The 142,666-nt window shown below is 53.4% G+C and overlaps 1 protein-coding gene across 1 annotated transcript; it reads right to left on the bottom strand.

The window, feature by feature from the left end:
• Window positions 1-34,592: 34,592 nt before the first annotated feature.
• On the bottom strand, window positions 34,593-124,790 carry BMP7 (bone morphogenetic protein 7). Its single transcript, XM_041732127.1, has 7 exons — window positions 124,224-124,790; window positions 91,159-91,351; window positions 63,471-63,619; window positions 48,078-48,275; window positions 40,160-40,236; window positions 38,548-38,658; window positions 34,593-35,199 (listed from the first exon to the last, which is right to left on the bottom strand). Exons 1-7 carry the CDS (start codon window positions 124,639-124,641, stop codon window positions 35,050-35,052), a joined length of 1,296 nt encoding a protein of 431 aa, XP_041588061.1. The 5' UTR covers window positions 124,642-124,790; the 3' UTR covers window positions 34,593-35,049.
• Window positions 124,791-142,666: the final 17,876 nt, after the last annotated feature.

Here is a 142,666-nt window from a genome sequence, read left to right as displayed (position 1 = left end):
CTGTGCCCAGGGTCACCTGCTGCCACTGGGCCTCCGAGCGCACACACCTGGGGCTGAGTGAGCCCAGTCCTCCCACCGTCACCCAGCCCAGCAGACCCTCAGCCTGAAGCACAGGCCCCAGCAGAGCCCAACCCACCAGCCAAACCACAACCAACCCCGCTTGTTGTGTGAGCCGCTGAGCTTAGGATGGTGTGTTCTGTGGCGTTACCGTGTTGATACCAACACAATAATGAACATGTCAGAGGTCTGCACCCTTCCCTCTCAACAGGGCTCCCAACGTTGGGTAGAGGTGGGTGATAGAACTTCCCATTGTGCTGGCGATCCAAGAGATGCCAGCCATTCGTAGAAGAGGATCCAGGGAACTGGTCGACTCTCGGCACTCTCCCCAAGCCACGCAAGGGGGGCAGCTGTTGAAGAAATGCCTGTTGGGTGTGCTTGGGAGCCTCACATGGTTTTTTTGGCTCCACAGTATCCAATATGCCTTGGGCTGCTCTGCCAATTGTGGCCCTGGGACCCAGCACCCTCGGAGAAGCTTTGCTTCCGAGATGCAGAGGGTGCTTGTAAGGCCGGTGAGCACTGAGGGAAAGGAAGAGGGCTCGGTGAGTGCCCCAGGGCCCTGGGGACAGCCCGGGCCAGCTACCTACTGCCACGTGATCTCCCTCAGCAGCACTCCAGGGACAGGAGGAGCCCGAATCCCTAAAGTGAGATTTCTGCCATCTGGCCTGCGGTGGGGGGCTTGAAAGAGAGATTCACTGCAGTCAGAGTGACAATCCTTACTCACTGGAGACCGGACACGGGAGCTCACAGCCACTCCAGACAGGCAACTGACTTAGTCTCTGGGTTAAAGTGGCCGCTCGCTTCAATTCCGTGTCTCCGTTCCCACCGGGCTAAACCAGGGCCTGTGGGCTGAATCCCACCTACTGCCTGTTTTCACAAATAAAGTTTTATTGGAACAGCCTTGCCCATTTGTTTACATACTGCCCAGGGTTAAAAAGCGGGACTGAATAGAGGCAAAGCTGAAAATCTTTATCAGCTGCCCTTTGCAGAAAAAAGGTTGTTACCTCCTGCATCGGAACGTCCCTGCCTTTCCTACTTACCAGCTCCAAGTTCTAAAGCCCCCACTTACCAAACTGCGCTTCCATTACAGTAACTCTGCAGAGGCTTGGGGACGATGCAGAGCATTAACAGGAATAAAACCGGCTTTATAAAAGGAAACCAGACCCTTCAGTGGGCCAGGGAGCGATTTCCCACATACCACAAAATTCTTCAGACTTCCCCCTCCAATTAGCCAACGGGATGTGTCAGGGGCCTGCCTGGATCACACGACGCTTGTACCCATTCCCGTCCAAGAAAAATGACTTTTCCTCTTAAGGTCCACACCCCACCTCCCCCTCCGCACGCCCCATGGTCCTCCCTCACCCCAGTGTTCCATAAGAGAGGCCGAAATGAGACGTCCCGGGGTTTGAGCAGCTCTGGCCCGACTCCACCCAGCCCCGTGGATGCCAGCAGAAATGCGATGTTTGTCTCTATTCACCACAGACAGAATCAGCAACTTGAGCCCTGTGCACCAGAAATGAATGGAAAAAGTGCAACCTGACCACAAAAGTATTATTTTATAAATAAGGCCCTTCAGTAGTGGCTAATTGGATACACATTTTGCAAGATTTGGGGAACATTAAAACTATCGTACTCGTGTTGACTGGCTGGGTTCGGATTACAGCGGTGGCCATCTTCTGCACGATGTCAGGCCCCAGGTTGCAAATTCTAGCTCAGAGACTTTATTTTTCCCTTAAGGATGTCCCTTTTCTTCCCCCCAGCCCTCAAAAAAAGGGGGAGGGGGAAGCAGATTGATTTAGTGTATATTTAACAGCTCCATAAATCACTCAACATGCTTGAATCTCATCAAAATTCTACCAGAAGTGATTTTCCCTGAAGCAGATGGGCCTGCTTGGGAAACTAATTTGGCAAGCTTTTATTTCCACCAAATTTCAATGAGCTCCTACTGTGTGTCAGCCTACACCTAGCGCCCGAAGGCTCACCCAGGGGAGCTGTGTCCAATATATGGCTCTGCGTCCCGGAAGTGAACTGAATGTGTTGGAGGTAGAAGCTATCCAGGGGGACAGGAGCCAGGCTCCCAAGATCGAAGATCGTGAAACGCAGGTCATACTCCCATTTGTTCTGAGGCCGTTGAAAATCCACACACTTCTCATGAGGACAGAAGATCAAATCCCATCCAGGCACTGAGTGCCGTCTGCCCCGTGCTAGCACTCTGTGGGTAGCACAGGGACAGTGAAAGGGACCCAGGTTCATCAATAGCATGCAGACTGGAAGGAGGGGTGGCATGCTGGGGAGGCCAGAAATGACACCCTGATTGTCTCATGGATGCCTCCAAAAGACTAGACTCCATGAGGTAGACACGATTATGGTATCCAGTTCACAGATGAGAAGACCGAGTGTCTCAGGCTTCTCGACATTTCCATCAAAATGCTCCTGATCACGCACGAAGAGGAACATAGAGGCTGGGACCTGGAGGTTTCCCAAACCTGCCTACTCCAAAAAGCAGCACTGCTCTGAAGTTCCAGTTTTTTTTTTTTTTTAATTATTATTTGAGTTTTACACTGTGCTCTGTAATACAGTTTCTTTTAATATAAAAATGTTTCTGGTTGTCTATCAGTGAAATCCCACAAACTTTCTTTCAAAAGAACTTCCAAAGCAATTATCTTTCCCAGAGGATGTTCCTCGTCTCTTTTGAGCTTTTCTTTTTTTCCCCTTAGATTTTATTTATTTATTCCTGAGAGACACAGAAAGAGAAGCAGAGACACAGGCAGAGGGAGAAGCAGGCTCCATGCAGGGAGCCCGATGTGGGATTTGATCCCAGGAGCCTGGGATCATGACCTAAGCTGAAGGCAAACGCTCAACCACGGAGTCACCCAGGTGCCCCGTTCTGGGCTTTTCTGGCTCCTTCACTCACTGACTGTACCTGGAGGCTGAACATACTTCAGTTTAGGAAGCTCAGCTGGAGAGCAGTGCTTGTAAACCAGTGGTTTTTGGGCTCTTTCGTTTGGTTTGGCTTATGTAGTATGTTTTTCACCAAAATAAATAGATAATCCAGATTACCAGGTTCTCCTGAAAGATGGTCCTAAAACAGCCATCATGTGGCCCCGAGTAGTGGCAGCCCCTTCTGGCCGGGCATCAGATCTGCAGTGTGCCACAGTCCCCACCACTCCCTAGTGTCTTACACCTCAACTGAGTCACTAGTTTACACATTCATTTGGACCTCCGGCAGCACCCTGGAGGCATTGAGGATGTGTTCTTGTCTTGTAATTACTGGTATTAGGGGTGCAAGGTGCTGATCCCCCCCCAGGAAGGCAGAGAGGGCCACAAGAGAAAGAAAGTGAAGTCCATTCACAAAGAGCCTTGCAGAAGCATGTCAACATAGAGGAAAACAACCCAAATGATGCTCAATGAAGCCTTTTTTTATTTTCCACTCTACCTCTGATGCTGCTTGAAGTGTTGGATGGGAGAAGTTCATTTCCTTTGGTTGGGGGGGCGGGGAATTAAGAAAGAAAGAAAGAAAACCAGAATGCTAAAGAAAAAGGCAGTGTTTAATAAAACACGGAGGAATGACGCAATGGTGCTCGGAACCCTCGGGGTGGAGCTGTTAATTGCTTCCTTCCCCGGGATGCTGGTTAGCCCTTCTCTGGTGGACTTGGATGTGTTTGTCAAAGAAAGTATCAACCCCCCATAACTCTCCGAAATGATACAATACATCACTTGAAAGTAAGCTAGGATCAACACGTTGTTAACTGTTTGATCTCACAAGTCAGAATTAATGATAGGTATTTTGCACAAAGAGAAAAAAATGAATGTTAAAAGCCTATTTATGTTAACTAAAGACATCCCTGCAGCATCAGGGTTGAGTTGGAGGCGATTTCCTGCGGCACAGCTGTTCCACGTTTGTTAGTCTGCGGGTGGGTGGCAGCAACCGGTAATCAGAGCCAGATTGAGGGTGCAGAAGCTGAAATGATGGGGGGACAGGAACCTTCAAATAGAAAATCCCAGTGACCGCCTGGAAAAAAAGGGGGATCCCGCATTAGAATTCAGTATGAACGCCTTCAGAACTTTGGGAGACTAGAGGGTCAGTTTCTTTACCTAAAAAATGGACTTCATTTACCCGTCCTGAAAAATACTTAGAGCTTGGGCTGTGCATGGGGATCCAGTGTGTGTGGGGGGGCAGGCCCGGTCCTTATTCTCATGGACCTCACAGTCTGGACAAAGGCACTTTAACCAATAAGGAAAGAAACAGATTCACAAATAAGAAAACTCCAAGTCATGATGAATTGAATACGATGTGCCCCAAAGGGACCGAGATGAGCGGTCAGGGAAGGCCTCTCCGAAGAGGTGACACTGGAGTTGAGCCCTGAATGAAGTGAAGATAGGGTGAGCTAGGCAAACACTCTAGAACAGAACATTCCAGCAGAAGCTGAAGGCCGTGCAAAGGCCGGGAGACAGGAAGAGGCATCGGGGTGTTAAAGCTGCTGCGGAGTAGCTCATGTGCTGGAACTAAGGGAGGGGGGCAGATGGAGAAGCCAGGACGACAGTGTGAGGCTGCGGAGGCAGAGTCTAGCTGCTGTTCTGAGTATGAAGGCCCCATTCAAAGAGTTTGGGTAGGAGAGTAATAAGATATGATTTTCATTTTAAAAATTTCCATGGCTCTGGGTGGAGAATGGGTGGCTGGGACCAGGAGGAGCAATGTAATCAGGGGGATCGGTGTGGGTATGGGTGTTGTCCAGGCTGGGAGGAGGAGGAGGAGGAGGACTGCAAGAGCTGAGCCAGGCAGCCCAGGGCCAGCAGCCGCTGAGCCGGGCTGGAACTCGGGGAAGGAGGCGCCGACAGCACTTACCTCCAGGGCGATGTTTAAGATGGTAGAGAGCAACTGCCAACAATCTGACGAGTCGAAACGAACAAAGACACCATCAGTATTGCTGATTTTTGCTTCTGCTTTAGGTTCCGGGCGGGACAGGTTGGCAGAGCCCTGTGACCGATCTTGTCTTTAAAGTTTTGATATTTTTGTTCATCATAGATTTTTTTTTAACATTCATTGCTTTTTATCTTTTTTTAAGATTTTATTTATTATTTCATGAGAGAGGCAGAGACACAGGCAGAGGGAGAAGCAGGCACCCTGTAGGGAGCCCTATGCAGGACTTGATTCCAGGACCTGGGATCGCATCCTGAGCCAAAGGCAGACGCTCAACCACTGAGCCACCCAGGTGCCTGATTTTCTTTTCTTTTTTTTTAAATACTGTATCAAAACATTGTTTATCTGGATGACTGTAGGTTTGGTGCGTTCACAGTCCGAGGACCTAAGTGCACCCCTGCAACTAAGCAGTCGACAAATGTTGAGTGATCGCTGTCCTCGCTGCGGTTCCTTGGCTCCTGGCGAGTGTGCAAGATCTCACCTGGCTGGCAGGAGACGCGGGTGCAACATGGCTTCTGGAAGCTTCTTATCCCCCACCCCACCCCACCCCCAGCTTATGACCGAGGTGGAAAGGAGCAAAGCGTCTGGAGCCGTGTAAGGCGCCCCCCCCCCACCCCGCCTCCCCAGAGCTCGGGAGGAGGGAACCTGCCAGGCTGCTGGACCTGTGCTGGCCGCCCACGAGTCTTCACCTGGGGCGCTCCTCAGTTATTCGGATGCTCAGGCCTCATCCCGGACCAATCGGTGAGAAGCCCGAGATCGGGCCCCAGGCCCCCCGAGGAGTCCCGACTTCCCACCAGATCCAGAAGGTGAGTCTGCGCAGTCGGGGCCTTTGTGTGTGTGCGAGGGGCATGTCTGTGGACCGCCACTCTTCGACTTCCATTGCAGAAGGATTCAAGGGGGGTCCTCGGGGTACCAGGGCCTGCTCAGGCTCGGTGCAGGGAGCCGCAGCCAGGAGGACAGACAGACATGCTTGGGCGGCCCCTGGGGAGGCTGCCCACCTGCCCGCCTGCCCGCCTCTCCCCGACTCAGCCCAAACTGCGCAGAGCGAGCCTCTGATTGGACCAGTGCGGGTCACATGATGCCCCCCGAGCCAATCAGCTGCGGCCACCCAGGCACCCTTGCGGCACAAACATGGCTGCGCGGGGGGCCGGCCTGCTGGGTGGACCTTCTCCGAAGACAGCGACGGGGCTTTGAGGAGGGGGCTGCTCCCAGCCTCTGCTCTTACAGCGGCGGTCGCTGCTCTCCGGGGAGCTGGAGGCTGGGCTTCAGGAAAGGCTGGGGCGTTTAGGGAAAGCCATTTCTGAGAGGTGAAGGGGAAGCTGAAGCAGCTCTGGGCGGCAGCACGCCCAGAGGGTCGCCTCCTGGACCAGCGAGGCCCTTCTCCTGCTCCTTCCTCCTGGGACCACAGGCGCCTCGCCCGGAGCACCGGTGATTTCCCCGGACTCGGCGGGTGTGCGGTGCCTGTCCCACAGAGGAGGCCTTTCTGGAGAGTCTCGGGGGCTCGAGAGGGCTTCGCGGCCGGCGGGTCCCCCGGACAGTCCCCGGGCGCTGAGCCCCAGAAGGCCCCTGGATGCTGAGCCCCGACGGTCCCCAGATGCTGAGCCCCGACGGTCTCCAGGCGCTGAGGCTGGAAGGTCCCCGGGAGCTGAGCCCCGACGGTCCCCAGACGGTGAGCCCCAGAAGGCCCCTGGATGCTGAGGCCAGACGGTCCAGGATGCTGAGCCCCGACGGTTCCTGATGCTGAGCCCTGACGGTCCTGGATGCTGAGCCTGATGGTCACCAGGTGCTGAGCCTGGATGGTCACCGGGTGCTGAGTGCCAGACGGGCCCAGATGCTGAGCCCCGACAGTCCCCGATGCTGAGCCCCAGAAGGCCCCTGGGTGCTGAGCTGCAGCGGGGTTTGGGGGGACAGTGTCCCACCTCTGCATCCCCAGGGGGGCAGGGCAGTGGGGGGAGCTCTGCACCAAGGCACGGTGCCCAGCAGCCAGCTCGTCTGTCTTCAGTGCTCCAAACCAAGGCTGATATCCAAGATAGGTTCGAATTGATCCGTCCTGTCTTGAGTTCATAATAATGTCGTTTTCTATTGCAAGGGATTGTCACCTGCATGAGTTTATGTCGGTGTTTTGCAGAGGCTGTTCTGGACGCACCTGGTCGTGCACACGCCTGATGGTTTGAAGTAACACACAAGACCACTCTTTTTCTTTTACCTATATGCTGTGAACTGTATGGGAAAGAACCGAGCAATTACAACAAAGTCGTGACTTAGAGGTGATTGCTGAGCTTGAGAGGAAAATGGGTATTTAAATGAGAAAAGAGAAGGAGGTAGAGTGGTTCTATAAAGTGTCAAATAATGATATGGTTATTTTATGGGGACGAGTAGAAATCGGAAAGGAAAGCGAGGAGAGTTTGGGGCACACTTGTTCAGTTGATGGCCACAAGTTCTGGAGAATCCGTTGGACGTGTGCTATTTTGCAGGTGACAAAGGAGGAGACAGAGGGAGGGCAGTGACAAATATGCATCTCAACCACACTTATGGTGATGAAGAGCCAGGGCCAGAATGCTGGGTTTTTTAAACTCTTGGTTCAAAAGTCTTGTCACCTCCACTAAACTGAGAAGTCATCTTCATCTGTCACCCTAAAAAGTGATTTTTACAAACTCATCCCAATGTAGTGTTTCTCCACACTTCTCTCTAGAAGCAAACACAAAATCCTGTAAAGTGTGGTGATTGTCACTCTGTTCCCATTTTTCCTTCTTTATCAGTGTTTCTCAACCAGAGGTGATTTGGCTCCCAGAGAACATTTGGCAACGTCCAAAGACATTTTTGGTTGTCACGAATGAGGGTGGGGTGAGGTGGGCAAGCTGTGAGTACAGGCCAGAGAGACTGCTGTACATCCTGCCGTGCACAGGACAGCCCACCCAGCAAAGGACTCAGCCCCAAACATCAATCGTGCCAATGTTAAGAAACAGCATTTTGAGAAACAAAATATAAAATAACCGTCTATAAAAATATGATACATCTCACTTCACAAAATCAAATCTCAGACGGAAGGATTAGAAATATGTCCCTCTGTTGTATTCGTGAAGCTTGCCCAGAAATTAACTGGTGGGTTTTTTGTTTTGTTTTGTTTTGTTTTTGGCTAAAAAATAGAAAAATATTCTACAAATGGCAATCATAGAATAATACCTTTAATCAAGAGCTAACATTCGTAGAGCCTTCATGTTGTGCCCGATGCTGGCCTGATGGCTTTGCAGGTAATCCTCACACCCACCTCATCAGGTAGGTGCAGGGGGTCTGGGGCACAGAGAGGTGAAACCACCTGCAGGAGGCCACACAGCTCAGTGCTCTCCGCTACGCTGTTACTCAGAACAGCATGGAGCCTAAATTGTAAAATTGTATATTTCTATGGGACACACTTTAATGATGTTCATTATTAAACGGGGGAAATGCCACACAAAGACTTATTTTTCCTGAGTTTGGTCTTGGTGAAGAAAGAGGACTCACTGCTGTTCCAGCTTATTCCCTTTATTGTGGTTATTTCACCTGCAGTTTCCCTGTTTGGCCTCAATTTCCTTTTCGTCCTCAAGTGCCATGTAAACTAGATCGGCGGAGTTCACATAGAGGGCTTCTGTTCGGCCCAGGACATGTCTTCAGCTTCTCGGAGCGAGATTCTCAGGTTTGATGGCCTGAAGAAAGGAGTTCTAGAACCATGCAAGTCAAGCATCTGCCTCCAGGAAGCTGAATTCAGTGAGTCCTTGTTCCAGGCCGGGCATTGGGCAAACACCTCACGAGTGTGTCTCCACATCAGACCCAGCTCTTTGAGGGTACGTATTGTTTGGTTTGGGTTTTCATTTAGGTGAAATTGATATAACAAAATTCAGCACTTTCACCGTTTTGAAGTGTGCAATTTGGTGTCTTTTCATGATTTTGTGAATCACCACTATCTCATTACAGAACATTCTCATCACTCTCAAAAAAGAAGCCTCCTACTCTTTAAGCAGTGGCTCCCTGTTTTCCCTCCCCCAGCCCCTAGCAACAGCCAATCCACTTATTGTCTCTAGGGGTTTGCCAGTTCTGGACATTTCCTTCAATGGAATTATAAAATCTGTAGCCTTTTGTGTCTGGCTTCTTTCACTTAGCGTCATGTTTTCAAGGTTTATCCCTGTTGTAACAGGTGTCAATCCTTGCCACGTTTTTAGGGCTGAATAATATTCCTTTGCATGAGTAGACCACAGTTTACTTACCCGTTCATCTGTTGATGGGTGTTTGGGTTGTTTTCATGGTTTGGTTATTGTGAACAATGCTGCTGTGACCCAACCTTCATAGACAAGTTTTTGTTTGAACACTTGTTTTCAGTTCTCTTGGGTGTATTGTTGGAGAGCAGAATTTCTGGGTCACCGGTAACTGTGTGGTAGGTATGGTGGCCAGCTGGCTCTAGAGAGGAGAAATCTGAGTCACAGTGTACACTTGTCCAAGGTCTCAGTAGTAAGCATTAGGGCTGGGATTTGAACCCAGGCCACAAGGGCCTAACCTCTGGCCTCCCTTGCCCAGCATAAATGAGGCTTGGGAGAAACTATAGATGAATCACATGACACAAATACTCCTCTATTTTAACTTTTTTATTTTTCACTGTGATTTTATTTCCTTGTAAAAGTTCTGTGCTCATTACAACATCTCAAATGATTTTTAAGAGCAAATATATTTAAGAACATACACTTGATAGTCCACATGCTCTCACTTTTTAAAATAAATATTTTATTTAAATTCAATTTGCCAACGTATAGTGTAACACAGAGTACTCATCTCATCATGTGCGCTCCTTCATGCCCGTCACCCAGTTACCCCATCCCCCTCCCCACCTCCCCTTCTGTAACCCTTTGTCTGTTTCCCAAACTTATGTCTCTCATGGTTTGGCTCCCTCTCTAAGTTTCCCCACTCAGTTTTCCCTCCCCTTTCTTTATGGTCCCTTTCACTATTTCTTATATTCCACATATGAGTGAGACCATATGATCATTGTTTTTCTCCAACTGACTTATTTCACTCAGCGTAATACCCCCCAGGTCCATCCACATCAATGTAAATGGTGAGTATTCATTATTTTTGGTGGCTGAGTAATATTCCATCACATATATACACAGTGTCTTTATCCATTCATCTGTCGAAGGACATCGTGGCTCCTTCCACAGTTTCGCTATTGTGGACAATGCTGCTATGAACATTGGGGTGCAGATACCCCTTGTTTCACTACATCTGTATCTTTAGGATAAATATCCAGTAGTGTAATTGCTGGATCATAGGGTAGCTCTATTTTTAACTTCTGGAGGAACTTCCACACCTTTTCCAGAGTGGCTGCACCAGCTTGTATTCCCACCAGCAGTGCAAGAGGGTTCCCCTTTCTCCACATCCTCACCAACATTTGTTCTTTCCTGTCTTCTTAATTTTAGCCGTTCTCACCGGTGTAAAGTGGTATCTCATTGTGGTTTTGATTTATATTTCCCTGATGCCGATGATGAGCATTTTTTCATGTGTCTGTTGGCCATGTATAGGTCTTCTTTGGAGAAATGTCCTGTTCATGTCTTTTGCCCATTTCTTGACTGGATTGTTTGTTTTTTGGGTGTTGAGTTGAATAAATTCTTTATAGATTTTGGATACTAGCCCTTTATCTGATATGCCATTTGCAAATATCTTCTCCCATTCTGTAGATTATCTTTTAGTTTTGTTGACTGTTTCCTTTGCTGTGCAAGAGCTTTTAATCTTGATAAAGTCCCAGTAGTTCATTTTTGCTTTTGTTTCCTTTGCCTTCAAAGATGTATCTTGCAAGAAGTTGCTGTGGCCGAGGTAAAAAAGGTTGTTGCCTGTATTCTCCTCTAGGATTTTGATGGATTCTTGTCTCTCATTTAGGTCTTTCATCCATTTTGAGTCTATTTTTGTGTGTGGTTTGAGGAAATGGTCCAGTTTCATTCTTCTGCATGGGGCTTTCCAATTTTCCCAACACCATTTGCTGAAGAGACTGTCTTTTCTTACACTGGATATTCTTTCCAAGCAGCTCTCACTTTTGAGCTTCTTTCTATCATCAATAAATGCTGTACGGCACGATGTGCCCACAGAGCAACACTCGGGTCTAATCATTTTAACCTTTGGGAAGGAAGGACTGATCCTCAGCGGCCAAGGGCTGTGCCATTCCCATAAACATGAGAAGGGGGACCCTGGGGGCCTGAGCCAAGTCATCCAGGGAAGCTCTGTGCCCTCTGCAGCCCCTGAGGCCCAGCCACCAGCACTGGTGACCCTGTGCAGTAGTACCACCTCCCACTTTAGGGCAATACCATCTGACCTACATTTCATTCTCAGGAGAATGGCCCTTTTTCCCTCTCATTTTTTTAGATGAGGAGATAGAGCCTCAGGCAGGTGAACTGCCTTGCCGAGTTAGAAGGAGGGGGCTGATCTGGGAGTCGGACCCAGCTCTTCCTGACCTGGAAGCCAGAGACGCATATTTCGTATATACTCTCTGCCTTTATATGCCTTAGCATATTTGACTCACAGCAGTCCCAAGTGTAGATACTTTCATTACCCTTGTTTTGTAGCCAGGAAAACGGAGGCTCAGAGACAGGGAGTGATTTAACTGAGATCACTTGGTTAAAGATAGAGGCGGGCTTGAACTCTGATGCCAGATCTGAATCTCTTTTTATTATGAGAAAGTGTTTTCTTGCAATTCAGGTGTTCATGAAATGCCTCTTTGGCTTTCCATTACAGTGTTAAAAGCTTCTAGGTTTCCACCTTGATTAGCCGGGTGGGCTTTGGTGTCATACAGACAGGGCTTGGTTTCAAATGCCAGCTCTGGCAAGTTGCTTAATGAGAAGTCAAACTAAAGAAATTAAAGCATGTGTGTTCCATGGAGAAATGACAAAGAAATAGCCAACTTGTCCAAGGAGCTTATTTGGTGCCAAAATCCAGGCAAAGCCCTTTCTCTGTATTATTTAATTTAATTCTCACAACAATCTTTTGATCTAGGTACTGTCATTATTCCTATTTCATAGATGTAGAAGCTGAGGCCCAGAGAGGTCAAGTGACTTCCCTGAGGTCACCCAGCTCCCAACTGCCAAGGCTGGAATTTGCAATCCAAGCAACTTGGCTGCAGAGCCTGTGTTCTCAGCCACCATCGCTTAAAATCATGCTGTGAAACTACATCCACCAGCACGGAAAGCTCCATGAGTTCAGCTTGAAAAGTAGGTCACAAATCAACACGGATGGGCCTGTTTATTTTAAATTTACGTGTAACACTATGTTTACTGACTGCTGACTATATGCTGGGTGCTGAGGCTGGCACAGGGAGAATGTTGTTTAGCTTAATCTCCAAACAGCCCTTAGAGGAAGGCACCACTCTGGACGTACTCAGAGGCAGAACTGAAGACTCAGAGGGGTTCAGTCACTCAGCTGTGGTCACACAGCCCTGCGAGTAGAAGCCAGGATTCAGAGCCAGACACTCAGGCCTGCAGAATCCCCCCACAAGGATGCACTCACTGCCTGCTGGCAGGAGCTCTGAGCTCCTTCTCTGTGAGCCCGTGGCTGGCGGCTGTGATCTGTGGGTACCCGGCATGGCCCTGCATCACCCTCACTTTGCAAGATGCTTTTCAAAATATTTAACAGCACACAGTTGGAGGATGGTGCTGCCTGCCCTCATGTGCAGATGCTGCTTCCTTAGACGAGGAGATGAAGGGGGGCCCTGGGGTAATGGGGGGCCCTCAAGGGGCTCAAAGCAATGAATTTTGCCAACTTGCAGCTTTTTGCCGCAGCCCTGTTGAACATGGGCCCTGTTCTTTTCCCTCAAGAGCCGGCTGGGTGCCAGGGCTTCCTGCATCTTCCCAGGAGCCGCCTCCAAGCCGGAACTCCAAAGCCCCTCTGCATGCAGAGCTAGAAGACAGAATCTGGAAGATGTTGGGAACACGAACAGCTTTGGAGAAGTGGCAGAGGGGACACAGAGTGGGGACTGGCTCAGATGCCCACCCCTGCATGTGCAGGCCAGATGCAGGATGGGAAGCAGGAACCACATCAAAGTGGCAGGCACCCAGGCTGGAGTGGGAGGGGTCCAAGGAAGTGTACAGCATGGTGATAAAAACCCAAGCCCTCATGGCCACCACCATCTGCAGGCACAGAGCAGGGGCCAGCCCTGATCAGGGCGACACCGAGAATTTGGGCTCCTTACATCTTGGAGCTGAGAACGTGGGCTGGTGTGCCAGCAGGGCCATGGCAGGGTTGCAGCTGCACCATTGCCAGCAAACGGGTGGGGCTGGGCCCAGCAGAGTTTCAGAGCCTGGGCTGTAGACCCAGATGGTGTGGGTGGGAATCCCAGCCCGATTGATTGCTGGGATTATAACTTTACAACAGTTATTTAGCCTCTCAGGGCCTCGGTTTTCCAATCTATAAAATGGGCATGGGCAGCCCGGGTGGCTCAGTGGTTTGGCACCACCTTCAGCCCAGGGTGTGATCCTGGAGACCCGGGATTGAGCCCCATGTCAGGCTCCCTACATACAGCCTGTTTCTCCCTCTCCCTGTGTCTCTGCCTCTTTCTCTCTCTCTCTGTCCCACATGAATAAATAAATAAAATAAAATGGGCATAATACCTAAACTACAGCATGGAGTCGTAGTGGAGAGGATCAGATGTGTTTAGCACAACATGAGGCACACGTAGGGAGTGCTCTGGGAGTCAGCGCCCCCAGGGAGCAGCCCCCAGCTGTGGTAAACACCCCAGGATCCACATGGCTCTGGAGTGCATGCTCCACACTGTCACCTGGGGGCCCCAGCAAGATAGAGGCCTGGCAGCCTGCTGCTAACTATAAGCTGTCCCTGTGCTGGCCGCCTCCCCTCCGTGCCTGATGTCCCCGCTCCTGGGCCTCCCACACACCCTGCTTGCCTCACGCGGTCACTGTCATCACCATCTCAGGGTGGGCCCTGGGAGGAACTAAGTGCACGGCATGGACCACAGCTAACATCACCCACCATTCGTGCTGTGAGTCAGACCTTGGTTCAAACCCTGTGCTGCCACCTGCACGCGGAGACCCAGGATGAGCCAAGCAGGGTCTCTGAGCTGCCACTGCACATCTGTAAAATGCAGACGAGAATGGCAGCTGCCTTCAGGGTTCGTTTCAAGACTTGGTATGTTCCCTAGGTCGTGGGTCTGGCGTGGACCCTGGCACATCGTCTCCGCTCAACAAGCATGAGCTGTTACTACTGTAGTCAGGTAGATGTGGGGCAACACTCCGGGCGAGAGAGTGAGGTAGTCCCAAGGTCCTTTGTCTGGTTTCAGGCTCTGCTGTCGCCGTCTTGAAATCCATAGGACTTTTGAGCAAAGCGTTCTGTTTTGTCCATTGGACCCTGCTGGTTGGGTAGCCATTCCTGGGAGACCTCATTGGGCCTCGGTTTCCTCATCTGTCAGGCGGGGGTGACAGCAGAGTGAACTCTACCCTGCAGCAGTGATGTGGGACGGAAGTGTGGGTATTTCAAAGGGCGTTGCTAATAACAGACGAATAACCCAATTAAAACACTGGCAAAGGAGCTGAAAAGACATTTTTCCAAAGAAGATGTATAAATGGCCAAAAAGCACATGAAAAGATGCTCCGCGTCACTAGTGTACAGGGAAATGCAAATCAAAACCACGGGGAGATGGCTTCACACCCACGGCAATGGCTGGGATCCAAGACTAAAGCAGGTGTTGATGAGGATGTGGAGCAACCAGGACTCTTCCGGGCGGCCAGTGGGAATGGCTCACGGTGTGGCCACCTGGCGGTTCCTCAAGAGTTAAAATACAGAGTTATTATGACCCAGAGATTCCATCCAGGGGACAGCCAAGAGAAATGAAAACATGTCCACATAAGACATGTCCACATAACTAGTACGTGGGTATTTACGGCAGCAGCATTCACAGCAGCCCAAAGTGGAAACCCCATTACCCACCAACTGACGAGTAGGTGGACTGTGGTCTCTCCTACAAGGGAACATTATTCAGCCATAAAAAGGAGGGAAGTGGTGGCACTCTGCTGCAACGCGGATGAGCCTTGAAAACGTGATATGGGGACGCCTGGGTGGCTCAGCGGTTGAGCATCTGCCTTCAGCTCAGGTCTCTACCTCTCTCTGTGTGTCTCTCATGAATAAATAAATAAAATCTTTAAAAGAAAAGAAAACGTGATGTGTGGTGAACGAAGCCAGGTGTGGGCCACATCCTGTCTGATTGCACTTGTGAGAAACGTCCAGAAGAGAGGACGCTCTCTTCCCTCTCATATCACTGAGAGCAGATTAGTGGTTGCCGGGGGCGGGGGGTAGGGGAGGGACTGAGGAGTGCTGGCTGACCAGCCGGAGGTTTCTCTCGGGGTGAGGAAAACACGCAGATTTGCTGCCACAGACGCACAACTTCTAACACCTGAAACACTGACCTGTGTTCCTCAAGCGGCTGATTGTATGAATGGTATATTTGGGTACATTTTTGCAAATTCCAGAGTGCTTTAGGCCGTTAGGACGATCCCAGCACAGTGCTCCTGCTTGAACGCATGTGCACGTACACGCACATCACACGCATGCACACACACACACACACACACACAGGCTCGTGGTCCTGGCTGCGCGTGTGCCAGACCTGCGCCACTCCCCTGCTGTATTCCTCGTGTTTATTCTTCATCTTTAGGGAAACACATCCACTGCCAAGTCCTCTAGGGAGAGGCCTCAAATAAATATACCATCCAGGAGGACTCCCTCCTTCCTGCTGCTTACTCCGTGCTGCATTCCAAAGCAGAAACAGGGGTCACAGAGTCCCTGGTGGGACGACATGTGATGTGGGCCCTCTGGACCCTCCTTTGCACTTCCTGACCATGCCAGGAGGTGAAGAGCCCCCTCCCCTTGTTTCAGGCTGCAGATGACAGAGGGCTCAGGGCCGTGGTGCCCAGCTGGGGGAGCTCCCAGAGCAGTCAGCATTCAAATAAAGTTATGGTGACTCCTGTGCGGTTGTCTTCTCTCCTCCTCTCTCTCTCCTTCCCTCCTTTCACCTTCTCTCTCCCGACATTGCTTGTGTGTGTGTCTGTCTCTGACCCTCCGATTCTCTCCCTGTCTCCCCATTTCTCCCCTGATTCTCATGTTTAGCGCCTCATAGCTGCAAGATGGCAGCTGAGCCTCCAGACATCACGCCCCTGTCCCAGGCAGGAAGACAAAGCAGAAGGAACAATAATCAATGCTTCAAAATATGTTTCCAGATAGTTGTTGACATTCAAGTTGGTGAATGCTTGAACCCTCCTTCTTTTACCTAAGCACCCCGGAATCACCACCACTAAAAATAATTTTATATTTTGCCTGTGCAACATTGTCCTGTGTTCTATGCTCCAAACACAAACTAGGTTGTTCCCGGGCTTTTGTGAAATGGAAGTGGAGGACTGACAGGGCCATGGGGGCTCAGAGGCCCAGAGGCTGGAGGCACAGAAGGGAGGGGGAGGGACTAGCTCAGCTTGGGGAGTCTGGGCAGCTGTGTGGGTTCTGGTCCCTCAGTCCTGCGGCCTCCCGGACACCTGCACTTAGCCCAGCCATACCGCATTTTCAAGTTCCTCGTTCACTGTTTCTCCCACTTCCCCCGATGATCCCCTCCCTCATCCCCACAGAACTGTGGGCTCGGCAGGCTGCATCATTCTCCCCCTGGCACCATGAACTTGAGTTTCTCCAGGACCGGGTGGGGGGTCGCTCCCATGCTGCACGGTCCTCAGACAAAGGAAGGGCTGTAGGGGCCCCCGTGGTGCATCCAGAGAGGGGCCTGGCTGAGAAGAGCTCAATTAATCGGAAGTCTCAGCCCCAGAGGAGGTGGAGAGAATGAGCGAGTCTGATCACCCTTCTCCTTGACCCCTTGCTGTTGGCATCTTGCTCTCCTCCGTGGTGACCCCCACAGCTTGAGGGGTCTCCCCCCTTTAGTGCCCTTACAGAGCCTGGAGCATACCCTCCAGTGACGCAGGCAGGTGGAGATGCTTCCAGGTGACTGGCCAGGCTCCGTCCCCCCTCTCCCAGGACCTGCCGGGCAGATCCTTGCTTGGTCTGTGCGGGTTGTGGGGTACAGATGCTTCGGTACCGGGGCGGGGGGACGCAGGCTGCTAGTGGAGTTTCAATTAATTGTGGTCTCACTTAGCTGAGGCTGGCCGAAGGTCTGCTCTTTCCGTGCCTTCTGTCTCAGGTGGTGGCACCCTACAGCAGGGTGGGGTCAGGCAGGTGCCTGGAAGAATGATAAAATGAGCCTGAAGATGGTGATAACACCCAGAGTAACACCAGTCACTGTGCACTTAGGATGTTCCACAAGCACATGGGGTTGTTTTTCTTTTTTTTTTTTTAAATATTTTTTTAAAGAATTTATTTATTTATTCACAGAGACCCAGAGAGAGAGAAAGAGGCAGAGACACAGGCAGAGGGAGAAGCAGGCTCCATGCAGGGAGCCCAAAGTGGGACTCGATCCCGGGTGGCCAGGATCAGGCCCTGGGCCGCAGGTGCCACTAAACCGCTGTGCCACCAGGGCCTGTTTTTCTTTTTAATCTTCACAATAGTCCTATAAAGTAGATGCTACGATTATACCCATTTTGCAGATAAGGAAACCGAGGCTCAAGGAGGCCAGCAAGTGTGTGGAGTTGGGAGTGAACTGCAGGGGGTCCACCATCAAGGCACCCACCCGCCTCCATCTTCCCTCCCCCAGCTCCTCCTCTGCTGCTACCCTTCCACCTGCCCTCTACCTGCTACCTTTCCACCTGCCTTGTACTTTGTGTAAGTTAATTTATGCTAAGGTGTGAGTGACTGCTCAGCTCCACTCATCATAGCAATATTTGCCTTTTTAAGTGCCAGTTCTTCCAAACACGTGCTTAATCAGAATGTAGAGAAGCATCAACCAAATAAAAGGGGCCCCTCTCGTATGCCTGTCCCTATGGGGTGGGCTGGGGGTGCCAAGGAAGACCTGCCGCTCTCCACCCATCCACAGGCCCTATCACAGCAGAGACAGTGAGAGCATCACCTCCAGCCCTGCCCTTGGCCGTGAGTAAGTCTTTCCCAGCTTTTTCACAGTGGCCGTTAATCTCCAGCCCTAACGACCAGACTGTTCCCCGCACTTCCAGGTCTTGTTTGGACTGGAGCAATTTTAAATGCTCTCTTATAATTACAGAGGCAGTGCAGGCGGGGGCTGCGCCGCCAGGAGGCCACTGGACTTGCACGTCTCGGCTGTAGCCGGCAATTTCAGTAATGATAGTCATGCATGCTGGTTATCTTTGGGGTTTCCAGAAATACAGGGACTTTTCCAGACACTCGTGAGTGTCTGTGATATGAGTGATTCGGTCTGCATCCTTCTCAGAGGCTGTGGAGGACTCACTCCCTGGATGAGCAGGGATGCTTTTTGTGACTGTTCAGGGAACACTGAGCTCAGAGGGGTCCAGAGAGTCTATGGGGGGAAAGATGCCCAGAAGCTAAAGCTGGAGAAGGATAGTTTCTCAGGATGGAAGGATCTCCTGGGATGCAGGCCTTTGAGTCTTAAAACCAAGAAAGTCCTGGGCACATCAGGAGGAGTTGTTCACCTTATTCCCAGTGAACTCAGGGAATCGAACATGTGTGTTCTCTTAAATTCCATCCAGAGCCTAGGCTAAAAAGGTAACAAATGTTTAAATAAAGGTACAAACCTGGGCAGCCCGGGTAGCTCAGCGGTTTAGCGCTGCCTTCCGCCCAGGGCCTGATCCTGGCGACCCGGGATCAAGTTCCACATCAGGCTCCCTGCATGGAGCCTGCTTCTCCCTCTGCCTATGTCTCTGCCTCTTTCTCACTCTGTGTCTCTCATGAATAAATAAAATAAAATCTTTAAAAATAAATAAATAAAGGTATAAACCTAAAGAACAATAGGGATAAAAAGGGGAACAACTGCTGATGAAGGACACCCACAATGTTCTCGGAAATGGAAACCAAATGAATGAAGACAACCCACTGAGCCCAGCAGAAAAGCTGCCCTCTGAGAAGCATGGGGTGGCAGAAGGCAGGCAACGACAAGAGGCCCAGCAAATTAGGCTCTGGATCTAGCCCTTCTCTGGAAGGAGATGGGAGGTCTACACTGCAGAGAGGAAAATTCAGGACTCGCCATAGCCAGGGATGTCACCAGGGAGAAGACAGGGCAACTGTGTTGTGAAAACGGGACACTTTAGTGCAAGTCAGTGTGGAGAACAGGGAGGCCTCCCCCTTCACCTGCCACAGAGACTGCCTCCTCATCAGAACCAGAAATCAAAACACACACACAGAAAACAATGCAACATGGAGGAAACAAAGACAATGCAGAGAGAAGAAACTCACTTGAGAAGAAAACCAAAAAGCACAGTTAATATCCTCACAGAGATAAAAGACTGAATTTGTACAAGAAAGAAATGTGATTTTTTTTTCTTTAAAGAACTTTTGGAGAAGCAAGAATGTCCTTTTGTAAAACTGTAATGAGAGAGTCAATACAATCATTGAGAGATAAAAGTAAAAAAATATCCCTACACTTGGCGTAAAAACCTGGAGATGGAAAAGTAGAAGTCAGAGGCTCCATGGTGGGACCTGGCTCACGACTAGCAAAAGTTCTAGAAAGAGGGGATAGGATGGAGGGAGAAATTATCATAGCATTAACAATTCTTGGAAAACTGGAGATAAAAAGGACACGCCAAGTTTTCCCAGACAAAGAGGGGAAAGTTCATATACAAATGAACAGGAATCAGAATAGCCCCAAACTTCTTAGCAGCAATCCTGGAAATGTTGCAACTCTGAAGAGCACGAGCCAAGCCTTACTAGGCCTTCAAACGTCTGGAGGAAAATTATTCTCAAATGAGACATTTTATACTGGGCTAAATAATCAAAGTGTGTGATAGAATGATGTTTTTATATATTAGAAATTTCAAGAAGTTGCCTCCCATGTATCTCATCCCAGCAGCTCCTGGAGAACTTGTTCTGACCATACAATAGCATAAACCCTGAAAGATGAAGGCATGGGATCCAGGGACTGGGGGCCCACCGCAGGGAGGAGGCGAAAGCTCATCCCTGGGTGATGTGAGGGGAAGTTCCAGGCATGCATCTGGCCTGGAAGCCACTGCCGGGAACCAGGAATAACTGAAAAAGCAAAACAAAAAGAAAGTCACCCAATAGATTACCTGATGTCTTTGTGTTGAAAAATTTTTAGAATTCTTTTGGAGAGCTGGAGAAAGACATAGCTAAAGGCACAAAGAAAACTGAGCAGGTTATTTTCTAGAGGCAATCATAAACTTCAGGAAAAACAAAAGGTTGTGCAGGAAATGATGCCATAATATACTACATGGCCTCAAGGGAAACAGTGTTTCCATGGCCTAATTACATAAAAACTAAACATTCATTTCACTAAGAATTGGTATCAATAGATCGACAAGTTGTGGGAGAATAGTCTACACGTCGGGATAGTATGTGTTTAATCCTTATGTCCCATACGAGAAGTCAATGAATAATGCTTAAAATAGGAAATCAAGAAAGAAAAGTATGAGCATATTTTTTAGAAACACAACGGTATATATGAGAAGAAAGAGTCAAAAGAATTTTTAAAAAAGTGGTTTCTTCTAGAAGGCACTAATGTCCATATTGCAAGTGCTCATCAGGTGCCCAGTGCAATAAAGTTCAGAGTGGTAGGTCCCCTTCTGTATCCCCACTGAGAGCAAGAGGCAGTGCTAGAGCTGGGGCCAGTCCACAGCTGCTCTATATTATAAACTTGTATTTGGTTTAACTTTGTACTTAGGGCAGCCTGGGTGGCTCAGCGGTTTAGCGCCGCCTTCAGCCCAGGGCGTGATCCTGGAGACCCGGGATCAAGTCCCGCATTGGGCTCCCTGCATGGAGCCTGCTTCTCCCTCTGCCTGTGTCTCTGCCTCTCTCTCTCTCTATGACTCTCATGGATAAATAAATGAAATCTTAAAAGAAAAACACACACACACACACTTGTATTTACCTCTGCATAAATAGAAATTAAATGTATAAAGTAACAAAAGCACAGTTTTCTATGGGAAGAACAAGAAATAGAAGAATGTGTTGGCATACACATCTGTGAAGCAGGGGTGGTGGTGGCCTGCTTTCAAGGACAGCTGGATTCAGCAGCTCACGTGATGTCACCAAGGGCTGGGGTGGCGGACTCCAGTCAGTTCGCCTGGGACTTTCTCAGTTACAGCCCCAAAATTTCCACCCTCGGAAGAAACTGGTCAGTCCCAGGCAACCCGGGACGGCTGGTCACTCTAGCAGCGAGGGCCCGGTGTTTCTGTTTCCCTGGCCTGCCTTCCACGGGGTCAGTGTCGTGCTCACATCCCACGGGGTGGCCCCTCGAACATTGTGTGGTCCTCTCCCCCGCCAGGTGCCCAAGCCATTAACTTCGCCACTCCTTTTCACAAATTGCTACCCCGATTTTATTTTTAATCTTCCTATTTTTCATATGTTTAAGCTTTCTTGTCAAGCCTCCCACAAAACCTTTTTTGGGAAGCAGTCCATCTATAAATCCTAAATAAATAAACACATCACTCTCCTTTCCACAGCTGCCTTGGCGAGTGCGATGTTCACGGTGGACCTGCCAGGCTTCCCAGGGGTGGGGACTGCCAGAGCAAAGTGGATTCTTGAGCCTGAATTATCAGGGTTGCTCACAGAGCGGTCAGTGAGCAGGACCACTGCCAAAACCCCTCTTCGTGCTGTGCTTGGTAGGTGACCAGTGAGGTCACTTGTTTTTGTTTTAACTCATCCACATACAGGTTTGGGCAAGAGGCTACTTCCCTGGATTCTGGTTCAAGTTCTCAGACGGTGGGCTCCCACGTCAGTGATGTTCCGGAAGAGTGCTGGAAGTCAGAGCAGGATTTGAAGTGCGACAGACCTGGGTTCAAAGCCCTGCTCCCCGCTGTGTGACCATAGCAAGTGACTTGCTCTCTCTGGGCCCAAATCCTCCTCCCTGGGGCCATTTCCAAGCCTGCCAAATGCCTCTGTGTGAGTAGGGGTGAGGTGGCCTTCTCGGTGGACGTGGCCCTCCACGTGTTCTTGGGGGCCCGTCACAGCATCTCTCTTGAGGGGTGGACTGGGACAGTGGGTGGAGATGCCCGGACCAGCACCTGGCCACAGTGTACAGGTCAGCAGCTAGTGGAGAGATTTCCCCCCTCCTGTCTTGGTCCTGCCTCAGCCCCTGCCCCTGCCCCTGCCCCAAGACTTTTAAGGGCTTGGGCAGCCCCCTCAAATGAACAGATTCAAGACAAGATATTCCAAACTGAACCGAATAACTCGCAGGACTGTGCAGAATGAAAAAGGTGGACATACCAGCCGTTGGCAAGGATGCTGGGCCAACGGGCCCCCCATGCTGCTGGTGAGGATTTAGCGTCCAGCCACCCTGGATGACAGTTTGGCAGAATCAACTCAAGCGAACGACTTGCAACTCCTTGACCCAGCCGTGCTGTCCCCTGGGAATAGATCTGACCGAGGTGTGGGCCAATGTTCACCAAAAGGCAGGGAGGAGAGGTCGTTCGTAGCAGCGGCTCCTCCTTCAACAGGAACCGTGAGCCACCAGACGGAAGGATGAGGAGGATTTGCTGCATCCACATAATGGAGTACGATACAGCGGTGCAAAGGAGCAGCTGACAGCCAGACACAAGGTGGGTGACGCTTACAAACCGAATGTTCGGGGCCAGACCCCCGAAAACACGTATCATCCTATTTTGTTTGCCTGACTTTCTCTGACAGGCAAAACTAATTTGGGGGGGGGGGTAGGGGTGAGAATCAGGGCAATGGTTCCCCCTGGGAGGCGAGGCTGTCCCACAAGAGGCCCCTTAGGGCCATGATGCTATTTCTTGATTCCTTTCCAGTGCAGAGACTATCCCTCAAAGTTCACTTGATGAATATTCATTCTCGCAAGCTTATGCCCTTTCGGGCACTGATGTCATCCTTCAGTAGGAAGCCCAGAATAAATGCAACGACATGCCCTTGACTGTGTTCCCCTTGTCCAGGGGGTGGTGGGGAGCTGGGCTGATGGGAACTCCCTTTGTCATCCTGTCTCAGCTGAAACGTCACCTTCTCAGAGGAGCCATCTCTGGAAACCTGTCCTAACGTGGCCAGAGTACCCCCCCCCCCCCGCATAATTGTCCCATTGTCCACAGCCGCTGTTTCTTGTGAGCCTCTTTCCGTGGTTGGTGGGCTGTCACTTGGTTTGGGACATCGGTTGATGGTGTCTAACCTGTGTCTCTCTCCCTGCTGCATGCTCGTTTTCCAGGACAACAGGTGTCGGGCGTGTGGAACAGACGAGTCAGACATTTATGAACAGACCAGAGGAGCGGAAATGAACACAGTGTTTTACGTCCAGTGAGAGAAGGTTGGGTTTCTACCTTTTCTAAGAGGTGATGTTTTACCTCTTCCCATGAGCTGCTGTTTATTTCCAAATCTAAGATTAGGAATAATCCGTGTTAACCACAGGCGCATTCCGGTGATGAGCCGTACGTAGGCAGCCAGACGGAGGCTTCGGGTGACGCTGCAGGGGAGCCCCCCGCAGCCCATGGCAGGGACAGGAGCTCACAGCTGGGCGAAAGCTAAAAGACATGCCGTCCCAGGTGAGTCCACCGAGCATCCCCGGCGCCCACAGGCCCACTCTGGCTGAGGACACTGGCCGAGGAACAGTGGCACCTGCTGTGCGCACGTGACTCCATGGGTGTCACGGACCCAGGGTGTGCCAGACTCTGCCACCCATGTCACGCCTGCACAATCAGGCCTCCGGTCCTGGGCTATTTATACCCCTGGAATGTCACCAGGCTGGCTGGGAAGCAAAGACCCTTGCGGTGCATCAAACCCACAACCGCCGCCCCCGTCTCAGCCCAGGACTTCCGAGAAGACCCGCTCAGCGTTATCGGCGGGCCCACTCCATAGATAAGGAGCCCCCGCTTGGCCCCACTAATGGTATTATTTTAGGGACCACTCAAAAGGACAGGATGGGATGGGGCACAGGCGTCTGTCATCCTGTCCTTCATCGACAGGCTACACAGAGGAGAACAAAAGCCAGCGCTGGTTTGGAGAAACCATCCTCCCCCTAGGCCACTGGGGGAGAAATCTGCTCCGAGTGATTATTTCCATCCCCCTCGCAGCCCCTCCGGGCAACCCACCCGCCCACAGGCCACGGCGGGACGCAGGGCGGAGGGGCAAAGCTCTGGGCTAGACGGAAAGTGTAAGAGGGCTTCTGCTAAAACCTCCTAAAATAGAGAGATCCCAGATCTGGATTCGGTTAGAGGGTCAGAACTCGAATTGTTGGCTTTAATGATTGAAACCATTTGTAATCAGCATTTCTATAACTCACTTAAGTCGGAGATGCACCATCGAAGGTCAGGGACAAAGGTGCAGGCCTCAGCAAACGGCGGCGGTCCACGTGTGTACCCCCCCCCACCTCGGTCCCCGCCACTCCCACCACCCCCACCCGACACACGCACAAACTGTCCTTGGAAGTTATGTCATCTCACACTCGGAGGCTTGCTCGCAGGCATTAAATAAGGCCGTGAATGTGGGGGAGCAGGTTTAGAGGCGTGGTTCCCAACTCCCCCGGCTGCTCGCCGTCCCAGAGAGGACAGCCACCTGCCCGGGATGAACGTCAGCGAGAAGGTTCACCACTCCGTTGGCACGCCTGGGGACACCCGAGGAAACCCGAGGAAACTTCTCACTGATGATCCCAAAAAGTACCCACCCAGGGAGGCCAACTGGGAGACCCTGACCCGAGCCTGGATCTAAAAGGGAGGGATGCAGAGGGCCAGGCCTCCCCAAGTTCATGCAGCTACTGAGGGCAGACCCCGTCTGGTTCCAAGCCTGGCAATGACGGTAATGACATGTATTCCTTAAACAAGTCAAGGAAGCCCTGCTGTGTGCCAAGCCCTGGGCTGGGCACTGGGGACAGTACAGTGTCCGAAACAGACAAAAGTCCTGGCCACGAGTAGGGCTCATGCACAAGGTGACCTGGGGCAAAGAACTGATGAAGCTTAGGGAACAGCAGGCCCCTGTCTGGAGGAACAGCCTTCCTGGCACAGGCTGGAGCCAGTGCAAAGGTCCTGAGGCAGAGCACGCCTGGGGTGTTGAGCTCAGAGGGTGTGGCGCTGTAGCAGAGTACAGAATGGGAGAGGGGGTGGGGTGAGGCGGGGAGGGCTGAACAATGTCCCCTCAAAGCTGTCCACATCCTAATCCCTGGAATCTGCGGGTAGGGTACCTCCAAAGAGGTGGCCTGTGTTACTCTGTGCCAGCTGTTTTCACCTACCACACTTCTGACACCAAATATGGTGGTGAAGTGGGGGGGTCCCCCACACCAGCCAATTCTTCAAATCCTTAGACACCCACTGAGTGTCCTGTGATTCCCTTCGTCCTGCACTAGTTACCGGGAGAGTGTGCAGACCCCCGGGTTGAGGGCTCCCCCGCAGGCCACCCCATGCCCCTACAGCACCTGTAGGCCCCAGGAGTCACCTGTACTTCTGACCCACTGTCTGTGCATCCGGGGTTTCCACGACCCCCACTCGGTCTTGACAGTCGGCTAGAGCAGCTCACAGAACTCAGGAGTCACTTTACTACAGTTTACTACAAACTTCCAGTTTATTCTGAAGTCAGGAATTGCCAAATGGAAGAGATGCCCCGGGCAAAGGATGTGGGGAGAGAGGACGTAGGGCTTCCAGGCCCTCTCCCTCGCCAGCACACCCCCCCTCCCCGCGCCTCCCCCCCGCCCCCGTGTGACCTCCAGTGGAGAAGTTCCCCAGACCCCATTTTTCAGGGGTTTTATTGGATGTCCCATTAAGTAGGCAGCATTGGGTAAATCCTTGGCCGATGGTGACTCCCTCGATCTCCAGCCCCTCTCACCTCCCAGAGGTCAGGGGATGGGGCTGGAAGTTCCAACCCTCTAATCCCAGGGTTCCCCTCCCAACCCCCCCCCCCCAAGTGTCACCTCATTAGCATAAACTCAGATGTGGCTGGAGGTAGCTAGTTCTGGGAATCGGAGGACATCTCGAAAACCCCTCTTTGCATCCCTCAGGGAATCCCAGGGTTTTAGAAGCCCTGTGCCAGGAACTGGGAACAAAGATCAGACGTTTGTTTGTTTGTTTGTTTGCTTGTTTGTTTATTATCGTATCCCACCTTGCACTGGGACCTTGCAGATGTGAAGGATGCTGAGATGGGGAGATTATCTTGGGTTAGGTGGGTGAGGCCAACATCAGCAGGGCAGGTGCTGTGGGGCTTTTGGGTTATTGGACTCACAGTGGAAGGTTCTGAGCAGAGGTCTTTTGTTTAACAGGATCACTCTGGCTGCGGCAGGAAGCCAGGCCCTGAGGTGAGTCCTCTGCTTATGTCCTGTCATTTCGCGCCCTCAACGTCCCTAAGAGGTTATCAATACTATGCCCATTTGACAGAAGAGGAAGCCGGGGCTTCGCGGAGCTATGTGGTCACCACATGGTCTTCGGGATGTGCCAGCTCGTAAGAGACTCAAATTCTCCCTTTACCAGGGCATTCAAGGTCCCATGGCCCGACCTGCTACAGGAGTTTCCTTCTGCCGTCCTCTGGAATAAATGCCAGCTGTCAACTGCCCCTTCGCTGCCCCCGGCAGGTGCTCACCGCCCTCCCAAGGAGGCAGGCAGTGCCAGAGAGCGGACTTGGTCTCCAGTCCAGCAGGCTGGACATCACGGGGCTTTTCCAGAACCTCTCTCCATCGGTGGCTCTCAGCCGGAAACATCGGTGTTCCCAGGGGACGTTTGCCAATGTCAGGTGACATAAGCGGCTGTCACAACTTGGGGGATGCTATTGGCATTGAGAGGATGGGGGCCAGGATGCCCCGCAGAGAGAATGACCCGCCCCAATGGTGGTGGTGCTGAGGCTGAGACATCACCCATCTGCCGGCCTCGTGTCTGTCCCTTGGGGTCTGTGGGGCACTACACGTGGTGATTCTGTACACTCTACACACCCTTGTTACACCCCCTTCCTGATGCCCCCCTCAACTGGTCCTGATTTGAGTGCCTTCTGTTCCCCTCGGGGCCGCACACTGATCCCCACCCAACTCGCCCCATGCTCAGCCCCCTTCCCTTGGTTGTCTATTCGCCCTGCTGCTCTCTTGGCTCGTGGGGCATAGGTCTAAGAGCATGGGGCCCTCGTCTCCCCATTGCTCACGGGTATCCTCGGTGCCCAGAACACTGGTCACGGCGTGTTGGTGCTCCAAATGTACTTGCTGAACAGCCAATGTGGCAAGGACCCAACTGGACCCCAGGCCTGACACCAAAGTCTTTTCTCCTCACCTGGCACAGGACAGCCCGGGGTGGTGGTGGTGGTGGTGGTGCTCGCTTAGGAGGCAGGAAGAATTTCAGGACAGTGACAACGACACATTGAACCCGACAAGGGGCCATTCGGAGCACAGAGCCCTGCGTAGCTGCCTGGGGCACATGGCCCGCAAGGCTGGCCCTGGCGGCAGGAGACTTTGTACCGTCTCACAGTGCCCGGTGTGGTGACGAGGTCTGTGGCCACACCTCAGTACTCACAGCATGGCAGGCAGGGCCAGCTCTGGGCCTTGCACCCCGTGGAGTCGGGGGGCCGGAGCCCCTGCTCCCCGGGCCACCCCCTGAGCCTGCTCGCCGGCGGAGCAGGCACCGCTCTCCAAGGCCAGGTGCACTTTGCCTCCGTCCAAACAGCTGTCGCAGCTCCAAAGGCTTTGGAGAGTTCTGTGTTTTTCCTCTTCTATTTTTATTTTCTCAAATCTAAGACCAAGAGGGGCCAGTGCCAGAGTTCTGAGGCCGTCTGAGCCAGGGTGAAGTGATCCACAGGCGCAGGGAAACGCGTCTGGAAGAAGTCACTGTAAGTATCCTTGGAAGGGATGGACAGACTTCACCCTGAGGGTGGGGCCGAGTCCTGGTAAGGACTGGGTCCCCTGAGAGAGGGTCCGTCCCGCCGGCAGATGCCCCTGGACTCAGGGCTGGGCAGGGCTGCCTCTGCAGGGCCCCATCTGGAAGCGCGGCCTTCATGGACCCCCCCAGCCTGTAAACAGCGCCCCCTGGAGGTGTGCAGGGCCCGGTTCACTAACATCCAGCCACCGTGAATGGTCTCCACCTCCCCAGTCAGAGCGAAAGTGGGAAGGGCAGTTGGCGTACGCAGCTCTCAGCTTGCCCCGGCTTTCAATGAGCTCAAGTGCAAAGCGCTCCGTGTGCCTTGGGTGGGGTCCCCGGCCCGGAGGGAGCACTCCAGAGCTCCTACCAGGTCTTGCAAAGATCCAGTCAGGTCAGTCCATCATCCTCCCCAGGCACATATGAGAGTAGCTCAGGCGATGAGTGACTTTACAAAGAATTTGGGGACGACAGGTAATGATTCTGGGCACAACTCAAATGGTGCCACTCATTTGGTGGGGTAGGGGGCTTCTCAGGGGCAGGACCCTGCATTCAGCTCTAGTCATCGCTCTCTTCTGGGCCTGCTACTTGCCAGGGACCTTCTGTGTACGTGGTGCCTCTCACACCTTCTGTAACCCGCGGCTCCCCCAGATTTCTGCCCGACATATAATCATTGGTCCCAAAGATGAAGGGATTTTGCAGGTGCAATATGGGCCCCAAACCAACTGACTCCGAGTTAATCAAAGAGAGATTATCCTGGGTGGGTCTGACCTAAGTGGGTGAAATCTTTAGCAGAACAAGGAACCTCCGGCTGGCTTTGAAGAATGAAGTGGCCACATTGTGAAAGGTCCACGTGTAAAGGAGCTGAGAGTGGCCTCTAGGAGCTGAGAGTGACCTCAGCTGACAGCCAGCAAGGAAAGGGGGCCCCCCCGTCCCACAACCGCGAGGGATTGAATTTAGCCAACAACCTGAATGAACTTGAAGAAGACTCAGGCTCCTGGTAAGAATGCAGCCACGACACGTTGACTGTAGCCTTGTGAGGTCCTGAGCAGAGGACCTGGCTACACCTTGCCTACACTTCTGACCCACAGAAGGTGTAAGATAATACATGGGAGATGATTTAAGGCAACAAGTTTCAGTAATTGGTGTGTAGCCATAGAATTTGAATACAAACAGCTAACTACTTAGGATGTTCCAGCGTCCCTAAAATTCCGATGATGATAGAACCCTCACTGCTGATTTTTGACTATGTACATTGCCACCTAGAATAAAACACTAGAGTTTCCAGTCTCCCCTACAGCCGGGTGTGGCCATGTGACTGTATTTTTGTTAATTGGAAGTGAATGGGCATTTTGTGTCTACTTTTTTAGGAAGGCTGCTTGAAGGGAGCAGTCAACGTAGAATATGGATATGATGGCTGGTGCCCCAGCAGCCATGTTGGACTATGAGGTGGATTGTTGAGGATGGAAGCCATGAATTAGGATGACAGAGCAGAAAGGCAGAGACTAGATCCCAAATGGTACAGTGGAGCTGCCATCCTGACCTAGGACGGCTGCCTTTCAGACTGCTTTTATATGAGAGGAAAACATTTATCTTATTTAAGCCCCTGTTATTTGGGTTTCTCTGTTATATGCCACTGATGCTAATTCTAAATAATCTAGGTGGGCACCATACCATCTCGCAGCTGAGAAAACCGAATTCACAGAGATGGTAGAGAGTTGCCCACAGCGAGGGACCCACAGCTAAGTAACCGATTGCAGGACTCTCTGCCCAACACACGCTGTCTCTGGACTCTGTGGCGTGAGAATTCTCCTTCATTCCAAACAGGTATTTGTAAGAAAGCAGCAGAGGTCTTCCCCCGAGCTGGTGAGCTGGTGGTGAGTGCACTCTCTGCAGCCTCCACCAATGAATTTGACGAGGTGTCACTTCTCACCCCAAACACCGGGTGAGGGGCACCAGTGCTCACCCCACCTTCAGCCTCTACAGATGAGGAGGCAGGAGAGGGTCAACTGGGGCCTCGGAGCCTTTGCACATGCTAATCCCTCAGGCAGAAATGCTCTTCCCTACAGTAACTCCATTGCCTTTCACGGGTCTGCTCTGTCCTTCCTTCGGGGTCTCAGCTGCAAGGGCCCCAAGCTGTCCCTTGACAGCTCCATCTGAGGAGCGTGGCTGCCAACCCTCACTTCCTCTCCCTGCCCACTGTTTCCTCCTGATACACATCATTACTTGCCGCCAAATCGCCCGCTGTCAGTGCCAGCTTGTCCATCAGGCACCGTGGACACAGTGCCCAGGGCTCGTGGTACTGTCAGGGGCCCACAAAATGGATTGATGTCTTCTAAAATCAGAAGGCAAGGGCATCTGGGTGGCTCACTAGTTAAGCTTCTGCCTCCGGCTCAGGTCATGATCCCCGGGTCCTGGGATCGAGTCCTACATTGGGCTCCCGGCTCAGTGGGGAGTCTGCTGCTCCCTCTCCCAGTACCCCTCCCCACTACTTATGCGTGTGCTAAGTAAATAAAATCTTAAAAAAATAAAATTAGAAGATAAGAAATGAATATGAGTCAGCCTGATTTCTGTCTTTTTTCCAACACCATCATAAAACAGAATTTGTATTATTTTGCATGTAGGAAGGGGTCCGCACAGCCATGCTGTTTGTTTCCTGTGCTCCCCAGATGCAGGCTTCATTGTGCAGACGCCTTGCCTGGTCCTCATCTCCGGTGCCTGCAGTGGCACTGGCATCCAGCAGATACCAGGAATTAGTGCATGAGCAGGTGAGTGAAGGAATGCTTCTGGCCAGAGGGCGGTCGGGCTTTCTCCAAGTGATCGCTGCTCCTGTAGAGGGCTCCGTGGTTTGGCTGCCCTTGGCTGTGGTCACCCCTGTGAGTGGTCTCCCCGCCTCTCCAGGGCTGACCTGGCCTGGATCCCTGGGCCGCATGAACCCAACCAGAGGATGGTGGCTCCTGCAGCGTGTGGGCAACGAGTAGGAGTGGGGGGAGCCGGGGGTGGGCTCCCAGGTCCTTTGGCCAGCCATGGCATAGGGCAGGAAGCTGCAGCTCTCACACCACCAGCACATCGGGCACGAGGCACATTGTGTGGACCAGCTGAGGCTGGCTGGAAAGTTCTGTGAGGCCCCGAAACTTTCTGGTGGGAGAGGGGGACAAGGCCTTGTGAAAAGGACGAGAGGCTTACAGTAATGGATCGAATGGTGGCCTCAAAAAAGATCTGTCCACATCCTCATCCCTAGTACTTGTGACCTTATTTGGAGAAAAGGTCTTTGCAGATGTAATTAAGGCTGTTGAGAGCATCCTGCATTATCCAGGGAATCCTCAATCCAATGACAAGTGTCCCTCTAAGAGACAGGAAAGACACGTAGGCAGATGCAGAGGCCACGTGAGGACAGAGCTGAGACTGGAGTGACAACTGCCACAAGCCAGGGAAGCCAGCAGCCCTAGAGGCTGGGACACACATGGAAGGATGCTCCCCAAAGCCTCTGCATGGGGCACAGCTCTGCAGAAGCAGCTGACCCGGCCACAGGCCCCACCCAGGGACTGAGCTCTGCGTCGGGCAAGGGCGGACCTCGAGCAGCGTGGGAGCAGTGGGGAGTCCCCAGGCCTGCACTGTGGTCCAGGAAGTCGGCATGGGTCCAGGGCCTGACGTGTGGGATTGGGACATTGGGAGGGTGGGGGCTGGGGTCCAGGAACTCCCACTTTCACGGGAAGCCCCAGCAGATTTCAGCTCCAGTGAGCTCGGCGGAGCCCATGCTTTGGGGTTCAGTTTCTAGATCCAGTCCTGATTAGCTGGGACTTTGAGTAAATGCCTTCAGCTCTCTGCACCCACTCTGTATGGCCAGTGGAGACGTCAGGCCAAGCAACAGAAGCAATGGTACCCGATGCTGGAGCTCAGAGAGCAGGTGATGAAAAACTGCTCCACGGTGGAAATGAGCAAAAGGTGGAAGGCAGGAAGGGAAACGTGAAGGCAAAAGATGGTGCCTACGTGTGGTGCTGCAGCCACAAACACACGTGCCTACCGGGGCCGGGACAGGTGCCAGACGGGGAGGTGAGGCAGGGGTGAAGAACGCTTGTCCTCTCTGCTTCCTCCTGCAGGTGAGGCCCTCCCGACCTAGCTTGTACCTTCCCGCTCTTCATAGACACACGGGACAAATACATAGCAGGCTGCGATGATTGTAACAGCAACGGACATTCACCCCTTCGTGAGAGAGGCAGCTGGGAGTAGTGGGGAGTGTGGCAACAACCACTCTTCGGCCCTAGCTGAGAGTTCCATGCAGGAAGGGGGCCCAGGGTAGCCAGATATGCCCATTTCTCAAGAGAAGCCAGGATGGGGCTTTTTTTCATCCCCTACTTCTAGTTCTCAAAAACACGTTGGCCATGAATTCACTCTTTGAAGACATATAAACACCATGCGGGGGTGGGGGGTGGAGTGGATAAGACACGTCTGCAGGCTGCATCTGGGCCCCCCTCTTCCGCCCCCGGTTTGTGGCTCTGGTCTTTGGCCTGGAAACAGAACAAAAGCTAATTTGCGCATCAGGACAGTGACAAGAGGATTTGGAAATCACAGGCGCTGGAACTGGTTAGGAGCAGCTGCTTCACTGGGGGCAACAGGGAAGAGCAAACAGTCTGGCCCTGGAACAGCTGGGGTTCTAACATCCATCAGGTGACCTCAGGGTATGCTTCAAAGCGAGCAGGAACCTGAGCTGTCGCTGCAAGCTGCACCACCAAATGCTGCTCTGTGCATGGTTAGGTGGTGGGCCCCTCCCTGCCTCCTCCAGGCCCCCAGGGCCCCTCCACGGCCTGAGCTGGGAGCCAACAGCAGCCCCCAAACCACTGAAATAATTCGCACTGGACAATGTTGGCTTTGGGGCCTGGGCTGCTTTAGTCTTGGGTGTACACTTCCCCCACCCCGCCTTTCTTTTTTTCTTTCTTTCTTGTGCCTCTATTTTATTGGGATGACTAAATCTTTAAACTATGTTAGCAGTAAACACAGCTAATTTACCCCCTGCCTCTTTGAAACAGCTGTTGACAGCTGCACTGTAATTCAATCAAGGATCTTTGTAGCAGAGCCTACCAAATTCCCATTTGTTGTTGGGTTCCATCTCTCCTGCCTGGAGCCCCACACAGCTGCACCAAATATTGATGAGCGCCCCTTTCTCCCCAGGGCCTGGATGATAAACAGTGTGTTAATAGTGGGGGCCCAAGCAGAGAGTTCTTAGCAAACCAAGAGAACTCTAATGTCCAGGAGTTGAGAGAAAAAACAACACACACAGACATACACACCCCCAAGAATCAGAACCAAATGTCTCCTTTTTATTGAAAAGTCAAAACCCTTTTTATTTTGTCTATTTATACAGAAAATTTGCTGAAGACTGCTCTATGCAACAGCTGAAGGTACATTGGTCTGACCATTAATAAATAGTCTTAAATAAGAAAACAAACAGGCTGGGGGTAAGCGAACTCATCATCCTGAACAAGGGGCCGAAAGAGGGTGTAAAATGAGCTTCTGATGGACATAAATAATTTCTTTGTTTTGTAACAACTATTTACATGTTTCAATGTACAAAGGATGCTAGCCAGGAGCCAGGTGGGGTGTAAGTGGTGAGAGAATCTACAACAAGGGTGAACCACACGAAAATCCCCAGATCTGCCAACAGATAAAACAAAGTTCGGCAAAAACAGTGACTGTTCCCCATTTACCAGGCAGAGTAGAGGCTGCAGCCTAAGCTACTGAAGAAGAAAAATAAAAGAAAATAAAAATGGGGCCCCAGTGTTTCTAGGAACCAACTCAATCAAAGTGAAGAAATGATTCCCCTTGGCCTGGGTTCCAGGGGCACAGGCCTCATCTGGATAACCCTGCTCTTTGTTTCCAGACTGCTCAGAATTCTGCAAGGTCTGTGTTGCAGCTAGAGGCAGGGTGCATGGCATTTAGGGACCTGCTGGCCAAGGGAGGCTCATGCCAAGAGCCACATCAGAGATGGCACCTTTGAATCAGAATGCTCAGGACATCACGCTCAAAGCAGCTTCTAGATCCCTCCATTTGAGATTCGCATCCACCATACCCTGCACCTAGCAGATCTCCAACCATGCTATCTGCTCCTTACCTCAAGGAGCTGATTGTTTGCAGAGCAGAGCCCTCAGTAGGGGTCTGCAAATGAACATAGGTGGCCACAGGGGCCCTGGCTGGAACCCAGAGTTCAGAAAGCTGCTGCCAATCAATAACCAACAGGGGAGAAGACCTGGAGGAGGGACAGTAGCCCTGCCCACCCCACCCTTATCTAGAGTGAGGTTTTGTTGGCACTTCTTTAAATAGGGCCGTGTTAGCTACAGTTCAGGGTCACGTTGTGGGTTCTCTCCTGATTGCTATCCCTTCCACTCTGTCATTCCACATTGATTTTTCTACCATGAGGAGGGCTGGAAAACCAATTCCAAATGTCTGCCGGTGCTTCACACGCCTATTTTAATTTCTGCCACCACACACCCAGCAAGGATGGAACGTATTTTTCCTTCAAAGTCAACACAACCCCTCCTGCGAGCAAAAATTTGCCCTCTCTCTTCCCGGTCAAATCTTGGATTTGGGCAAGTCTATGTAAACAGCAGGCCTCTGCAAGCCTCAGAATGAAACCAGAATGGAACGGAGAGGGGGGCCTCCCCTTCCTCCACCGGCCACGGCTTCTGTTTATGAAATCAGAGTAAACCAAGAAATGGGGATAAATTGTTTAGGAAAATATATCTGTAACATCCTAACCATTTTCATTCATTCGTTTTATTGTGACATTTATTACAGGAACTTCCGTGTCAATTTTCCTTGCGCACAGACACAAATGTGCCCACCCCTCGCCGTGCCCCCTTCCTCCCGCTGCTGGGTGGCCTGGCTGAAGGGTGCTCCTAATTACCCCTGGGAACGAGTCAGTGCACGGCTGAGACTTCACAACCAATGATCGTGGCCGGGCAATTTTTCTTTATATATTTTTTTTTTCCTTTAGGTTTTGCCTGCAGCAGCATGTAGGATCTTGTCCACAGGAGGCCGATGAAAACCTGATCAAAAGGCATTTGCCTCTCAAACTCCTTAATCCTCCTACGCCATTAAGATTGGGGATGGGGGCGGGGCAGGTCTCGCAAAAGGTGGTCACTGTGCTGGGTGGTGGGGGTTCCCAAGGATCCGGGAACAACGTGGCCTCCCTGAGGGCCTGACCTCCAGGAGGCGCTAGTGGCAGCCACAGGCTCGGACGACCATGTTTCTGTATTTCTTCAGGATGACATTGGAGCTGTCGTCGAAGTAGAGGACAGAGATGGCGTTGAGCTGAGTGGGGGCACAGCATGGCTTGGGCACCGTTTCGGGGTTGATGAAGTGGACCTGGAACACACACCGAATGGTGGCAGTGGTGAGAAGCGCTGGGTCATTGCTCCCAGCCTCCTCATTTCTGTAAGGAACGGGAGCTGCTTGGGCAAAACGGTGGCATGTGACACCCCACCCCCCACCCCCAGCAGTGACTGCAGGTGACACTTGCAGTTCTAGCCCGTGACACATAACCTCTGCTGCTATTGCACAGACCAGGGCACCAGAGCACACAGGTCTGGGCAGCACATAGCTGGGAAGCTAGGAGCCAGGTGGTTCTCTGCTGCGGGGCTGTCCTGTGCAGTGCAGAGTGTTTCACAGCATCTCTGGGCTCTACCCCAAAGCAGCCAGAGGCACTCCACCCCCAACCATGCCCACCAAAAATGTCTCCAGACATCGTCAAAGGTCTCCTGGGAGGCGGAACTGCCCCGAGTGGGGAAGCCCTGGCTTAGACAGAGTGGGCCTGCAGGCCACATCCTGCCCCCCTGCCGGTTTGTCAATAAAGTTTTATTAGCATCCAGTCACGCCCATTTGCTCTGTAGTATCTGGGGCTGCTTCTGCACGCCAATGGCAGAGTTCAGCTGCCACAGAGGCTTTGTGACTCACAAAGCTAAAAATATTTACCATCTGGACTTTTTCAGAACAAAGTGGCCGACCTCTGGGCTAGACCTGTCCCGTCCAAGAAAAATACAATGCAAATCACACGTGTAATTTAAAATGTTCTAGCAGCCACATTTGAAAAGATGGAAAAGAAATTGGTAAAATTAAATAAGATATTTCATTTAACCCAATATTTCAAAAAAAAAAAAAAACTATTGTTTCAACACACACTTGCCATAAAGTATCTTTTTTTTTTTTTAATTTAAAAAATTTTTTTTGGTACTAAGTCTTTAAAACCTAGCATGTATTTTAGACTGAGAAAGCATCTTGATTCTGACTGGCCGTATGTCAGGTGTTCAAGAGCCACGTGTAAAAGCGGTCACTGTATTACTGTATTGGATAGTGCAGATCCAAATTATACTAGACTCTTCTAGCAGTAAAACCAGGAGGACAAAGTTGGGCAAACACTGGGTGGGACATCAACAAGAAGGAAGAAGGTCTAGAAGGGAGGAATGAAGAAACATGCCAGCTAGCCGCTCGGGTTACTGCTCCTTCTCGCTCATAAGATTCTCTGCACCTTACAGGGGACGAGAGCTGGGCGCAAACAAACTCAAAAGCCTGAAGGGGCCACGGAAGCACCCCTGGGTGCGCAAGGCAGGTGAGGAATAAAACAAGAGGGAATAGTGGGGGTTGGGGCGACCCAGAGGGCAGCTGCTGCCACTGACCGCGGCCAAGCAAAGGCAGTGTGGTTGGCTGTGCCGAGTGGCCAGGACAGGCCAGAGACCTAGTTCTGCTGAATTTTTATGTGAAACTTCCAGGTTTCCGACGCACAACGTGTGCCAACTGAAAGCACTCTGTGGCAGCCTCTAGCCTGTGACCTCTGAGATAAGCCAGCACATGTTTTAGCTTTTTATTACGGACTGTTTCAGACCTTACAAATCTATACCGCCTCCTCCACCCTTGAATAATTTGAAAGCAAATCCCAGACATCAGCTCATTTCCTCTGTTTTTCACCAGGACTCCCAGCAGGCAAGGATTCCCACCCCCATCACCTTTTTTGTTGTTGTTGTTTCAGAGGTAGAATTTTGTGATTCATCAGGTGCAAACAACACCCAGTGCTCATCACATCACCTGCCCTCCTTAATGCCCGTCCCCCAGTTACCCCAGCCGCCCACCACCCTCCCCTCCAGCGGCCCTCAGTTTGTTTCCTAGAGCTCAGCATCTCTTATGGTTTGTCTCCCCCTCAATTTTTACCTTATTTTATTTTTTCTTCCCTTCCCCCTTTTTAAACGTGACCACAGAACTTCTTTTTCAGAATAATTAGAATTCTCGTTCTGATCCCAGGCCTCTCTCGTGACACGCAGACTGAGTAGGTGATCAGGGGACAGCCAGGCTCCCGCTGCATGGGCCATGAAGCAGGGGTCGGAGGGTAGAGGTGTGCCCTGGTAGCCTGGGAGACCCCCCTGGCACCCCCCAGGGGCCACCAAGGCAGGGCCTGAGGGGGCATGCGGGCACAGGGGAACAGGCCTGGGCCAAGGAACAGGTTGGGGGCATTATTCATTTCAATCCTGAGCAGGGCTTCAGAATTTACCATCAGGGAAGGAAGGGCCTTGGAAAAGCATGACTAAAAAAGAAGCCTTCCCTCCGAAGGGCAGAACGTGGTCCAAATGAAAGGAACAGGGGAGCTTTTTCTCCAAGACATAACACATGGGTCAGTACCAACTCTACCACTAAACCTTTAAAAGAAGCCAAAAAAGTTTCAGAACAAACAGAACTGTAGGACTGAGGGGGTGGCCCTGGGTAATGAGCTTTCTGTCACCAGGAGGAGCATTCAAGCCAGGGAAAGGCCTCAATAATGTTCCTGGCAGGGAGCTAGATAACCAAGATCCCTAAGCCTCAGATTCTAAGGTAAAGAGCCAAGTCCCTAATTTTTATCCCGACTGATATTTTCGGTAGAGTAGTAAAAACCACTTCTACCAAGGGTCGCCAGGGCTGTGCATCCTGTTAAAAGCCTATCTTCTTATCACACTGAACCCTCCAGTGACCCCATGGAAGTTTGACCTGAAACGGCCCCCGCCCTGCCCCACCTCGCTGTCCTGCTTACTCCTCTCCAGCATCCTCTGTTCACCTTTTTGCTTCTCTCCCTGGAAACTGAGGCGCTGAAGGCAGGGACCAGGTCTGTGCTGTTCTCTGCAATGCCCTCAGCTCCCAGCGCAGGTTTACCTGCAGAAGATGCTCAGCAGACACCCTTGGATGGCTGACCCCCCAAAGTTCAAGGCTAGGAGGCAAAGACATGAGTTCGGGGAGTGGACAGGCTCTCAGGCTGGTCTGAACCCAGGGAAGCCCCGACTCTGGGAGGTGCGGGGGCACCTATGGGGGCGGAGCAGATGTGTGGTCAACTAAGAACAGCCGCCCAGAGAGGCAGGGCCAGGACTGACCTCGCCGTTAGCCACAGTGACCATTATCCAAGACACCTTTGGGAGCCCCTGAAGCTGTGCTTATTTCTTCCAGAATGGGGAGAAATATATGAACTTTAGGGTCGAGGATGATACATATCTTTATGCCAATGCTGTTGTAAAATAACATTTTTAATCTCTCTCTCTCTCTCTTTTTTTAATGGAGGAAGGGGCCTACGACAGGAGGAGTGCCCAGGGCCCGCGGAAAGTCAGGGCCCCAGCCTGGAGGAGCAGCGGGGCAGGGCCACCAGACCCTGCCGTCCCTCCCACCCAGCGGAGCACGCCCAGACGGCACGCAGGCCCCACTCACCAGCGTCTGCACGATGGCGTGGTTGGTGGCATTCATGTAGGAGTTCAGGGGGAAGGCACACTCCCCCTCACAGTAGTAAGCGGCATAGCCTTCGGGAGCGATGATCCAGTCCTGCGGGGGACAGAGCGTGAGCCCCACAAGGGCCTACCCTTCGTGCCCAAGCCCCCACCTACCCTGCAGCCCAGACTCATGCTTCCAGAGGACAGAGGACCAAAGACCTGGCCCACACCATCCTAGCAAGGGTGGGGAGTGTCCTGCAGAAGTATGAGAAATGGAGCACCCCCTTCCATGGTCCCCCACAGAATGCAAAATGAAGGAAAGACCACCCTGGGGCTGGGCTGGGCTAGGCCCAGAACAGACACCTGCAGGGTCTTATGGGGAGGCTGCACAGACCAGTGTGACCAGGATGGCTTCGACTCCAGCGCTACTATGTGGTTACGCGTTGGCAGTTTGCTTCAAACAAAAGCTCCACGCCTCAGTTCACGGACATGGGAGAAAGACTAATATAATAACCCACAACATCGAGAATTAAGCGCCTATGTAGACGAGCCAGCTCAGCGCTGGTGCACATGTGCGGCTCGGTGAAGGATGCACACGGCCACGTCTGCCGTTAGGGCTGGGTTAGCACCGGAATACTGCTCTAGCACTCTGTCCACCCCTCCCTGACTCAAGTCCATGGACTCTTCCCGCAGAGGAGCTGGAGTCTGGGGCTCGGTTCCAGCACCAGGATGCAAGCACGGGAGCCGTGAGTGTGAGGTCAGCACGGCAGGAGGGCTCCACGCTGCCCGAGCGCAAGTGCTCTGATAGTGCGCTTGGGCATGATCCCCAGGGAAGCATCTGGACTCCCCCGCTGAACCACAAGCTCAACGAGGAGTGAACAACAAGACCAGTGGCCTTGGTGATCTCAACACCCCATTAGGACTATTTGAGCTCCACGAGGGCAGGCACACGGTAATGCTCCCTGCGGCACCTCCAGCGCCTGGAACAGCACCCGGAATGTCAGAGATACTCCTAAACAGTCATTAGACTGTATGTCCCTCATGTCTGTCCTAGGATTCACTCTTGCCCTTCGCCCCATTCCATCCAAATGGTTCTGGAAGGAGCAGTCATGGTCCTATGACATGATCTCAACCCCCAAACGGCTGACTGGTTCAGGATCAAGCCCCTGACCCCAGGTAGGCCAATCAGTCCCTGCCCTGGGATCTGAATCATGGAAAGGAAGGAGGGACAGACAGGGTGGAGGGTGGGAGCCGGCCCTGCAGGCAGCTGAGTTCTAGCACATGGGCCCCACCTGAGAGAAGTAGCCAGCCGCAGGGTGGAGATGAAGTTCACATGTAGCATGGGGCTTAGGGGTTCAAAGTGTTTGGGCTCCTGGTTCTAGCATGAGTCTCCACCACATTTCTGCTCCTGGGTGTCATGAGGCATCCCTGCATCCTTAACCTCAATTCTCTACCCTAGTTAGGACACCTGACGCTGGAGTCCTAACTGAAGTAGATGAGAAACGTGACTCAGTGCACACATGGGACCCAGCCCCACTGCCTTGGGCGGGGGGCCCGAGGAAGCCCACACCAGAGTCCCCACCATCAGGGCAGATCCGGCCACCCGTCCTTACCTGCCAGCCCAGATCGCGGAAGCTGACGTACAGTTCGTGCTTCTTGCAGGCCTGCCTCTGGTCGCTGCTGCTGTTTTCTGCATTGGTGGGAGACAGAGGCACAGGGGAGAGAAAACACACAAACATATTAAGGTTCCCTCCATCTAAGGCAGTGGTGTGAGCACGGTTGAACTCAGCTAGAATGTGACCTTCCTGACATGAAAGCCGTTCCAGTACCTATAGCCTTAAAACTCATTTCCATCCCTAGCAAATGACCTCTGCAAGAGGCACCAACGTCCCCATCCCTCTTGTGCCATCTTAGCTCCTAGTATGCTCTGGATCCTTCTGTGGACATTGGCTTTTTTTGTACACGTGCGTTGTCTGGAGGCTGACCTCTGCCTGGGTTCCACATAGGAACCAAACTATAGCCACGTGCCACCATGCTGGCTGCAGAAGCCTGCTCAGAGGGGTCTGCCCTCAGCTGCTGAGGCCAGCCCACCTCACGATGCTCACCCCTCTTTCAAAGGGCAAAAGGGGGCACAGCCAGGGCCTGGGACAAAGACCCCACTGCCAGGAAGAAATGCAGAAACTCACATCCCATTGACCTCCCAGAGGAACACACTACTTAGGTTTTTCTGAGGAGTGAAAACTATGACTGGGGTTTTCCAGAAGTATGTAAGGTTCGTAGGCATCTGCGTTAGGGCTTGAGCACTTGTAAACATGTAGAAAGCTCTGTCCTTCGTCTCTCTGTCACTCTCACACAGACACACACATACTCTGGTGCTCCTGCACCGTCTTCTACCCTGTAGCTATGGGGTTACAGGGATGTTTTTTTCTTCCTTACTCATGACTTGTCTTTCCTCCACCTAAAACTTTCTAGGGGCTTTCTATCATGCTTAGAGCAATGTCCCAACTCCTGCCCTTGGCCTGTAAGCCCCTATATGGCCCTGATTCCTAAGCCACAACCTTCTTTCTGTGCTGGGAATGTACTGTCAAGTCTGTTCCTATCAGGGCTTTTGCACTTGCTGTTTCATCTACCTGAAATGCTCCTTCTCGTAATCTTTGTATGTGTGGCTCTACTTGATATTCAAGCCTCACCTCCAATGTTGCCTCTTCTAAAAGGTTTTGGGAGGTTACCATTGGATCCCCAAGGCCCAGTGTCCACCAGTATTTGTGTAGTTAACACACAAATACAGGAGACGTCAATGCCTCAGCTTCTGTGCCCTGCTGTGATCCCTCCAGGCTCAAGCATCCCAGAAGGTAATGAACACCAGTGGGTGAGGAACACAAGGACAACTCTTTGCAGGATGTAGAGGAAAGCCAAGGAAATGAACCAGGGTTGCTTGCTCACCTGACTTGCACTTGGGAGGCATCCAGATGCACCCAGATCCCCCTGCCTGGTCAGCTCTCTCAGATGACCAGTGAGTGGCCCTCCTTGGGCCTGGGGGGTCATGGCAACCCCAGCCATTGTCAGTGACTAGTTCATAACCCAGGTCTGAGCTCACCAGCCCATATGTTATCCTTAGAGTGAGGACTGGTTCAGATAAGAACAACAACAACAAAAAGAACAAATGACACAATCCAAGCCAACAGGACATGGGTGAAAGCATGCTGGGGGCTTCCGGAAAAAGTTTCCTTATTCCTAAGAAAGGCTCATGGGAAAAGATGCTCATCTCTTTCCCCTATTGCCTGGGAATAGAAAAGCAGTAGAGCCTGATGACTACCTACAGCCATAGCCTTGAGGAGAAGCCAACACTGAAGGTGGTGAGCAAGGACAGAAAGCCTTCACTGTTGAAAGCTTTCACTGTTGTTGACTTTCTGGATCAACCTACCCTCATGCCCACCCAACCCTGTCACTGTGAGCCAATGGCTTTTTAGTGGTTGGAGCCACCTGATTGGTGTTTCTGAGACTTGTAGCCAAACCACGCAGTGGGTCCTACTTGGAAAGGTGCCTCCCAGTGTGGGGCTGATAGTCAGCTGGAGCCCAGCTGTAGACTCCAGAGCACACCAGCTCCCAGGTGGGGTCTGGCCAGGTAAGGGGGTGCTGCTCCAGCTCTGGAGTCAGACCCTGGTTCTCCTAGACCTTGAGATGCTCATCTGCAGAGTGAGGAGGAAGTGCCTCCAGGGACAGCCGTGCACATTCCCATCAGTTTAGCACAACTCTCAGCTCATAGCAACAAGCTGCTGATTATCCTTCCAGCCCACCTGCCAGGGAAAGTTAAAACTATACACAAACTTCATTCCTACACACACTCTTTAACCATTTGGAGTAAATGACTGTTTTTTTCCAAACCCAACGTTTGGAAGAAGTGAAACACCCATCATCCATTTGCTGCTTTCCCCTGAGTCATAAGACTTCTATCTGTGTGGCTTCTAGGTTAATGAGAAACAGTAAGATTAAAAACAGTATTACTGAATTCCTTTCCCCAGACCTCAACTTCCCCATCCATGAAATGGGTGTGAGAGTGGTGTAGAAAGCCACCTGTGGTGACCATACACAAGTCAGGAAGCTTCCTCTGAGGCCTGCTGGACAGTATGCTGTCCTGGAAGTCCTGGAGGTACAGCCCCCGGGCTACCCCAAGGCTAGGTACAAATCAGAAATGGGAAGAGTGGGAAGGAGAAACAGAAAGAAGAACGGGGTGGAGGAGAAGAAGACAGGGAAGGAGGGCAGCAGAGGGCACAGCGATCAGAGATGTGTAGGCCCAAGATGAGCACCTGTTTGCAGCTCAAACAGGGGGTTCAATGCAGCTTCCACCTCCATCAGCCTCTGTGAATATCCCCGATTTTATACATAGCTTTACATCTATTGTGCAGGAAAGCATCTATTGTGCAATTTTTAAAGATTTGCAACCAATGAGAAAAATTGATTATGACAGGATTGTGTGTGTCTTTATTGGAGGGATCCTGGCCCTCGGGGACACTCAGAACTCCTGAGGTGACCTCAGTGAGGGCGGGGTGGGCACAGTCTCATCCCCTGGGGGCCTGGTGCACCATCCATCCACGCATCCACACATCCACGCATCCATCCATCCATCCAAGCATCCATGCATCCATGCATCCATCCTGGCATCCATCCATGCATCCATCCGTCATGCATTCATACAAACTGTTACTGAGTGTCTATTGGTTTGCAGACGCTGTTGCAGGCATTAGAGATGCAGGTATGAACAGAGGCAGTCAGTAAGTCAGTGAGTAAATGTAAACTATATCCCATGGAGATGGAGAGCAATAAGGTAGGAGAGGAGGCCGTGGGATGGAGGGTGCCACAAGAAGGCTCTTCTGAGGAAGTGATGTTTGTGTAAGAACCAAAAGGAAATAAGAGCTAGCCAGAGAGTCATCCAAAGGAGGAACATTCCAGGATGAAGACATAGAGGTAGGGAGAGAAGGGTGCCCTTCATGACTGAGAAGACCAGCAAGAACCCAGACCTCTTGCACTTGCACCCAGACATTTAACAGATGATAGCAGTGGCTGCTAACAGAGGGACAGAGAGTCAGGCACTAGAGCCTTCCAGGAATGAGAAGGCATGAACGGGGCTCAGCAGTGGGCACAGTGGAGGGGCAGGAGGTCTACCTTGCTGGGGGCTGCGGGGGGGATTGGGAGGACAAAGCAGCAATGGGGAATCTGGGGTCCCCCTTCCCTACCTCTGGGCCTGGCAGCCCAAGGGCTGAGAAAGGGAACCAGCTACAGAGGTAGCTGGGCCTCCAGAGGGCCAGGTGGTCATTGATATGTGAAGGTCAAGGGAGCCATCAGAGAAGATCCCAAGCAATCTACCGGACCGTTTGCAATACTGTCTGTAATGCACCGAGTGGAAGTCCAAAGATGGTCCCTGTCGCTGAGGCAAGGCCCGTGGCCACAGGTAGCAATGTCAATGTGCAGGCCTCCTTCTCCCCTTCACCGCAGGGAGGTGGAAGGTAGAGGGGAGGGACGAGGAGCACCCCTCAGCCCAGTGATGTGTGGAGCAGCCCCAACAAGACAGGATCGAGCACATTAGTTTGGGACAGGGACGTGGCAAAGAAGCTTCGCATCAAGTGCCAACATTGCTGGCTGCTTAAGGTCCTGAGTAAAAAAAGGATCCGAAGCTGTGGAGGCTCAGTGAGAAGAAGATGCCACCATTGATTAGTGATGTCTACCATGAGCAGAGGGAGGGCAAGTATCGGCCTGAGTGCCACGTTTCCCAACCCCATCTTGAAGCAAAGCAATGATAATTGGCTTAATGTTGAAACCCAAGTCTGCGAGCAGCTTGCGAGGCCAGCTGGAGGTGTAAGTGGGGGCTGGACACAGGCCCTGCCACCAGAGACCCAGATCCCCGCACGGCACCTCTGGGCCTCCTTACATCACGGGGCTGCTCCGGGAGAAAGGGGTCAGAAGTCCTGTTTCACGATGGCCTCGTATTAGCAGAAAGACTACGACAAGGAAGAAGAGATGCTCGAGAAGCAGACAGTTCCCCTGTCGCTCTGGCCTGGCCCCCAAAACCCACCCAGCCGCTCCATCTGCCTCCACCAGCTCCTGCCTGAGCAGCTCACAAGTTACAACCCCCACAGATCATCTGGGGAAGACACCTAATTACCAGGGGGTTGGGTGCAAATGTGGGTGAGGAAAAGAAAGTGGGACCCGGTCTTTCAACACCAAGCCACACTACCTAGGAGTAGCTGAAAGCTCTGGGCCTGCAGGGAAGAGAGTTTTGCAGCAGACGGCAGGCCGGAGCGTGTGTCCCTCCAGCACATAAAGGGCTGCCACGTGAAAGAGGATTCAGCTCGTGTGGCCCTACAGCAGGATCCCCAGCCATCTTCACATGAGGCAAAGCCCTTCGGGAGGGTGTGTATGTGTGTGTACATGCACGTTCAGATATTCTGCTTTACCAAGCCTGGGGTGCGGCTCAGGCCTTGGTATTTTTTAAAATTAAATTTCCAGGAACGGTTTAGATAAACTGCATAAAGGGCTGGGAAGTAGAAAGTCCCAGGAGGGGAGGCAGATTCCAGACAAGCCATAACGGCTGCCACGTGAGGTAGTGAGAGCCTCATCCTGGGGGTTATGTAAATGGAGTGTTTGGCGAGGATGCAGCGGGGGAAATCGGGTGTGGACTTCTAAGACTTTGAGGCCTGGTCCCTCTTCCTTCACTCCTGAGGTATACCTGATAGACCTCCAAGACCCTGGAGTCTGCTGGCATGGAATCTTCCAGCATTTTCTGCCTGGCTGATAAGGAAAGCCATTTAACAAGTCTCCCTCCTCTGACCCTTCCCCAGGACCCCACCCTGCTCCCCACCATTCTCAGGGCAGCCCCACGAACATCCAATCACCCCTGCCCTCACACCATAGCTTAGAACTGCAAAGGCTTCCAAATTTGTTTTGGTTGAAGTTGAAACCCAAGGTACGACTCTCCGGAGGACTCCTGATCTTGCTCACCTTGCCGGCCCCACCCTCCCCTTGTCCCAGACACCATGGCCTCTCTCTCCCCTCGAAGGAGCCCCGCTGCCACCCCCACCCAGCCTAGGCCTCGAGGGTGGACCATGGCTGAGCTCTCTCCATTGGACCCCAGCCCTAGAGTCAGCCCAGAAAGGGTTTCCAATGCAAATTAAGGGATTCAGTTGGATTTTTGTTAGGGAGCATTTCAGACCCTTTCAAAAAGCCTAAAAAAAGAATGGGTCCACTTGCCAGTACGGGATCCCACCAAAACCCCCTGCACGTGAGCTTCAGGGCCACAAAAATCCATCCAGGGGCCCCTGGGGCCAGGGAACCCTGCTCTGAAATCTTCACTAACCACAGCAACCATTCCTTTCTTCTCCTTCCAAAAAAAAAAAAGAACAAAAATTTAAAAACTGGCTACACGAAGCCAAGGACACTGGTTAGAAGGTTCATCTGGGGGTGGGGGCTGCTCGGCCACCTGGACACCAGATTTCTAACCACCGCCGTGCACCTGCCCGTGAGCCTCTCCGGGCCAGCCCCGGGCCCAGGAGCCGGCAGGGCCGAAGAGCTGAGCCAGCGGGCTCCTTCCTGCTGCAGACCTCCCCGGCCTCGCCGCCCACCCAGGGCCCGGAGACGGCGCGTGGGCAGGCCGAGTAAAGCCCTCGGCAAACGTGCGGACGGGCTTCCTACGGCTGCTTCAGCGGATTAGCACAAGCACGGCGGCTGGAAACACCACCAAGTTACGATCTTCTAGCTCTGTAGTCCCAAAGTCTGACACAGGCTAAATTCACGGCGTCGGTGGGGCCGTGTCCCTTCTGGAGGCTCCGAGGGAAATCTGTTCCTTTGTCCCTTCCAGCTTCTAAAAGTCACCCGCGTTCTCCGCTTGTGCCCTGTACCTTGTCAGCTTGTGCCCTGTACCCCGCCTCCACCTTCAAAGCCAGCGACATCTCCCCTTTCCGCCCGCCTCTGGACTCCCACCTGTCCAACCCCATCGAAGAGGGCTTCTCCCCCCTTGAGGACCCCTGTGATTACAGTGTGATGTGGGCCCCCCTGGGCCGTCCAGACCGACCCTATTTTCAGGTCAGATGATAGCAACCCTCATTCTGTTGGAACACTTGGTCCCCTTTGCCATGTAGTCACCAGTTCCAGGGACTAAGACAGGGACACCTGGGGACCGGAGGGCTCACCCCTCAGACAGCAGCACAGCTGGCCAATGCGAGGGGACAGGGCAGGTGGGCTTTCAGCCGCCGGGCTCCTAGCATCTGGGTGGTCATTTCTGCAGTCCGCTGGGAAATTGGTTTGCTGGTGAAGTTCATTTGTTTGCAACTTTCTTTTTGGTCTGGGGGAGAATCGAAGTGCATCTTTGCAGAGGCAGCACTCAACGTGCTGGAGAACATGGCACAGGCCAGGGTGTGGGCATGGAGGCCTCAGGTGTCCACAGTGCTAGAGGCTGGTCTGGGCCAGCCCAGTCCCCAAACTCATCCCAGCCTCCCCAGGCCACCAGATGCCAACACCAGAGGCCTGGTCAGCCCGGAGGTTAAGAGGACCCAGCCAACCCCTGATTCTGGCACAAAGGTGGGCCCAAGCGGGGCTCTGCAAATGCCTGGTGAATTGTCAGAAGACATTTAACAGGATCGCTGGGGACGCCAGAGCCCACCAAGTACAGGCAGGTGCCTCCTGGCAAAACCAAAAGGGCTCTAATCCCAGGACTGCCACCTACTTGCTTTGTTGACTTGGAAAAGTTACCTACCCTCTCTGAGCCTCACTTTTGGGGAGGCCACCCTCCTCCGAGCCTCAAGAACCACAGAGCACCATGCACCCTACAAGTACCTAAACGTCTCAATCCCTGGAAGTTTCCTTGGAGGAACGCACCAACAAACATTTTCTATTAATCTTAGAATTGCTTGCTATATAAATTCTACCTTTATTTTTAATTTGTTTTTACTTATAATAATGCAACATGGCGACGAACCTAAAAGTATTCCCACAAAATACACCAAAAAGTCTAGTGCTTTTTTTTTTTTTACCTATAATAACAAGACATTTCAGACAAACCTAAAAGTATCCCAAATAATACACAAAAAAACCCACCACCACGCCCTCATATTTAACAAGTACTAAAATATTTTTCACTCTAAGAACAAAAATGAAAAACACAGCAAGCAAACTCCCCTCATGTCTCCTCCTCTTCACTCCCAAGAGCAGCCTCCCTGGGGACGGCAGTGCCGTGTTCCGCTCCACGCCTTTCGAGCTTTCTTTCAGGTATTTGTGGCCATCAATTCGTCTACCTGGGAATTCACACAACTGGCATCTTGTCATACCGATGCTTTGCTACACGCACTTCTCACTGAACTTTCTACTTTTATACGGTGAAGGCGGTGAGCTCGGCGCAGGATGGGATTTTGTGGGGTTGGCTTCCTGCCGTGTCAGCTGGGGGATCATTGGCCGAGCGGAGTCACAGCCCTATGGGGGTCCTGCTGGGGCCCGTGGGGTCCCTGGGTCCGCACATCAGCCCCCGCCCCGCCCTGCACATACCTGCGACGTTGGCCACCCGCAGGGCTTCCTGGTTCTTGGGCGTCTTGGAGCGGTTCTGGCTGCGCTGCTTGCCGCCCGTGGAGCGCGTGCTGCGGAGGTGGACTTCCGTGGCCTTGAAGAAGGCCACCATGAAGGGCTGCTTGTTCTGGGGCCCGTGCCGCCCGATCAGGCCTGCCAACTTGGGGTTGATGCTCTGCCCTAGACCGGAAGCAGCCAAACGCACAGATGGATTACGGGAGAAGTGGTTAGCGGGGCGGGGGGGGGGGGGGGGCGGCTGCGGGGACATGAGCTCGTGGTTCATCCCTGCATCTGCCGCGCTCCCGCCAGCGAGGCCTGCTTCGGCATCTACCCTGGGCCAGGTTGTTCAGGAGCTCGGAGCACAGCAGGGAGACCCACGGAGAAAAGCTCCTGTTCTCTGGGGCATGCGTGCAGCCAGGGCAGGTGGGCCGCCCTGGTGACAGGTGTGCAGGGAGAGAAACAGGGGGGAGAGGGGGCCGGCTGAGGTCTGCAGGACTCGGGCTGGAAGTTCCACCTACAACCCATTGTCCAAAGCGGGTCATGCGATCCACCCAATATCAAGAAGTGGGGGAGCCCCACTTACGAGGGGTGGGAGGTGGGGATGTTGAAGCAGCAGCAGAGACTGGCTGCCTGGTTGGAGCACAGGCTGGGGGGGAAGTGGGGAAGGAGGAGGGCTCCACGGGACAAATCATGGGGGACCTCGGGGAGCACAGATAACAGACGGTCCTGTGGGCAACAGCACGTGCTCTGCTTTATTCTGTTTATGGAGTCAAAGTGTCACACGCAAATCCATGTCCCCCCAGAACCTCAGGACGTGATGTTATTTGAAAAGAGCCCCTTTGTAGATATAATTAGTTACGAGAAGGTCATACAGGACTTGGGGGTGGTGGTGGCACCAACCCAATGACCAGTGTCCTTAGAGGAAGCCGCCCACACGCATGCACACCGATACACACCGAGGGGGCCAACGGACGCCAAACTCCAGTGGGGCTGGGAGAGACAAGGAAGGACTCATTCCTCGAGCTTTCGGAGGGGGTAGAGTCCTGGGACTTCTCCAGCCCTCGGGAGGACGGAGGCCTGCTGCTGTGAGCCTCCCAGGGGGGCCTTTGTAGCTGCCCTGGGAGGGCACTGAGATGGCTGCCTGAAGTGGCAAACGGTGGGGTGAGCTGCTGAGCAGCGGGTGCCCCGGGTGGACAGTGACGGAGCACCCCAGGCGCCCCAGGGCCGGGGGAGGCCAATGCGCATCCCGGGAGAGGAACAGGGCGGGCCCCGGGTGGCGGGGAGTGGAGCTGGCCGGAGACAGATCCTCGGTGCTTCGTTTTTCAAATCCATCCTAGGAAATTTTTTTTTTAAGATTTTATTTATTTATTCATGAGAGACACAGAGAGAGAGAGAGAGAGAGAGAGAGAGGCCGAGGCACAGGCAGAGGGAGAAGCAGGCTCTGTGCAGGGAGCCTAATGCAGGACTCGATCCCAGGACCCCAGGATCACACCCCAGGCTGAAGGCAGGTGCTAAACCGCTGAGCCACCCGGGCTGCCCCATCCTAGAAATTTATGTCGAATGTTTGTTTTGAGAGAATTACAGATTAACAGGAAGCTGCAGAAGAAAGTGTAGAGGGACGGGCCCAGCTGCACCTGGCGGTCACGCAACAGACCTGGGTACAGGTACATCCCGGGCTGGGAGGCAACAGGCCCCGGACCCACTTTGGGAGAAAACGCTGGCCGAATTTGCTAAGGGGCTGGACAGAGAGGGTGTGAGGAGGTGCAGAGTCACACCTGACCTTCACGCTCTGGGCCTGAGCACCTGGAAGAAGGCAGGTGGGGAAACTGAGGCAGGGATAGGGGCGGGGTGGAGAGAATGAACTGGGGAGGGGAGGGCGGAAGACAGAACGCAGGGTGGTTTAGTGGCCGCTGTTTGCCACATCCACCTGTCCCGAGGGAAGCTGGCAGGTGGGCAGCCTGGGTGCGGCCCTGGATCCAGAGGGAGACGGACCCGGCACCAGACGTGCTCTGGCCTGGCGCCCACCTTCCCGGGTTCAAGTCCTGCCTCTGCCACTCAACACACAGACGCTTCTCAGAGCAGAGCTCTGCACGTCGGAAGCACCGGATAAACGCTGGCTCGGGGCAGCGGGCGGGGTTCCCCGGGGGAGCTCACAGCAGACAGCGTGTAGCTGGACGAGCCGCGCAAGGGCTGAGCCTGGGCACCCCGACGCCCCCTCCGCTGAGAGGTCAGGGGTTGCACCGGGGAGCCCAGTTAGGGAGGACCTGGGAAGATCGGGAAGGTGCTTGGGGAGGAGGAAGGAGGACCCCCGGAGGATGTGGGGCCCTAGAGACGGCGAGGAGGAAGCAGACGCAGCCAGCCCCGCGTCCTGTGCTCCGCGGCTGGGGGGCGGGACGGGAGCCGAGGACAGCCCGGCCGCTCGGGCCGTCGGCCAACGTGCAGTTAACGTCACGCGCGTGGTGATGAGAATTCCGAAGAAAGATGAGGCAAGACACAGGGAGGAAGCCTGTCTCACTCACGAGAGTGCAGCTCAGAGATGCCCAACAGGCTGCCCACGGACGCCCAGCTCGGAAGGGAGGACAGAGCAGAATTTGAACCCAGGCCGCGTCACTGTGACACAGAGGCGCGACCCCAAGTGAGGTGAGGGGGTCAGAGGCCAACGAACACGGTGCTCTGGGAGGCCCCAGGCCTCCCATCCACATCTGGAATCAACTTCACCTGGAGCCCCCCCTCCCCCCAGGCCCCGACAGGCCCAGGTCAGGAAACCCAGCCTCCCGGGACCTCATCGGCACCACGGGGTTCGCTTTGGTTTTTTAACAGCTAATGTTTAAGAGCGCAAACTTCCTCCATCCACCACGGCTTCACCTTCACCCCCTTGAACGTTCTCGGCTTGCCTGCATTCTTCAGCAAGGGTTTCCTCGAGTTCATGCATTTATAATTCGAACGATTCTATAAAAGAAGCCATTAAAGCTGAGCCCCTAGGAATTGTATCTTGCCCCCACCCCCACCTGGAAGGCTTTTAGGGCAAAATAAAAATGCCTGGCCCGAAAACCTGATGCTGTTCCAGATACAGTAAAGTCACGTGCTGCGAGGGCTCCGTGCAGCCCGGCAGGCGGGGGTCGGGCCGGCTCTCGCAGCTGCTCGCGCAGCCGGGTCCAGGGACCCAGGGACCCACAGCCTTGGCTGACGATGGGCGGACGGGGTGGGGGTAAAGGAAGGGAACTTCAGGGGGTTTAAACTCCCATCTGCTGCCGCCCACCCAGTGTAGGCCAGCAGAGGTCAAGTTGGATGCTGGGGCCTCCACGGCCTCATCTGTAAAATGGGGATGATGCCACGTGTCTCACCCGTGCCCCCGTTCCCTGGCACCTCGCTCAATTTTCATTGTGGCCTCTGTGCCTTAGGGGACCCCACTCTGGCCACAGGGTCTAACGGACAAGAACTAACCCTCCAGCTGCAGTGACTGGCTGGACGGGCACGTGACCCAATGCAGCCAAAGAATGGAAGAGAGGTTCCCTGGATGTTCAGCCTTCAAAAGCAACCTTCTCTCTCCCTGGACAAGACGGAGGGAGGAGGAGTGGACGGAGCCCCAGAAATGGCCACCAACTGGAGACCACGAGGGTTACATTTTCAAATGGGGCTGATTCCTTCAAATGGAAGGAAGAGCAGAGACAGACACGGCATCGCTGGTGACATCGCTGAGCCACTGGATCAAACCAGTCCTGAAGCTCGTTTCTTGCCCCAACCACCGAGATGAACAAACCCCCGTGACTGTTTAGTCTAAGCTGCACGCACGTGTGCGCAGTTCCTCATAACAGGGACTGCACTGTGACCGCTGTTTCATATAAATCCGGCCTTTACGCAACACACTGTGGACGTCTTTCCACGTCAGGGAAACACACTGACCTCATCCCTTGTGGCCACAGAGGAGCCTTGCATCTGGAATGGCCTTTACCTCATCCTCTCCCACCGACGGACATTTAGGTCATGTGTCCCAGGCTTGAGCGACACCCTGTTATCGATCCATTGGTTCATTTGGTGACTACCGATGGACACCTACCGTGTGCTGGGCTTGGAGCCAGGTGCAGGTGCAGCAGTGAGCCAGGGCCCCCCCAAGGGCCCCCAGGGAAGGAGATGGGCTCGGGGATGTGGAGTATCGTGTCTGATGGTGGTGATGGCCACGAAGCAACAAGGGCCGGGTCGGGGGCAGGGACAAGGGAGACTGATCAGGGAAGGCTTCCTAGCCACAGGAGTCCCGGGGAGGAAGGTCCCCACGGAAGGAAGGGCAGATGCCAAGACCAGGAGACAGGAACACATGTGGCGTGTTGGAAGAATGGGGCAGGGGGACCAGAAAGGGGGGGTGATAAGGCTGGGTCCCTGGGGGCCTTCATGGGGGCCCTGGATCACATTCTAGGTATGACGGCAGCCTCAGAGGGTCTGCAGAGAGGGACAGGGCCAGATTCCAGGCTGAGAGGCCCACGTGGCCTGGCGTGTGAGGCAAACGAGGTCCCTCCCACCACACTCTCCCCCAGAGCCCCGCACTTTGGGTGGCCTCTCTGGGTCCTGAATGTATTTTGCCGCCCTCCCACAGCCCAGGGATTCAGGGCAGGGTGGCCGCCTCCACCCACCACCCCAGCACAGGACAGGGCTCTAAGACTGGCCAAAGCACCTTCACCAAACAGACAGTGGCGACACAGTGGCTCATCCCCAGCACCTGGCACTCGGGTGTCGGGGGCACTAGAGGATGTGCAGAGGGGTCCCCGGAGCACCCTCACTGAGAGTCCTGACAACCAAAACTGTCTCCATGCACTGCTTAGTGTCCCCTGGGAGGCCATGTGTCCCAGGTGGAGAGCCAGGGCTCTACACATACCCTCCCCTAAAGCGATCACCGGTCCTGGACGGACCCACGAAGGAAAGTCCTTGCAGTCAGGTTTTCAATGCAAAACGCTAGAGACAATGTGGCATTTTTATCAAGACAACGAATGGACCAGACACCTAAATAATTCATTCATCTTCATTCATCTCTTTACAAAATATTCATGGTGCACAGGCCAGGGCCCAGGACTACTCTGTACCCTGGAGGTTACAACCAGAACGATACAGGCCCAGGCCCTACCAGGCCCCAGGAAGAAAGCGCAGAACAAGACAGAGCGACGTCACATCTGGGAGAAAAGACATTTAAATAAAGCCTATGCCAATACATGCGAGTACGTACATGCGTATGGTTTATTTTTGCTTTAATACCCCCAAAAAGGGCCGAGAAGGGTTTTAGTGAAGGAGAAGACATGTGGGTTGTCTGGGAGAATTCCATCGCATTTTATGGTATCACAGGATATTGGCTTTACTTAGCGCGTGCAAGGGCAAGTATCTGTGTCGAGAGTTTGTATCTAAACGTCCGGGACGAGTATCACCGAATAGGGAGCCAGGCCACACGCATTTGGCAGAGGGGTCGAGGTGGGAGAAGCTAACAGATCATGGCAAGGAGGAACACGAAACGTAATACTTTAACCGTAACTTCTGTATCTCCAGGGAAGTTGGGAAAGATCTACAGTCTAAGCTAAGAGTTAATAGGTTAAAAACAACAGAAACCAAAAACCTCACCTGAAGACTTGCCCAAGAACAGGGTTGCCAGACTTTGCACGTAAAAATACAGGATGCCTGGTTAAACCTGAGTCTCAGAGCAATGAATAAGGTTGGCAGCGTGTGGGGCGTACTTACACTTAGTAATTACTTGTTGTTTACCTGAAATTCAAACCTCACTGGGGGTCCTGTTTTTTAACCTGCCAAGAGGTGCTCCTCAAGCCAGGAGAGAAAGGTCTTCCCGATGGATCATCAGCACTGATCCCCCTCCTGGCTGCAGCAAAACGTGATGGTGCGGGCATCTGGCCCACCCGGGAGGCAGGTAAGGGGGCCCAGGGCGATGGCTTCACTGGTTTCTTCTTCTTTAGTAGAACACACGGTGGGCCTCTTGGAGGGATAGATTTTACCTCTGTTTTTTTTTTTAATTTTATTTTAATTTTTAAACGAGCATATACAGATGTGTATACAGATGTGAGTCTTCACGAATGTATAGACTGATGTGATCACCACCTCCATCAAGACGCAGAACGGCACCAGCACCCCCAGAACTCCCTTGAGCCGCCTGTTACCTCAGTGCATCGAAACTGGAGATGCCTCTGCTTCCCAGGGACACGTGTCGATGTCCAGAGACATTTTTGGGAGATTTACAACTCGAGGGAGGGGCATCTCCATCTAGTGAGTAGAGGCCAGGGATGGTGCTAATCATCCTACGATGCTCAGGATGACCCAACAGGGAATGAGCCAGCCCCAGCGGTTCAACAGTGCCGGGGTAGAGAAACTCTACCTTGTAGACCTGCTCTTGGTCCACTCCCGGCCTCTGGCAACTACTGATCCGTTCTCACCCCCATAGCTTTGCATTTTCTCAATATCTCATGTATGTGGACTCCCACTGTCTTCCGCTTCAGCTTACTGCAACCTGGATGTCTCTGAGATTCGCCTCTGGGGTCGCAGGTTCCAGCAGCCCGTTTCCTGGTTGCTGACTACCCTTCTGTAGTACGGATTTGATCCGGTCGCTGAGTAGTAGTGCGCGGTGTGATCTGACCTGGCTCGTTGATCCATTCAGCTGGTGGAGGACACCTGGGTTGCCTCCAGTTCATGCTTCGTCATGAACATGAGGCACAGTGACCACCAGGTTTTGCGTGAACCTGTTCCCCTTGCTGTGATGGAAAGCGGAAGTGAAATCCTTCGTGCTGCTTATTTCCACAGCCTTTGCACACTCCAGGTGCCCGCCTGTTCCCGAATCACCACACCTGCTGTCTGTCGAGGCCGGCAAAGCTGTCTGAGCAAGACTCTGCTCCACTCCGGAGCTGAGCGGAGAACGCCCAACCCCAGGAGTGCTCAGGGAGGCAGAAGCGGCTGGTTGCGGACGCATGCGCCATGCCCAGCCCCTTTGTCCCTGGCCCTCCTCCACACAAGGAGGCTGCAAACAGACCCTTCCCAGTCCCCCTGCAGCTCCTTCTAGGATGGGCGCTGCAGGCTTCTCAGAGATGTCCTCCTCCCCCAAAAAGGCAGGCGGACGGAAAGAGCCTTGATCTAGCTCCCCAGCTTCCTTCTTCCATGCTTGGGGATGTGGAGGCCAGCATCTTGCCAAACGTGATGTGATGAGTCCCAGGACACAATGGGAGGCCAGGAGGGAAAAAAAAAATCTTGACTGTTGTTGATTCTGTAACCCAGGGATTGGCAGGCGACACCCTGCAGGCCAAATCCATTCTGTTTTTGCAAATAAAGTTTTACTGGAACGCCACCTTGCACACTGTGCACACGTTTACCACCTGCTTTCACGCTCTAATGCCACAGCTGAGGAGCTGTGCGAGAGAAGCCTGACCCACCAAGCCTAGAACGCTTGCTGACACTTTATAGGGAAGTGTGCTGACCTCTGCCCTAACCGACCCCGGACCCACATACCTCCACACCTGTAAAGGAAACTATAATCGCCCCGAGATAAGACGCTTTTATTGTCTATCACTTGCCGATGAAAGTATTGCTGGCAGAGTGGGTTCTAGCCACTGCTGGCTCACGACAAAGATGAGAAGTGACCGTTACTGAGTGTTTGCTCCGAGCCAGGCTGCGCTGAGGCCATTCCATGTGCGGCTGCTCCTGACCCCACACTTACAGACGGGGAAGCTGGCTCGGAGCTATGGACATAACCACTAAACCATCGCTGAGTCCAGGTGGATTGAAACACAGGAAGGGAAAGGTTCCCGGGGCATGGATGTGGCTGACTACAGAGCCTCCAGGGAGGGACTCCCCGAGGTGTGAGGAGGAAGGTCTTCCAAGAGGTGAGCGGCCCACGGTGTGGCTGGGGACTCTGGGGGCGGAGGGCGAGCCGGTGCCTCGGGCCACCGCTGGCGGGCCCTGGAGCACAGTGAGCAGAATCGGCACGCCCAGCCCAGGGGGCTCCCCAGGAACAGGCATGGAGCCCAGATGGGGCCCCTCAGGAGAGGAGAGCACAGCCCAATCAGGGAAGGCGACATCTCTGTTTCTTGGGGCTTGTTTATTTTCCAGGCCCCGAGCCGCTGGCTCCCCCATGGAGGCCCGGAGCACAAGAATGCACTTTGCTGAGTGTGCAAAACACATACATTGCAGCCACCTGTCTCGATGCTACAAGGCTCAAGTGACAAGTGACAATGGAGTTAACGCTCGGGGCATCTGCTTGGCCCCAGCGACCCCGTGCTGCCCCAGCCGCAGTGGCCCACCCAGCCCTGAAGGACCCATCCCAGCCTCTGGGTCATCATCAAGGCCTCCTCTTTTCTCTCGCTCGGCTTCTGGACAAACAGGATGTGAAGCAATCGCAAGGGCGAAGGCACCTTGGAGCCAGCTGCGCCGTGGGCGGGATCCCTCGCCAACCTCGGCTTTACGGGGCTTAGTCTCCCCAGCTGCCGTGGGCGAGTGGCTCACCTCCCAGGCCCGTCCCAGCCGCTGCAGCCCAGCCTCGCGCTGGCACAGCATCCGCCCTCGATCCTTTAAATGCCTCACAATCCCATTCAATCCCATCTGGGATGATCAAGAGACGGACACGTGCTCTCGCGCCCGAGGAGAGAAGCCCGAGGCTCCCTCTGCGCCCAGACGTCCAGAACACACGTGTCCGACTTCAGGAAGCAGACACAGGGTGGGTGGGAGGAGACGGGGCCCTCCCGGTCTGCGAGCAGCAGCCCGACGCAGGGAGGCGTGAGGTGGGCCAATGAGGCCGCCGGCTTGTCCTCTTGGGTCGGAGAGGTAGGGCTTTTCGACTCTGATTGATTTCTTCTCTGGACAAAGGAGAGAAGGGGGACCCTATAAACTAGGACAAGATGCTGAAGCCCTTCTCTGGGGGACAAACGACCACGTCTGCAAGGGCAAAAGTGTCTCCAGCCCAAAGCGGTGTCTTCATCTCCCCGTAGCTTTGGGACGGAAGGTGACACCAGGAAAACCGTGAATGTTGATCTGGGGAGCAGCTGGAAGCCCTTGTGAGGACCCCAGAACTTGTCTTCACAGCCTTACCCCTGACTGCAGCATACGGTCCTGCCACCGTCCACCTTCCTATGAGAATATGGGCGCTGTGACAGCAAAACCCTGCAAACCCGGGCCCCAGGGCCTGCAACGATCCCTGGCTCGATCACATGTTTGTTGAGTGAAGAAACGTGTTTCCAGGACAGGCGGAGAGGCTCTCCACCGTAGGAAGCTGGTTCTAACAACCGGGTGTGGGGCGGGGAGACTCCAGCGTCGCTCCGCGGCCCGGGATGCAGGGCCCGGGCCATCCTGTCTGCAGGCACGGTGCCCAGGCCCGCGGTACTTTTAAGGGCCCATGAAAATGTTTGATTGTCTCTTAAAATCCGAAGAAAACTTTTGAGGGTTGTGGAAAATGTTTTAATTTTTAATCCAGCCAGGATTATGTTCATCTTTATACCAACATGGGCATAAAACATGGTTTTCCTTTTTTTTTTTTTTTTTTTAACGGAGGGAGGAACCCACAAGAGTCAAATGCAGCCCTGGCCACTTCTGTTAGCCCTGCAGGAAGCCCACTGTCTTCTGGGTTTTTTTCTCAAACCCCTTCCTTCCCAGGCAGGAAGCAGGGTGCTGTAGGGTCCTGAGCTGTCTGTCCGGATGGCCCGGCCGTGCACCCAGCAGGGGCTCATAGAATACACACCACTCCCAAGCCTGGTCTCTGCTGACCACACTCCTCGGACGGCGTTCCAGGGAAGAGTGAGGTTGGGGGGCTGGAGTCAGAACCCCCGGTGAAGCCCAGGTCTGCCCAGGGCACCAGGCGACTTCAGGTATGTGGCTCCTCCTTCTCGGCCTGGGTTTCCTCATCTGCTAACGTGTTGATGCTAATGGCTGTGCTCCCCAGGCAGGTCCCCGCGAGCACAGAGCACGCTGACGGCAACAAGGAGGGTAACAGGAAGCATGCGTGAGCGTAGACGGTGCCAGGCCCAGGGCTCAGCATTCCACGGGAATTCACTCTTCTTCCCAATTATTATGCACCCTCAGAACAGAAGAAGGGACAAGGCATCGAGAGGCTGGACCGACTGCCCAATGAGCAGGGCCTGGGCCGTTGGCTCTAGGGTCCGGGTGGGAGCCGCTGGCCCGTCCCTATTGTGCACAGGAGCCCCAAGCCGGCACCCTGGGCCGCGGGGCCGCGTCCCTATTGTGCACAGCCCCCCTGCCAGCTGGCTAGCCCTCCACTCCGGGGAAGCCAGAACGTGTCTGCACCCCACCATTCAGGGTGCCTCCTCTGTCTCCCACCGGCCCCCAGCAGGGAGCACCGCCTGCGCGGCTCAGGGGCGGCTGCCTCTCCTCTCTTCTGTACAAAGGAGAAGACAAGCAGACGCCAGCCCTCCTTCCCACAGCGTCCTGTCCTCCGATGAGACAATGCTCCCCGGCTGGCTCCCGATGAGCCACAGGTGCCCGGAGCGTTTATGGGCTTCTCCCCCGCACGGCGCTGGTGGAGCAGAAGCCCCGGCGTCTCCCCAGGGGCCCCGACAGGAAGGCGCAGCTGCAGAGGGAACAGACGCTCGCCTCCTGGGTGGTCTCGGGAGGTATCTGGAGACCCGGGGAGCAGGAGGCTCGCCTCACACCAGACACCAAATTTCTCAAAGACGATCTGGGACATCTGAGCCTCACTAGGACGGAAGCAAGCTCAGCAGCGTAACCGTCGTCAGCATGCCCATTGTATGGGTGTGAAAACAGAGGCCCCCTAGAGGGGACATGCTCCGTATTCTGGGAGCCACCCATCTAGTGGCTGCAAGATGCTGCCAGGGTCTGGATGAGGATTAGACGCTGTACCTGACTCAGGGCCCCTCCCCATCACCTCGCAGAGGGGGCCCTGGGGCCTGGGCATGGGCGCCATGCCCGGAACTCAACTTGCCCAGGTGCCACAGGAGGCAGGGACCTGGCTGCTCCTACAGGCCACACGGCCGCGGTGTACCGGCACACGGAGCCCAGCACCCACGGGCACGGTGGGGCGCTCAGCCTGGGCACTGTCTTATTAGCAGCTACCCCAAAACACGGGGCAAGGCGTTGCCGGCGTTGTCAGCCCTGGGTCAAGACCCTGAGTTATTCAAGGAGCCTGTGAGAAAAGGCAGCTTCCTGGGCCCAGTCCTCTGGGACCCGGCAACAGTGGGTCTGGGGTGGGGGCCCAGGAGTCAATCCTCTCAGCAGGCCCCCAGCCACCCCACCCGGGGGCTTCTGATGGACACCGGGGTCGGAGGGAAAGCAACGCATCGCCAGGAGCCCGTGGTTTCAGAAACGTTGGGTTTACGTGCTTGTCTCATTCCCAAAAGGATCCTGAAATTCATACCCCGTGAGCCATTGTACGCTTTGCGCCTTCTGGATGGCCCGAGTGGGTAGGCCTTCCCCGACCCAGGCCACCAGGCCAAACTTGTTGCTCCGGCATGCACCGTGCCTGGCCAGGACACCCAGATCCTTGGGTGGTCGTGGCAGCCGTGCCCAGCTCCATATGCCCCTGGGGAGGAAATGGGTCCTGAGTTAGGGGTACAGCTTTCGATCCTTGGCCGGACCCTGAGCAGCATCGTATGTGCTAGGCTACGCTCCCCCTAGATGAAGGGGGATCCCCGGGTGGCTCCCTGAACGTGGAGCCGCACACCTCTGTCTCCTCTGCTGTACCATGAGGATCTTACTGGCAGCACCTGCCTTGCGGCCCCCAGGGTGGACATGATGAGAGACCACAGCGTAAAGCACTGACTCTGGGCTCAGTCGCTGGCCCGAGTGGAACAATTAAGCTCTTCACCCATGAGCTCATCTGATCCTTCACCACCACCCTGGAAGGTGGAAACTATTATTAACCCTACTTTCCAGATGAGGGACATTTAGGTGACTCACCCTGGATCATGTGGGTAGAAGCAGTAGAGATGAGGTTTGAACCTGTGAGTCTAGCCTCCTGAGCCCAAGCTTTAACCATCGGGCTGTGCCATCTCAACACTAAGCCTCACCTACATTCTGGGGGTGGAGGAAGCAGAAGCTGGAAGAAGCAGAAGCTGGAGGAAACGAGGGCACAAAACCCCAGACTTTGGGGGAGAACAATGATGCCAAGCCTGACACCAGGGGAACCGGGTTGGGTGTCACTTAAGAGAAAAACTAAACTCAGGCCACCCCAAGCCAGCAGAGCAGACAGCTCAGAGAAGCATAGGACCTGTTAAGGTCAGGTTGGAAGAACGAGACAAGATCCACACGTCCAGGGAAATGGTCACTCCCCAGAGAGGAGCCAGGTCTACCCGAGACTCCTTTTTACCTCATCTCCAACATGTTCCTCAGGAACTTGTAAGTAAAAAGAAGAGTTGAGTGACTCTATTGCCAAATAAGTTTAGAATTCCTCTATGCTATGTTCCCCATCAGGAAATCCACAATGGACGTTGACAAAATAAAGGTTCTGATAAGTTCTGTAGAGAAACCTGCTTGGTTTATCCAACCTAACACTTTCTTTCTCACACTTTCTCACACTTAACTCATGAATGCTTGTTCCCTTTACCCCTGGGACACCCATCGACACTTCATGGGACACAGTTTGAGAGATTTTGGCATACAACAGGGACTGTACATTTGGCCCATAATCATCTGAAAATAATATTTTCAACTTCGTGGACCACAAAGTCTCTGTCCCAACTACCTAACTCTGCTGCGACAGCATAAAAGCAAAGCCTAGACAATGTGTAAATGAGTGTGGCTGTGTACTAATAAAGCTTTATGGACACCAAAATGTGAATTTCATATAATTGTACGTCATGAGATAGTCTTCTTTTGATATCTCTCACCCATTTAAAAATGTGAAGACTGTTTTCAGCTCCCAGGCCACAGTAAATCAGGACGCAGGCTGAATTTGGTCCACCAGGCATACAGTTTGCCAACCCGATACAGAACAACAGAAAATTCTAGCATTTCTGGGATCCCCCTCCCCCTTTAGGTGTCATGGAAAGAGGAAAGAGGAGGGGAGAGAGACTGAGTGCTCCATCAATAGAAAGAACAGCCTGGAAGCGACACAAGCATGGTCCTAAACTCTGCGGCACCTCCCACATGGTGCCTGGCTTCAGGCAAACCTCAAGTCCAGGTGGCAGCTCCAGACCAAAGCAGTGGCCTCTGATGATAGGAAAGAAAAGAGTCTGCAAAGCCCACCAGTGATAAAGCAAAAGGTTAGACAATTTAGCTGCTTTGTCCATATCCATTTGGTAAAACCTGGCATTAACTGTAGTAAAAACAAAAAACAAAAAATACTAGAAAGTGGCAAAATATTTGCAGCTCCAATCACAGAGGGCCAGATAGCCTTAGAATATAAAGAAGAAAAAGACCCTCGCTCCACCAGAGCAATGGGCAGAGGGTATGAGCGGATGGTGCAGAGGGTTAGCTCCGGGGAGGGCACCCAAGAAAGGGCCCGGCCTCCCACCGCAGACAGAAAAGCGAAGCCCAACTACAAGGTCCCATTTGTCGTCTCCCTGGTCACCAAAGATGGACAAGTCCGGGCACGGGTACCATCCAGGCAGGGGCAGCAGGTGCCCCCGGGCACACTGGTGGGGGCGTGAATGGGACGAGCCCCGAGGAGGGTGGACTGACAACATCTCCCCAGACGCACAGACAGCGCCCTTTCGGGAATCCGGCCCGGAGCTACACTCATGGGGACAGCGACGTATGCCCTGAGGCTCCACTGGGGCCCCAGGTAAGAGCCGAGGACTGAGAACACCTCCCCGCCCTTCCCAGGGGCCTGGAGAGGTCAGCGCGGGCAGCAGGGGCAGTAGAAGCACCACCAACACCATTAATACCAAAAGCAACAGCCCCGGTTTAGGGCGTGTGTCCTCGGCATCAGGGGCCACACTCCACCTCTGCTTCTCGACCCTCTGCCGACCCCAGACCCCCCAGACCCGCTGACTCAGAATCTGCACCTTAACAAGCCGCCCGGGGGATGCGTATGCACCCTAGCGAGGCCGCAGCTTAAAAACTCTGTGTTTTTAAATTCAGAAGTTTTAAGTTTCTGTGTTAACTCGCCCCATGGCAACTGTGTGTTGGAGATGAGGAGGCTCCGAAAGGTTGGGGAAGTTGCCCAAAGTCACACAGCGAGCCAGAAACAGACGCTCACCCCGCAGGGACACGAAAACACAGCGGCCTCTAACCAAATAGGGCAGCTCTTCAAGGGCTGCAAAGGGCCGGCCCTCGAGGAAAGTTGTCAGGTACAAAAAAGCAGGGCGGCCAACACCGTATATACTATGCTGCTACTTACAGGAGGAGGGAAAAAAAAAAAAAGGAAGGCAGACTCCATATGCAGTTGTTTAAATACCCAGAGGGCAGCTCTGAAAAGATAAGCGGATCGATAACCGATAACGGGGAAACAGCAGCTGCCTCTGGGGGTGGAAGCGAACGGCGGGCAGCAGGAGGCAGCCCCGGGGAGTCCACACTCTTGTGCGCATCTGCAGCTTGCATTTTGAGCCACCGGCAAGTTTTACCTACTCAAAAATAAATGTGTTTTTAGTTTGGGTTTTTTTTTTCCCCCTGAACACTGGTGTAAGGAAGAAGCTACCCACCCCAAAGCCATCCCCCGCTTAATAAGAAACACACTTTGGGGGAAGAAACGGACGCAAGCGGCTCCACCCTAGCTCCGGCTCATCCTCTGTCCTTCCTCGTGGGAGCCGGTGGATGCCCGGCAGAGAGTGAGTGGAAGGCATAGGGCGACGCAGGTGAACACTGGATTCTCCAGGTATTTGGGACGCAGAACCACATTCAGGCTCTCTGGGAAGGGGCTTCAGGCCTCGTCCAACACTGTGGTCCTTAACCAGGGGCAGTTTTGCTCTGCAGGGCACATTTGGTAACATCTGGAGACGTTTTTTTGGGAGACGCTACTGGCATCTGGTGGGTAGAGGCCAGGGATACTGTTAGACATCCTGCCACGCAAAGGACACTCAGGGTGTCCTCTGTCTCCCAGTTGGGGCACCTGGGTCATCGTGTCTCAAATGGGTATGCGTTCAGGCACCACCTGGGGCTCCAGTTAAAATGCTGGTTGTAACGCAGCAGGCCTGGGATGCAGCAGTCTGCCTTTCCGAGAGGACGCCAACCCTGCTGGTGCAGGACCTCACTGCACAGCGAGGCTTCACCCAACCCGGCCTTGGCCAACTGTGTAATCATCTCTTGCAAAGGGGTCAGGTGCTACTTTTTCTAGGGATCGAAAAGCTGGACAGTGAGTACTGGTGGCAGCAGGGGGGGGGGGGGGGGGGGAGGGGGAACACTCCTTCGATGGAAACAAGCATGAGCTTGCTGAGCCCCTATGTGAATCCAGGAGCACAGACTGCATCAGAATCAGTGGGGTGGCAGCCAGGGACCTACCGTCCAAGGTCTCCACGCAGAGCTGCAGGCCCAGGTTGTGTCGTGGGTTGACCACCCAGTGGTTGCTGGTGGCTGTGATGTCGAACACCAGCCAGCCCTCCTCCGAGGCCCAGAGGGTGCGGCTGTCCAGCAGGAACAGGTCTGACTCCCTGCAAGAGAGGAGGAGAGACACAGGCTCCAGGTCAGCAGGGCGTGGCTCGGTCACCCTGTCACCAGACAGCTGCTGCTGGAGAGAAGGAGCATGTGGAGTAGGGGAGGCAGGAGGAGGTCCCCTGGGCCCCCAAAAGTGGCTGCATCAGAGCAAGATCCAGGCCTGAAGACCTCCTAAGAGCTGTGATGGGAAAAGGGGGTACGGAAGTGGCATTAAGAGATACATAGAGGGGACACAGAGCTGCTCCGAGGCAAACTCACCTTCCTACTTGTTGGGGGCACACCGATGGACAGGGTACGGGAAGGCCAGAATTCACAGCCTCTGTGTTGCTGGGCATCTCAGGGAATGGAGGCCCACATTTGTTAGATTTCTCACCATTTGCCAGGTACTGCCCCAAGTATTCTACACACATTATCTCATTCAACCCTCACGACCCTATGGTATCATGATATTATCATCTCCATTGATCATGGTAAAGCCATGATTGCCCCAGGTCATTGAGCCAGGAAGTTACTGAGTTGGGGTGTGAGCTCAGGTCACTGAGCACCAGTGCACATGATCTTCATTTCCATGACCTGCAACTTCTGCATAAGCTCACCTAGCAGGAGGAGGTGAACTCCTAGACTTCACATTTTTATGAATAGAAATAACTCTTTAATACTCTCTTCCTCATATTTTGCAGTAGTAAAATGGGTAAAACTATAACTGATGTTGTAGTGGATGGAAGATGGATGGATGAGTAAATGCATGGGTGGATGGGTGGGTGGATAGATGGATGGATGGATGGATGGGTGGGTGGGAGGATGAGAAGATGGATGGGTAGGTGGGTGGATAGGTGGATAGGTCAGTGGATGGATGGATGGATGGATGGATGGATGCATGGATGGATGGACAGGTGGATGGGTGGTTGGGTGGGTAGATGGATAGGTGGATGGGTAGGTAAATGGGTGGATGGGTGGGTGGATGAATGGATGGATGGGTGGGCAGATGGATTAATGGATGGATGGATGGATGGATGGATGGATGGATGGACAGATGGATGGGAAGGTGATGGGTGGTTGGATGGGTAGACACCCAGGTTAGGTGGATGGGTAGATAGATGGGTGGATGGGTGGGTGAATGAATGGATGGATGGATAGATGGATATAGGTGGGTGGGTGGTTGGGCAGGTAGATGGGTAAGTGGATAGATGGGTAGAAGGATGGATGGGTGTGTGGATAAGAGGATCGATGGGTGGGTAGGTGAATAGGTAGATAGGTGAGTGGATGAATGGATGGATGGATGGATGGATGGACAGGTGGATGGGTAGGTGGATGGGTGGTTGGATGCGTAGACGAATGGATATAGGTGGGTGGCTCGTTGGCAGGTAGATGGGTAGGTGGATGGGTGAATAGAAGGATGGATGGATGGATGGATGGATGGATGGATGGATAGATAGATAGGTGGATGGGTAGGTAAATAGGTGGATGGGTGGATGGATGAATGGATGGATGGGTGGGCAGATGGATTGATGGATGGATAGGTTGGTGAATTTTTACCTTCGTTGTAGTAGAATTCTAGAACAAGGTAACATCTTGTGCAGTTTTACTTATAAGCATTCAAAGTTTCAATATTTGGAGTCCTTCAATAATCAGTTAAAATATTTGAGCCCCCACATTGTGCCAGACACTGGGGTACAATGGTGAACGACACCTAACCAGCCCCTCCCCCCGGGCACTGACATTCTCTATCATACCTGGAGTGACCTAATTTTCCTGGGAATTATGGTGAATCCTCTCTGCTCACACATAAAGGCGTGAGATGTAGTGGCATCTCTGCTCGAACTTATCGAGCACTTACCGTGCGTCAGGCTCCGGGTTGAAATGCCTGACCAGCATCAGGTCAGCACTGAGTCCTTACTACAACTCTCTGTGGTGGATAATAGTATCACCTGCGCCATCGTGCAGACCCCAAAACTGAGGCTCAGAAAGGCATGGCTGTCTGCCTGGGGTTACCAGGGGTCACCGCGTGTGAAGACACAGTCAAGGCTGGACTGAAATCCAACCAGACGACCTGCAAGCCCAAGCTTGCAACCACCCATGAACACCATTCTTCTGGACACTTCCTTTGCTCGGGTGTAACTGTCGTCATTTCAGCAAGTCAAACTCATCATAATATAAGCCATTAAGCCATCAGCTGGCACCGAGGAGCAGATGCCCCCTTTGCCAGGCACACATCTCCTATTGGCCTCGGTCCCTGAATCTCCGGTTACCAGTCATCCCCATTCAACTCTCCTGTGTGGCCCGGACACTCCTTGTTTGTGAGGTCAGCAGAACTGTACTTCTGCAGCGTGGTGTGCCGTAACACACTGACATCCACCGGTCCCCTTAACGGGAACAAGACTCGTGAGAAGTCCCGCGGAAGAGAAATCAGTAATTTCAGCCAGTGTCTCACATCCGCTGTAACGCAGAACCCACTGGAAATGTATGGGGAGGTGAACAGGTCACCCAGAGAAGCCTACACAGGGATGGAGAAGCAGCCTCGGAGCAAGACGGGAGCCACGGCAGGTGTGAGGACATGGGGCTGGGTCATCCAGCAGAGCCGTGGAAGGCAGGACTGGAGTTCGATTTCTCTCTTGCATTGCTCCGTCCCAGAGTCCGAAAGCAGGGAACCTAGCTGGCTTGGACAAGTTGGTGCCCAGCCCGTGGCCATGGGAGGGCAGGGCACCCCACGGTGACAGACAGCCTCCCCGGGGCCACAAGACAGGAACGTAAGGGTTATCTGCATCCACGTCCCCCCCGAAACTCGCTTTTTAGGTCATACTCAACAATGGCCAGAACCTGACTCAGAAAAAAACCGAATTCTATCACCAGTGTGTGTGAATGGGCCGCGACTGCCGACCTGGCCAACGGCACGCAGCCCAACAGCACAGGCCTGCCACGCTCGAGTCCCCGATGGGCGCGCTCCCCGCTCCCGTACAGGGAGATGACAGGTGCCAGGGCGGCCCCGTTAGAGCCACAGGGACCTTGAGGACCCTCCCTCTGCCCGTCGCATCCCAACTGAGTAACGACGAGACGGTCTTTGACGACCACGCCGCTTCGGCTTCATCCCTGTACCCCTGCCAGGCAGCCCGACAGCTGGCGTGGGTGGGGGACGTCCACGCAGGTTTCGAACTCACAAACAGGAGTCTCCCGCCGTCTTGGTCTCCGCTCTGCCGCGGTGACTCCCGGGCCGTGGCGCGCCGCCAACACTGTCAGAGCACCAGTCAGCTGTTCGCAACAATAACAGGCGGGGAAGGAAGCCCGATCCACATCAAAACAGCTCCCCCGCGCAGGCAGGCTCCCAGGGCCCTCGTGGGAAGCGTCCACACCGCAGCACAGAAGTCGCAAACCTGGGTGGTGGCTTTGCTGGAAATTGTTATTTGCAGGAAAATGTGACCAGATATCTGGATAAGCCCTTATGGGCAGTAAAACAAATAGTAACTGAGGGCCTCGGAGCAGTGAACGCCTTGCCAAACGATACTAAACATTCTTATTACAGCCGTGACACCGCGCGCCAGATGTTACAGGCTAGTGTTGACTCATCCCGTGAATCAGCGCAGCGCTCGGCTCCCCGCCCCCGGGGCACGGTCTGTAGTCGTCCCAGGCCTGCCTGCAAGAGGCCGAGGCACCGGGGCACCGGGGAAGGGCAGCCTTGGCCAGCCGGAGAGCAGGGGATGCTAGCACGGGCTTTGCTTCTGCACCAAAGGTCCGGCCACGAGGCCAGCACGTCCGCAGGGATGGGTGGGGGGGGTGCCCTTCTGGCTGCCACCTGGCGCACCTCATTAGAGCACAGCGGTGCGCACGCCCAGGAGGAACCAGAGGAGCCCCTTGTGATATGTTCCTTACCTTGGACATCTTGGCCTCCCAGACCCAGCCCAGCTGCGAGTGGAGGCGTGAAGGCTCCGGGTGAAGGGCCCCACTCTCCCACCCCCGGCACTGCTGGGGATCCGGGTCCTTCCTCGCGTCAATCCTCTGGGGCCCCCAACGGTAAGACTGTTGATGAGCACAGTGGGCTCCAGAGAAGCGAAGCCAAGCGTCCACGCTCAGTGGCCTTGTAAGGGACAGACCCGGGCACAGCGTCGGAAGTCTGACCCCAGAACTTGAGCCCGTGAGCGCTGTCACTTCCCTGCCTCACCTCTCTCCAAAGGACAAGAGACACGGGAGGTGGTGAGATCCTGCGTGATGCAGGTTACTGTCACGACACTGCATGGAGCAGAGAAAATACTAGATAGGTGCGAGGTCTGGGTGGTGGGGGAGGGAGGAGGGTAGGTCAACTCAGCAGATTCCTGGGTCTCAGTTTCCTCCTCTGTAAAATGGGGGTGATGCCACCTTCCTCAGCAAAGGGGGAGACCCAAGAGAAGGCCAGCTTGGCAGCAAACTCTCAAGGCTTCCTGGGGCATCTCTGGAGTTACCTGAGCCGCGCAAGTGCTTGGTGCACGTTTCCTGCTGTGGATCTGTCTTCGTCCCCAATTTTTTTTTTTAAGATTTTATTTATTTATTCATGAGAGACACACAGAGAGGCAGAGACACAGGCAAAGGGAGAAGCAGGCCCCATGCAAGGAGCCCAATACAGGACTGGATCCCAGCAACCCGGGATCACGACCTGAGCCGAAGGCAGACACTCAACCACTGAGCCACCCAGGTGCCCCAGCCTCTGCTGTATCATGACCGCCTAAAATCCACACGTCAATAGACTACCTATCCACTCACTTTGACTCCAAAGTTCATCAGAGAAGTATACTAGGACGTTCAGAGTCATAGACTTTCTGCAAATAGGGCTGCCCACAATTTCCCCCACCTTGGCACCCAACTACAGCTCTCCCATAAATCACCGGGGTCTGTTCCCCACCTCTGAAGTCTGGGCTGACCTTGCGACTTGCTCTGATCATCAGGACCCAGTGCAAGTGCGGCCCGGCTACGTCCAAGGCTTAGCAGTTCCATGTTTGCTCTCTGGGAAGCCACAGCCACTGGATCAAGAAATCAGACTGCTGTGCTCAAGAGAGAGACAGCATGGAAGGGGGCAGAGGCCATGGGGAGGAGGGTCTAGAAACAGAGAGAGAAACCGCGCCAGCCCCCAGACGAGGTGCCTTCTTGGGTGTTTCTGACCCGGCCACACTGCCAGCTTCATCAGTGACCACAGCAGACACCGCGGAAAGTACAAGAGCCTCACAGCTGAGCCCTGACCAAATTTCGGAGCAACAAAATGACTGCTGATTTATCCACTGTGTTGTGGGTAGTTTGTCCCTCACAGGGACAGAACCCAAACCTAGTTACACTGCGTATTATAGGAAAACTGAAAACCATCTCCTGGGAGAAGGTTTTACCAGAGACACTGGTAAAAAAGTGGCACCTCAAGTGCCCCGCACAGCTGCTTGTTCCAAGGACCGTACAAACCAACCCTTCTGGACGAGGGGGACATCAGGTACCAAGTGAAATGGTGTTGTAACACAGAACGCGTAACGCACATTTCTGGAGAAACGCAAAATGCTAACGGTGAAAAAAAGGAAACAAAATCTGAGCCATGTAACTAACGTGTCTTAAGAATTTAAACAGGAATATAAAAGCCTTGGGACATCTGGGTGGCTCGATGGTTGAGCCATGATCCTGGAGACCCAGGATCGAGCTCCACGTCAGGCTCCATGCAGGGAGCCTGCTTCTCCCTCTGCCTGTGTCTCTGTCTCTGTCTGTGTCTCATGAATAAATAAACAAAATCTTTTTTTTCTTAATTTTTATTTATGATAGTCACAGAGAGAGAGAGAGAGAGAGAGAGGCAGAGACACAGGCAGAGGGAGAAGCAGGCTCCATGCACCAGGAGCCCGACGTGGGATTCGATCCCGGGTCACCAGGATCGCGCCCTGGGCCAAAAAGGCAGGTGCCAAACCGCTGCGCCACCCAGGGATCCCAATAAACAAAATCTTAAAAAAACAGAAACAACCACAATAAGATAATACTTTACACCACCAGGATGGCTAAAACCAAAACAGACAGTAACAAGTGTTGGCAGGGATACAGGGCAGCTAGAGCGCTTGGACCTTTCTCACGGGAATGTGAAACGGTGCAGCTGCTGTGGACACTAGTCTGGCCGTTCTCCAAAAGGCAAAACACAGAGCTACCATTTTGGGGTAACTTTACTACCCAAGAGAAATAAGAAAATAGATCTGTGCAAAATCTGATCCACAGATGTTCAGAGCAGCGTTATTCAAAAGTGGAAATGAAAAAAAAAAAGTGGAAATGACTTAAAAATCCATCAACCGATAAATGGATAAACCAAGTACGGTAAATCCACACAATGGGAAGTTGTCTGGGAGCAAGAGGGAACCTGCGACCACGTGGATGAACTCTGAAATCATCACGCCGAGTAAAAGAAAGCAGACACCAGACCACATGTGGTGTGATCCCATTTATAGGAAATGTCCAGAGACACAAGAGAGCTCAGCAGTTGCCAGTGGCTGGGAGGGTGGGAGCTAGTGGACACGGAGTTTCCTTTTGGGCTGATGAAAATGCGGAATAGTGGGGACGGTCACACAGCTCGGAATAGACTGGAAACCACTGAACTGTACACATTACAAGGGTGAACGGCTACATGGTGTGAATCGTACCTCAATAAATCTATTATTTTCTTAAACGGATAAAGCCAATGTAAGCCTAAAATTTAGAATGCAGAGCCATTATGCTAACGATACGCTCAGGCTTGCACACCTACGTGCCAAAGGCCTCCGTGCACACACCCGGCGTCTGAGCAGCGCTCCTCCCGGCACCGTTGCCCTCGGCACGGCAGGTGTTCATGGATACCGCCCCGGCGCAGCTGGCACCTTCTACCTCTGAGGGAAGCAAGGTCGACACGGGCAACACATCCCCAGGCTCTAACCGATCCGCGCCTCGAACCCGCGTGGGGCAGTGGGCCCGGCCCTCGGCCCCCCTTCCGTGGCTGCGGGACCCGCTCCCCCCAGGCCCACAGAGGAGCAGCTGAGCCAGATGCGAACGTGGCCTCCCTGCAGCCCCTCCTGCCGCTCCCGAGGAAAGCTGCAACAGCCAGACCCCGAAGGTCAACCTCGCCCTCCCGAGACCCAGGCGGCCCTGAAGCCCTGCTGTGTGCCAGGCGTGAACCGCCGGTGACCCCGATGTCGTGGCACGGAGGGCTGTTAATGTTTAACCAGCGGCCTGGGAACAGGGTGTTGCTGGGGCCTGCGGCCTCCTCCTCCTCCTCCCGGGGACAGCGCTGAGAACCACTGACATCTCACCCACAGAGAGAAGCAGGAGCCACCACCAGAGCTGCCTTCCAGCGCCTCACGGCCCACCTCCCCTGGAAAGTTCCACCACACCGGAAAAGTGGGTATTTTTAAGTCTCCAACGTGGGAAGGTGGAAAGTCCTTTTTTTTTCCCCTCTGGCTCCTTAGGAACTATTCAGAGCCGGTGATCTCAGGGGCCTTCACCACGACCCACTCCCAGAGCAGTAGGATCCCTCGGGGGACGTGGGGTGCCAGCCTTGGACCAGGGCCTCAGGGAGAGCAGCACGCCCGACAGTACGGCCCTGGAGCTGGCAAATGGCCAGCGTGGGAGCCCGAGGATTCCCTGGCCCGGTGCGCTGCCGGCAGGAGCAGGGGCCACGGGAAACCGACCCCGGCGCCTCCCCCAGGGCCCGCTGGCTGTCCCCGGACCGAGCCCCTGTTGTGCAGCCATGTGGGGACGATGCCTCCTCCCGCCTCCAGCCAGTGGGTCCCCACAGATTGAGGCCTTCAGAGCTGGCCCTGGAAATCTACTGCCACTGCTTTAATTTTCAGCTTGGGAGGCCAGACCTTGTGCGTGGGCCACTGTGGCCACACGGGGATAGCCCGGTCTGGGCCTCAGTCTCAGGGGGTAGGAAGCAAAACACTCCCACCATCCAAGCCTGACATCCAGCTTGACCGTCCCCCAGGGGCTCCTCAGACATAGCCCGTCGCCTTCAGGGAGCCCACGCGGCTGGGGTTTGGAAGGGCCGCATGGGGAGGCACCCAGGGTCTCTCCCCTGGCAGCCAGGGTGCCCAGCACCCCAACACCGAGGCCTGGGGAGCTGCTGTGCCACCAAGTGCAGGTGACATTCTCTCACCTAACCCTCCCTCCTCCAATGGGCTACATACGGTCGTCGTGACCATAAGACCCCGCTTTATAGATGAAACAGTGGAGGCGCAGATGAGTTCTGAAAGTGTCCCCAGCCGGTGAGTGGCAGGCCCCAGCAGGCAGTGACGTGAAGCCAGCCTTCCCATCGGGACCCCCCAGCCAGGAGTCCTCCCGGGGGTTCGAGGGCGTGGAGAGAATCGAGGAGAACGTGGCTGGCCCAGTGCCAAGTGGCACCCATCAAGGAAAGAGAAATGAATTTCAGGATATTAGGTGTGCAGAATCATACACACACACACACACACACACACACACACACACACACACACGGACGCGGACACACACACCCCTGATGCCCACGTCCGAATCCCCAGAACCCATGACTCGTCGAGGCAAGCAGGCTCTGCAGATGTGATTCAGTTAAGGACGCAAAGCTGGGAGATGCTTCTGGGCTCTGCAGGTGGCTCCATGTCATCCCCAGGGTCCCTACAGGGCAAAGAGGGTGACATGCCAACCAGAGACGAGGTGTGAGGACAGACGTGCAGTCACAGGGACGTGACTGCTAGCCAGAGGCCATGAGCCAAGGAATGGGGGTAGCATCTGGGAGCTGGCAAAGACAAGGAAACGATTCTCCGCCGGAGCCCCCAGAAGGAGGACAGCTCCCGACGCACCTCCGTGTCACTCCTGTGAGGTCCTAGAACTTCCCGCCTGCACAGACATAGGGTAGCAGCCGGGGGCCGTCTCGAGCCACTGTGTTCGTGGGGATTTGTCACAGCAGCCAATGCATTCCTGAAACCAGCCCCGGACACCCTCACCCGGCGCCAGGCGCTCCGTGCGGAGCCAGACACACCACGGCAGCCCTGGCGGGGCCCTGACTCAGGAGCCGAGCGCACCCCACAGTGAAGGCAGTTCGGCCCGATGGGGTGGCGTGAGGAGAGGAAGGAGCCCTCCAGGGCAGCCGAGGAAGGAAAGGCCTCAAGGGTCTCCTGAGGCAGCCCAGAGGGAGGGGCGGGCCGACCCCGCGCAGGAGGGCACGAGGGCCTCCCAGCAGAGGGCACGGGGCGTGCGAAGCAGGGCAGAGGCGAGTCGGCCTCCGGCCACGGGAAGGCTCAGGTCCCAAGAGAACCAGGAAGCCGGGCGGAGGCTCCACGCAGGGGTTACCAGCAGGCCCCCCACCCGCACCCCTGCTCGGACCCTCACCCTCACCCTGGGCTCCCTGGAACCCCGCGGGGCCCGACGCTTTACTAAAACTCCGCACGCCAGGGACTGCGGCTGGGCCTCGAGGACAGGCCAGAAGACACAGAGCAAGAGCGAGCGTGCCGGGGAACCCCGAGCTTCCCGGGCTGACGGATGTCGCGGAGGCACTGCAGGTGTCCTGCTGGTGTGGGGGGGGGGGTCAGGCCGGGAAGCCCGTGGCCGCCGTGCCCCTGGCTCAGACCTGCCCCAACAGCGGCCTGCGGGGCCCGGGAGGAAGCTGGTCCCGGCTGGGGAGGACCCCGGGGCCCCAGCGCCTCACCTGGGGCTTCTGGGAATGCCCTGCCCTTCCTCCTTCGTCGCCCAAAGCGCCCCTGGCCTCTCCGGGGCAGGATCGTGAAGTCGGGGAAGTCCGAGGCTTTTTTTAAACATGCTTTCTTTAAGACGACGCAGATCCAGGAAGGCTAAAATTAAGTCATTTGGGAGGAAGGTGGAAAAACACACAAAGCGGCAAGATGCCCTCCTCCCACGGCCAGAGCATGAGTCGCCAGCCCCCGGGCTCCCCACCCCAGGACTGTCTGTCTGTCTGTCACTCTCCCTCCTCCTTTCCCGCCCCTGCCCCTCGCCTGGGCGTTCACTGGACGGTCAACAACACTCCTGTCCACAGGTTGTTGAAAGTCAGGAGGCAAATCAGCAGCCAGCAAGGTCTGGGCCTCTGGTTCCTCACCTGCCAAGGAAGGGTTTGGAGTTGACCAAGTTCTAGAAAATGCCTCCATTAATCGGACACCCAAGAGAGGAAAATGAGAGGGTCAAAAATCAAAAGGCTCCGTGTTCAAATAAGGAGGCAATTCACCATCGGTGCTCCTTGAGAGACCTCATAATGTGCATTAGCTCCTTATAAAGGCTCTGAGAAGTCCTGCTGCAAAGAAATGTCTACTCTGGCCTTAGCATGTGATAAGGAGGCTTTCAAACGTGTGTGTGCACCTGGGTCATGGGAGGCAGGGGGCGGATGAGGAGGAGCAGAGCGAAGAGCAGGTTTTTCCCTATCGGGGATGGAAGAACCACAGGAGAAAACAATCACGAGTTCTGAGTGGAGCCCAGAATCCTCTTTGTGAAGAAGCCCCCAGGTTGGTCCTTGGGGTCACACTTGGGTGGGCAGGGACGTAGGCATTATAACCCACGGCTGTGGGTCTTAGGGGAGTTAAGGTGGAGTGACCCTGGGCAGGCCAACTTCTATCCTGCAAGTTCTTTTATTTATAAAGTGGGGGTGACTAGGAGGATTGTTCTAAAAATGGAGTAAGTGGGATGATAGAGTCACGAGGCCACAGCAGGGCGGAGACCTCAAAGTCAAGGTCAATCTTCCCTCCCCCTCCCCCAGATGCAAGCAGCCCCAGCCCTCAAGCAAGGAGCCCACAACTGGGATCTGACCCTCACTTAAGATGATCTTACAAGAGGTCTGGCTCTGTGACACCCCCAGAGCGTGCTAATTCCCGCAGTCCCCGAGAGGCAGGGGCTGAGGCTCAGGGAAGCCAGCAGCACTCCTGATGGTGGAGGGGGGCTGCCACCTGGAGGAGCCCCGGGGGGCGGTCCTATGCCCTCCCTTCCTGAGCCAACCTCCCCAGTCCCCAGCAACCGGCCAGGGCTCTCAGAACCTCAAATCCTGCCTTCAACCATCTATTAGCTCTTAGGATAAAAAGCCCAAGCTCCCTAACATGTTTCCCCACCTCCCTGGCCCCCCGTCACCCCACGGGCCGCCCACCTGGCCCACTGCTTCGGCCCCCCGGCCTCCCGTGGGGTGCAGCCTCCGCACACACCGTCACTCCACCTGCAGCACTGTTCCTGGTCCATTTATGCCCAGCACGCCGGTTCCTCCTCCAGCTCTCCCAGGAAGCCTCCACCGACGCCCCGATGGGCACATTGTCATGGGACACGCTCGGGGCCTCTCCCTTCCCGCACTCAGCCTGGTGTCTAAATTTGGGTTCCCCCTTTTCCTACAGATCCTGAGCTCCCAGGCCACAAGAACTGGTCCCGCTTTGCTATTGCCGTAGCGCCAGCACACGGCGTCGCACAGAGGAGGTCTCGAATGTACGTGGAGTGAAGGTGCCAGTGCCTTCAGAGGACCCCACCAGCCTGGGGGGTCAGCGGGGGCACGATTCTGGGATCATGTTCTGCAGTCCGTGTTAGTAAAAGACGAAAACCGATTTTTTTTTAATGACTCCAGTGTTTCCAGCAATGGATTCACCCCCACGCCCTGGGGCCTCGGCCCACTGTGGGGCCCTGGTCACACCAGCTGGTCAATCCCAGGCCTTGTGCAGCACCCCCTGCAGACCCGACCCTGCCGGCTGACCCAGGCCGACCCCCAGGGGGAGGCCGTGGGGGCTTCACCGCCCCCAGCTGTGCACCCTCAGCACCATCAGCAATAGCTCCCTATGGGCACGAGTGCGGGGGCACCAGGCGGGGGGACCCTGAGAGACAGGAAACCACAGCCGGGCAGGAAGCCAGTGGCAAATTTACTTCTGGACCCGACTCTTATTCCCCTTTGCTTTGGGTTCCAGAGTCTGGGCCCCAGGGTTTCCGGAAACTGGGGGGTGGTGTCCCCCTCATTCCATTCAACCCGGGCACAAACCACACGACATCGGGAGACCGGCAGCGAGCCACGCCCGTGACCCCCGTGCTGGGGAACATCTCGGGGGTGGAACAGAAAGGCCCCTGGGGTCCCCCCCAGAAAGCAGGGCTGGCGGGAGCGGGGGCCGCCGTGGGGCTGCTGGGCGGCCGTGGCCCCGGGGGTGGAGGCGGGCGGGCCGCGCCGAGGCACACTCATCCTCCCGGACCTGCCCTGGTCGCCCCATTTCCTCCGGCCTCCAGCTCCAGACCAAAATAGAACGAGGTGAAGTCGGCCTCTTTCACGCACACTCAAGGGATAAACAAACCAACACAAACACAGCTTTCCTGCTGGGTCATCTTCCCTCCCTCCCGCCTCCCGCCCTCTCTCCTCTCTCCTTCTCTCTCTCTCTTTTTCTTAAAAGAACCACAGGCTGTTGTAAGACTCCGAAGCCAGAGGCAGGAAAGTGAAGCAGGCCGACGTCGGGAAGGGAAGGGAAGGGAAGGGAACCCGGCGCGGGCTTCGGGCGATCACCAACCAAAGTCAAGGTTTTCAAAAACAAAGGTCTGGGGGGTCCCTGGGTGGCTCAGTGGTTTGGCGTCTGCCTTCGGCCCAGGCCGTGATCCTGGGTCCCGGGATTGAGTCCCTGGAGCCTGCTTCTCCCTCTGCCTGTGTCTCTGCCTCTCTCTGTGTCTGTCATGAATAAATAAATAAAACCTTAAAAAAACAAAACAAAACAAAAAAACATAAAGGTCTGACCCTGGGCCCTTACACAGAAGACTGGTGGCCAGAGGGGAGGCTGAGGAAGCTCTTGGGAAGCCCACGCCGGGCCCGGTGCCGGCGCCCCACGCCGCTGAGACCCCCGATGGCCCTGCCAGCTGGACCCTCCATCGTACCTTCCATCGTATTTTGGGGACCCCCCCAGCTGCTGAAAGTGGTTCCTGAGTTACTTAAGTACAAGTAATCTGAGAAGTGACCCCAGGAACCCCTGGAGGGGAGAGGGAACACGAGGCAGGGATGGAACAAAGCCCTAACGGGACACCGTGTGCATCTGGGGCTCACATCCCCGGGCCCCAGGACACGGCATGAACCCAGCTCAGCCTGGTGCTTCCCACGGTGACAGGAGGCTGCGGGATTCATCTCCGGGGCCCCTGACCACCAGCAACAGAGGGCTGCTCCCCGGGGCCTTGGCTCCTCCGCAGGCTGCACACATTCCCAGGGCCAGACGAGACCCTTGGGCAGGAGAGGCCAGTGCTGCGCGGGAGCATCCGGGTCCGGCCATCTCATGGGGGAAGGACGGCCTCCGTCCAAGGCCACGGCTGGCGAGGCCAACATGGCAGGAGTCACTGCTCCCGGGGTGGCCAGCAGGGGCCAGAGGAGAAACTGCTTCCAAGACTTAGGGCAGGGACACCCACCCCAAACGTGGTGCCAGCGAGAGGAGACAGTGACAGAGAGGAAGGCAGCCCCCCTTTACTGCCCAGGAAGCAAGACCGTGGGCGTCACAGGTTTTTCTGGGGATTCAGGCTCTGGAGATGTGCCCCCTGGACCCCCGATGGGAAAGGGATCTGAAGCGGGATTCTGTCAGCAAAAACTTTCCAAAGAGAACCCCCATTTCCTTTCCTTTGACAAGAGGTTTCTCTGGAGGCTCCTGGTTCTGACAATCCCATCTGACTCACGGACCATCCTGCCCTCCCTCCTCCACTCCCCCCCCACCCCGTGGGCCCAAACCCCAAGTCAAAGGTTGAGTGCTAACCCCTAACCCCACAACATCGAGGGGGAAAAAGAAGTCTGCTTGGGGACCCAGCTATCATCTTTAAAGAATCCTTAATTGGGTCCTAAAGAAGAGTTGGAAAAAAACCCATTCCTTAAAAGGCTCTTATATCCATTCATCTTTCAATGGACCCCGAGGCTCCTTCCACAGTTTGGCTATTGTGGACATTGCTGCTAGAAACATCGGGGTGCAGGTGTCCCCGCGTTTCATTGCATCTGCATCTTTGGGATTAAGAAGATGTGGTTTACGTATACAATGGAACATTCCTCAGCCATTGGAAATGACAAATACCCACCATTTGCTTCCACGTGGATGGAACTGGAGGGTATTATGCTGAGTGAAATAAGTCAATCGGAGAAGGACAAACATTGTATGTTCTCATTCATTTGGGGAATATAAATAATAGTGAAAGGGAATAGAAGGGAAGGGAGAAGAAATGGGTAGGAAATATCAGAAAGGGAGACAGAACATAAAGACTCCTGACTCTGGGAAACGAACTAGGGGTGGTAGAAGGGGAGGAGGGCGGGGGGTGGGGGTGAATGGGTGACGGGCACTGAGGGGGGCACTTGACAGGATGAGCACTGGGTGTTATTCTGTATGTTGGCAAATTGAACACCAATAAAAAATAAATTTATTATTAAAAAAAAGGCTCTTATAATCTAGTCTTCACTCAAGAAGCAAAACCATTTGCTCTATGCCAGGCCCTGGAGGGTAGATGAAAGCGCCAAAAGGCTACAGGAAGGCCGAGGGCCTAGTAGGGATCTTGACTGCCGGCTGTCCGGGTTCAGAAGACAGCGAAACGCCACCGCAAGGGGGGATCTGGGCTAGATTTTCAAGTAGGCAAGGTTGTGGGGGCACCTGGCTGGCTCACCCAGTACAGCATATGGCGCTCAACCTTGGGGTCGGGGGTTTGAGCCCCGCACTGGGTGCAGAAGTTACTTCAATAAATAATAAATAAATAAACTTAAAACAATAAAATACAAAGAAGATATAAAATACATTAAGAGTCAGATTAAAAAAAATAATAGGGGGGATCCCTGGGTGGCGCAGCGGTTTGGCGCCTGCCTTTGGCCCAGGGCGCGATCCTGGAGACCCGGGATCGAATCCCACGTCGGGCTCCCGGTGCATGGAGCCTGCTTCTCCCTCTGTCTGTGTCTCTGCCTTTCTCTCTCTCTGTATGACTATCATAATTAAAAAAAAAAATTAAAAAAATAATAGGGATCCCTGGGTGGCTCAGCAGTTTAGCACCACCTTCAGCCCAGGGCGTGATCCTGGAAACCCGGGATCGAGTCCCATGTCAGGCTCCCTGCATGGAGCCTGCTTCTCCCTCTGCCTGTGTCTCTGCCCCTCTCTCTCTCTCTCTCTCTCTCTCTCTCTGTCTTTCATGAATAAATAAATAAAATTTAAAAATAAAAATATAAATATAATAATAATAATAACAACAACAACAATAATAATGTAGGTAGGATTGTGACAGACCAGCAGCAGTGGGAGAGGGTGACAGACAGACGCTCTGTGAAAAGCTGGTTTGGGGAATGTCGTCAGAAACAAGCAACATCTAAGAAGGTCGGAGGGAGAGGTATCTAAAGGGACATGATCACGGAAAGTCATGTGGTGTCCTGGACGGGATCCTGCAACCGACGGAAGACATTAGGGTAAAGACAAATCTGGATAAATTGTCCGGATAAATTACTGACCTTAGTTAATAAATAACAATGCATCATCATGGGTTCATTTTTTATAACAAATGCACCCTACTAATGTCAGATGTTAATGGGAGGAGCTGGTTACAGTGGTAACCAGGAATTCTGGTTGGTATTCCAGTGGTACAGGAATTCTCTGTACTAGCTACTCAGTTTTCCTATGTCTAAAATTTCTAAAAAAAAAGAAAAAGAAATAAAAAAGAAAGAAAGAAAGAAAGAAAGAGAAAGAAAGCGAGCAAGAAAAAAGTCTAAAAAATAGTAAATTATATTTTTTTAAAATCTGGTTTGGGGGTGTAGGTGTGGGAATTAAACTAGAGTAGAAGACTGGACAGACAGGGAAATGGGGCAAGAAAAGCAGTGGCCCGAAAATGAGGGGTCTCCAGAGAAAAGGGGGAGTGCAAATGCCAACCTGGCCACACGGGAGGGCACGCATGCAGGCACACGTGTGTAGGTGTGTGTGTGCATCAATGTGTGTCTGTATATACGTCTATGTGTTTTGTGTGTCTGTGTGCATGTCTGTGTGGGCGTGTGTGTATGCGTCTGTGCATCTGTGCGCAGGAGACAGCTGGACTGTGGGTGGTGTGCCCTTGGACTCAAGGGTTGGAATTTCAAGGTATAGATGCAAGCTATTCAAGTAGAGCCACATTTTCATTTTGCACTGGGTCTCACTAATGACGTGGCCAGTCCCAGGCACTTGGTTTTAACAATGAATAATAACAGCTACAACCTGTATGATTCCAACCACAGGGCACTCTGGAGAAGGCAAAATCATAAAGACAATAAAAAGATCAGTAGTCGCCAGGGTTTGGGGAAGGGGAGGGATGAACAGGGGGGCCCAGAAGGTTGTTAGCGCAGCGCAAATATTCAATATGACACCACAGTGGTGGATACAAGTCATTACACACTTATCCAAGCCCAGAGAATAGATCCCAGCAAGACTGAACCACAGGGTAAACTATGGACTTGGGGAGATGACGACGTGTCCGTGTGGGTTCATCCACGGTGACGGTTGTTCCACTGTGGCTGAGGATGTTGACAATGGGGGACATGACACTGTACATGTGCGGAGCCAGGAGGTAGAGAGGAACCCTGTGTGCCCTCTCCTCAGTTCTGCTGTGAACCTAAAACTTCTCTTACCAAAAAAAAATAAATAAATAAAATAAAATACACATGAAGACTTCTAGTCTCGACACCTGACCTGGTGACCTGTTAGGGTCGGAAATGGGAATATGGGAATCTCTGTTTCTCTCTCTCTCTCTTTTTAAAGATTTATGTATTTATTTAAGAAAGATAGAGAAAGAGAGACAGAGAGAGAATGTGTGTGCAAGCAGGAGGAAGGGCAGAGGGAGAGAAAATCTTGAAACACACTCCCTGCTGAGCACAGAGCCCGACGCAGGGCTCGCTCGATCCCAGGACCTGAGATCGATCATGACCTGAGCGGAAGCCACCTAACCGACTGAGCCATCCAGGAGCCCTTCTGTTTTTCTCTTTAAACCTGTTCTCGGGATCCCTGGGTGGCGCAGCGGTTTAGCGCCTGTCTTTGGCTCAGGGCGCGATCCTGGAGACCCGGGATCGAATCCCACATCGGGCTCCTGGTGCATGGAGCCTGCTTCTCCCTCTGCCTGTGTCTCTGCCTCTCTCTCTCTCTCTCTCTCTGTGTGTGTGACTATCATAAATAAATAAAAATTAAAAAAAATAAAATAAAAATAAACCTGTTCTCAGGTGGTCCTGATGACGCCTCAGCTTAGGCGTCACCATCCCAGATGCTGGGACCGAGAGAAACCCGTGAGCAGGTGCTTTAGAGGGTGGACAGCGGTCAGCACGACAAACAGGAAGGTGGTGAGGACTTCCTACTGTAAGCACGCATGAGAGCGACACCATCCCCCGAGGCCCCAGAACCCCAGCACCGCAGTCCTCCAGCTTGGCTGCACGGCTCCAGGGAGCTTCCCCCCACAAGGCGCCAGCACCCACGTCGCCCGTCAGCATCCAGAGTGGAAGCACCTGGGGACTGCCATCCGTCTCCTCCACTCCAGCGCTTCTCAAGCAGGGGACGTGTGACCACATCCGCAGATATTTTGGGTTACTGACCCTTGGCAATGACACTGTGGGCAGAGAGGCAAGGATGCTGCCTGACGCCCTGCAGTGCACAGGACCCCCAGCTCACGTGGCAATCCCTGGTGACGCCGCGGCGTGTCCGTCTTGCCAAGCTTGAGAAACCCCACTGATGGCGGTGGAGGCACTAACATTTCGGCGCCTTGAGCCCTGGCTGAGTCAGGGGTGCAAACCTACCTCCCAAAGGCCCTGCAGGAAGAAGGAGCCACAGTCCCCCTCCTGAGACCCTAGGCGGCCCAGCTGCCTACCTCTGCCCACCGCCTTCACTTCCCCTCTGCCGGGAATATTTTCTAATTACTCACTTGCACACACGGTCCTCATCGTGCGCTGAGCTTCCAGGAGGCCTGACCCGAGCCCCGTGGCCAGTGGGCTTCACTCCACGGCCACTCACTCGGCCAGCAGAGGCTGCCTCCCTGCACGGAGCGGTGCTGAGCAAAGGGCAGAGGGGAGAGCCCTGCCCCATGAGCAATGCCTGCCTTGGATCCCGGAGGGGGAATGCAGGCCAGGTGTCGGCTTCCCTTCTTCCATCCTTGGAGTGGCAACGTGGAAAGCCGTGGGCATTGTGCGGCTCGGGGGAGGGGGGCGGAAGAGTGGTGCTGACAGGCTGGCAAGAGGACAAAGCAAGGAAGAACCAGCATTTGCGAGAACCTTGAGCGTTTGCCCAGACGCCTCCCTCCGCCGTGAACTTGAACCAAGCAAGGACTTCCACAAGCACGGGTGACTCCTTTCAAACATCGTGACTCCTTCCCCATCCTCGCTGAGTTCATATTTGAGCAGGCCCTTCACTTCCCAGCTACAGATGACCGCTCGCGACCAAATTGAAAAATATTAATTCTCTTTGTCTCCTGCCAAAAAGGCTAAAGCAATTACAGGCCCTGATATGAAACACAGATGTTAATACATTTGGAAAAACAGGCTCCTATAGGCGAGCAGAGGTCCAAGTATGAAGTGCTTTTGGAATTAAAGCGCCAGATCAAGTTATACAGCCAGCCCCCAACGCGAAAGCCATTCTCCCCGAAATTCATTCCAGTGTAGGAAACCCAGGGCCACGGCACACACGCTGACATTTCCCTTATTTGCAGACGAGAACCAATCCACCCTTGGGTACCCACTGGCACACAGCTCTAAATAATATAATTATAATCATCACAGGGAAACTTCCCTAAGATCGAAAAGTATTATAATTACGGGCAATTTTCACTTTTTTGGAAATTGGGCTCAAATGCCGAAGAAAGACTGCAAACAAGGCATTCTCAAGTTTCAGTTCTGGAAGAGAGAACACGCTGGAAGCTTTGCCGGGACGGAGCCGTCCGGGGCTGGAGGCAGTGGGGGAGTGTCTGAGTTTCACTCAGACAACAGGTAACTGCTGCTTGCGTCCTGGGGCCACGGGACAGCTGCACGCAAGAGGCAGCCTGGTCCCACACGTCAGGAGGCCCACGCCCTAGAAGGCCCACACGCTTTCCTCCAATCACACACACAGAGGTTTTCCTGAGGGCCTACTGTGCGCCAGGCTCCAGGTACAAAGAATAGGACAGTGGGCAAAAGGCAGCCAACTCCTGCCCTTCGAGGCACCTGTCCCTGCTCTGCCGCTGGGCAACCGTCATCATCTCTGCAGCTCCCACTCTGATCTTCTGAGGCTCAACTGGGGTCCCCGACCCACCCTGCTTCCAAGTGGTGGAATGGGGGTGGATCCGGGGTCTCCAGAGCCTCTGGTCCTTCCCTCTTTGTTACGCAGGATCGTGGAATAAGCCGGCCAGGTCTTTTGTCTTCTCTGCCTCAGTTTCCTTTCCCCCACCGTTACCCAATTCCCAGGATTGCCGTGAAGGAAAAAGGAAGATGTGTATCTGCCAGCCAAGGAAGAAAAACAGATGGGATGGGAGAGAGATGCAAGCTTCCTTTCTTTAATCCCTAAGCTGGTACCGTGACTCAGTTTCCCTGTCTGGGAAAAGAGGTGGGGGGTGGTACGTCCCTCGGGGGTGCTATAATGGGAGGGACTGCATGGCTAGTACTCAAGGCTAAAATTAGCCCTGTCATCATCTCTGTTCGAGAAGGCCCGTGTCTTCTCTCCGTTGGGACAGGTGTCCTCACGAGGGGAGGGTGAAGGTCGGGCCCGTGAGATGACGGGCATCGCCCAAATCGCCGCAGATGCACAAGCAGCAGCCCTGACCCGCAGGCAGGTCTGCAAAGGGACCACTTCATGGGAATCGTTGCACACCTTGACCTTGGAGACCAGGTGTGAAGCCCACGTGGAGTGATCAGAAGGGCGCAGAGGTGGAGGAGGGCCCCTGGGTGGAATCGTTTCTGTCCTCTCGCAGAACAACCACTGGACGCATCCACTCACCTTGGGAACCCTCCGCGCCACTCAGCTGCACCGTCCACAGCCCTCGAAGCCCTGGGAGGACAGGCGTGTGCACCCCCAGGGAGCAGATGAAGCGACTCATCCAAGGTCCCTCAGATCCTCAAAGGAGCAGCGAGGGCAAGGACCAAGTCCACTCTGGGCAGCTCCAAAAAAACCAGTATCAAGGTGACACCGGGAGCAGTTACATCAGAATTCCACGGGGACCCTGCCCTCCCCCCCATCTTTATTTATTACCTGGTTTGAATTCTGCCTCCAGCGTGTGACCTAAGGAGGGTCACTCAGCCACTCGGTGCCCCCAGTGATCCCATCCACAAAATGGGAGAGTATGGACCTGGTCAGTCACAGGCATGTGACCAATGGAACCTGTCACCACTGACTCCCTGCCAACCCTATTCTCCCCACGAAGCCAGGCTTGGGATGAATTATGGAAGGAAACAGAAGCGCAGAGATCAGAGAATCCACCGAGGCCCACCAGTCAGCCTCAGCCTGCAGGACCCGAAGCCAGTGGCACTACCTGGACTGGACAGTCTCTGCCCAGCGGGTTGTCCCTGCTTGCAGGCTCCCTGCAGGGTGTTCCCTCTGGACATGGGAGAGGATCCAAGGGGCACCAGGGCCTCTGCTCCCGCCCAAGCAGCTCTGAGCTGGGATTTGACAAAGGCGGTAAGGAAACGTGCCAACGTGTCCTTGACCAGGCTGCCCCGGGCATGCTCTCCCCTGACCTTCCAGAACATTCGCTGGTACCAGGCAGCCAGCTGCTCCCTCCCTGCCCTTTGAAAAGGCTACTAGGATGCTGAATCGGCCACTCCTGGCAAAGCAGCTCAAAGCAGAGCTCCCAACCTGAGGCTGAGGTGTAGCGGTGACACGAGAAAGGCAGGAGACCGGGACCCAGGCACTTAGGCCTTCAGGAATGGCAGAAAGGTTCCAGAAGCTTCCGGAAGCCTCTGGAACCAGAGCCCAAGGGGACCCCTACCCTCAGCCAGCCCCACCCCTGTGCTGCTAAGATTGTCAGTCAGGGCCTGGACTACACCTGGGCTCAGTCCTGGGGAGAAAAACAGTCATCTTTGAGAGACCAGGCGAGAGGGAAGCCATGGGGGCCTGGACTAGAGGGGATCTGCCCCCTCCGTCTCTCGGGCATAGAACACGGCTCACAGATGGGGGAGAAAGGAGCTGGAAGCTAGTAAAAGGAAGCCCGGCCCCGGGTGGCTCAGTGGTTTAGCACCTGCCTTTGGCCCAGGCTGTGATCCTGGAGTCCGGGGATCGAGTCCCGCGTCAGGCTCCCTGCATGGAGCCTGCTTCTCCCTCTGCCTGTGTCTCTGCCTCTCTCTCTCTCTCTCTCTCTCTCTCTCTCTTTCTCTGTCTCTCAAGAATAAATAAATAAAATCTTAAAGAAAAAAAGAAAGCCCAGCCCTGCCCCCAAGACTCTGACGTATCAGGAGCTTTAAAAGCACCCCCCACCCTGCCCCGCCATCCCACCCCCGGTGATTCTAACCAACAGCCGCGGGTGAGAACCAGAGCTTGACCAGAGCTTGGGAATCTCAAGCGAGGAAATCGGTACAAGTGAGAAGCTCCATGGTGCCGCCATGGCCATGGCCGAGAACGTGAGCCCTGGAATCCCAGAGACCCGAGGACAAGTCCCAGCTCTGCCACTTTCCAGCCACGTGACCTCAGGCAAGTTACTCCCTCCCCCTGAGCCAGCCTCCACACCTGGAAAATGGGGACAAGTCTTCCCAGGATCCTTTCCAAGGCACATAAGGAAGCTGAAGGGCTCGGCACAGTCACGTCCAGAGAGCACCAAACGACGACAAGCCCAGAGCACGGGGGGTGGGGGGGTCCTGCTGTGTGACCGTGTCCCTCTGCCCAGACATGCTCCCAGTGCTGAAAGTCAGAAAAAAGTCCAAGTCTCGCTACCAAGTCCTCAACTTGCACTTAACACGAGGGAGATTGGGGCAGGGGCCACTGACCTGCGCCCTGGAGCCGTCCTGGCTCTCCCAGTAGATCTCTGCTCCCAGCACCCACGCCCCTTCTCCCCTGCTTCCACGGATGCAGATCATGAGGGCATCCCCTGGGAGCTTGTCAGGAATGCAGAAGCTCAGGCCCCTCCACCCCCACCCCTGCAAAAGGAGGACTCAACCTTTTCACCAGAACTATCAATCTTTTCACCAGATCCCCAGGAGCCTTGTCACCAAAGTGTTTAAGGACAAGGATGCTGCTGGGCGTCCTTCTCAAGAGGAAGAGATAAGAGCTGTGGCAGGTGTGAGTGTTCTGGGAGGGCCGGGAGGGCCCGGGGAGGGCCACTGGGGGTGACACAGCCCCACTTGGCAGCAAAGGGGCACATGCTTGCCTCCTCCCTCTCCTGGCCTCCAGCTGCCTTGGCAAACAGCCCTTGGCCCCCACTCCAGCCCGTCACAGGGACAGCTCCTTCTTCAGTGACTCAGGCTGCGGCTGATCCAACCGTGAGACCGGAGACCACTCTGAGGTCACCCTCCTGGCAACCAAAGTCCGACGCTGACCGAGGGCCATTTTTCTTCCAGCTGCCCACATCCCCTCGACCTTGGCAGTGACTGACAGCCTTTGAGCAGGTTCTGCTGCCCTGTAGGCCTGTCCACTTTCCGTGAATGAAACTGGTTAACTAACGCAACTAGGCCCGAGCTGGTCCAGCCGGAGGCTTGGGGTTCAGAAAAGGAGGGAAGCCTCTGCTCCCTCGCCCCCACCGCCTGCTCCCCCGGCAAGGCCACAGAAGCCAAGGCCCCCAGCCCCACTCGTCCCACAGCCTGCCAAGGGCGGCTCCGGCGGCCTCTCCAGCTGTCTGGGGCCACGCGGTGAGCAGGGCCCGAGGGCTGTGGAAGGCCTCCAGCTCCGCTCATTATCGGAATTTAATCTGGATTCCGAGAGATCAAGAGGACTTGGTGGAAAGTGGCTGCCACAAGGGGAGAGATGCTGAGGCTAACCCAAAGCCAGCTAATCCCCGGCACCCCAGAGCCTTCCTGGAGCTCAGGCATGAGGCTCGCCAGAGAGCCAGATGTCCCAGCTCCACACAGCTGGGCGGCTGGCGGCAGCAAGGGCCCAGACCCCTCAGCAGAGGGAGCAGGCTGGCTGCACAGCAGGGTAGTCGGGACAGGGTCTGGGATCCTCTGGGGATCGGCCTGAAGAAGATGCATGTCCCCTCCCCGCTCCCCCACTTCCCGAATTGGGGAAATGCAAACAAGGGCCCCACTGCCACAAAAGCTTAGGCCTTCATCCCCACCGGAGACTGCAACACGAACACATTCAGCAGAGATGGGGGAAAGCACTGCTGCAGCCAAAACCTGGAGCCCCCCACCCCCATTTTCCTTAGAAGGTTTCTGCATTCCCTGCGATGATGGTGATCATGGTGAAGAAGATGGTGGGGGGGGTGATGGTGGTGATGGTGACAGTGGTGGTGATGGTAGTGTTGGTGTGGCGATGGTGATGATGAAGATGATGATGAATGTGGTGATGGTGATGGAGGTGGTGATTATGGTGGTGGTGGTGGTGATAATGGTGGTGATGGTGGTGGTGGTGGCCGTGATGGTGGTGGTGACAGTGGTGACACTAGTAACAGTGAACCGTTACCGAACACTTACTATGTTCTAAGTAAGCACGTGAACCCATTTTATCCTCACCACAGCCCTGGGAGGTAGATGCAGTTATTATCCCTTTGTACAGAGGAGGAAACTGAGGCTCCAAGGGTCACGCAGTGTCAGGATTTGAATCCATCCTCTTAATAGCCAGGCTATCCCACCTGGGGAATTTATACATCTGAATCATTTTGCTTCTGGACTAAAAAACAAAACAACCCACCCAGAAAAAGAGCATAAATAATTTTAAAAAATTGTTTGACTTTTTAATTTCTGGAGAGCAAAGGCCTTGCCTCTTTCTTTCGGGTATAAAAAGGAAATTCAGAAATCTAAAGACAGCAGCCCCTTCCTCGCCCCCCACTCCCTGCCTCTTTTATACGTTGCTCCTGCCAAGTTATCTCCTCTGCCTGAACATGAGCTGGAGGGTTGGGGCGTGGGTCCAGTTACTTCCGCTGGTGCACAGCACATGGCAGGTACTCAAACATTTGCCAACAATGGACCTGGTCTCCCAGCAAGCCAAATGCCCCCAGAGTCAGGAACCCAAAGCAAGGCTCACAGCCCCAGAGATGGCCTGTGGCCAAGCTGCTCCCTGGGGACAACCTATTATGCCCACCTTCGCCACCTGCCAGGAGCTGCCGACAGCTGCCCCGCCCATCCTTCTCCCAACCACAGTGACTCAGGCCTTCTCCCTCCCCAAAGGCCTCCGGATCCACCCCGTGGAACTAAGACAGGGGGCAGCAACCTTAAACCATGATGAGACAGGTGCCCACGATGCCAGCAGGTTGACACAGGCAGAAAGATGAGCAGCTGATGGCACCCCAGTGGGGAAGCCAAGGCTTGAGTTTCATTAAGCAAGGACTCGGTAGCTCACCGCGTCTGGGCACCATCATATCCCGCTGTCCTCCCTATGACCCGTGCTTGTCCCCACCTTAGGACCACGGCCTTTGCAATTCCCCTGACACTCCCCCTGTTCTAGCCCACGCCCCATTGCCAGATCCTTCTGGTCACTCAAACATCCCCAGCTCAACAAGGCCATCGATGACCAATCGCTTTATGAGGCCAGCTGGTCTCCTGGCTTCCTGCCCATCTTCTTCACCCCCTGTTCTGGGTTGGATCGTATCCCCTAAAAAGATAGGCTCAAGTCCCACCCCTGATACCTGTAAATGTGACCTGATTTGGAAAGAAGGTCTTTGCAGATTAACTGAACGGGTGAAGGAAGATGAGGTCTTCCAATGCAAGGGAGAAGTTCATGTGAAAGTGCAGGGCCACGAGGCAAGAGCAGAGAGTGGACCGATGCGGCTGGAAGCCAAGAGCACCGATAACGGATGGCCACCCCCGGGAGCTGCAAGAGGCAGGAAGGACCCCACCCCCCACCCCTCAAAGCTTTCAGAGGCAGCACTGCCCTGCCGACACCTGGACTTCAGACTCCTGGCCTCCAGGACCGGGGGAGAGCACAGCTCTATTGTTTCCAGCCACACACCTCGTGGCACTTGGTTAGGGCAGCCCCAGAAAGCGAGATCGCTCCTCAGCCACCGTCTTAGATGAGGCCCCCCCCTTCATGACCCGCGCTTGCTCGTCCCCACAGCCCAGTTCCCCAGCTAGCGCCGGCACGTGGGTGCTCAGGGTGGTGGGGTACACACATCGCCAGGCTCGCACGTCTCTCCCCCCATGCAGTGGCCTCTGTCCCCCACAGAGGAGGTACCGTGCCTGTCCCACCAGGCTGGCCTGACTCAGTCTCTGGTGTTGTCCCCAGCCCAGGGACCCCTCACGAGAAGTGGCGGCAGCCCAGCCAACCCCAGGGACCAGTGGCCAGGCAGGGCAAACACATTCCTGCATGGGAACTCGAAGAGGGCCGTGCAGGTGACACCAGCCAACCCTGCAGCTCTGTTCCGCCAAACCCACAAACCCACTCGGAGCAGCCACATTCCTGAGGCTAAGCCTCTTGATGGAGACTTCTGAGGCAGGTGTGGGGAGCCTGCCAGGGGGGTGGGGAGCCAGCAGGGCTCGGGGTGTGCACAGCGGGCCGATGGAGTGCTATTGACGGATTGCCTCTGGGCACCTGCCTCGCCTCCAATGAATCAGCCTTCAGGAGAAAAGTCAAACATGTGTTTTTGTTCAGGAGTCCGGGGGGATCTATCAGAGCACAGAGCCAACATGTGTCACACCCCAAGAAGGAACTCGATGCTTCTTCCTACCATTGGGTCTGGGGGCCAAGGCACAGATGCCAGGGTGCACTGGGGCATCCGAGTGCCTACACTAAGATTCGGAGGTGACTGCCACGACCCTGTGTCACTCCCCGCCCCCGATACCACACCCTCCTTCCCGGTACCCTCTCCTCCAGGAGGGTCTGCTGCTCCCCCCTCTCTGTAGGGGGGGGGAGTAGGGCAGCGCATTCGAGTGGCGGCTCTGAAATGCAAACCCAGCTGGTGCTAAGATACCATTTGTTGCTCATCAGACTGACAAAGACCAAAACAGTTTGATAAGAGAGGATGTCGTGAGCACGCGGGGCATCGGCCTCTCTTAGGTTATGGGTATAAACGGACCTAACCTCCAAGCACAGCCGTTCAGCGAAATCCATCAGTGGCCAACACGTGCACCCTCTGCCCCCACGATTCCATTTCCAGCGCTGTATGTGACAGACACGCAGCAGTGTGACGTAATGACAAAACCAACGGGCCGCCGCCTGCAACACAGAGACACGGGGGACCCACCGGGCACACGCGGGGAACTGGCTGCGGCCCGCCTCTCGGGGAATGCGTGGCAGTTCAAGGAAAAAGGATGTTCTCTGTGAATCAACACGGGGTCGCCCAGGCTCACTGTCAAGTGCTCACAGCAAGATGCAGGAGGGAGGATGTGACAAGATGCCACCTGCAAAACTACACACACGCACAGACGTTCACCGATTTGAGGAACCCAGAGGACTGGGGTGGGGGGAGGCTGCAGGGGATGGGGCTTGGAGCCCAGAACCCGTCTTATGCAACAATATCTTTGTAAAACAGATAGTTCCTGTAGGACTTTCTCAAGTCCTACTTCGGCCGCTTTCTCCCTGGACGGTGGTGACAGGCGGATGACACCTGTGCTTTGAGCTCCTAACTCTCCCGTGTCCCAGATGAGCACCACCCCCCAGGGCTACTGGGAATACGAAAGCAGCTCACAGCTGCAAACGCTGGAAACGCTCAGAAAGTGGGGCTTGGTGGTCTTAGTATTTAAGACCACCCCTGACACGGTGGCACTCGTGAAGGAGGTGGTGACTGCTCCTCTGTCCCCAGGGCGAGAACAGGTCCCCATCCCGGCTGCCAATGTGAGGACTGTCCCTCAGGAGGCGCCCACAGCACCTCCCGGCCATGAGTTTCGGAGCAATGGCATCGGGCGATGACACGAGGCGGCCGCTGGGCAGCACCGCCGGGAACACAGCCGCCTCTGGAATGCACGACGCTCCCTCGATGCTCCAGCCCATCCAGCTGGGGGGTCAGCTCCCCTGGCCTCTCGGGAGACCTCGACACTAAAGGGTCTCAAGACAGTAAAGTCTTTCAACACAGGATCTGGGTTCCTGGCCTTGTGCTTCTTAGAAAGCCGTTCTTTCTCTCTCTCTCTCTCTCTCTCTCTCTCTCTCTCTCTCTCTCTCTCTCTCCCCGCCCCTGGGGTTGGGAGTTTTAATCCCATTTTATCACCAGTGGCCGCCTTCACTGGTTGCCTGACATCATGTTTGGAAGCGAGCAATGGGCGAGAGGCAGACCCTCCACCAAGAAATGTTTCTTCCTCTTCCCTCTCCCCATCCCCCCCAGCCCTGAACACACGCAGACCCAGACCCCCCCCATAAATACCCACACAGGCTCACCTGGCTGGCTGTCCCCTCTTTAACTCAGTTTCCCGACAGGGAGAGTCTTAAGAAATAGTGACCTATGCCATCAACGTTCTTGAACAAATAGGTTCGGTGTAGGGCCTGACCCGTGGTCGGTGACCATGACAAAAGCAGCCCTGACCGCCCCTGCCCGGCCCCGCCCCGTCCTCTGGCCATCGGCCCCTTCCTCCTCTGCAGCCGAGGGCAGCTCAGCATGCCTCTCAGGCACCCGGCACGGTACCCACCTGCCCAAGTGCTCCTGCAGCACCTGGTAAACGCTGATCCGGAACGTCTCGTTGTCGAAGCGCTCCCGAATGTAGTCCTTGTAGATCCGGAATTCGGCTGCGGTCACAGCTTCTCCCTCTGGGATCTTGGAGAGATCGAACCGGAACTCCCGGTGGTGGTAACGTGGATAGAAGAACTCTTTGTCATGCTCCACTAGAAAGGGAAAGAAGACACAGCGACACCAGGAGCTCATTAGTAACTGCCTTTCAGGGCCCTGGCTCAGAGTCAAGCCCGCGGCCACAGGTCCCTAGTGCGAGCTGCCCCTTTCCTTGCTGCCCCCACTGCAGCCTGGACAGTCATGGCCTCAGACCCTGTGGTCACCTTGACATCAAGAGGAGTGACTCTGTATCAGCCCGCTGGGAAGAGTGGGGCATTGACCAAGCCATCCCGGAGCCGCTGGGCAGACCCGGGTTAGTGGGTGCACAGGCCTGGGTCAAATCCAGGGTCAGCCACCAACTAGCTGAGAGGTAATCTCCCTGGACCTCCATTTCCTCATCTAAATATGAAGATATTGGGGCACTTGGGTGGCTCAGTCAGCTAAGTGTTAGCCCTCGGCTCAGGTCATGGTCTCCAGGTCCTGGGATCGAGCCCCCATTCAGGGTCCCCGTGCAGTGGGGAGCCTGCTTTTCCCTCTACCTCTGCCTCTCTCCCAGCTCATGCTCTCTCGCTCTCTCTCAAATAAATAAACATCTTTTAAAAAAATAAAAATAAAAATGAGGATACTAATCCTGCATGGGTTATGGGGAGAGCTAAGTAACCTAACTCACATCAGCAGCTTAGCGTCTGGTGGGGCTCGACAACTGGGAGCTATTAGGAGTGTAGACAGACCTCACTCTGCCTATCAGGGGGTCCCCGGGGCCCAATGATGCTCAGCCCTGGCTGCATGTAGGAATCGCCGTGGGGGCTTTAAAAAAGTATCGACGCCCTGTCCCAGTGGTGAGCTGGTAAATATTTAGTAAGCGGCTCTCTGGGACCTGGTCTGTAGCATTTGCCAATTTCCATCTTGGCAGATTTCAAGCTACTGACGTGAAATCACTGACGATGGAGGTGGGAGTCTACCACAGGGGGGACTCTAGCTCACGGCTGTGCTCACCCCCCCCCCGCTCTCAACCAACTGACTCAGTACCTTTGGGGAGGGGGCCCAGAGATCTCTACTCCTTAAAGCCGCCCAGATGTTTCTAACAGCCAGTGGGGTTTACAACCACAGCCTTAGACTAAAAGCAGAAAAAGGACTGAATGGCAAGGTTGGGGGATGTGGCTTTTGACAGTGACTTCTGGAAAAAATAAGCCCTTCACCTTTATACTAGCAATGACTAAGAGATTATGCCCATTTCGTCGATAATAAATGTCGAAATGGACATAAGCCCAAAAAGAGTGTTCCTGGGAGGGGGCCTGTGGTTCCCAAGGTTCATGCATCCACTGGTCCAAACTGGAGCCGTCACGTTCTGGAGAGAAGCAGAATGGCCAAGTTCAGGCGGGTGTGCGGCATCTGCAGATACCTTTCTTCTCCTAGGAGACAAAGCCCCATCTCTGCTTCCTGCCTGGGGGTGGAGGGAGACCAGAGACACAGGGAAAACAGTGGGAACAGCGTTGCTGGAAGAGAGGAGAAACACGCTCAGCTTCAGTTCCAGCTTCGGCTCAATGAGCCCTAGAGGCTCTCAGGCCGGGTCAGGGTTGCCAGAGCTGCAAGCAGGACATGAACATCTTTGAGGAAAAAGGGTTCCCAACACTGGCAGCCCCAAGGCCCCTCCTACAGGCCATTATTTAAAAAAAAAAAAAGCTGTTTTAAACCTTAATAATAGTTCTAAAAGATACTGGGATGAGGGCAGCGGTGTTGACAAGTTATCCACTCATCAGGCTGTTCCCTGCTGGGCAGAGAGGGGGCAGGTGAAGTCCTCAAGGCCAGGGGACTCTGGCCGGGCACAGGAGACACCTTGCCTCTGCAGAGATCTCAGGAGGGTGACCTCTGACCCTCAGCTGCTGGAATCTTAGGGCCCTAGGAATGACCTCTTCAGAAACCATCCTGTGGTCCCTGCAGACACCACCTGTCCTCCTCACTTGCTCTGTGCTCGACACCCACACAGAGCACTTGCCTTCTGACCCAGTCTAAGAGAAAGGCTGAGCTGGGGACAAAGAATGCTGATAGGGGCGTCACCCATGGCCCCACTCTGATTTATGCAGAAGGCAGGGAGGAAGGCATCTTTGTGGTCGTCTCTAGGAAGTGCAGCCCACTGGGGATCAAGCGAGCCTCAGGAGGGGACCTCAGAGTGAGGGGGCATGGTAAACAGCCTTGACTCTGTCACTGTGGAAATGCCTGAAGCCAGTTCTCTGTCATCCTTCTAGCTCATTCAACCTTCAGGTCACCCTAGGAGGGGAACGCAATGCCATTCGTAGGGGATGCACCTGAGACCTGAGAATCCAAGAGGTGTTGAGTGGCCTGCCCAGGGCCAAAGAGCTGGGACTCAAATCCAGGCCCCACCAACCCTTAGCCACTTAGCATCTCAATGGCTGAGCCAACAGCTCTACAAGAGCAGCTCCTCTGCTTGTTGTCAGAACATTCTCATTGCGTGCGGGACAGCATGCATCCGGTGCGCACACAAACTGCATGCGTGCGGGTCTGCGCATCGTCAAAGCGAACCTACCATGGAGCCTCCTCCCGGGTCAAGAACCAGAACATCGCCAGGCCCTCTCTTCTCTTCCCCCAACTTCTCAAGCCTCTGGCTGGTTTTGCTTGTTTTAGAATATCATAAACAGGAAATAGTACGGCACGTATTCTTTTGCACTTGGCTTCTTTTACTCAACAGTGTTTGTGTGGTTCCTCTGCATTCCTGTGGCTGCTCATCCATCCTTGCTGCTGTCTAATATTCCACACTTGGATTACCCCACAATCCACACGTCCATTATACAGCTGGTGGGCATGCGGGTAGTTTGCATTTGGGGGCTCTCAGAGCAGCACGGCTCTGAGCATTCTGGTACCCGTGTTCCCTGCATCTTGGAGAATGTGGCTGGGCACCCAGAGGTGGCGTTGTGTGTGTTCACGTCAGGTCACACTGCCAAGTTCTCCCCACGTACCGCCCTGGGGGTTTTTTAGAGCATGCCAGGAGGATCCCAATGGAGAAATACAAGTCTGTCCTATTAAGGAGAGGGGCACAATCTGGGGACCCTCCAAGTGCTTTTCTGCAGTGGACTGGGTAAGGACAGTAAGACAGCAACCCCTGGAGAACGGCCCTGCACCCCAGCGAGCAGCCGGTGTGCACCCATGCAACAGGCCCCCCTTGCGCTCCCTCAATAAGTGAGCTTCCCATGAACACCCCAGAGCTGCCCCCCAGCCCCACCACCCTACCCAACCTGAGGTCGCCAAAGACCATCTCATAACCGAATGGAAAGGCTATTTTATGGCCACCATCTTGCCAGACTTCCAGGTAGCAGCATGCAACACTTGGTTCTTCCGGCCTTCGAAAACCTCGTCTTCCTGTGGCTTCCTGTACTGTGTGAACTGCTAGTTTCTCCCCAGCTCTCTAGCCATACCTTGAAACGTTCCCTTAGCTAGCCCCATTTAAGTCCCACGGAGCAGTGGAGTAACAGGGGAGCATTCCACAGGCCACCCCCCTGATATGGGTGGGGTGCTGATAGATCACACAAATAAAGTCTCCATTTCCAACCATCTGCCTCTGCCCTCCCCCAGAGAATGGGGGTGCAGAACCCCCAGCTTACAGCGAAGAACCCAGAAGTACAAAGAAGTACAAAGAAGCTGGTTCACGGAGCACCTGCTCTCTGTTGGGTCCCACTCTGGGCACTCTCAGCCATCATCTGACAGAGCCCGGTGAGGCGGGATTGATCCCCATTTCACAGATGAGGAGCCTGAGGCTCAGGGACGCAGATGACCTGCCCAAGGTCACACGTTAAGTGAGTGGCTGGGCTCTGCAGCTCACACTCTTGACCTTTACACTTTCTGGAGCCAGGTGCGCTCTTGGTGTGGTCTTGGCTAAGTTGATTGCCCTCTCATGCCTCCCCTCGCCCCAGGATGATACTGGCCCTTTCTCACCGAGCTATACAGAGTCGGCCCTTACAGCACTGTACGTTCATGTTTGCCTTTGTCTCGGGGCCTCTCAAACAATGAGAAGGGAGGATGACAAGCAGTGCTGAAGCCTCATGCGCCAGTGGGTATTTGCATAGTTGGGCTATGACAACGGTATTTGAAAAATACCAGTCAGACCAAACAATAAAGAAATGTTTGAATGAGCACGACATTAACACAGGTGCAACCACTGAAGTCACACCCAGTGAAGAAAGAAAACACTGATACATAATCACAGAAATCAATCTGTTCCTGCAGGTGTGTATATGCATAAGATTAAATGTATCCTAACTGTTAAGACAGTTAAGGGATCAGGGTTATGAGGTTTCTTTCGCTACCGGGACCTGGGACCTACGCAGAGAGTGGCCAGCTAAATTTCTCGCAAGCCTTTCCGGGCTCTCTGGAACAGGCTTCTGTGGGAATCGCCTTCATTAATTATTTTAAGACAATGAGCAGAAATGAACCGCGTCGGCCTCCTGCTCTTCCTGAGACCACATCATCGCGGGTTCTAAAAATAATTCTGTAATTTATCAAAAGACAGAAGAGTCATTTTTTAAAAAGAGCAGTTCGTGATCCGAAGCCCAAACCAAAATCCCACTCTCTCGCCTCCGAGGCTTCCACTCTCTCCAGAAGCCTCTCCACGGCATGGAATCCGCATCGTTTCAAGGTCAGGGGTCAGGACGGTTCAATGGTCACCAGAAAGTAGACAGAAGCAGGTACTTATAGGGAGAGAACACAGCTTTACGCTTCCTTCATATGCTACCGTACTTGATTACCCGAGACTCGGGTTTTTAAATCACTGTCTAGAGCTGATATATCCCTTTGTCCATAAAGAGAAGCTTTCTCAAGGCGATCCAGACCCTAGGAATCCAGCTCTTTCTGCACCGCCCTTAACATTCCAGCACCCCACCGGCTAAGCGAGCTCACAGGCATTAACGAAGACTTTCATCTTCGAAAGATTAAAAGAGCCCAAATCCCCGAGACCAAAAGATAAGTCCCAAGAAAATGGATTCCGGAAAACACCATCCTGACTGACAGCAACCAGCCCCCCAAAGCCCAATTCTAGCGTCCTCTTACAAAAGCCTGGAATAACCCCAAAGCAGGTCCTCGGAGGGGTAATTCTGGGATGGAGAGTGTTCCATAAAGGGTAGAGGCAGGTGGGAACCAGAAGCCGCCTACCAGGGTGTCCCTCTCATGACCCTAAGCCTGCTCCTCTGCGTCGCCCAGAGGTGTTTTGCCTCCTCTCAGCATCTGGGCTCGTCCTCCCACCGATGTTACACAAAATGCACAAGCATACCTCTCACTAAGTTAGTGCCCTCGGAACAAAGGGGTCATGGCAACCGAATGCAACTTGCCGTGTAGACTTGTAAAGGGCAGCATGTATTTATATAGTACCTGAGTGCAGGGTGGACACCATAAAATTAGGCATATGAACCTCCCAACATATTTTTACTTACATCCATACATAAAAATACACCCCAGAATACAATAAATTCTTACAAGTGCAAGAACACAGACCCAGGAGGTATCCTATTTCTCCTCCATGGGTTCTTTTGCGCCAGGTCCCAGCCCGCCCCGGTGGGCAAAGTGGCTGCAGTACAGCTCAGTTGATGTCACAAGTGGGTGGTGTGACCGTACCATGTCTTTCTCTTGGAAAGCCTCATGGGGCTCCCCCGGTCAAGCCCTGTGGTCCCAAGGAGCTGCCATCATGTCCCTTGACCCCTTTCTGCAGAGTTGAGGGAACAAGCCCCCAACGGGGCCAAACATGGGATTTTATTTTACTGGACCCTGGTGGGAAAGAGTCTGTTTGTTTTCTCTGCCCTGAACTCTAAGGGTGTAAGTCGGCCCTGTGGGCAGCCACGCGCCACTGCTGTGCTTCTAGAGAAAGCAGGTGTGTGGGAAAGAAGATGCCAGGCGGAGGGGAGCAGACATCAGCCTTGAGGAGAGAAGCCGCTCAGGTTTGATCCTCTGGGCCGGTGATCCCCATCCTTCCTAAAGTTTGGGGTTTCAATTCTTCCCATCTGTGAGTCATGCGGGGACCCCTCAAACAAGTCCCCTTCACGCTAGCTGGCATCAGGTTTTGCAGTTTGACAGTTTGCAACCTACCCCTTGCAACCAAAGCAGTTCTGAACAAAATAATCATGAGCCCAGTTATACTATTCCACACCCAGAAATGGAACCCAGGTAATAGTGGTTCTTTCTGGGTGACCACTTGCTACGAAAGCTGCGTTCTTCAGATCTGGATAATTTCCAAATACAAGATGACCCCCCGATCTGGCTCTGCAGGAGCACGAGCAATGGCTGACCCCATTGTGAAACCCCAGTGCCCAGCACAGCTGGACACACAGTAGGGCTCCATGTCTATTGGATTGAATATATTATTCTTTGTGTAATTCCCTTCTAGTCTTTAAATAACATACACACTATAAAGCGTACAGATCGTAAGTGTTCACAAAGCTCGATTAACTTTCTCAAATTAATCCAAACACACCCAGAGCTGGAAATGGTACATTCATTCCTAGAACTGAAGATCTCTCCACAAGGCCCCTCTTGAACACAGGCCCCACCTCCCCAAAGGTGACCAGCATCCCAGCACCCTGACCCCACAGACTCAGTCCACCTGCTGGGTGCTAACCTCCTGTGTCTGCTTCCGTCACTCAACCTCCCCCTGTGCAGCTGCGTGAAGAGGTGGATCATCCATTTCTAACTGCTGCATAGAACCCTGCTGCATGAATAGGCCACAATCTATTCTTGGATGGGCCTTTGGGCCGTTTCCAGTCTGGGGCTGTTATAAACTGTGCTATGAGGAACGTCCTGAGCATGCCTTTGGGCGAACATGTTTCCAATGGGTGGACACTTTGAAGCAGGACTGCTGGTCACAGGGCGGGAGTGTGCTCGTCTGTAGTGTACGCATCTGTTTCCATGTCAAGCATTTGATGGTAACAGGGAATGGGGCCAAATGAGACACAGTCCCTAAAGGAACAGTTCATTCTAGTTTATTTTAGTGAACCTCAGTGCGTCTGTTTAGGTAGGAGGGAGTTCTTCATGGGGAAGATGTTGGATGCAGGCCTGAGGAAGGATGGAGGTTGCCCAGCCCCAGAGAAAAGGCAGAGGAAACAGACTGGCCCGAAGAGCTCCAGTTATAAACCTTTTTCATGAGGATGAGGCTCTGGGAATCAAGTGAGCCAAGCAGAGTCCACAATATAACCAGAAGCTAGAACTGAGCTTTCAAGGACCCTTGACGGCTTAAGATCCCGTATCCCAGAATCACCCCCCAGCCTGATTGGACTCTAAAACCTCCAATACAGGCTTCCCTTCTTTTCTCCATGGATGCGATTCATGCACATACCAGAACTCGGGGGAGCTGACTGTGACAAGGCAGCTGTCAGAAGGCGATTTATGTTCCCACTGCTTTGGGACGTGAGCCTCGACGGTGGCTCTTCGTTCCTTCAAAGATTTACATGGTGAGATGCAGGAGCTTGACAAAGCCACCAGGGGCGTGCCACAGGCTGGGAGCTCTGGAAGACGGACAAGACGTATCCAACTACTCTACCAGGAAAATGTTCATTCGCTCGGTAACAGGAGTGTTGACACACTCTGCTGCACACTGTTACAGAAGAGAGGACGCTGTCCTGAACCCACAGGGAAGGAGGAATACCCCATAAAAGTCTAAAATGATACATGCCACCGGGAAAATATCTCCGCGTCTCCTCACACCCCACTGTGCTCATTCCACAAGGGCTTCCTGACACCCCCCGCCCCCCGCCACCGCCAGCAAGGTGGGAGAGCCCTCCGTCGTCTTGTGAGGGAGAGCGGGGATGAAGACAGATGAGAGCCCAGTTAGATGGCAGCTCTGTCACCTGCTGACCCCTAAGCTAGCTAATGGCTACTGTGTTTTCAAATCTATTCTTTTTTTTTTAAGATTTTATTTATTTATTTGATAGAGAGAGAGCAAGCTTGGGTAAGAGGGAGAGGGAAGAGAATCTGAAGCAGACTCCACACTGAGCACAGAGCCCGATGTGGGGCTCCATCCCACAACCCAGTGAGCATGACCTGAGCTGAAACCAAGAGCCGGACGCTTAACCAACTGAGCCATCAGGTGCCTCTCAATTCCATTCTTAATTGTGGTATAAAATAGACCTAAGATTTACCCTTAAGCATTTTTTGTGTGTAGTTCGGTTGTGTTAAATACACTCGCGGTGCTGCACAACCAATACCCAGAACTATTTCAATCTTGCAAAAGTGAAACTGTATGCGTCAGACAAGCCCCTCATTGTCCACCCCCAGCCCCGGCGCCCACCATTCTATCTTCTGTGTCTATGAATCCGGCTTGTGTAGGGGCCTTGTAAGGGAGGTCTTTTTGGGCCTGGTATATGTCACTGAGCATCACATCCTCCAGCTTCATCCACGCAGTAGCAGGTGTCAGGATTCCTTTCCTTTTCAGGGCTGAATAGTATTCCATTGTCTTATAGACCATATTTTGTTTATCTGTTTATCTGTCGATGGACACTCCAATTGCTCCTACCTCTGGTTACTGTAAATAATGCTCCTGTGGACATGGGTAGGCAAATGTCTCCTCCGAGGCCCGCTTTCAATTCTCTTGGGTGGTGGAACTACTGGACCATATGGCAATCCTATTTTTAATTTTTTGAGGAATGGCCATACTGTTTTCTGTAGAAGCTGCACCATTTTACAGTCCCACCAACTGTGCGCCAGGGCCCCAAGTTTTTTCCACATCCTCACCAACAAGCACCGACCTGTTATTTTCTGAAGTTTTGTTTTGTGTTGATAGTAGCCACTCTCCTGGGGGTGAGGCGGATAGTCACGATTATAAAGGCCCTCCCCCACCGTCCTGGAAGCCACATCAAATGTGTCACACGCAACATCTCGTGGAATCCTTATAAAATCCCTGCTCAGAGGCAGGCACGTGAGTCGTGTCCATCTTACAGATGAAGACACTGAGGCTCAGAGAGGCAAGGTCACTTCCCCAGAGGCACACGGCGGGTCTGAACACCCACACGGTCTTCCCCGCTCGGCCGTGCGGACTCTCTCCCCGACACCGGACACCGCCAACATCCCAGCCGTGGAGATAATCACGTAAGGACAACTCTGAAGGACAGCGAGCTCTTGGCCCACAAGTCACACTGACAACAGCAATCTCCTTAAAAGCTGCACTCCGTAAAGACCGCACGGGACTCAGGTCCCTCTTCGGATTGTAAGTTTTGCGCCTGCCCAAGGCCAGAGTCACCCTGGAGGGAAGGTGACAGCTTGAAGACGGCCTAGCATTAACCTGTCTCCCCATCCTCCCTCCGCAGCCCCCCACATCAGGGTGGGGGGCAGGGCCCTGCCGGGCGGAGGGCACACAAGCAGCATTGTCTCCCCTGCCCCCCATACTGCCGCTTCAACTCTCGAACTTTCCACCAAATACTTGGGCTGCCAACGAGACCACCTGGAGTCCCAGCGCCGGGCGCTCCGAGAGGGTCTTCGGAGACACTGCCTCCTTGTTCGATGCCCAGCGACGCAGGCGCGGAGGCCAGGCCGCTGGCAGGCCAGGCATCTGTCATCGGGGCCGCGGCCCAGATGTGGGGGGGGTGGGGCCGGGAATCACTGTACCGCAAGATTAAACGCTTCAGTGTCAACATGTGCGCCGCGTTGCCCGAACAATGTTATCATTGTGAATTGAATGGACCAAAGGGTTTAGGGGATGGGGTGGAGAGAGGGGAAAAAAGATGGGTTTAATTATCTCTAGGGCCGAAGCCAGTTGTTTGCCTAAAAAGACCCAGACGCTGGTCGAGCTGAAAAGAAAAATGGGCTGTAAGCACACGCGGATCCTCCGGCCATAAACCGAGGCAGCCCTCCCTCCTCCACGGGCGCCCAGCTCCGCGGGGGCAGGGGCCCACCCCAGGGCCCCCTGGGTCCCCAGCTCATCCGCGGCCAGTTGAAAAGGAGGGAGAAGAATGGAAACTGGCTACTATTTTCAGCTCAACTAGTCATTGGCAACCAGGGGTGATCTCGTCCTCCCTGCCACCCCGCCGAGGGGTGTTGGGCAATGCCTGGAGCATTTCTGTTTGCCACAACTCGGGGGGGGGGGGGTTGCTACTGGCGTCTAGTGGGTGGAGGCCAGGGACATTGCTAAACATCCTGCAGGGCACAGGACGGCCCCCCACCGCAGGGAACGGCCCAGCCCCCACTGTCAATCATGCCACGTGGAGAATCCCCAGCAGACAAGCAGATCAACCTCAAGAGCGCATGGGAACCTGCGTTTGCACCCCATCCGGGCTCTCAGCGAGATGGGTGGGTCCCCAGGCTCACTGGGTCTCAGTTTTTCCCTCTATAACAAAGGGATGGATTTGGGGTGCCTGGGTGGCTCAGTCAGTTAAGCATCCGCCTTTGGCTCAGGTCATGATCCTGGGGGTCCTGGGATCAAGTCCCACTTTGGGCTCCCTGCTCAGTGGGGAGTCTGCTCCACCCTCTCCCTCTGCTCCCCCCCCATTTGTTTTCTCTTTCTCTCTCTCTCTCCTTGCAAATAAATAAAATCTTAAAAAAAAAAAAAAAAAAAAAAAAAAAACAAGGGATGGATTTAACTGGTCTCGCCCCCTCCCCATACTTCTATTAGGTTGTACCAGAGAAAGTCACCAACATTCTATCAATCTTGACCTGTATGGTTCAGCCTCTAAACTTGGATTCCGTATCTGTGCTTCCAGCATGACAGCCACTAACCACGTATGTCGATGAGCACTGGAGACGTGGCTTGGGTGGCTGGGAACGGAGTGTTCACCTCTATCCTGGTGTGATTCTCTGGATCTAAATGGCCACATGAAGCTAGTGGCTCCTGTATTAGCACAGATACACAACATTCCCATCGTGCCAGAAAGTTCTATCAGACAGCAATGCTTTACAGTATCAGTGTGCTGGCTTCTTAGAGCAACAAGATGATACCTAGAGCTTACTGCAAACCAGGGTCTGAATACACGCTCTCAGAGGCACAAGAGGGGTTCACCCCACCTCACCCCACCCCACCCGAAAGACACTGTAAGAAATTCCATGGAAGCTTGGAGCTGTGCATGAGGGCTGGGATGGAAGCTGGTGACTCCGTGGCTCTCAGTTCTGTCCGTAAACAGGCATGACGACCCCTGCTCTGGTCACAGGACCCCTGGGAACCTGTCACTTGGTGACTGACATCGCGATGGATAATCATCAGACACACCAAGTTCAGGAGCTCAGGGCAGGGGCTTTGCTCCAGGTCCACCCTGAGCACCCCAGCCCCTTCCCTCTTGCTGAGTTGGGCTCAGCCTCATGGTCACAGCCCCACAGGGCCGCCGTCCCTTAACATCCCCTCCCTGCTAGCCCGTCCTGTTTCCCTCCTAGAACTTAACTGCTCTGATTATCTTACTGATTGGCCTGCTGACCTGTCTATTTCCTGTCTTCTCTTCTAGATTTTACCTCCAAGAGAATACAAACTGAGCAAGGGCATAGAACAAAGCAGGTTTCAGCCGTGGAGCTACGCTGGGGTGAGAGAGTCCTGGCTCCACGGCCCATCCAGGGGGCTTAGCAAGTTACTTCTCATCTGTGAAATGGGAGGATGATAATACTTATTTCATCAGGCTGTTGTTGGGTTAAAACAGACAAGGGATAAAAAAAAAAAAAAAAAAAAAAAAAAAAAAAACAGACAAGGGATTTGCAAACACCAGCGTGGTCCAGAATCACCTAGGAGCTCGTCAACATAGAGACCCCTGGGGCTGACTCCCAGCATTTTGAATCCAGGGGGCCTGGGGTGGAGCCTTCAAAACCAGCATTTCTAACACACTCAGGGGATGCTGATGGCCTGGGGACCCCACTATGAGAATCACTAGAATAGAGGCTGTCTGTGGAGTCCCAGGAGGTCGATGTGAGCTGTCACTATGTGGTTCTTCTCCACTGTTCCATCTGCTGGACTCACCTGCCTGGCACTTGGCTGAGTCTGGAGTAGCTCAGTGAAGAGCCCTCAGAAACGTCCCCCGCAGGCCCCCTCGCCTCACTCAGCTCAAGGAGCGCTGGAAAACTGAGGCCTCAGGTGGGCCAGGGGCCTGACCGCCTGGGTTAGAGCCTGGGTCACAGGCTCTGCCGATCACCAGCAGGGACTCAGGACAAGTTACCCACCTTGGGGAGGCTCAGCTTCCCTCCTCTGTAAAATGGAGACATTAAGGGGCCTCCAGTTTTGGGGCCTTCTGAGAAGTCAAGGACACAGAGGCTAGCAATCACGGGGCATGGGAGGGGGGACACATGTGCCTTGACCAGAGCAGGCCCCAGGAGCGGCCGGCGGCGGGGAAGGAGCTGCTGCGGGACAGGAGGGTGCCTCTCCAGACCTCCCCCCAAAGCAGCCAGAGAGATTCCTGGGTCAGCTGGCAGGCACAGCTGGTTTAAGGTATTTTTGAAGCAAATCAAACCAAATGAGAATTTATAATCCTTCCTGAGGTCTGGGTTCCATCAAACCCAAACTCATTAGGCCCGGGCTATACAGGTGCAGCTAAGGAAGAGATGGGTGTGCGTTTCCTCCGTGCCGGGCTCCCATCTCCCTTTCAAAATAAGAGTTTCTCTAAAGCCCTGAACTTGGGCCAAAACACCACAGAGCCATCTGCACACAGGATGGTGCAGAGGTGTGCAAAGCCGGTGCCAGGGGCTGGCGGGCTGGTTCGCTGGAAACCAGCAATCTTCAGGAGCCTGATGCATTTGATATTCAAAGTTCTTTTTTTTTTTTTTTAAGTTTATTTTTAAGTCATCTCTACACCCAACAAGGGGCTCGAACTCATGACTCTGAGATGAAGAGTCGCATGTTCCACTGACTGAGCCAGCCAGGCAGCCCAATGTTCGTATTTTCCACCAGCTGAATGAACTCGGATTCCCAAGCTGAACTACGAAAATAGCCTCCACATCACAGCCTTGTCCTCTGAACCTATTTCTGGTAAGGGAAGGAGAATCAGCAATCAAACCAAAGAATGGCTTCGAAATCTGCGGCATGTGATCAGGAGAGGTGCAGCCGGCTTGCAAAGCGAGTCTCCAGCTTGCATGACGCAGTTCTAAATGGGGTCGTCTTATAAATCACTGGAAATGACTAACAATTTAAGAGAATTCCTGTGCAATTAAACTTTTTTGGGGGACTCGACCCCAGGACTCCGGGATCACGCCCTGAGCCAAAGGCTGAGCCACCCAGGCATCCCCCTGTACAATTAAATTTATATAAAGCTTAAAAACAGGCGAGGCTCATCTATGCCATTACAAGACAGGACAGTGGGCGCCCTTGGGGAAGAGCGCAAAGGCGGCTCTGGGAGCCGATTGTGTCCTGTTTCTGGATTTGTGCACCGCTCTGTACACATTTACACGTCAATAAACAGTGTTAGTAGCAAATGTCGGCTGGCTTTATCCACCTTCAGTTCAACATAAAAAGTATTTGTTCCTTTATCTCCTCTGTTGTGAGAGGTATGATCAATGTCATGGCAGCTCTTTGGGGGGAAAAACTACCTTTATCAATGTTAAGATGTTTTGGTTTCAGAAACAATGATAATCAAAGAAATGGGGGTTTGATGCCTGAAGCAGACATTTATGTGGCCTCCTACTGCCCTCACACAGGACCTGCCCACTAGCAAGGCTGTTTACCAACTGGCTCCAAACCCAGCCTTTGAGCCTGAGGAGCACTTCGGGATCAAGTTTAAGAGGCAGGGCTCAGGAACTGGATCTCTGAATTTAAATTCACATCCTGGCTTTATATCCTAGGCCAGCTACTTTACTTCTCCGTGCTCAGTTTTCTGGTCTATAAAATAGGGAAAGATGAGGATGGCCTCCCCCTGAAATGGTGGTCACGAAAATTCACGAAGTTAATTTAGGTAAAGAGAACGAAGGGTGCTTGGCACACAGTAAGCCCCTGACAAATGTTACCTACTTAGATGATCATCGTGGTGGCTAACACTGCTCTAGCTGAATAGTTGCTATACCCCCAGGCCCTCGAACCACCGTAAGGGACCAGAACCTGACTCCCAGCCACCTTATTTACGTAGCATGATCTACCTTCTAGACCCAACTGATGTGGGCATGAACATGTGATTCACTGTGCCTAAGAGTCTCTCCCCAGAAATTTTAGTTGAGTTAAAGAGGTTAATCATGTCATCAAGAAGCCAAGTTCTGGGACCCCTGGGTGGCTCAGTGGTTGAGTGTCTTCTGCTCAAGGCGTGATCCGAGGGATCCAGGATCAAGTCCCTGCTTCTCCCTCTGCCTGTCTCTGCCTCTCTCTCTCTGTGTCTTTCATGAATATCTAAATAAATCAAAAAAAAAAAAAAAAGAACCCAAGTTTCTTCTCTTTGCTCTGCCATTGTCTCCACATGATATCTAATCCCTAGGCCTGTTGCCTCATGATCACGAGATGGCTGCCACGACTCCAAACATCACATCTTCACAGAACCACACTCAAGGCAGAAAAAAGAAGAAGAAGAAGAAGAGTACAGAGAGTTCTGTTTGCTCAGCTGTCACTCATCTGAAAGCAAAATATTTTTCAGGAGAACCACCTCCTATCCCATTCCTCCCCTAGCAAATTTCCTCTCGTGTCTCTCACTGGCTAGGACCACAACCTGTGGCCATTCCACCCTGCTAGGGAAGTTGGGAAAGCAAGTATGTGGCTAGCCAGATAGTTGTAATTACAAGTTGCTGTGGGTGGCCTTCTTTCTCCCAATCGGCATAGGAGCAGAGGAAGCCAGTGAGGCAGAGAGGCAAGAGGGGCTGTTCACTAACAGATGAGGGACACGGACAGAACAATACTTGGATTCTCTACGGACCTGCAGCTTGCCGGCATGCCCTTTCCTCCGGCGTGGGAATGCACTGATTTCTTCCCACTCCCCCCCCCAATTTAAGCTCCTTTGAATGGATTTATTTTGCCAGCAACCATAGAATCCTGTTTCATGTACTCTTGTTCACACCAAACACACACCGCCCAAAAAATAATCCCTGAAAATACCTTCTACCTCCTTCTCCTCTGATCATCCATCCATTCTTTTTTTTTTTTTTTTTTAAGATTTTAGTTATTTATTCATGAGAGACACGGAGAGCAAGGCAAAGACACCGGCAGAGGGAGAAGCAGGCTCCCTGCGGGTAGCCCAATGTGGGACTCAATCCCGTGACTCTGGGATCACACCCTGGGCCAAAGGCAGATGCTCAACTGCTGAGCCACCCAGGTGCCCCTGATCATCCATTCTAACCGTGAACCCAAGGATGCGCTCAGACCCTCGCACGTTACTGCAATCTTGCAAACCAGCAGAAGCAACCCGGAGCCCAGAGCCCACCTGCTGGAAGAAGTAGTTTCAGGCTGTCCGTGGGCACACGAGGTTCCACCGGGACGGGTGGACCTTCCTTCCAGGCAGCCCCCTGCCTTGGCTTAGCAAACCACGAGATGCACATTCTTATGGCACCTTGAGGATCTCCATCTATTCGTCCCCTACCCACAGGGAACAGGAGCCACCTGTCCCACAAGCATAACTCAATCCAAAGCCCCGGCCCGGCCTCTGCTTCCTCCCCAGGGGACGACGCCTGACCTTCCCGGGTCTCTCCTCAAACACCTGGGGTCCCCGTCGAAGGAGATCGGGAGGGCTGAGCTGGTAAAGTTTGTTTTCAGCAAACAACTGGCTGTTGGGCTGGAATCCTCTGCTGCCCTAGAAGTGAGGACCAGAGGGTCATACACACTTAGGGGTTTGAGTGTCAAGAGAAGCTCAGGGTCTCTCCTCGGGCTGCAGGGGGTCTGAACTCCTGTCAGCACACCACCAACCTTCCGCCTACATTCGCGAGCCGCACTCTTCATGTGGACACCAGAAACGAGCCGAGGGCCTCTGTCTGCCGTACAGAGGAGCAAAACCACACGTGCAAAGAACTCAGGTAAATCCAACTATTCAGCAACAACAACGAGAAAGAGAAACAACCTAAATAATTTGGGTGTGGCTACCCTGCTGTGACCACCTCCCATACACTTCTCCCTCGCCCGCCTCCCACTGTGTTGGCCAGAGGCCAGTTTCATCCCTTCCCACCCTCCCTTGCAGCAAGAGCTGGCCTTACCAACCAGCTGGGCTCACGGGACTTGAGAACTTTTCTAGACACTTGTAGGCAATGAAGAGCTAGGCAAGCAAGGAGAGCTCTTTGAACCCACCCCCTCCCTCCTGCCTTAAAGGTGCAATTATGTGAGGATGTGATGTGTGGGGCTGTAGCAGCCGGCTTGTAACCATGAGGTAATGGGCGTGACCAGGATGGAAGCGAGACATAAACCTCATGGATACCGAAGTGATATCACTGCGCTATGACTCCAAACTTGGAATCACCCTCCACCCCAAAGTCTTGCTGTTATAGGAGATAATAGGTGTGTTCTGTGATGTAGAACAAGTCCTAAAGGAGACGTCTGAAGCAGGGAGCGGGCTCTGGGAGGCATATACCTCCCAGCATCGCCCGTCCCTGAGGGTGATGCTAGTGGTTAAAGGTAAGCATTTGGATCCACTATGAATCCTGAACCTCAACCAAGGACGTGACCTCATGGGCAGTGGAAGCAGCAGCAACGTGCCCAACCCCCAAGGAAAACTGGCTCCAGGATTCCACACAGAGCCAGCATGTGTCCATCTAGCTCCAACGTGGTTTCTGAAGGGATTTTTTTTTTAAAAGATTTTATTTATTTATTCACAAGATACAGAGAGAGACAGAGACATAGGTAGAGGGAGGAGAAGCAGGATCCATGCAGGGAGCCTGATGTGGGACTCGATCCTGGGACTCTGGGATCATGCCCTGAGCTGAAGGCAGACGCTCAACCACTGAGCCACCCAGGCATCCCTGAAGGGATTTCAAGGGTAATTTCCACTCTGCTCAACTTCTGTCCAACCCACTGGCTACAGCCTAGCCCCACAGGAGGGGTGACTGCAACATCACAGGCCTCTTGTCAAAGTCTGCAATGTGGAGTGGGACACAGCTGGGGGGCTCAGTCGGTTGAGCATCCAGCTCTTGGTTTTGGCTCAAGTCACAATCTTGGGGTCACAGGATCGAGCCCTGCATTGGGCTCCACGCTCAAAGAGGAGTCTGCAATAAGGACTCTCCCTCTCCCTCCCTCCCTCCCCCGACTCGTGCTGTCAAATAGAAAAAAAATAAATATTTAAAAAAATCTGTAATGAGAGTTGTAAAAAAAAAAAGAGAAGTATAATTTTTAAACTGTGGAGTCCACCTACAGAAATGCCGTCTTGGATACAAGGGCCCAGGCCAGGTTGAGAGAGGGATTCACAAGTCCCCCGATCCCACACCCCGCAGAGCGTTGCAGCTGGCAGACCAGTGAGTGCATCAGGGGCTAGCCCATCACCATGCTCACGGATGGGCCTAGAAGAGATTATAGCAGATGGGGCTCCAGAGGCAGCCCCAGGAGCGGCCCCCGTTTGCTGAGAGCTCCCTGTTACTATCTGGCTTGGTCCAGGGGCACTGAGCTCTGAGCCACGCTGCCTTACAGGAAAACTGCTATGGACCGAACTGTGCCCCCCAAAGTCACGTGTTGAAGTCCTAACCTCAAAATGATGGTATTAAGAGATGGGTCTTCAGGAGATTCTAGGTTTAGACGTGGTCATGAGCATAGGGGCCCCTGCAAAAGTTAGTGTCCCCCCAAAGAAGAAGAAGAGACTGAGGACACCTGGGTGGCTTAGTCAGTTAAGCATCTGCCTTCAGCTCAGGTCATGATCTCACGGTCCTGGGATCGAGTCCCACAGCATGGTCCCTACTCAGTGGGAAGCCTGCTTCTCCCTCTGCCTCCGCTGCTCCCCCTGCTTGTTTTCTCTCTCTATCTCTCTCTCTCTCTGTCAAATAAATAAAATCTTTTAAAAAAGAAGAGGAAGAGATTGGAGCTCTGGCTCCCAGCCTTGTGAGCATGCACGCAGCCAGTCATCTGCAAGCCAGGGAGAGAAGCAGATCCAACCACGCTGGCAGGCTCATCTCAGACCTCCAGCCTCCACAGCCGTGGGAAAATACATGTCTGTGCTGTAAGCCCCCGGGGTACGTGCTCTGTTCTGGCCCAAGCTGACCAAGGCAGAAACTGAGGCCTTGAGCACCCTTGTGTCACCCGCCTGAGGTCACACATCAGTGCCCAGGGACTCAAAGCCAGATGGACCTGCTGTCCCCAAACGTGGACAAGAGACTGGTCGTGCCCCACCTCTGCTCTCCTCGCAGTTAGTAGCAAATGTGGAATCATGCTAACGGCTGGTGTGGGTAGGACCTCATTTAAGATGAAGAAATGGGAAACGCCTGGGTGGCTCAGTAGCTAAGTGTCTGCCTTCAGCTCAGGGTGTGATTCCGGGGTCCCTGGATCGAGTCCCACACGGGGCTCCCTGCAGAGAGCCTGCTTCTCCCTCTGCCTGTGTCTCTGCCTCTCTCTGTGTTTCTCATGAGCAAATAAAATATTTTGAAAACTAAGATGGAAAAAAATATAAATAAATAAATAAGTAAATAAATAAACTAAGATGGAAACGCCACCCCACTAACTCTGACATAAATGGGATTCAGGAAAGAAAAAAAAATCAAAAAACAGGTACAACTTTACTGTGGATTTTTCAATAATTAATTAATTAATTAGGAATAGGCCAGTCCCCGGTAAAGTGTATAAATCTGAGGGGTTTTTTTTGTGTGTGCCCTAAGCTGGTGGGCACACGTAGAGCTGGGCCTGATGATGGTTCGGCGTTTCCTTAAAACTCTGCCTCGATAAAGACAGATTGTAATCGGCAAGAGGCAACTTTCTAGTATAACAGGATTGGTCGTATGAAAACCAGCTTCCTGGTTTATCTCGTGTCCGGGTAACACAGTTGAGCTTCCGGCTTCACCACGGAGTATCACAGCTAAGGGTGGACCACCCTCAACCCCAACCCTGCAGAGCTCAGCGGTGGGACACACGCACACCCCGCTGTCACTCCCAGAGCGAGCCGTCGCATGTCCCACTGCCCTGGACGCCCAGAGGAGCTGCACCCAGGCCTGGCACCTGCAGGCCACTCCCCCTGGTCCAATGTTCCTGGGCACCTGGTGCCTGGCAGGCACCGTACCTGGCTCTCCTGCCTCCACGCAGGGGACCCCCCCCCAGCTGCCCATGAGGCAGGCACCAATATTAACACAAAGGAGGAAACGGGGACCCAGAAGATAATCACCTGCTAACAAGTGGCAGAAATAGGATTTAGAGTCATGGGGTCCGACCCCAGAGCCAGGCTTAACTACCACCTGAGATGTTTTAGGAGAATTAAAAAAAAAAAAAAAAAAAAGCAAAAAACAGAACATGGAGATGAGGCTACTAGGACCAAGCAAATTTAGGAAGAGTCACGCACTGAGCTCCAGCACCCTAGTGGGGATTCACGATGCACGCCCCACGTTACAGATGCCAAGAAGCCATCAGAGCAGCAATCTGTTTAAAGCAGAGTTTCCTCGAGCCCCTCTGCACATCCAGGAGGACACAGGGTGCACTGTGTCACTGATCGTCCGCAGAGGGGCAAGGAGGGCAGGTAAAATCAGGCTGTTTAAATTTTTATCCCTTCCCAGGTAGGGGGTCCGGGCAGTAAGCAGGGGTCAGCAAACTTCTCTAACGGGCCAGACGGTAAGTATTCCAGGGCTCTGGAGAACCTAGCCTCTGCTGCCGTGACCTCCCTCCCGCTGCAGGGGGAAAGCAGATGCAGATGATACATCAGTGAGCATGTCCCAATCAAGCCTTACAGATGCTGGAATTTGAATTTCATCTAATTTTCAAATGTCATGAAACATTATTCTTCTTTTGATCATTTATCACCCTTTTAAAAATTACGTAAAAACCATTCTTGCTCACAGGCTGTGCAAAAACAGATGGAGGTTTGGATTTGGCCCGTGGGCCGTGGTCTGAAGCCAGCAGCTTTTTTCTCTGCTCGGAGGAGCTCTGGCACTAGCTGCGATGCCCTTGCAAACACGAGGCTTCTCTGCTGCCCCCCCTCCCCCCGCCCATAAGTTACCTGCCCACAGAGGAGAACAGGTAAGAGAGGTTATTGCCTTAATTGCTCCTGAGGGACCAAAAAACAAAAAAAAAGAGGGACCATTTTTAAGTGTGTCTTTAATCATCTTTTAGCATCAGGGAGGAAAAAGCATTGTAAACCCATTTTGGTTCCCAGGACATGATGCTTCTCTGCAGAGACGGGACCTCCATCTTCGTCCCGAGGGTGTTTCGAACCCAGGCAGGCCATGATCCCAGAACAGGGCTCACATTTTGATCACGATCTGTGTTCCTTTCACCCGGAAAATAATCCATCAGTCTAGAAATGCTGGCTTCCCCCGTTCACTGCCATGGCCAGAGGGTTTGAAGCACAAGCTCTCAAATCAATTGCCAAGTTTGAGGAAAGTCACCCTCAACCGGCGGTTTACAACGGGGGGCAGTTTTGCTCCCCACCTCACCCCGGGGACACTGGCAACATCTGGAAACATCCTTGACTATCCCAGCGTTGGGCTGGGGTGCCCCAGGCATCTGATGGGTAGGAGCCAGGGATACCGCCCCACGTCCAGTAACACACAGGACGGCTCGCACAACAGAGAACTGTCTGGCTAAAAATGTAATCGCGCCAAGGCTGGGAAACCCTGCCCTAAATCTACCTTTAAAAAGCCATCTCCCAGGTCGTAGGGTGTTTGAGCCACAAGAGACCCAGAGACTTTTGGATCCCCTTTCCCATCCCCTCCTCCCCCATCACCCACCACATTAAGACAATGAGGAGCTCAGGGTTCGAGTTGGTATAAGGCAAGTAGCTTCATTTATTGTTTCCTCCTAAAGGAAATGACCAACTGGTGCCTCCACCCTATAAACATTTACTAGCCCTGGAAGGTTCTGAGGCCCCACTGCCATGTTTAAGGGCTTCTCTCTCAACAAATGTTAGGTCACGTCAGTCCGACGGTGGAACCTGAGAAAGGGGAAGATGATGGGGGCCTTTTACAAAGTTCAGGACCAGGAAGAAAACCGAGAGCCCTAACCCGACCTCCCCACCCCGTCTCTTGCGCTCTCATAAACGAATGTCTGCTTCACACCGGGCATCTTATGAACGGAGGCAGCAAGCGTTTTAAAGGTCTCGGGGCTCGGCTGCACAGGGTTTTCATTTGCCAGCCGAGTCTCTGTCGTGCGAGTGGGTCTGCAGATTGATGGGTTATTGGCCCTTGGGGCACGAGACCCTGAACACACTCCAAGACTGGCTCTCCGGGAGGGTTTCCCGGTTCCTTGGGGTTTGGGGGAAAAAAAACCATAATCACAAAGTAGGCAGAGGAAAAGTGTAACAAGCATCCGGGTGCCCACAACAGAGCATTAACGAGAGTTAATATCCTGGTTGTATCCTTTGCCGATAAACTCCTTGTTTTAGAAGAACTTTAGATTTACAGAAAAGTTGCAAAGATGCCGCAGAGATTAGGAGCAGCCTTGCCAGCTTCCCCCAGCGCCAACATCCACCAGAACCATGGGACACTTGTCAAAGCGAAGAAGTGCACATCACTGTTCATTTCCACTTACTATTAACTAAACTCCAGATTGTTTTTTAAATTGCACCAGTTTTTCCACTGCTGTCCATGTTCCGTTCCAAGATCTAATCCAGGATACCACATTGTACTTCCTAATGGCTTCTCAGTAAAAGAAAGAAAACCGTGAAGGGAACAGTCCGAGTTTATTTAAAATTTCTCCCTAATTGCATCCCATGCCGCGCCCCCCAACCCCCTTCCGTCTCCCTAGAGGCAGCTGGCCTGAGTCCTGCTGCCCATGTCACGTTCCCCTGGTGTGATCACGTATGTATGGCCCACGAATGACATATAATATTACCTGGTGCCCTCCTGAGTGTGTGTGTTTTGACACAGGGATAAATGGTTACACCCTAAGCTTGCTCTGTCCCTCTTGACAGTGTCTGGAATCGGTATTGATACCTCAGAAAGAAGTCCTTCCATTCCCTTTCTGATTTATTATAAATTTACAAATAAATTTATTACAAATCTATTTCTCCAATCTCCTGTTCATGGGCACTTAGACTATTAATGATTTCATACTATTACAAACTATGCAGTATTTATTCTGGTATATCCATGGTCTTTTCTATAGTGTCTGGAGGTATTGCTATGAAAATGCCAATCTCCAGCTGCCTCTGGAGTTTTCCCATCCAAGGGGTATGGGGTGTCTGTAGGAGCCTCAGGGCATGGCACTCGGGGACTGGACCCTCGGCCCTGACTATTGTTTGAAGTCAGAGAGATGGAGGAGGGGGAGTTATGGTAAATGGGACGGAGAGTGAAAGAGAAAGGTAGGGCAGCCCTGGTGGCGCAGTGGTTTAGTGCCGCCTGCAGCCAGGTGTGATCCTGGAGACCCGGGATCGAGTCCCATGTCAGGCTTCCTGCATGGAGCCTGCTTCTCCCTCTGCCTGTGTCTCTGCCCCTCTCTTCCTCTGTCTCTATGAATAAATAAAATCTTTTAAAAAAAAAAAGAAAGAGAAAGGTATACACTGCTCACCTCTATCTTCCCCTTCAGGACCCCAAGCCACAAGGTCAAGGGCTCGGTGTGTGCTTCAGTGGCCTCAACACCACTGTCCTTGTGTGTCCCCCCCCTTAACCCCCCTTCACACACATCCACGAGAGCAGGAGGAAAGAGTGTATGGCTTTACCTTCAGCAAGAGCTCGGTTCGAGGGACGCCTGGGTGGCTCAGCAACTGAGCGTCTGCCTTTGGCTCAGGGCGTGATCCTCAAGTCCCAGGATCGAGTCCCACATCGGGCTCCCTCATGGAGCCTGCTTCTCCCTCTGCCTGTGTCTCTGTCTCTGTCTCTCTCTCTCTCTCTCCCTCTGTCTTTCATGAATAAATAAATAAAATCTTAAAAAAAAAAAAAGAGCTCGATTCGAACGTCAACCCCACCACTTCCTCGCTAGGCAAGTTTGGGCTCCCACCAGTTCCTTCCTCCCTAAAATGGAAATGATCCCACTCGCTTTGCAGAATGCCGAGAGAATTAACCGAGAAGCCCCGTAAAGAAGGGTACCACAAATCCATCACTGCTACGGAAAGATCTCAACCCTCCCACTTTGTCACTATGATTTATTTCAGCGACGCATGTAGGTAACGAAGGGCTCTCTAAGTCCGTTTCTAGATTCAGCCCTGCAAGATTCTTTCTGCCTGGATCAGGAATTGCCTCTGAGGGCCGGGAAGAAAAGGCAGCAATCCCATTCAGGGCAAGACTTCATGACGGGGCAATCGCCTGCACGACCCACACAAACGCCAGCCAGGACCGGCACCTCTCCAGCCAGGACCAGAGTCAGCCTCCTCAATTCTCTGGGTAGTGAACCGGACTAGGGCTGAAGCACGCTTTTGCTGAAAGACCAGTCCCAAAGAGGCGAGTCATTTTACAAGTGGGAATAGAGAGAAGTGGTTATTCTTGCTGAACTGTGTGAATACCTCGGTGATGCAGAAACTTCTAGAAACACTGGTCTCCAGGATGGAGGGGCAAGCACCTGGGGGGATGCTGGGGGGATCTGCTGGGATATGGGGAAAATACTACAATCATAATTATAAGTAAATTTCAAGGACTGAGGGACATCAGGAAAGGTGGAAATTCATAATGGAGCTTCGCCAAAAATCTCAGCATTAACTGGTGGATGAGATTGAAAAGAGAGGACCCCGTTGCAGCCAACAATCTCTGGGTCCCATTTCTATATTCTTCCCGGGAGACAGTCTTCCTACCATAGTGTGGCAGGCACTGGTGACATTTCCAGGGCTCCTTCGGGGCTTCCCTCTCCAACCTGTGGTTGATAGTTTCCCACCCACCTGTGGGCAGATGTGACTACCCAACTAGCTCTGACCAATGACATGGGAGGAGAAGTGGGGCATTCACGTCCAGGTGGAAATTTTAAAAGCTCAGGCACAAGTCACAGAGGCTTTCCCTCTGACACGGTGACCGGTGACATTCGAGAGGGTGTCAGCCCCATCAGCCAGGGGACCTGAGCACCCTCCCACCTGGCCAAAGTGCAGAGGCCCCTACCAACCCACAATGGAGCCATAACTTTATACGAGAGAACAAACCTCTGTGGCTTTACCCCACCAAGACTGTGAGGTCTTTGTTATCACATGATGACTTCATTTGTCCCACACAGACAAATGAAGGATGAAAATAATCAAAACGTAGGACCAGGCCTTTAGCTCGCTGATCTCACACCGCCGAACCACGATTTTGAAAGACATCAAATTCTATCTGTAACATTAACTCCTTTGTGAGAGCAAAAAAATTTTTTGAAGATTTCATTTTATTCATTCATGAGACACACAGAGAGAGAGGCAGAGACACGGGCAGAGGGAGAAGTAGTAGCTGCCCACGGGGAGGCCAACGCACGACTCGATCCCGAAACCCTGGGGTCACTACCTGAGCCAAAGGCAGATGGATGCTCAACCACTGAGCCACCCAGATGCCTCTGTGAGAGCAAAATTGAATGTGTCTTGTTCATTAAAAGCATAATTTTGTCTGTCTTAATAATGACCAATTAGTTAAAATGTGATTAACATTCAAACTTTTATCTTGAGTGCCTCCTCCTTGAGTTTATATTTTAGTCTACATTGTATAAAGCAAGAAAACTAGACTACAGCAGTAGGATTTATTTCTATTTAGGGCAAGGCCCCACAAACTTACTGGCGGGGATGAAATCACAAAGCATTTAGAAGATGCTGCCTTAGAACAAACACCTTCAACGCATCCACGCACACGAGTAGCCAATATCTGAGCACCTCCCGTGCCATGAGAATTTGGCGAGGCAGCGCAAGAACAGGATAGTAAGAATGTCTGAAAAAACAGTCAAGAAAGGAGTCCTTTATCAAAGGCCAAACACAAGTCACTGAAACCACAGAGTAGCTCACTTGCCTCTGTTGGCAACGTTACATTGCCGGGCAGATGAGCGTTGGGACGGGGACAGAATCGGTCTAAGCCGACTGTCACGCTAAGTGTTTAGATTTTATTTTTTCTTTTTTTTTTGCAAACTACATAAAAGCAACAGAGAGGCTGGCATTACAAGACAGTACAGGCCTAACTCTGATGCTTAAAAACACGCAAGTCCTCGATTTTGGAAACAGTGCAAGTTTTCATTCACAGCCAAATTTAATTAAGCCAGACAACAAAAGATTGGAACTTGAAAGCTACTCTGGGGAGATAAAGATGTGAAAGAATAACACGTGACCTCAAAGATGCAGGGAAACCTAATACTCACCGAGTCAGATTTTTCAAACAGTACAGAAAGAGCTGAAGGGAATTTACGGGAAGCCTTGAGTGATTAAGCCCACCCCTTGTCTCGGGCCCTGGAGACGTTCTCTTTCGTCCCTCCTGCCCCCCACCCCCCCCACCCCCAGGGTCTCCAGAGGCTTCTAAACGCACTGAATCCACATGGGGCTTTGTTGTGGCCTCACCCCAGCCGGGGGAGTTGGGGGGCAGCCTTGCACCTGCTCCAATAAAGAGTGGGGAGGCTGTACTGTTCTGTTAATGAATGCTTTGGGCTTGTCACTCCCTTGAAGGAAAAGACAATTTGTACTTTGACCATCTTCCAGAAGGGGTGGGAAGAAATACTTCAGTCATGTGCTTTTTCTTTTCTTTTTTTTTTTTTTTTTGAAATTAAAACTTTTGATTTTGGAATAATTTTTGACTTAGAGAAAAGTTGCAAATACAGTACAGAGAGTTCTCATATACCCCTCACTTTGAGTTTCAGTTTGCCTAGTAGTAAAATTTCTAAATACCTATAGATGCTAAAAGCAAGGGAAAGAGCATTATACTCATTTATCCTCAAATAAGTTTGGTGTTCTCTTTAAAAAAAAAAAAAAAGATTTATTTATTTATTCATGACAGACACAGAGGCAGAGGCACAGGCAGAGGGAGAAGAAGGCTCCCCACAAGGAGCCCGATGTGGGACTCAATCTGGGATCCTGGGATCACACCCTGAGCCAAAGGCAGACACTCAACCGCCAAGCCACCCAGGCGTCCCTAGTGTTCTCATTCAAATTCCAAAGATCTCTGAAAGAGGGAAAGGTGTGTGTGCAAATACACATTTTGGGGGCCGTTTTTTTGACATCTTCAAAATAACGTGGGTGGCTAAATCTCAATATTTTAAGATTAAGTATTTAAAAACTGCCATTGGAAAAAATAATGATAAATTTAAAAAAATTAAAACTGCTATTGGGGGCACCCGGTAGCTCAATCAGTTATGACTTGGACTCTTGGTTTCGGATCAGGTCATGATCTCGGGGTCCTGAGATTGAGCCCCATAAACCTTGCACTCAGCGGAGAGTCTGCTTGAGAGTGTCTCTCCCTCTCCCTCTGCCCCTCCCACTCATGTGCTCTGTCTCTCTCTCTCCCTCTCTGTCTCAAATAAATAAAATGAAACTTTAAAAACTGATATTTGGACCGGTATAGCAAAGTGAGTAGTGATGTGGCCACCACAATAAAAACGAGAGCTACGATTTATTGTGCACCTACTGGTGCGAGACTCTACGCACGCACGTTATGATTTTGGCTTCATGAGGGAGGGGTTTATTATCCAGCTTTCTCTGAGACAAACTCAGAGACGTCAAGTAAGTTGTTCAAGGTCACACAGCTAATAGGCACCCACAGTGGAAACAGACACATGGATTTAAGCTGCCTCGAAAGAGAATCGCTGTAGATGCCGGTCCATTCTCCCTCGCCAAGTCACACCCTCGGCTGTCACCGAGAACTTCCGTTACACGGCAGTGAAGCCCCCCAACCCCCCACCCCATATATCACCCAGAATTAGCTGCAAAGTGTCAGGAAACTTGGCCAGGCAGCCCTAAGCATCAGCGAGGGCTGGAAGCCTTCACTGTGAAGCCCTTTATAGAAAGCCGCAGTTGGCAGCCCCCTCTCCTGCATGGGAACAAATTAACATTGGCATTCCAAACACAGGAAAGGAAGGAAATTGGAAACACAGTTTATACTTGGCCAGCCCTTTGAAATACTGTACCATGCTACCGACATCAATTAATGGAAAGCAGGGTTGTGCTGAGAGGCTCTGGTTTGGAAATGCATTAACACACGTTAAACATGTTTGTACAGGAACCGGATTATAAGCACCCTAGCTCCAAAACAATAAAGCAATTACCCTAAAACTGGTGCTCTCCGAGTTGTCATTAATTCAATCCACCCCACGCGGATCAGCAGAGGCTTTGCGCGGCTCCCAACAATGCCTTCTGCCACAAATGCTGAAAGGACGCATCGCACATGCATCTCCGAGCTGCACATAAGTAAGTGTCAAACTTCATGCGCTCCTCGCATCCCCCCCAAATCATAAACACTCCACTGGGGTGGGGGGGAGACGCGCACAGCGGGGGCCCTGGGGTTTGTCCCCGCGGCCACTCCACGCTGGGTGCGCGCCATCTCTCGCCCGGGGAAGGTCAATGACCAAATATCTGTTCCAGATTAAGAAATACCAAGTCCCATTTTTGTCAAATATTATTTGTCAAGTGCCAGTCGCTGCAGACCCCAGAATTCAATTGCAGCTGAACACACAAGCTAATACCAAACGGTTCACATAAGAGCCGTGGTCATACGTGGGATCGTTTGCAGTGAAGGAACCCCCCCCCCCTTCCTCTATAAACTGTTTCAGGAATTGGAAAGAAAAGCATCTGAAGCTCTGGAATAAATAAAGTACTGTGCCTTGAGCCGCCCCGTGCAAAAGACCCAGCACGCCGGGAGCGAGGACTTAAAAGGACCAAAAGGCAAGTGCCCGCTTCACGATTTTGTAAGAGTGCCCGAGAGGAAAGATCGTAGAGGATGTGGGTGATTCTCGACGTTTCTGGCTCGAAACGAAAGCATCGGCTGGTTGCTGGCCAGCCCAGCCATCCCCCGGGGCCCTCGCCCACGGCTGTGCCCACCTGCACCGGGCACCCGGGGTCCCGGGGACGTTCCAGGCGCCCCCGCCCTGCTCCCGCGCCCCGGTGACGTCACCCTGCAGCCCCACGCTGCTCTGGGACCCATCAAGTCCGAGCAATTTGGGTGTGTAAAGCTAAATGTGTTATCATTTTCACCACAAATTAACAGTTTCTATGTAAATATTGGTATTTCCTCACCCCATGAAGGCGAGAGGAGGCAAAATGGCACCGGCGCATTTGATTTAAACTAATTAAAAGCAGAGGGTCATGCAATTCAATATATTGATTTTACCAGTGGGACTTAAGTCTTTTATAATAAGTGTACACAGCTGCAGCACTCTCCCACCACCACGTTTTAAAGGCTAATCCTCGCATTCCTTCTGACAATAACATGACAGGTCCCACACATCCCTGACTGTGCCCTAACCCCGGTGACACTGCCAGAGTGCATTAAGGCGAAGCGTTGCAGCAGCCTGCCAAAAACAGTGTGTCGACAGCCCCCAGCTAGGTCTGAAGAGTGATTGCAAAAAAATTAACATGGCCAGCCATTCGGGCTCTCCATTCAAAATATTCATCCGGCGAAATGGATGGGCAGGCTGGGGAGGGTGGGGACTGGGGGAGCGTTAGGACACTCTGATGCTTGCGATGGGCCAAATATGACCTTACCCAATAGGGAAAAAAGATATTAAAGCGATAGGGGTGATCAATCAACTTAGATGGGACTCTCCCCGGAATGAAGTCATCACTTGCCTCTGAGTTCAGCGGACATGTGATATTCGCTCACATTGCAGGCATTCCGGCGGTCAGGGGATCGGACACCAGCTGTGTTTATCTCGCGGAGGTCTGATAGCCCTACTACGCGATGAAAGGCCCCTGAGCCGAGGCTCACAGGCCCCTTCTTCTCTCGGGGCATTCACAGAATCATCCCTTTACTGCCCGGAAATCATCGATCTTTATCTGGGCCGCCTCCCTTGCACCTTGGATGGACCACTATGCAACCAAACAGAGAGGCCCGGAATAAAAACCGAAAATAGCCACGCAGGCTGGCATCCGGGGCTGGGCCTTAACCTGCCTGTTTTCCAGAAGGCAAATATAAAGAAGATCAAAAAAGTTCAAATCTGGGTCACATACATCCCTGGGAAGGGAGGGGGGGCGGTGGGGGAGGGGGGAACAGATCTTTGATTTAAGAACCAGGAAAGTGAGGTTTAAAAGAAGTGATTTTGAAAGGGTTGCTAAAAACACAGCTGTTGGTGCACTCCTCTAGCGAAGGCGCTCTGCAGCAAGCAAGAAAGCAGGGGGAAAGCCTGTGTGACATCTATATTAACCTCTGGCTGCTTACCAGTGAGGGCCGGCGCTCCAAGTGCTGGAATGTAGAACAGCCCCTTCCAAATTTTAACACAAGCCAGGTTACAGCTGCAAATGCCTGCAGCCCATGCTCCCTTCACGAAGCACTCCCTGAAGGAAATTTTTAAACTGTAACAGAATCTTTTTCTAATACTCTACAGTGGTAGGGCCTGTAAAGGGGCAAGAGGAGAGATCTTAATGCCAAACACTTGTCAACGAAAAGGACAGCCAGATGGTATAAAGCAAAGACTCCACAGCCTTCTCACTGCTCTTCGGCTACATTAACAAAAGCCACTTTTGTACACCGAGTCCAATAATGACCGGCTTCCAACTCCGTATTTTTTTTTTTTAATTTAGCTTCGAAGATTAAAACAAATTTGGTTCTTTCATAACCTGGGCCAGAGAGGAACATGCATCACACACCCCTAATGCCAGCCGGCTTCTTTTTGAAGATTCCAAAAGGAGCTGCTGGATTTCTCCAGGGGCGGGGGGGAATGGTTAGGGGGCTCTAGCTGATTCGGTCTGCAGAACTCACGTTGCCTGGGGACAATTTCAGAGAGGGTAGCCTGTTTTGAATTCCAAAATTAAGGCTACACAGAGGAGTCGGGGGCTTGTTAATCCAAACCAGTTTACAAATCTCGCCATTGAACTGAAGAGGCCCGGGCTGAGAAGAGGTGGGTCTCCCTCCGTGGCTCAGCGAGCATTACACGGGGCTTCATCGGACGGGCCACTCTTTGTCACAAGGTGGGGTCTGAAGTCCTCATTCTCAGCACCTGGTTTTGTCGTACATTCTCCTCTAGCTCCCTCTCTAGTTTAGATCCCGCTCCGCCTGGCAAAAAGCTTGAATTCCAAGGAGGAGGACTTATAGGAACAAAAACCAGTTTGGCTGCAGACAGAAGGAAGAATAAAGGCACCAGGTCTGCAAAAGCCTTCAGAATCTGGTCCGAGGTCCCCCAGGCACGGCAGGACAGCAGCGCTATGTGGCGGAGGAAGGAGGGGGCAGTAGAGAAAGTCAGCCTCTCCCTCAGCAGCCCCCCCGAAGTCGCCCCAGGCCTCCACCCCCTCCACGTGTTACCAAGTAAGGGTCTGATATGGACAAATGACATTTTCTTGTTATTGGATAAAGTGTGAGACTTAATGCACCTTTAGAAAACTTTGCATGTTACAGATCAATTATGATTTGCAGTCCAGGGAAAAACAGTTGTGCTTCCTTAGCAAACTTAGCTTCCAGATTGGTCTCCTACGCACTCCCCTCCACCGCCACTACCACCCCCAAGCCCCTGCTATACAGAAATCCCCAAGCCCCGGACAGAATGGAAGAGACAGGAGCTTTACTCGTCCCATGCTGCTGCTGAGCAGAAATAAAGGCCACCCTTAAAGTGCCTACAGGAGGAGTCTTGCCAGACTGCAGGCCAGGTCTTCACCCAACCAATTACCTCGAGTTTTAGGGACAGCTAGGGAAAGAAAACAAGACCAGTGCACACTCTGTTAAAAGCCACCGCGCCATCTAATTTGGAGTGATGTTCCAGAAAGCACGACCTGAGAAAGTCAGGACTGTCCCACAAAGCCCAAAGCCAGCCCGACTGATTAAGAGGCTCAGACAAGCCGGTCTTTGTCCTTTCAAGATGAAAGAAATGGGGCTAACGGGTTGAAAGGTGTGTGTGTACAGCCAGAGGAGGAGAACCACCCAGCTATGGCCTTCCCAAACAAGTATCGGCTTGCTCCCGCCACCGAGGGGGAGCAAATAGCTCTGCCCCAAGGTTCCCAGAGGCACCCAGTCAGCAGCCTCCTCCTCCTCTGAGTTGGGGGGGAACCCCGGCCACACTGCTGGTCCACAGAAGCAAGGTGATTTTTGGCACTGGGTTTGCAGAAGCCAGGGCTTACAAATGCCTTTTTTAATGACCCCAGCCTGGCCCTGAAGGCCACCACTGGGACCTGCGGCATTCACTGGGACTCGTGGGTGGGTGCCCAACAGGACAGAGGATACCATGAATCCCTCGCCAGAGAAAGGGCCTAGCCCCAGCTAACCACCAGCTTCAGGACACTACAGAGTGTGTTGTGTCCTGCTTTAATTTACATTAATTCATATATATTTATATATGTGTCTAAGTCTTTAGTTTCTGGTATAGGTCACACATACACGTTGCAAAAAAAAAGAAAAAAAAAAAAGAATCACACGGACAAAAGTGCAGACAATGAAAAATCAGAAATCAGACCCCAGCTCCCACTGCCCTGCCCCGCCCCCCAGTAAAACCTATTTCCAGTCGGCGGTGTCTTCTTCCAGGGGGGAACAGATGATATACAAGCGCCTACGTAACCTCACTGATCTGCACCTTGCTCTTTTCCACCTCATACATCTTGGAGATTGTTCTAAATCGGGACATATGGAGCTGCCTCCTTCTAACTGGCCGCTTAGTATAATTCAAAGTTTCTTGGAGTTATTTTGGCATCTGAACCTCCCACCCCTTTCTCGCTGCAACTCGCTGCACTATTTGATTTTTGGCTATTATGAAGGGCAGACGAAGGCGACCCGGGCACTCGGGGACCTTCTCTGCAGCTGGGAGCATCAGGGTGGGTCCCCGGGCCCCGCGCCCCGCGCCCCCAGCGAGGGGCTCCAGAATCACTGCGCGGGTGACGCGGCGCCCGTGGGCGTGACTCTGCGGTCTTGATCCCGTTCGGATTTTCGCCGCAAGTAGAATGAAATCGGCTCAGGAAACAACGCTATCGGGGCGTGTTATCTCGGAAACCAAATATTTGATCGCCAGCCCTGCAGCCCTGCAGCCCTGCAGCCCTGCAGCCCTGCAGCGCGCCGCCGGGGGTCAGTTTGAGCGAGCCTGGCGGACGTGCGTGCACGGATGGAGGAGGAGCCCCCGCGCCCCCGCCGCTGCGCCAGCCTCGGCCCCCCCAGCCCGGGCCCCCGCGGCTCGGGTCCGCGGCGAGGTCCCCCGGCCGCCCCCCGCGGCGGCCGCTCCGAGCTCCCGCGCCACCCCATCGCCCAGAGCCGTGGTCTGCGCGCCACACGTGATAAGCGCTGAAAATGGATTGTGCCCGCCCGGGACCTATCATTAAATATTTAAAATAGAAAGCTCGCCATGGCACCGTTTCTTCCCCAGCTCCCGCCAGGAGAGCGCAGAGCCAGGGGGGCGCCGGGGCGCACGGAGGGGCCCCCCCCGCCCCGAGGCGCAGGCGGCGCGCGGCACGCTCGGGCGGGCGCACCGCGAGGGCGCAGGTAGGGCGGGCCGGGGCGGCGAGGGGGCGCGGCGTCGGGGTGCCAGGCCCAGGCGGGGCCCAGGGGGCGCCCCCGAAAGGGCGGGAAGGCGGCTGCGCCCCGCGGGGCCCTTTAAATCCAGGTAGCCGGGGCGCGCGGGCCGGCACAGCTCACATGACCCAGCCCCGCGCTTTGAACTGAGCCGCGGCCGGCCCGGCGCCTGCAGCCCCGGAGGTGCGGCCGCCGACCTGACCCGGAGGGGGCTTCGGAGCAGCCCTCCCGTCCGCCGAGCCCCCCCGCCCAAGGCCGGACGAGCCCGGGCCGCCCTACCTGGGGGGCGCGCACAGCTGGGAGTCCGCCGGGACTGGGGGTCGGAGCCCCGGGCCGGGCGCTGCGCTTCTGCAAAGGGCCGCGAGCGTCAAGATGCAAGCAGCGGCCCCCTCCCCGTCCCAAAGCGCCCCTGGAGCGAGCCGCTCCCCCCACCCCACCCCGCCCCCTGCCCTCGCTCACCGAGGTTGACGAAGCTCATGACCATGTCGGCGTCGGTGAGGAAGTGGCTGTCTTGCAGGCTGGCCAGAGGGGGGCCCTGGGTGCTGAAGACGGCCTTGTAGGGGTAGGAGAAGCCCTGGCCGTCGGGCCCGCCGCCCTCCTCCACCGCCATGGCATTGTACAGGTCCAGCATGAACATGGGCGCCGAGTTGTGCTTGCCCTGGAGGTGCGGGCGCGGGCGGTGGGGCAAGCCCAGGATCGACAGGATCTCGCGCTGCATCTCCCGCCGCTCCTGGCTGCGGAGGCGCCGGTGGATGAAGCTCGAGTGCACCTCGTTGTCCAGGCTGAAGTCGGCCAGGGCGGAGCGCAGCAGGAGCAGGGGCGCCCAGAGCGCCACGAAGCTGCGGGGCGCCGCGGCGCGCGGCGAGCGCACGTGCATCGCGCCGGCTCTCCGCGCCCCCCGGGCTCCGGGCCCCCGGCTCCGGGCCCCGCGCCGCCCCAGGTGGCGGAGGGGGGCAGGCGGCCGTCCGCGCCGCTCGGTCACTTGCTGCAGACGGGCCCCGCTGCGCCCGCGCCAGACATGGCCCCTCCCCGGCCGGCTGCGCCCTGCGCGGACCCCCGCCCCCCGCTCGGCGCTGGCCCCGGGCCCCTCGCCCCGCACTCGCCCGGGCGCACCGCGGGGCTTGGAAGCCGCCTGGAGGGAGCGAGCGGGCGGGCGGGCGGGCGGGCGAGGAGGCGGGCGCGGGTGGGAGGAGCAGCCAGCAGACCCGGGAGCCGGGGAGCGAGCGCCGGGAGGCGGCGGGCGGCGGGCGGGCGAGCGCTCCTTCCTCCTGCCCTCGGGCGGCGGCGACCCGCGCTCTTCCGAGCTCCGGCGCCGGGAGCAGGGGCCCCGGGCCGCTCCCCCAGCCGCGCGCGCCCTGGATCGCACGAGAGGCCGCCTCGGGAGCCCCAGACTGGTGCGCGCCGGGGCCTGGGAGGAGCAGGCGGAGGACGGGCTTCCAGGGGCCCCTCCCGCGCCCGCGGCCTCCCACCTGCCCTCGGCCCCGCCCTCCCCCCAGCTGCGCCCAATGGGTTCATTCATTCCTTCTAGGGCGCTTTACAAATATTTACCGAGTGCCCACGGGGTGCCCGGCGCCCGGCCGAGCGCCGCGGGGATGCGGACGGAGGAATCCGAGCCGGCCCTGGCCTCTCCGGGCTCGAAGTCGGGACAGGGAGGGAGGAGGCCAGAGCGACCCGTGGGATTCGTTTTGGGGCTGAAGTAGAGGAAGATGAGGGAGGGAGGGAGGGAGGGAGGGAGGGGCGCAGCGCAGCAATCGGGAAGGCTTCCCGGAGGAGGTGACCCCGAGCCCCTCTCGTCCCTCTGCTCCACCAACTCGCCGTTTGCTCCAGCCACGCGGACCCCGCCGCGCCGCCCAGCAGGAACCGCTAGGCTGTCTTTGCACTTGCCATTCCCTCTGCCTGGAATCCCCTTCCCTTTAATCCCTCCCACCCCCACCTGCAGTGCGCCTAGCTCCGGTGGCCTCCACCTCCCCGTGCCACTTGGGTGCCACTTCCTCCCAGGTCGGGAGAGAGAAGGTGGCCTCCCCTCCTGACCCCTGTGCACATTTGTCTTCTTTTCTCTAACTTCCCTCACGGTCTGCAATTGCTGTTGGGGTTATTCGTGCTTCCCTTACCGTCTTGGTCTTGTGTCCCTCACCGGAAACAGAGGTGCCGCCTGGGGAAGGGGGGAACAGGCTGGCGCTTTCTCCGTCTCCTCTGTACCCACAGCACCTTGAACCCAGGTCCCCATAGCCGCCTGCAGCTGCACAGTGTTTGAGGAACGACTGTGTGCACTGCAGAATTTCTCCCCACCTCCTCCCCTGGGGGCCCCGGCTTATTTCCAAGCACTCTTCAGCTTGACTCTACATACCAGGTCCCGACCCCACCCCTGGGTCCTGCCGGCAGTGTCTGGGGAGCAGGCGGCCACCTTCCATCCTGGTCCTCCTCTGAGGGCCTGTGCCCAAGGTCCATCCTGCCAGCATCCTGAGCTGCCTAGAGCCCAACACATCCGGGCATGGACACAGGCACCCCGACAGCCTGGAGCATGCCTTGAGACCTCCCGTGAGTTACTGCTCTTCAGGAACCCCATTCCTTCACTGCAAAAATGGGAGTAAAACAATGCAAGTGAGGCCACAGGTGAAAGTGCATCCTCGCCTCCTTCCCCTCCTGGGGCTGCCCCCACCAGGCAAATCCACAGCTCGGGGTTCCCAGATGATGGGCTAGATGGAGGGTTGCCACGGGCAGCTTGGGATGAAAGGTGGATGGCTGAGTTGGGGAGACGAGGGTGGGCAGGAGCAGTCAGGCCAAGCCTCACTGGGGAACAGGAGAAAGCTCCAGGATTGGCAGAGAGAAACCTGATCTAGAGTTTTCTGGAGCAGAGCTGGTTCTGCCCTGCAGCCCTCTGGGGGCTTTTGGACAAGATGGCAGTCTGAAGGGTCATGGAGGTGGGTAGGTGAGGCCAGAAGGCGGTCAATGAGGCGAGGGATGCAAGGTTTGCAGGTCATGCCCATTCATATCACAGGCTCCCACCCGTTACTGAGGCCCCGGCTCCCAGATGCAGCAGGTCCTGAGCGCCCTGACCCTGGGCTGGGCCTCTGCCCACCTGTCAGTCGAGGCACTCGGGAAGCCCTGTCCTCCTGCCCTTTATCCATTAACTCCTTCCTTTCGCAACAATCAGTGAAGTACTTCCTGGGTGGCAAGCAGGGTGGGCTTCATGAGCGTGCCACCCGTGTGGACGCCCAGGCTGCCACGCTCAGAAGGGCCTCATGCTTGGCTTATGTTCTGCTGCGTCCCTATTGCCATTCTTCCTAGCCTGTGAGCAGAGGGCCCGTTTTCATTTTGCACTGGGCCCTGCAAATTATGTGGCCCATCCTGGTGCCAAGCACCATGTTGGGCTGGAGGGCACAGAGGTGAGGGGGCCTACGTGGCAGCCTCTATCACAAAGCTGGCTTTCAGCCCAGAGGACACAAAGCGGGAACCTGAAACAGGATTTGGGGGTGGGAAGGGTGGCAATGCCGTCCCTCGATTTTCTCAGGGAAGGAGGAGGTGCGCTCAACAGCCAGAGCCCGGCAGCATAGGGAGCACAGAAGGGTCAGGGAGGAAAGACCCGGATGGGCATCATGGTGGGTGGGAAGCCAATAGCACAGGGACTTGTGGGGGCACTCAGAGGGGTGCTGGCTGGCCGCCTGTGCCCACAGGTGAGCGTGCCACCCATATCATCATGGCCTGTGATAAGCGACAGGGATAAATCAACAGGGTGAGGGAGTAGGAGGTGGGAAGGGGATCTCCTGGAGGAGACCCATTGCCCTGAGTCCTGGAAGAATGAGGAGGACACAGCTTCCCCAGGGAAAGGCCTCCCAGGCCCAGTGACCAGCAGGTGCACAGACACCAGGCTTTGTTGCCCTGAGCTGCCCTGTGCCCCGGGGCTGGCCTTCCAGGGGCAAAATCACTGCAACTGCCCTGCCCCCTTCCAACACCAGCTGAAATGAAGGAGGTTACTTGCTTCTGGAAAGCAGCCACCTTCTCTGCTTTTTAATCCACTCTCAAGACTTTTGGGGCGGATTTTTGTCAGGCTAGGGAGGCTGGTGCCACCAGTTTACATATGAAGACAGCTGATTGGTCAGCATCCACGTTATTCCCACCCCCCACCCCCCCCAACCACGGTAAGGCCCTGAAGCAAGGATTATAGTTTACCCCCTGTGCATCCCACCTGAGCCCATGGGAGCCTGGCACACAGCAGGTGCTCAACAAGTATCCATTGAATGAATCACAATAAGCACTGCAGATACCTAAAGAGCACTGCTAGGCAGGTGCCAGGCTGAGGTGCCTCCCAGGCCCCTCACTCCGAGCCCCTTCCTCTGGGATGCCATCTTTTCTTATGCAAGATGAAGAGAAAACATGTTCTCCATATCCATATTCATGGAAAAGATAAGATTCCCTTTGAATTCCCACAGCCCCATTTAGGCTTATCTTTCCTGTAATCCATGCTGGAGGAGGGGTCTCTGTTTTCCCTGCTTCCTGCCCCACAGGAGTGCCCAACACTGCACAAGGCCCTCAGGGAAGGCTTGCTTGACTTAATGAATGAACGAACCAATGAATGAATGCAAACACACAGGCAAGAAGTATCTGGCTGGGAATATAGCAGATGCTGCTTTGAGAGCTGAGGGCACCAGCAAACTCTTTGAGATTGTTTAGAGAAAGTTGGGTGGGGGCTAGCAGGCAGGCCCTGGGAGCCTGTCCGTCTGGTTTCACACCCCAGGCCTGCACTTGTGTCTCAGAGATTTAAACTCTCTGAGCTTCGGTTCCCCCATCTGTATAATGGGAGGCTATTAGCACCCCCTCTCCTAGGGTCACCTGTCTCCTAGGGTTGCCAGGAGGATTTGGAAGTTAAATCAATTCGCGTCAAGTGTTTTGCAAGGTGCCTGGGGCACAGAGAAAGCATTTGGTCAATGTTGGTTACCATCTGGGTGAAAAGGAAAATGTGTTAACAGGAAAGCCTTCTAAGTTAAAAATGACAATTCTTCACGATGGTCTGCTTCTTGGCCACGCGGAGAAAAACACATTTATCCTGACTAGGAGAGGTCCAGAGCAGGGGTGAGAGCAGGAGAGCAGAGTGAGCGGGAGGCCGGGACTAGAGATGAAAGGGCAGGGCTTGCATTCTGTCCCCCTCATTGTCCCGCCACCCCTCCCTGTGCATCCAGGGCCCCGGAACCTCCCCGGGGCCTATCTCATTTCCCAGCAGCCAGCGCCCCAGCCCCCACCCCGGTCGTGGCTCTCCACCGGGGCACCCAGCGCTGGACTCCCAGGCCTCCGTAACCCGATCTGCCCTAGTCTGCTCCACACCTGGGGCCGGCTTCAGCCGGCTGAAAGACAGCCTGGAAGGCTGAGGGGTATCATTGTGTCTGGCCAGCCCAGCCGAGTGTCCACACCCCGCGCTCGCCGGCCTCCCAGCACCGGGCCAGGGGTTTTCATTTCATACATCATCAGTCACATCTTGCCGAAGCGATTTTGACCAAGTCAGCATGTGTCTCGAAGGCAATAAAAAAAAAAAAAAAAAAAAAAAAGAACAGAATCCTGCTGACGCTCACATTTGGCAGGAGGCAGGGAGCCCATCCTCACCGGCAGGACTCTGGTACCACCTGTCCTGGAGGAAGTTCAGCAGGCCAGGGGGCTCCCTGCGGGCACCGTCCCCAGCCGAGGCCGTCTGGGAGCTGACGACCGGGGCCTCAGACCCCAGCAGGGAGTAGGGGGCCAAGAGCGTCCTCATGCACTGGCTTTAAAATCCTCACGTGCAAATCCTTGTGTGCGTGTCCACTTGCCCTGGAGAGGAAATTATTTTAGCACACCTGTAATGAAATGTTGCTTTCCATGCAGGTCTTTCACTGCACTGGACATACAGACCCAACTTGCTTAGTCTGGGGTTTTCTTTGCACAATTTTTTAAGCAGAGGAATAAAATACCAAACTTCTTCAATTAGTCTTACATACATGTGGCAGTAGCCACAGTTCCAAATGGGAAATACAGACACGGACACACACACACACACACACACACACACACCCCAGAGAAAGCTGATCCCTGGATCTCTGAAACAGCTAGGAGGAAGCTTGGTTTTATCACGAGCGTGGCTTCTATTTCTCCCTCAGTCAGAGGAGCTGGTTTTGAGCATTTACTAATCCCGGTTCAGCTTCGGTCTAGTAGTTAAACCTTTCCTCCTTCCCCCAGTCGTGAGTGAGAGCAGCTGAGAGTTTGAAGCCAGGCACCTGCTGCACCCTACACCGCCTCAGCCCGCATCACCCTCCCGCATGCAGGGCGCTGCTTGACCTTTCCGGCCACAGAGCAGACGGAGATTCTGACAGCAACTTGCCCAATGTCACCCAGCTCATTCGAGATGGAGCCATTATCCGAAGCTGTCTACACAGCCCAGGTTCTTCAACACCTGGTGGTTTAGCCATCTGGGAGTAGATCGTTTTTCCCCCTTGCTTGATCTGAAAGCAGCCAGCGCCTCTCCATCCCGGCTGTGCACACAAATTCCTGGGGAGCTCTTGAAATGCAGATGCCCACTTAGCGGGTCTGGTCTGGGTGGGCTCCAAGATTCTGTGCTTCTACTCAGGGGTGCTGATGTCGCTGGTCTGAGGACCACATGTTGGGAAGCAAAGTTGTGAAATCACAGCTAATGTTCCTCCTCTTCCGCTGTAGGAGACCCTGCGTGCGACAGACATGACAACAGGAGACAGATCGCAGGCCTAGATATAACAGGGAGGGCTGGGGAGAGGGTGACCTGAAAACCACATTCCCATGGCGGGTAGGGGATGGCATCCAGGAATTGTATTCTAGGGGTGTCTGAGTGCCTCAGTCTGACCCTTATAGATTCTTGACTTCAGGCCACGATCTCAGGGTCGTGAGATCGAGCTCCGTGTCCAGTTCTTGTGCTGGGCGTGGAGCCTGCTTGGGATTCTCTCTCCCTCTCCCTCTGCTCCTCCCCCACTCTCTCTAAAGAAAACAAGCAAAACAAGTGAGGGAACAAACACATTCTAAAAAAGAAAAAAAAAAAAAAAGAATCATATTCTAAGGTTACCACCCAGTTCTGATTTTCAAGAGAAGCTGAAAATCTGTTTGTATGTGACAACTGTCAACGTGTGTTGGCAACTAATTCAATTTGTTTAACTACTAGACCAAAGAAAACCCATCTACCAGTCAGATTCTGGACTCCAGTGTACCTCTGGCCTTATAAAGGGCTCTGCTGGGCTTGGAGGGTGTATCAGGCCTCCCCACCCCCCAAATTGAAAGACCCCCAAGGTCTGTGCATTTCAAAGCAGCTCCATTTAACACACTATTCATGGAGCACTGTGAGTGAGAGAGGTGGCAAAGACCTACCACCCTCCCCACCAGACCCTAACCCTCCCCACGGTCCCCTTCCCACTGACAGTCCTGCTATTTGGCCCTGGTAACTGATCTTTCCATAAACTTGCTCTCCCCGCAGCTCGGAAAATTCACCCACAAACATCAACATCCAGAATTCTTCCTCGAGGAGGCGGAGTCTTCATGGATGTTGCTCCTAAGTGTCTCCCACCTCCACGCTGCGTCTGGGAGCCCTTCTCTGCGTCCAGGGAATCTCCCATCTTGGAAAGTGGAGTCTGTCCCCCTGGCCCCCACAGGAGCTGCATAGCCCAGAGATACACTGTCACAGCCTGCTTTGCAACTAGAGCACGTGAGCAAGTCCAAGCCCATCAGACGCTGCTGGTCTGTGCCTGGACCACTCTGCAGAGCCCCCCAGCCTGCTTCTCTGGCCTTCCTACAAGTTCCGTGAGCCCCTCAAGATCCTCTGGTGAGCTCCTTTCCTGTAACACTCAGCCCCAGATGGCTTCTGTTGCTTGCAGCTCTGAACCCTGCGGGATACAGCAATAGGGAGCTGGAAGGGGCCATCGAAATCCTGTCAATCTAAAGTGTACAGACCTTCCCTTTTTTTCAGCAGCTGAAACTTTTGATCAAGGAAGTTTTCACAGATGCTCAGTGCAGAAGACAGAGCTTCTGTGGTTAAACAGGGCAAGAATGGAGCTAGAGTTGCTACATTTAACAAATAAAAACGTAGGCTGCCCAGTTAAATTTGAATCTCAGATAAATAATGCATAATTTTTAGTCTAAGTATGTCCTATGCTTTGAGACATACTTATGCTAAAAATTTATTTCTGGGGATCCCTGGGTGGCTCAGCGGTTTAGCGCCTGCCTTCGGCCCAGGGCATGATCCTGGAGTCCCAGGAAGGAGTCCCACATCAGGCTGCCTGCATGGAGCCTGCTTCTCCCTCTGCCTGTGTCTGTCTGCCTCTCTCTTTCTCCCTCTCTCTCTCTATCTCTCTCTGCCTCTCATGAATAAATAAATAAAATCTTTTAAAAAAATAAAAATAAAAATTTATTTCTTTGTTTATTGAAAAAGATGTTCAATAGTTGAAGCCACCTTGTACTGAGTTATAGTCAGTTACAGCTCAAATCCTGCAAATGTGTGGTTCCTGCCCTTCATCTTGAAGATGGAGAAATTGAGACCCAGAGAAACCCTGGGGGCGGGGGGCAAGGTCTCCCAGTGAGTCAGGGCAGAGCTGTCATTCAAATTCGAGCTCCTGGCTCCCAGGGTCTAGGAGCTCTTCACTCAGCCACATCATGCACTTCTCCATCTCTGTTTCTTCTTCTTTCCCTTGCCTCCCTCACTGTGTTCCTGCCCATTTTTTTGTTTTTTGTTTTTAATAATCTTTCTTCTACTTTGAGTTTTATCTTTCTTGCCTCCCCCTTGGTAAACCCTCATTCTGAAAAAAAGTTAGTCCTGACTCATGTAAAAAGATAATTTGGAAAGATGAACAGATTTGAGCTCATCTTGCATATGATGCAAAGAATAATGAGGGTCAGCAGTGATGACGCTGCTATCTGGTGCTGGGCACACTGCAGATTATCTCGAATCTTCTAACAGCCCTAAAATTAGATGCTCTGCCTCTCATTTCACAGATGAAGCTATCAAGGCACAGAAGTCAAAGAGCTGGACAGGACAAATGGCAGGACAAAGGGCAATGCCAGCATTCAAACCCTGGGGAACCTGCTTCTGACTCCCTTATTTCTTCCAGCCACACCTCTCCATATAAAGCCAGCCACAATTTTTATTTCCATGGCTCACACGATGACTGACCACTGAGTAAGGTTGCCAGATTTAGCAAATCAAAATATAGGACACCCAGTTAAATTTGAATTTCAGATAAACAATGACTAATTTTTAAATACAAGTATGTTCCAAATTGTGTGGGACATGCTTATGCATACTTACCACCACCCGAAATATATAGTTAGATGTCTATTGGTTTATTGTCTCTCCCTCACAGGAAAGTAGGCATGGATTTTGGTCTGATTTGCTCATTCCCGTAAACAGAGCTCAGAAAGCATCTTGCGCGTAATAGATGCTCAACAAATATTTGCTGAGTGAATGAATGAACTCCCTGAGAGCACATCTTAGTTTCTGTCTGGAGCACTGCCTGACTCAGAACCAGGAGCTGGGATGGTCACTGATACCCTGTCATGGAGGCACTGAGTGACAGTGGGTATGCCCCTGAGGGGCTCATCATATAGCCCAGTGTCACTGGGGCGATCAGGTGACAAAACGGCCCTGATGGTTGGATCTAGATGAGAACGGCCATGTGTTCAGGTGTTCAGGTGTGGCCAGGGAGAGGCTGAGAACAACAGGTGGGAAGGCTTCTCTGAAAAGGTGAGGTCTGAGAAGCCAGGTGTGTGACCCACAGGGAAAGGGGACTCCTGGTAGAGGTAACTGCCACTGCAAAGACCCTGAAGTGAATCCCAAGAGCATCTGGTCTACTTGACTCCAGTAACACCTTCTCACTCCAGTTTTTCCTGGGGCCCGATGGTTCCCTGTGCCCAGATTGCCAGACACAGGTGTCTTTATGACACCACCACATTCTTGGGGTGGCTTGAGTGGGTGCTTAATTCTTACAGCCAAATTAGCCCAAAGTCTGAGCCTGTGCCCCTGTCCTGCAGCAGAGCCCAGACGTGGGCATTGCTGCATGCACGTCCACTCTGGGCTGAAGCTCAGGGTCCTCATGGGCCAGACCCCGGCCACCTTCGAAGAGCGTGCTCCCAGGAAGCTGTCTGCAGTTTCAAAACCAGGAAGCGTGATGTTCCCAGACATCAAAGAGGTTGCAAAGATCGCAGTCACCTCAGACCTAGACCTCTTCCAGAAGCTGCTACTTAGATACCAAGTCTGAGGATTTTTCTTCAGGGCTCCCATGAATGGTAGAAGCCACCGCCCCCACCTCCATGTCCCGGCTGTCATCGGTCCCGTGTCCCTCCATGTCTCTGGCACTATGGTCCTGATTTTGTTTTTATGGGGTAATATTCTTTGATTCCCAAATGCCTTGTGGGAACTTGCTGGAGGTTGGGGGTGGGAGCCAGAGAAACAAAAGGATGATTTACAGGGCTTCAAAAGCTTCATTATAACCAGAAAATTTAATTACAGATGTTTGGTTGTTTCGTTTCCATTTTTGAAGGAGGAAAAAAAAATCAATGGAGTGTGGCCACACTGAGTCGCTCTTAGAGGTTAGTTCAAGGCATGTGTGACTTCTGAAATCCTTGTTGGCGTTCAGCGATAAACAGGCTGAGAAGATGAAGCTGTCCCGTGTTTAAACAGGGGTCAGTCTCTGAGGCAGAATTTTTATAGATGAAACAACGGAATGTGACTCACAGAGGTTTTCTTGTCCAAATGGCCCCGTGTAGACCCAGATCTCCTCACTCAGGAGCTGAACCCGAAAACATACAGGAAGGTGGAGGTGGCCAGAGATGAGGGGGAGCTAGATCCTTCTCTGCAGCTGGCTTCCGAGGAGCCACCTGGAAGCTCCGTTCTCCAGTTGAGTTTGATGTTGTGAACATCCCCTCCCCGCCTCTGCTATCTCACTGCCCGGGCCCCCTTTCCTCTTTCTGTCCATTCATCAAATGTGCGCACGCAGTACTTGGAAAAAGGACTTCCTGGTCAGGTCAGTTCAAGAAATGATGAGCTGGAGAAAGACAAACAGGTTTCTTCACTTCGGAGCTTCTCAGTCTTTAATTAGAGCACAGTGTTTCCCTGGGCTGTTGCATTAAGTCAGGAGTGCATCCGGTGCCAAGGATACGAGCCCAAACCCAAGAGGGAGTCCTGTCCAGGCAGTGCTGGGTCCAGGGGCACACAGGGCGACCTCGTCTTCGTGGCCCCATGCTCTCTGTCTCTCTAACTCTGTCTTTTGACTTGGCATCTGGCTGAATGTTGGCTTCGCTATTTCCCACCACAGACTGGCCTCCTTTGCATGGCAGGGGGACTCAGCCACCGACTGTTCCAGATGGACAGTGCTGGCTGGTGACCATGATGGAGAGGGAGAGCTTCTTGTTTCCAAAAAAAGGACGTCCAGGTCTTGGGCCAGGGAATGGAGCACTTGAGTTTCCTGGTCTAGGTCACCTGCCCACCCCCTCGTCAGGTTGGAGGTCAAGGTGACAGGCCAGCTTCCCAGGAGGCTTATGCCATGGGGCAGAACCAGGAATGCCAGGGTGTAATTCAGTCTAGGCCTGAGCATCAGGGGGGCAATGGTGTAAGCCCTGGTGCAAGTCTGAAAGCCTGAGAGCCAGCAGCGTAGATGTCCAAGGGCAGGAGGAGACAGGTGTCCCAGCTCAGACAGAGCCAGCGAATTGGCCCTTCCTCCACATTTTCACAGTACTTAGGCCCTCAGCGGATGGGATGGCGCCCACCCACATTGATGAGGGCAGTCTTCTTTACTCCATCCACCAATTCAAATGCTAATCTCTTCCAGAAACACTCTTCCGGACACACCCAGAAATAATGTTCTAGCAGCCAGCTGGGCATCCCTCAGCCCAGTCGAGGTGACACCTAAAATTAACCATCACGGGGGGGGGGGGGGGGGGGGGGGGGGGGGGTAAGAAGGCCCCACCCCACACTTCTACGAGCACGTGGTAGGTGAGTTTCGGAACCACTACCCAGGGGGTACGAGGATGATTCAGGGGCCATCCGTGTCTTGCGGGGAAGGAGAGCCACAATCGTGGCGGCGTGAACACTGCCGTAGCAGGAGAACCGCGCCTCCTACTCGTCCACCGCTTTCCAGCTGTTGGCGGACCAGGAGGGGTAGAGAGTCATGACATCCCTTCCGTGCCAGGACATGTCATCCAACACCCGGCCCATCACTCAGGATGCCCAGCAGGGTCAGAGATGGCATTTCTGACTTTAACAACCTAAGACTTCGTTAGGCGCCCAGCACTGGACTCAGTATTTGGGTTGGTAGGACTGCGTTTGGCTGCGTGTGATAGAAACCTGCCCGTAATGGCTTGGCCACAAAGGGCCTGTGTGTTTCGAACATAAGAAGTGTATAGGTAGGGAGTCCAGCTTCTCCGCAAGGCCCTCCCTCCTCCTGAGCGTCCTGCCGTTGGCCTTAACTTGCGGCTTCCACCCTCATGGGTGCCAGTCGCCCAGCTCTGGGCATCCCGTGAGTCTTCCAGCATGAAGAATGGGAGGAAGGGGAAGGGCAAGGGAAGACCACATGTCATCAGCTGGCACAGGGTCACACAGGCACACTTGGCTAACCCGGGAGTATTTCTGGCTGGCCCCTTGTGGCTCCTGGTAGACAGGAAGGCGAGAGAAAGGAGACTGGGTCAGCAACCAGCAGCATCTGCCCTGTACACCACAGCCTGACTTGGTTCACCCTCCTGACATCCTCTTGAGGTGGCAACTATCGACATCTAGTCGAGGGACTAGATCAGAGGTCCGCATACTACGGACTGCACGCATATGCGATTGCCTATTTTAGTTAATAAAGTTTTATTAACACAGCTACAGCCGCACGTTTACATCTTATCTAGGCCTGCTTTCATGTGTCACGGCAGCGTTGAGTTGCTGTGACGGAGACTGTACAATTCTGCAGAGTCAGAAGTATTTACAATCCAACTCTACAGAAACCATTTATGGACCCGGGCTAGGAACCCTGGCTACTCGAAGTGCGGTGGGGGGACCAGCAGCATCGCGATCGCCAGGCACAGAATCGGGGGCCAGCGGAGCAGAACACGTGCTTACTCACTGCAGGAGCCTGCCCCTTCCCGAGTCTCCATTTTCCCACCTGCAGGATGGGCACGATTGTCCCTCTCATCTATCTGCCTTACGTTGCCTGGAAGCATCAGAGAGGCAGTCCGCGGACGTGCCTGGCAGATGAGAACCACTTGAGAAAGGGCAACAAGTCACTGGTACTGGTCTTCACGTCACTGTCACAATCCACTCTCAGGAATTCCTCGAAGGGGGGACAAAAAAAGACAGGCTCCTGCACGCTCCTGGTTGCTGGGCCCTGATAAGAAAGCAGCCACGACACCAATCCGGTACCGGATTCTCTTTGGGGCTTTTCTTTGACATCACACAGAAATGTTTTAGTCCTCCCGTTGCTCTGTAGTTTTCTGGCTACTTCTTGGGTATTTGCACAAGAGGATCACGTTTTTCCCCAAATTGAGTCCTGAGCAGTAAGGTTGGTTCCTTTGACCTGTGTTTAGATGTGCTCATGAGCCTACGCGAAGACACTTGTGAGCTGCATCAGGCCCTGCACAGCAGGGAGAGCCTACAGCCTGCTGGGCTCACCCTTCTGGAAATGTGGAGGAGGAGTCCGCAGGTCACATGAGATGAGTTTCTGAACCTAGTCATCCTTAGAACTTCATCTTTGCTGGCACATAAAATAATAGAATTAAAAACTAATTTCAAAACCCAAAGATTTAAAAAATGGCCTCTTTCGGCGAGGGGGCAGAGGGGCATCCATTCCAGAGCATAGGTGGTGCTGAACTTCTCTGATGTCCCAGGAAGCTGGCCACAAAAGTTCCCATCCCCCACAACACACAGAAAAGCTCCATTTTGGGGCCATTCTCCCTGTTTCCGGAAGGTTCTGGAGGTTTACCACAAAGGCCCCTGCCTGTTTGGAGCTTCTCAGCAGCAGAAAATTACTAACCACAAAGCTTTCAGGACAGGCATTTAGAATCAACCCAAAGACACTCCTCTTTCACGGGCTTCTGCCTCCAGATAATTTCTCACAGTCCAGTCCCACACCGTTCCTCGCAGACGGGATCAGCATCCAAACCCAGGATTCTTTTAAGAATTCAGTATACGTTAATACGATCACCTTGAGCCTGTGCAGGATGAGGAGCTCCAGTTAGCTGGGGACTTTCGGAGGCTTTTAATAGGAAACATTTGTGCCAAATAAAAGGGCTTCTCCTTGTGTTTTGCTTTAGTTGTAAATTATCTCCTCCAAGGATCCATCCAGAAATCTCTGCGGAGGGTGAACTCTGCAGCATGGCTGGATTGAGATTTGTTGCTTGGTGCAGATAGATTTTCAGTTGCTGCATCCAAACCGCAATGGGGGTGGGGGGGAGGACAATAAGAACAGAACTCCTTTTGTTCTGATTAAACTGTTTTTAATGGTCCCTTCTAGTCTGGGCCTTGGTGGATGTCTCAACAAGGCCACTCATTGAGACGTCCTTGAAAGAGGCAAGTGGAGCAGAGCGCAGGGGAACCCTCAGAGGGGGCCGACGGCCCTTTGCTCAGCCTTGGTGGTCCTGCCACAAAGGAAACTGGGCTATTTTATGTGTTGTCTAAGATGGAAAAGGGGAGGGGGTGGCAGGAGCAGGACGGTCCCACAAATTTCCATAATTAGTGCTTGCAAAGTGTTAGGGCTCACACACACACACACACACACACACACACATACAGGGTGACATCAAAAGTCATCCTGGAGGGACAGGGGTTCCCAAAAGCTGAAAACCCAGAAGCTGGTGGAGCCTACCCACTAAATGGAACAGCATGTGTTCCTCTGGCCCGAGAACTCAGACTGCATTAAGGGAGTCACAATTCTGACCACTTTGCTCTTCATCTGGAGGCCTGGGGAGTCGCTCTCGTTCACGCAGAATCCAGAATACAGGAGAGAAGAAACACAGTGAGCACCCCGCACGGCACAGTGTGCATCCCACTCAGCACCTTTGTTAAAAACCCAGGACCCACAGTGTCCATCCTGGGAGGGTCTCCCAGATGGCATGGGAAGGATATGGTCCCCAGAAGAACAGGGACCAAAGAGATACGGAAATGCAAGCTGTGATTTAGCCCTTGGAGAAAGTTTCCCCGCTTCTAGCTTTAATAAAATTGACTTAGTATCAACTAATAAAAGATCACGATTGGGCAATGACTAAAAATGACACATGAAGTCGAAGAGATTTGTTCCTTTTAATTCAAACCTTTTCATACGTATTCAAGGAATCTGAAAAGAGAAAAGACAGAAATGTGTGTACACGTGTAAGCACGATTTTAAATGTGTTTAAGAGTCCTTTGCTTTTCTAAAGAACACACGTGGGTTCCTCATATTAGTGAAGTCTAGATCAGTGGTTCTCACCCGGGGCAGTCCTGCCCACCCCACCCCCAGGGTGCATGTGTCAATGTCTGGGGACAGTTTTAGTGTTCCCAACCGGGGGAGAGTATCACTGGCATCCGGGGAATGGAGGCCAAGGGTGCTAATCGATATCCTACCGTGTCCGGGACACTTTCCTACGACAGACACGGACCCAAACTGAATGTCCATAATCCCGAAGCTGAGAAACCCGGGGCCTAGAAGAAAGTGACCCAGACCCCAGTCAAGCCCCCACCCCTGTCACCGACGTTGGAAGGATCCCGATCCTCATTTAGCTGAAGGTTACGAAAGATCGAATTGCTTTCTGACCAGTGGAGGCACAATTTCTCCCAAATGCGTTAGAACAACAAGGGGGACTGCAGCTCTTTGAAGCAAGGGCTTGGGGGTTAGTCTTTATTTGGCACTAAATCATCTAAAATTGCATGGGGCGATGGACTACAATTCAAGTTATATTACTAATCAATCTTTCAGTGGAATAAATCATGTGGAATGATATTCTATTAAATCTGTAAGTAATTAAAGGTCACGCGGACTTCACGGGGAAAATTCTGGACTTTCATCAAGTTTCCCTCATGCTCACCACCCCCCTCAAAAAAAAACACACCTGCTTCTATCACAGGGGACTGTCTGGAGGTAGAACATGCTTATTATTTGACATAGTGATTTATTAATCACGTCTATTTTTCTTCAGGAAGTAATGGGAAGGGACTTTGAACGGAGATCTGGATGCAATGTAGAGTCCACATCCCATGGTTTGCATCTTGGCTCTGCCGGCTGTGACCTTGGGCAGCTGACCCCCTCCCACCGAAACTTGGGTTGCCTCCTCTGTAAAAGGGAGAAAAAATAGTTCCTTCCTTGTAGGGTTTTCACCAAGACAGAATGAGATCATGGATTATATCGTTCAGCACACTCCCTGGACCCTGAGAGTCCTGGCCCTGGACCCAGGAGGTGTTAGCTACCTTGGAGCCTGGAGCAGCGACGCCCCCCTCCCCGCCCCGGCAAATGTCCTTGGGGTACCCTGCCTCTCTGCACCATGTAATTATATGGGCCCTTAGGACGTTTGTGATTGGAGTCTGAACTTCCCTTGAGATTGGAAGCTCCCTGAGCACCCAGCACGTCTCAGCACCTGGCCCAGCACACAGTAAGAGCTCAAAAAGTGCTTGTGAGATGAATGAAGGATGAAGAGAGTATTTGACCAATGCCAAGAGCCTGGATTTCTAGTCCTTTCTCCACAACGCAGTAGCTGTGGACTTGGAGTAACAAAAACAACAGGCTTCTCTTTTCTCCTGCACGTCTGAGCCATCAACAAGTCCTACTGCTTCCACCTTTGAGGTGGATTCCAATTCTACCCACTTCTCCCACCTGCAGCTGGATCCAGGCCACCACCACCTCTGCTTGGACTGTGGCCATGGCCTCCCCGCTGGCCTCCCTCAAAGCCCCACAGTCTACCGTTACCCCCACCTTCTGGCTGCCTTTACCACTCTCACTCTATGCCCGGCGTTCCAGCCACCCCCCCCCGCCACGCTATCGGCATGGTGCCTTCTACTCTGCAGCCCTACACATTGAGGCCACCGTCCCCATGTCAGTCACTCTCAAAATCCACTTTAGTAAAAGTTCTTCAGGAAGCTCGTGACACTGATCTACAAACTGAGACTCCTTCACATTACACCCCTTGGCTTCAATACTTTTTTTTTCCCTCCTTTCCCATGGACTGTCTCCCTGGTGACCAGAGGTTTAGGGGTATTCTCTGTTATTCCTCCCTATTCCTCCCTATTTTTCCCTCTATGGGTGCCTTTGAAGCTAGAGGTCAACCTCTGACTGCCTGAAATCTGAGCTTTGTCCAGCATCAAGATACACACCAGCGGGATCCCTGGGTGGCTCAGTGGTTTAGCACCTGCCTTCAGCCCAGGGCGTGATCCTGGAGTCCCAGGATCGAGTCTCACATCGGGCTCCCTGCAAGGACCTGCTTCTCCCTCTGCCTGTGTCTCTCTCTGGTCTCTCATAAATAAATAAATAAAATCTTAAAAAAAAAAAAAGATACACACCAGCATTCTCTTTTAACCTCATTTTGCCTATTACACATAACAATAACCAAGGGATTACATATTTTGCTTTTTTCTTGTTAGTTTGCCTTTCCTTACGTATCCTATGACCCAACTCTCCAAAAGTTGGATCCAACTCTGAATTCTGTTGCTTTTACCTTTAGCAACTGATTACAGTACAGAAGCTGCTCTGTTTGATGGGTGACTGCGTGGCCATCATCCTCAGGCTTCCACTACTCTCTTTTCAAATCACATGTTCTCATGAAACAGGGTGAGGTGGACAAATCCCACTTCTGACACCAACTGTGATCTCTTTCTTCTCTAAATGTGTGTTTCTTTCTACCCCAACCAATACTCCAATTCTCTGGACACCGGTTGGATGTCCTGCAGTTCAATTCAATTCTGATATTACCTAGAGTTAACATAGACCCCACAGGACAAGGGCTCGGTCCCATAAGACTGTGCCAACATCAGGTGCCAATTGCAAGTCCTGGGCCTCCCATACTTCTGACTGACCAGCTATAAACTGGAGGGGGGGGGCATGACACCCCTCCTCAGGTTTAATAATTTGCTATAATTACTCACAGAACTCAAGGAAGTACTACTTATATTTACTGCTATATTATAAGGGATATACAAAGAATGCAAATGATCAACCAGATGAAGAGGTAAGTAGGGCTGGAAGCATCCCAAGCCCAAGAGCTTCTGTTCTTGTGGAATTGGGGTACATAATGCCCCCAACATTATGGTGGATGTGTTCAGCAACCCAAGAAGCTCCCTGACACCATCATTTAGGGTTTTGTATGGGGATTTCATCACATACATATGACCAATTTTAATTTATTAACTCAATCTCCCACCCCTCTCTCCTCCACTCAGATTGGGGGTTGGAGCTAAATGTTCCAAGTTTCTAATCAAGATTTGATCTTTCTGGTGACCAGCCCCCATCATGAAGCTATTTAGGGATCTGTCGAGAGTAGCCTCATTAGAACAAAAGATGTTCCTATCACTCATTAAATTCCAAAGGATTTGGGAGCACTGTATCATGAACCAGAGCCAAAGACCAAATATTATAACAAAAGACACTCCTATCACCCTATTGCTCAGGAAATCACAAAGGTTTTAGGATCTCTATTGCTAGGAACTGGGGATGAAGGCCAAATATGTATCTTCCATTATATCACAGCCCCCCTCCCCCAACCACCTCTTAGCTTCATGCTACTACCATTATCTATATTTTTTACTCATCTGCTATGTGTTATCTTTCTCTCCCCATGGGATTGGCAACTTTACCTTCCTTATCACTATATTCCTCATGCCTAGAAGAGTGCCTGGCCCATTGAAAAAAATCCCAATAAGTATTTCTTGAATGAATGAACAGATTGATTTAAAATAATTGATGGTTGATGAATGGTGAAGAGTTTGGGTTCTA

Source organism: Vulpes lagopus, chromosome 18 (assembly GCF_018345385.1).
Source record: "Vulpes lagopus strain Blue_001 chromosome 18, ASM1834538v1, whole genome shotgun sequence".
NCBI lineage: Eukaryota > Metazoa > Chordata > Mammalia > Carnivora > Canidae > Vulpes > Vulpes lagopus.
This window is presented reverse-complemented; position numbering and strand designations above follow the sequence as displayed.

What these genes read in the sequence shown, in the direction of transcription:
- BMP7 (XM_041732127.1), bottom strand. Translation starts at nt 124,641, where the DNA reads ATGCACGTGCGCTCGCCGCGCGCCGCGGCGCCCCGCAGCTTCGTGGCG. An exon ending in TCCGCGATCTGGGCTGGCAG is followed by an intron (nt 38,659 to 40,159) that starts GTAAGGACGGGT and finishes TGTCCCCCGCAG; the next exon opens with GACTGGATCATCGCTCCCGA. An exon ending in ACGCCATCGTGCAGACGCTG is followed by an intron (nt 35,200 to 38,547) that starts GTGAGTGGGGCC and finishes TGTGTGTTCCAG; the next exon opens with GTCCACTTCATCAACCCCGA.